Consider the following 144179-nt stretch of genomic DNA (forward strand, 5'->3'; position numbering starts at 1 on the left):
GGTTACCCACTCACCGACAAATTCTCACAAGACACCCGGACCTGCGTCCTCTGTATCGGCATCTTTTCTTCATGCGAATGACGGGGATTTGGGCCTGGTCCGGTATCTGCAGTAATTCCTTTGCGTCCGACTCGTTAAAGAAAAAATCTTTGTCCAGTCGAGGTGAGTAATCGCTGTTCTGATATCCAGAAGCTCTTTTCGGTCATAAGAGACGGTGGCAGAAACATTATGTATAAAATAAGTTACGAACAACGCGAAGAAACACACAAAATAGCACAATTGGTTAGGAGCCTTCTCTTCCGGCGCCATTTTCTGAAAAGCCTTGCTGGAATGCCTTGTTAGTGCATAGGTCAATAATTTTTTTTAATTTCCTGTATTTTTCAGACAAACGCTAATACTTCACTTAACATAGTTTTTTGTATACATTTCCAGGGTTTTCTCCCGGAAGGTCTGATAATACCTCTTTAACAGCTCTTTAACAGTTTAAGCTACAGACACTAGACCAACTGTATAAAGGTCTTACTATATAATTATTTAAATGTGCAGGTAAATGTGACTGCCTAACCTGCCTTCATTTTATAAAATGGTTACCAATATGTTAAAATAACAATGAATTACATATTTTCATTAAAACAATATTTTGATAAGTAAATTCATACAATTCAATTCTTCCACCAAAATAACAAAAATCGGGTTGTTTGGGGCCTCATGAGTGGCACAGCGGTCTAAGGCACTGCATCGCAGTACTTGATGCGTCACCACAGACCCGGGTTTGATCCCAGGCTGTGTCACAACCGGCCGTGACCGGGAGTCCCATAGGGCGGTGCACAAATGGCCCAGCGTCGTCCGGGTTAGATGAGGGTTTAGCCGTGGGGGTGGTTTACTTGGCTCATCGCACTCTAGCGACTCCTTTTGGCGGGCCGGGCGCCTGCAGGCTGACTTCGGTCGTCAGTTGAACGATATTTCCTCCGACACATTGGTGTCGTTGATCTTCCGGGTTAAGCGGGCAGGTGTTAAGGAGCGCGGTTTGGTGGGTCATGTTTCGGAGGACGAATGACTCGACCTTTGCCTCTCCTGAGCCTGTTGTGGCATTGCAGCGATGAACTCTGTCAAGCATTTATTTGGGCTGCAATCTGAGGTGCAGTTAACTCTAATGAACTTATCCTCTGCAGCAGAGGTAACTCTGGGTCTTCCTTTCCTGTGGCGGTCCTCATGAGAGACAGTTTCATCATAGCGCTTGATGGTTTTTGCGACTGCACTTGAAGAAACTTTCAAAGTAATGATGGACTGTCGTTTCTCTTTGCTTATTTGAGCATAATATGGACATGGTCTTTTACCAAATTGGGCTATCTTCTGTATAACACCCCTACCTTGTCACAACACAACTGATTGGCTCAAACGCATTAAGAAGGAAAGAAATTCCACAAATTTACTTTTACATCTGTTAATTGAAATGCATTCCAGGTGACTACCTCATGAAGCTGGTTGAGAGAATGCCAAGAGTGTGCAAAGCTGTCATCAAGGCAAAGGGTGGCTACTTTGAAGAATCTTAAATATAAAATATATTTTGATTTGTTTAACACTTTCTTGGTTACTACATGATTCCATATGTGTTATTTCATATTTTTGATGTCTTCACTATTATTCTACAATGTAGAAATAGTACAAATAAAGAAAAACCCTTGAATGTGTAAGTTTGTCCAAACTTTTCACTGGTACTATATCGGTTTGTTAGTTATTTTGGTCATGTTGCTACAGACACGACCCGGTCATTAATTATTTTGGCACAGTTGTTATAGGGTGAGTTGTTTAGCAACAAAACTGACGCGTGTGCAACTAGGGGGTAAAACGATTAGTTACCGGAGTGTAACTCCAGTTCTATGAGTGGAGCGGAGCCCCATAGGGGAGCTCTGCTCCTAGTGGTTTACCCTCTGCCCTAAGGCAGAAACAGCCTGAAGCAAATTTATGCACACACCTGCAGCCAATGGGAGCACAGGTGCCCCTATAAGAAGGGACCCATTCCCTCAATCTGCCTCCCGAGACATTATCTTCAGCGAGACTAGAGAGGGTCGGCAGGGCCTTAAGTCCTATGGGGCTCCGCTCCACTCATAGAACTGGAGTTACACTCCGGTAACTAATCGTTCTATATCGTGGAGCTCCGCCCCATAGGGGAGCTCTGCTCCTAGTGGTTTAAGGCGGAGCGTAGCGCTCCAAAATGTACTCCCTGCCGAGCCTAACACTTCCCATTAAAAAATGAAAAGGTCAAGCCTAGCAATGGCCGCAACCAATTCCCGCAGTACTGCAACTAAAAACCCCTCCGGGCGTCACAATATACCGCGTCATCGGTTAAAGACCCGCCCCTTCTAGTCCAATGGCAATGCCAATGACTAGTGGGCAGATCATCAGCATAGAAGCTACACTAATCTGTACTAGCAGATAGATGTGCCTCAATATCCTGTGACAACACTACCAACCACTAATGGAATGACACCAAGTGTCACTCTACATTATGTGCCCAGAAGACCACCTCACTCACTCAATGGAACCCAGAGATTAGTAGGCAGGAACAAAACATAAGTCATACTAAACTGAACCATCAGATAGATGACCTCACATTCTGTCAATTCAATACATGTCTCTACTATACTGACCCTGTCAGTCAAGAGACATGCCACAAGATATACTTTCCATCCAAAGCGGACCTGATAGAGACCTGTGTCCATCGTCCTGCTTCTCTCTCCTCCAGCTCAAGATTCCCCTTCAGCTATGCTGAGTACAATCGAGCCCGAGAGTTAGAAAGCCTATCTATCAACCAACATGTTTTCCTAACCAAAGCGGACCTAATTGGAACCTGCCCATAGTCCTGCTTTATCCTCTCCTCCTGGCTCAAAATCACCTTTCAGCATTGCTGAATACAGACTGAGCCCAAAGAGTTAGAAAGCATGTCTGTCCATAATATGTCCTTCTAACAAAAGCGGACCCGATGAACATTTTCCTCTCTTTCTTGCTCAAAATCTCCTTTCAGCCATGCTGAGTACAGATCGAGCCAAGAATTGGAAGGCATATCTAATAGATAGAACAGAATATATCTTCCTCACCAAAGCGGACCTGATTGACACCCATGTCACAGTCCTACTTTCCCTCTCTATCTTGCTCAAGATCTTCCTTCAGCCACGCTGAGTACAGATCGAGCCAAAGAGTTAGAAGACATATCTAACAGATAGAAACGGATAAATGGAGACGGCGTCGACCATGACGCTGCTCTACAAATATCCCCTACCTCTGTTCCTCTGAAGAGGGCAGTAGAAGCTGCCACTCCACGAGTGGAGTGAGCTCTGATACCCTGAGGCGGTTGTCGCCCCGCCGCCTCGTACGCTGTCTCAATACCTTCACAAAGCCAATGAGACAATCGCTGTTTTGAAAGTGGTCTACCTAATGCAGCCGCACCGTGACACACAAACAGCTGAGGCGATGACCTAACCGCTGCTGTGCGCTCAACGTAACACGCCAAAGCGCGCACTGGGCACAGACAATGAAGCTTTTCCTCACTCCTCTCCCCATGAGGAGGGGGAGAAAAAGCCCACAACTCCACGGTCTGTGATCTATATGCACTATTAATAACCTTCGGCACAAACGCCGGGTTAGGACATAACACCGCTCTGCTCAGATCGCCATTAATGGCAAGGCAGTCGGGTCTCGTCGACAGGGCACACAAATCACTGACACGCTTAGCGGTAGTCAAGGCGAGCAACAGTGCCGTCTTGATAGACAACATCTTGAGGGGTATTTGATTCAATGGCTCGAACGGCGACTTACATAGCGCTTCGAGAACCAAGGCCAAATCCCACTGGGGCAGCGTAGCTCTAGGCATTGGCCTAAGCCGCCGCGTTCCCAATAAGAAACGTTTCACTAATGGGTGGCTGAACACGTTCTTGTCAAGGCGTGCTGAAGGTGGGTGTGGTGTATGAATCATGCGCAGGACGCAGAGGCTCAGTCCAAAGGCTTTAGTGCAATATATATCAAAGACGGAAACACAATAAGCCTGAAGGCGAATACACGGCGCACACAGGCGACAAAACAAACGGCGCACAAACATGTGCAACATAACCTCTCCAAAACACTGGAGGGAAAAGGTAGCTCCAAACACGAAACAGAAGCGCAATCACACACAACGACAAGCACACACAACGAGAACTAAATAGGACACTAACGAGGACTAACAAGACACAGGTGTACAACATCCAGACAAAACCAAACGAACATGAAACATAGATCGGTGGCAGCTAGTACTCCGGGGACGACGACCGCCGAAGCCTGCCCGAACCAGGAGGAGGAGCACCCTCGGCCGAAACCGTGACAGTACCCCCCCCTTGACGCGCGGCTCCAGCCGTGCGCCGACCCCGGCCTCGGGGACGACCAGGAGGACGCGGAGCAGGGCGCGCGGGATGGTCCCGGTGGAACTCCGACAGGAGAGATGGGTCTAGGATGTCCCTCCGCGGCACCCAGCACCGCTCCTCCGGGCCGTACCCCTCCCACTCCACGAGATACTGGAGACCCCCCATCCGGCGTCTAGAGTCCAAGATGGACCGAACGGTGTACGCCTGAGCCCCCTCGATGTCCAGTGGGGGCGGAGGAGTCTCCCCTATCTCATTGTCCTGGAGTGGACCAGCTACCACCGGCCTGAGAAGAGACACATGGAACGAGGGGTTAATATTCTTATACTCAACAGGTAGATGTAACCTATAACACACCTCGTTCAATCTTCTCAGGACTTTAAAGGGCCCCACAAACCGCCGACCCAGCTTCCGGCAGGGCAGGCGGAGGGGTAGGTTCCTGGTAGAGAGCCAGACTCGATCTCCGGGTGCGTACACCGGCCCCTCACTGCGGTGGAGATCGGCGCTCGCCTTGTGACGAAGGACGGCCCGCTGCAGGTGGACGTGGGCAGCGTTCCACGTCTCTTCCGAGCGCCTCATCCAATCATCCACCGCAGGGGCCTCGATCTGGCTCTGCTGCCAAGGTGCCAGAACCGGCTGGTAACCTAACACACATTGGAAGGGGGTTAGGTTAGTAGAGGAGTGGCGGAGAGAGTTCTGGGCCATCTCGGCCCAGGGAATGTACCGTGCCCACTCCTCCGGCCGGTCCTGGCAATACGACCTCAGAAACCTACCCACATCCTGGTTGACACGTTCTACCTGCCCGTTACTCTCCGGGTGGTACCCTGAGGTAAGGCTAACCGAGACCCCCAAACGCTCCATGAACGCTCTCCAAACACGAGAGGTAAACTGGGGGCCTCGATCAGACACTATATCCTCGGGTACCCCGTAATGCCGGAAGACGTGGGTAAATAGGGCCTCAGCGGTCTGTAGGGCAGTAGGAAGACCCGACATAGGGAGAAGACGACAGGCCTTAGAGAACCGATCCACAACGACCAGGATGGTGGTATTCCCCTGAGAGAGGGGAAGGTCTGTCACAAAATCCACCGAGAGGTGGGACCATGGTCGTTGTGGAACGGGCAGGGGTTGTAACTTACCCCTGGGCAGATGTCGGGGCGCCTTACACTGGGCACACACCGAGCAGGAGGAGACATAAACCCTCACATCCCTAGCCAAAGTGGGCCACCAGTATTTAGTGCTAAGGCAATGCACCGTCCGGCCGATACCCGGATGTCCAGAGGAGGGTGACGTGTGAGCCCAGTAAATGAGTCGATCCCGAATCTCGAGCGGAACGTACTTCCGACCCTCAGGACACTGTGGAGGGCTGGGGTCGGTACGCAACGCTCGCTCGATTTCGGCATCGACTTCCCACATCACCGGTGCCACAAGGCAAGACTCCGGTAGTATGGGAGTGGGCTCAACGGACCTCTCCTCCGTGTCATACCGCCGGGACAGCGCATCCGCCTTACCATTCTGGGACCCAGGGATGTACGTGATTTTAAATACGAACCTGGTGAGAAACATACTCCATCGAGCCTGGCGAGGATTCAGTCTCCTCGCTGCCCGGATGTACTCCAGGTTCCGATGGTCAGTCAAAATGAGGAAAGGGTGTTGAGCCCCCTCAAGCCAATGCCTCCACACCTTAAGGGCTTGAACTACAGCTAACAGCTCCCTGTCCCCAACGTCATAGTTACGCTCCGCCGAGCTGAGCTTCTTTGAGTAAAAAGCACAGGGGCGGAGTTTAGGTGGCGTGCCGGACCGTTGAGAGAGAACGGCCCCTATACCAGCCTCAGACGCGTCTACCTCGACCTGAAAGGGTAATGCGGGATCTGGATGCGCCAGCACCGGAGCCGACGTAAACAGGTCCTTCAGTCTCCTAAAGGCCCTGTCCGCCTCGGCTGACCACTGCAGGCGCACCGGACCCCCCTTCAGAAGGGACGTGATGGGAGCTGCCACCTGTCCAAAACCCCTGATAAACCTCCGGTAGTAATTCGCAAAGCCCAAAAACTGCTGCACCTCTTTTACAGTAGTTGGGGTTTGCCAATTACGCACAGCGGACACACGATCCACCTCCATTCTCACCCCTGACGCGGACAACCGATAACCCAAAAAGGAGACCGACTCCTGGAAAAACAGACATTTCTCTGCCTTGACATATAGGTCGTGCTCCAACAGCCTCCTCAATACACGACGTACCAGGGTTATATGCTCGGCTCGGGTAGACGAGTACACCAGAATGTCATCAATGTACACGACCACCCCTTGTCCCTGCATATCCCGGAAAATGTCATCTACGAAGGATTGGAAGACTGATGGAGCATTCATCAACCCATATGGCATGACGAGATATTCGAAATGACCTGACGTGGTACTAAAAGCTGTCTTCCATTCGTCACCCTCCCTAATGCGCACCAAGTTATACGCGCTCCTGAGATCCAGTTTTGTGAAAAACCGCGCTCCATGCAATGACTCCGTCATGGTCGCAATCAGAGGGAGTGGATAACTGTATTTCACAGTAATCTGATTCAGACCACGGTAATCAATGCACGGGCGCAACCCTCCATCTTTCTTTTTCACAAAAAAGAAGCTCGAGGAGGCGGGAGAAGTGGAGGGCCGAATGTATCCCTGTCTCAAAGATTTGGCTATGTAAGTCTCCATAGCTTTTCTCTCCTCTTGAGACAAAGGATACACATGGCTCCGTGGGAGCGCTGCTCCTGCCTGGAGATCAATCGCGCAATCCCCCTGTCTATGAGGAGGCAACTGCGTCGCCCTAGTTTTGCTAAACACAAGAGCTAAATCCCCATATTCAGGCGGAATGTGCAGTGCGGGCACTTGGTCTGGACTTTCCACCGAAGTCGCCCCCACGGAAACACCCAGACATCGCCCCTCGCACTGAGCAGACCAAAACAAACAGGTATACAAAAGTGCGCAACAGAAAGCTCTGGGTAAGTGGGACGTCTACTCACCTGGGAGGCCCCCCCAGTGCGTGGCCTGTTGTCTTCTCCCCCGGAGAACCCTCCCCAGCACCTGGCCGCAGTGTGCCCTCCACGACCGCACTTGGTGCAGGAGACAGGCCCCTTCGGGCTCCTCCTCCTCCGTTCTCTAGCGCCGGGACCCCCGAGCTCCATAGGGCTCGGCTCGGAGGTGCCGGAGGGCGAAATGGACGGACTCCCCTCGGGACGTCCACGGGTGGCCAGCAGGGTGTCCAGATGGATGGACATATCGACCAACTGGTCGAAGGTAAGATGGGTATCCCTGCAGGCCAACTCACGTTGAACGTCCTCTCGTAGGCTACATCGAAAATGGTCAATGAGAGCCCGTTCACTCCACCCTGCATCCGCCGCTAGAGTCCTGTACTCTAGAGCGAACACCTGAGCGCTCCTCCTCCCCTGTCTCAAATGAACTAGACGCTCCCCCGCCGCTTTGCCCTCAGGTGGATGGTCGAACACGGCCTTGAAGCGGCGGGAGAACTCGGCGTAGGTGATGGTGTTGGCGTCCATTTTCCTCCACTCAGCGTTAGCCCACTCCAACGCCTTGCCCGTGAGACAGGAGATGAGGGCGGAAACGCTCTCGTATCCCGAGGGCACCGGGTGTACAGTGGCCAGGTAGAGCTCCACCTGCAGGAGGAACCCCTGACACCCGGCAGCTGTTCCGTCATACGCCCTCGGGAGCGAGAGCCGAATCCCCCTGGGTTCCGAACCTGGGACTGGTGGACCGACCGATGGGGTGGACAGGGTAGGTGGAGGTGTGGGTACCCTGCTGGCCTCCCATCGGTGCAAGGTGTTGATTACCTCCTGTAGAGCGGTCTCCAGTTGTCTTATCTGGCCCTCTTGCCCACGGAGATGCTCCTCGAGCGACACAGGCGTCACTGCCGATCCTGCTGATTCCATTATGGTGTGTGATTCTGTCAAGGCGTGCTGAAGGTGGGTGTGGTGTATGAATCATGCGCAGGACGCAGAGGCTCAGTCCAAAGGCTTTAGTGCAATATATATCAAAGACGGAAGCACAATAAGCCCGAAGGCGAATACACGGCGCACACAGGTGACAAAACAAACGGCGCACAAACATGTGCAACATAACCTCTCCAAAACACTGGAGGGAAAAAGTAGCTCCAAACACGAAACAGAAGCGCATTCACACACAACGACAAGCACACACAACGAGAACTAAATAGGACACTAACGAGGACTAACAAGACACAGGTGTACAACATCCAGACAAAACCAAACGAACATGAAGCATAGATCGGTGGCAGCTAGTACTCCGGGGACGACGACCGCCGAAGCCTGCCCGAACCAGGAGGAGGAGCAGCCTCGGCCGAAACCGTGACAGTTCTTGCCGTCAAACCCCTCATGACCAGCTGAAATTGCCGCTGCAAACACCCGAATGGTGGAGGGCGATTTCTGCTTATCAAACATAAACTGCAGGAAAGAGAGCACACTCTCCACCTGACAGTTCATGGGGTCTACACCCTGTGTGTCACACCATCGTGAGAAAACGTTCCATCTGCTGGTATACATCCTAGAAGTGGAACCGGCTCGTACACCCTGTATGGTTCTGATCACTGCATCAGATAACCCACGCGCCTCAGCCTGTCCCATTCAGGAGCCAAGCCTTCAGTGGTTGGCCGATTATGGCCCACTGCCCTATCGAGCCTCCCGCCTGAGTCAACGCGTCTCGTCGATGTGGAATTGGCCAAGGTGGCGCAATCAACATCTGACTCATCTCCGCAAACCACGGAGCCCCCGGGCGATCGGGCGCTATCAGTATCACTGACAGCTCCTCTGACCTCACCCTGGCTAGCAGTGGGAGAATGCAAGACAGCGGAGGGAATGCATACAGGAGAACTTTCGGCCACGGGTAGTGCGCGAATGCGTCTCTTCCCAGTGGTGGCTCGTCCTGTTCCCTCAGAGAGAACCATAGGGGACATTGCGCGTTCACGCGTGACGCGAACAGATCCACCTCGGCTCTCCCGAACTGTTCCCAAATTCGGAGAACAATGTCCGGATGCAGACACCACTCGTCGTCTCGAGGACCCCCTCTTGACATGAGGTCTGCTCCTACGTTCAAGTAGCCCGGAATGTGTGCTGCTCTCAACGAGCGAAGGTGCTTGTGAGCCCACAGCCACAATTCCTCTGCCGCCCGGTGGAGGGCAGGAGACCTGACCCCTCCCTGGCGATTTATGTGAGCCACTGTGGTCCGGTTGTCTGACCAGACCAACACATCGCGACCCCGAAGGGTAGGCGCGAAGTGGGTCAAAACCAGTCGAACCGTTTCCAACTCCAAGAGGTTTATGTGACGACCTGATTGAGGCCATACACCTCCTATCGCTTGAGACTGACATGTCCCTCCCCATCCAGTCAGAGAGGCATCTGTGAATACTGGAATGTAGGATGACACCTTGCCCATCGGGACTCCGTGCGTGAGAACGCTCAAGTTCCTCCAATAGTCCAGGTCTGCTCTTAGCGAGAGAGGAACCACCACCAACCGATGACGTTGACGCACTGGGTCTAGTCTTAGTTGGGCGAACCATCGCTGTATTCTGCGCATGTGCAGAAGTCCCAGCGGGACCACAGAGTGGGCTGATGACATGAGACCCAAAAGTGACATGATCGATAGCGCCGTTACTGTGTGATTTGGACGGCACTTCCTCAGGGCTAGCATCAATGCTACCCTTCGAGGGTCCGAAATTCGAGCCCTCATCATAACAGTGTCTAGCTGTAGCCCCAGGTAGACAATCTGATGACTGGGCCAGGGTGCGCTCTTTTTCCAATTCACAGCGAACCCCAGACGTGTGAGGTGAATCACTGTCTGTGTTGTGTGAGTGAACGCCAGCTCTGCTGACGGGGCGAGAACCAGTAGGTCGTCTAGGTAGGCTAATAGCCTTATCCCTTGACGCCGTAGTGGCTCCAATGCTGCCTCTACACATTTGGAAAACGTTCGAGGTGCCAGGGCGTACCCGAATGGCATCCTCGTGAACTCGTACGCCACCCCTTGAAAGGCGAACCGCAGAAACTTCCTGTGACGCGATTGTATCGGCACATGGAAGTACGCGTCCTTTAGGTCTATGCTTGTACAAAAGTCTCCTTTCTGGACACATTCCAGTAGACGTTTTGTCGTCAGCATTCGGAAGGGTCATTTGGTTATGCTCTCGTTGAGAGTGCGTAAATCCAAAAGCGGCCTCACTCCCCCCGTCTTTTTGGGCACTAGGAAATAAGGCGAATACAGCCCTTTGTTCCTTTGCTCCCGGGGAACTACTGTGACCGCCTCCTTCGCCAAAAGTTCCGTAATCTCTGACATCAGAGCGGCTACTTTGTCCGGCGTTTTCATCACCGTCTCCACCACTCCCTTGAACGGGGGTGGGGTTCGATGGAATTGGAGGGCATAACCCTTCTGCAACGTCTGTTCTAGCCAGCGTGAGAGGGTACAGCTTCGTTGCCACTGCCAGCAATGCAGAGAAAGCGGGCGCGCACGAAGCTGTGGTGCGTCCAGTAGGAAGGACCTGTATTCCTCTATGGCCCTCGCCGCCGCTATTCCCCAGCACTGGGTTGGTGGAATAGCCCAAGGCGGGCCCCCCTCGAAAGGGAGAGGAAACATCAGCTCGTTCTGAGGGAATCGGAGGCCTTGATACGTCAGTTACATCCGTAACTCTAGTAATCCGGCCCTCCGTGAACGCAGCACGGTTTTGAGCTGCACTGGCTGAGGTATTAACCTGAAGCCAGGCGTCATTCCCAGTTAGCGGCTGCGTCTTCATGTCATATTTGGACATAGACGGCTGCCTGCTGTGTGAGACCTTTACTACAGAGCTCCTAGGAGTCTGCAGTAAAAAATCTTTATCAGGTGAGCTAAGGCTACGCCTTGCTACCTTTTTCTCTTTCCTCTCCTGAGTGTGTTCAACTACGCACCCTTGGTGGGTTGAACTACACTCAGGATGGTGAGAGAAATTTATAGGACGTGAAGTACTCTGTAATGTGTCATGGAAGACAGGTCCTTTTGTGACAATGTCAGTGAGAACCAGCTCTTTATTCACACAACAACAATCAACATTTCCCTCCAAGCCCTGAACAGTAGGGTGGGGGGGAACAGTGGGCTCTGTCGCGCCTTGCGCCGAGCCGTCATCCGTCCTCTCCCCCTCGTCTCGTCATTGGTGCCGTCTCTTCTGGCTGACCTTCTGGTGTTGCCAGGACGGTTTCATGACGACCTCCCTTGCCGGCGGAACCGTCGCCACCACCGTCGTTGCCGGAGGGGCCGAGCCCGCTCGCCTGTTGTCGGTGGTAGGCGCCTGTCGCCTGGCCCGTCGCCTCCCCGTAGCTCTACTGGGGGCGTTGGAGGTTGACGGTTTGGTTGAGGCCCTGCTAAACTTGCCTGCCAATGGCAGGTGTTTGGCCAGGTGCTTCTTCTCCTCGTCTAGCTTACCAAATCGCTCTGTTGCCTCTTTCACGGCGACCCCAAAGAGGCCCTCGCTGGAGACGGGAGCGTTCAGTAGCGAGGCCCTGTCCGTCTCCTTCATGGCTGTCATCGACAGCCAGAGGTGACGTTCCATGACCACCGAGGTGGCCATGGACCTGCCTGCGCATATCGCTGACGCCTGTGTCAAATGAAGAATAGCGCCAGAAATTCTGGACGCCTCTTCGATCTCGTCGCTGGTCAACTCTGACCTACCCGTTGTTAGACGGGATAGGGAGGCCGCGAGGAGGGCGATGTTGTTAGCCGCTGACACAGCTTGGGCTCCTAGCGTAAAGGACTTCTCAGCCAGCTGCGCTGTGAGTCTGTCCTTCTGTGCTGGTAAGGTGGCTTTCTTGGAGGCCGCCCAGGGACTCGAACCCGGCACTAGATACGCCGCCATGGCGCTCTCGAGCCTAGGGATTCCCTTAGCCGCCCACTCACGTCCAGCCACTCTGGTAAATGGGATGTACACCTTGGCCGGCGAACGCGCCGCCAGGGGTGTGTCCCATGAGCCCTCGACATACTTGCCAAGGGAAGGCATAGCCGGAGCCATCGGCTCAGCTGCCTTCCTTGGTTTTGAGTATGGGCCGCCCTTCATCAGGTCGACCTCCACAGGGGGGGGGATCTGGGGGTAGCGCTATCTCTAGCCGAGTGGCGGCTTTCTCAATGAGTTCGGGAAAGTCCGAACGCAGAGAAGCCGTTGCGAAGGACAGGGCTTCTGACCTAACAGAGCCTGTGTCGTCATCGCCTAAGGAGCCTTCAGACCTTGTACTCCCGCTAGGGAAGGGGGTCTTGAAGGTTGGCGCCAGAGGGTTGGATTGTTCCACTGGAACATCCATCTCTGCGTCTCCCTCCTTATCATCCCCTGAGCCAGCACTGTCCGACGACGCCTCTGAAGCAGAGGCGAGAAGAGACAATACATCTTCTAGGGGGATATCCTCCCTAAAGAACGCCCAACGCTGCTTCCTCTCCTTCATAGGAAGGAGGGCGCAGGAGGCGCAGTTAGGGGGATTGCCGAGCCCTTCCTTGGCATGCTGCGGCCCCAAACAAACGAAACATATGTCGTGGGGGTCCGTAGGTGCCATGGAAGTACATCGGCACAGAGCCCTGAAAAGGGCTTTTGGGGGTGGAAAATCTCCTGGTGTGCTCATTTAGAAGACGTCGATGGCTGGATCATCGACGGCGGTTTCTTCCTGAGTCTTCTTCTTCTCTTCTTGGCTTCTTCAGTCTAGTCCAGTCGCTGAAGATAAAGGGAGGCAGATTGAGGGAATGGGTCCCTTCTTATAGGGGCACCCATTGGCTGCAGGTGTGTGCATAAATTTGCTTCAGGCTGTTTCTGCCTTAGGGCAGAGGGTAAACCACTAGGAGCAGAGCTCCCCTATGGGGCGGAGCTCCACGATATAGAACAGACAAGGTTGGCTTAGGCTGTTGACAGCATGTAAACATTTATATTTAGTCTCCAAATGTTTATTGAAAACATGAATACGTTTGCACAATGAGCGCTTGTTTTGTTGTGAGACTTATATTGATGATGTAAATAATATTTGCTGGTCTGTGGTGTGTAATGAGGAGCAACCAGATGCTGCACTTGACACATTTATGAAATTGCTTATTCCAGTTACTAATAGGCATGCACCCATTAAGAAAATGACTGTAAAAACTGTTCAATCCCTTTGGATTGATGAGGAATTGAAAAATTGTATGGTTGAGAGGGATGATGCAAAAGGTATGGCAAATAAGTCTGGCAGCACAACCGATTGGCAAACATACTGCAAATTGAGAAATCATGTGACTAAACTGAATAAAAAGAAGAAACGATACTATGAAACAAATGTTAGCAGTTGATGTTATTCTTCAATAACACAGACCCCAAACCAAATCAGGGGGAGAAAAAATGTGTATTCAAAGTGAACCAATTATAGTGGTTATGCTAAGAAGTAGATGGTAGATGTTAATTCTTCCCTGTTCTTAATGTTTATCCACTGAACAAAGAGACAGGATGTAGTTTATAGCCTCAAGCCTATCATGTGGCTGACCAATTAGAATTCCTTGCAATAAAATTGGGCTACAGGCCAAACCCCCAAGTATCCTGTTTCAGGCTCAATGTATAGACCATTTGGACCTACTGTATGAATCCCTGGTTGGAACCCCTACAAAGATTCTAAACAGGTTTTGAACTGAAAAACATCTATTTCCATTGATATTTAATTCCCTCTTGACTTCTAGTCCTCTATTGACCACTATGTCACGGATTCAGCCGAGGCTGCCCCTCCTCCTTGCTCGGGCAGGCTTCGGCGTTCATCGTCACCGGGGTACTAGCTACTACCGATCCATGTATCTATGTTCGACTTGTTTTGTCTTCATTGGTCACACCTGTTTCCCATCATGTAGTTATGTCTTCCCTATTTAACCCTCTGTCTCACACTGTGTGTTGTGCGTGTTTGTTCATGTTTTGGTTGTCGTTAGTGTGCGGGTTTATTCCCTCCCTGCGTGGAGGTTTTGTTCTTACTTTTACCTACGAGTAAAGTATGTTTTTTGATTAGCTCTGTGTCCTGCGCCTGACTTCGCCTACCGCATTACACTGACACCTTGACAGAAACACACACCATAACATGGAGTCAGCAGGTACAGCAATGCCAGCCGGATCGATGGAGGAACGCGTCCAACAACAAGCGGCCATGATCCAGGCTCTCGGCACCGCTATGGAACGGGTGGTTAATACCATGGAATGATGGGAGAGAGGCGGTATCCCTATACCTCCTCCAATTACACCACCACCAACACCGCTGTCCACCTCTTCACCATCTGGGTCCAGTGGGATTCGGCTCTCGCTCCCGAGGGCATATGACGGTACAGCTGCCGGGTGTCAGGGTTTTCTGCTCCAGGTAGAGCTATACCTGGCAACCATCCACCCGGATCCCTCGGGATACGAGAGCATGTCCGCCCTCATCTCCTGTCTGTCCGGTAAAGCGCTTGAGTGGGCCAATGCCGAGTGGGGAGGAATAGACGCCGCAACTGTAAGCTATGCAGAGTTTACCCGTCGCTTTAGGGCGGTATTCGATCATCCACCAGAGGGGAGAGCGGTGGGTGAGCGTCTATTCCACCTCAGACAGGGGAAGAGGAGCGCGCAGGAGTTTGCACTGGACTTTCGGACTCTGGCTGCCAGCGCAGGATGGAATGAGAGGGCCCTCATCGACCACTAACGTTGCAGCTTAAGGGAGGACGTTCGTCGGGAACTGGCCTGCAGGGACACCAACCTAAACCTGGACCAACTGGTGGATATGTCAATCCGACTGGATAACCTGTTGGCCACCCGTGGACGTCCTGATCAGGGGCTGTCCATTTCATCCCCCAGCACCTCCGACCCTACCCCTATGGAGCTCGGAGGTGCTGCTATGAGGGAGACCGGTAGAGGGGCCGTCCCCTGCACACACTGTGGCTGCAGAGGACACACTGCTGGTCGGTGCTGGGGAGGGTCTTCTGGGAGTCGAGGCAGTAGGCAGAGCACTGGTGGATCATTTCAGGTGAGTAGGCACCCAACTCACCCAGAGCTCCCTGTTGCGCATATGTGTATAGATGTTGTATTTCCCAAGTTTTCTTCTCATTCCCAGCATAAGGCTCTAGTAGATTCAGGTGCAGCTGGGAACTTTATTGATCATCAGTTTACCCGTAGGTTAGGGATTCCTATTGTGCCAGTTGATGTGCCCTTCCCTATACATGCCCTAGATAGTCGCCCTTTAGGGTCAAGTCTGATTAGGGAGGTCACAGCGCCACTCTGGATGAAGACGCAGGAGGGGCATGAGGAAACAATTAGTCTATATCTGATTGATTCTCCTGCATTTCCAGTGGTGTTGGGGCTTCCCTGGTTAACCTCTCATGACCCTACTATTTCATGGCAACAGAGGGCCCTCAAGGGATGGTCAAGTCAGTGCTCGGAGAGGTGTGTAGGTGTTTCCGTAGGGGCAACTACGGTGGAAAGTCCAAACCAGGTTCCCACCATGCACATTCCGCCTGAATATGCCGATTTGGCTCTCGCCTTCTGTAAAAAGAAGGTAACTCAATTACCACCCCATCGACAGGGGGATTGTGCGATAAACCTCCAGGTAGGCGCTGGGCTCCCCCGGAGTCACGTGTATCCTCTGTCACAGGAAGAGACGGCGGCTATGGAAACATATGTCACCGAATCTCTGAGGCAAGGATACATTCGACCTTCCACTTCCCCTGTGTCATCGAGTTTATTTTTTGTGAAGAAGAAGGATGGTGGCTTACGCCCGTGCATTGACTACCGTGGTCTTAATCAGATCACAGTAAAATACAGCTATCCACTACCTCTGATTGTGAGTATGACGGAGTCATTGCACGGGGCGCACTTCTTCACGAAATTGGATCTCAGGAGCGCGTACAACCTGGTGCGTATCCGGGAGGGAGATGAGTGGAAGACAGCATTTAGTACCACCCTGGGCACTATGAGTACCTCGTCATGCCATACGGATTGATGAATGCTCCATCAGTCTTCAAATCTTTTGTTGATGAGATTTTCAGGGACCTGCACGGACAGGGTGTAGTGGTGTATATTGATGACATTCTCACATACTCCGCTACACGGGCCGAGCATGTGTCCCTGGTGCGCAAGGTGCTTGTTCGACTGTTGGAGCATGACCTGTATGTGAAGGCGGAGAAATGTCTGTTCTTCCAAGAGTCCATCTCCTTCCTAGGGCACCGCCTGTCCGCGTCAGGTGTGGAGATGGAGATTGACCGCATTTCGGCCGTGCGTAATTGGCCAACTCCAACCACGGTGAAGGAGGAGCAGCGATTCTTGGGTTTTGCCAACTACTACCGGAGGTTTATCCGGGGCTTTGGTCAGGTAGCGGCTCCCATTACCTTCTTGCTAAAGGGAGGACCGGTGCGTCTATAGTGGTCAGCCGAGGCGGACAGGGCTTTTGGTCATCTGAAGGACCTGTTTACCTCGGCTCCGGTGCTGGCTCATCCGGAACCTTCCTTGGCATTCCAGGTTGAGGTGGATGCGTCCGAGGCTGGGATTGGAGCTGTACTGTCTCAGCGCTCGGGTACGCCACCAAAACTCCGCCCCTGTGCTTTCTTTTCTAAGAAGCTCAGTCCGGCGGAGCGCAACTATGATGTGGGGGACCGGGAGCTGTTAGCTGTGGTTAAAGCTCTGAAAGTGTGGAGGCATTGGCTTGAGGGGGCTAAACACCCTTTTCTCATTTTGACTGACCATCGTAGTCTGGAGTACATCTGGGCGGCGAGGAGGTTGAACCCTCGCCAGGCAAGGTGGGCCATGTTATTCACTCGTTTTGTGTTTACTCTCACTTACAGACCAGGTTCCCAGAATGCTAAGGCAGATGCCCTGTCCCGACTGTATGACACAGGGGAGAGGTCCATTGAGCCCACTCCCATACTTCCGGCGTCGTGTCTGGTGGTATGGGAGGTTGAGCATCGAGCGGGCGTTACGTACTGAGCCCACTCCCCCCCAGTGTCCAGAGGGTCGGATGTACGTGCCACTCGAGGTTTGTGATCAATTGATCTATTGGGCTCACACGTCACCCTCCTCTGGTCATCCTGGCATCGGTCGGACAGTGCACTGTCTTAGTGGGAAGTACTGGTGGCCCACTTCAGCCAAGGACGTGAGGTTTTATGTTTCCTCCTGCTCGGTGTGCGCCCAGTGTAAGGCACCTAGACACTTGCCCAGAGGGAAATTACAACCCCTACCCATCCACAATGGCCGTGGTCCCACCTATCGGTGGATTTTGTGACAGACCTTCCCCTTCACAAGGAAACACCATGATCCTGGTCATTGTGGATCGGTTTTCCAAGTCCTGCCGTCTCATTCCTATGCCTGGTCTCCCTACAGACGTACAAACTGCTGAGGCCCTGTTTACACACGTCTTCCGACACTACGGGGTACCTGAGGATATTGTGTCGGATCGGCGTCCCCAGTTCACCTCAAGGGTCTGGAGGGCGTTCATGGAACATCTGGGGGTCTCGATCAGCCTTACCTCAGGTTTTCACCCCGAGAGTAATGAGCAGGTGGAGAGAGTTAACCAGGATGTGGGTAGGTTTCATCCCCTGGGCAGAGATGGCCCAAAACTCACTCCGCCACTCCTCTACTAACCTTATTCCTTTCCAGTGTGTGTTAGGTTATCAGCCGGTCCTGGCACCTTGGCATCAGAGCCAGATCGAGGCTCCTGCGGTGGATGAGTGGTTTCGGCGCTCGGAAGAGACCTGGACCGCTGCTCATGTACACCTGGAGCGGGCAATCAGGCGACAAAATGCGAGCACCAATCGCCACCGCATTGAGGCCCCGGTGTATGCACCGGGGGACCGGTTCTGGCTCTCGACCCGAAACCTGCCCCTTCGCCTGCCCTGCCGGAAGCTGGGTCGGCGGTTTGTGGGGCCATTTAAAGTCCTGAGGAGATTGAATGAGGTTTGTTATAGGTTACAGCTTCCTCTTAATTACCGTATTAACCCCTCGTTCCATGTGTCTCTCCTCAGGCCGGTAGTAGCTGGTCCCCTCCAGGAGTCTGAGGTACAGGAGGTTCCTCCGCCCCCACTAGACATCGAAGGGGCACCGGCGTCCTTGGTCCGTTCCATCCTGGATTCGATGCGTCGGGTGGGGGGCCTGCAGTATCTCGTGGAGTGGGAGGGGTACGGTCCGGAGGAACGGTGCTGGGTCCCTAGGAGGGACATCCTCGATCCCTCCATGTTGAGGGATTTCCACCGTAGTCATCCGACTCGCCCTGCTCCGCGTCCTCCTGGCCGTCCCCGGCTGGGGCCGCGCGTCAAGGGGGGGGTACTGTCACGGATTCAGCCGAGGCTGCCCCTCCTCCTTGCTCGGGCAGGCTTCGGCATTCGTCTTCACCGGAGTACTAGCTACTACCGATCCATGTACAGTATCTATGTTCGACTTGTTTTGTCTTCATTGGTCACACCTGTTTCCCATCATGTAGTTATGTCTTACCTATTTAACCCTCTGTCTCACACTGTGTGTTGTGCGTGTTTGTTCATGTTTTGGTTGTCGTTAGTGTGCGGGTTTATTCCCTCCCTGTGTGGAGGTTTTGTTCTTACTTTTACCTACGAGTAAAGTACGTTTTTGATTAGTTCTGTGTCCTGCGCCTGACTTCGCCTACCGCATTACACTGACGCCTTGACACACTAGTCCTCTTGACCACTAGTCCTCTTGACCTCTAGTATTCTGCGTTGTGTGTATTTATCTTCTAATATTCTTACACAAAGACAAATGATATAAAGAATGACAGTAAAAAGCTTCGCAGCATCTTAAATGAAATTTTGGGCAAAAAGGAAAACTCAGCTCCATCATTCATTGATTCAGATGGCTCATTCATCACAAAACCCACTGATCGTACCAATTACTTTAAAAAACAATTGTATTGGCAAGATTAGCCAATTTAGGCATGACATGCCAGCAACAAACGCTGACACTACACATCCAAGTATATCTGACTAAATTACTAAACATTTTGAATTCCTTAAAGTGAGTGTAGAAATGGTGAAAAACAATGACAAGCCATCGGGGTCTGACAACTTAGATAGAAAATTACTGAGGATAGTAGCAAACGATATTGCCACCATTTTTTGCCATATCTTTAATTTAAGACTACTAGAAAGTGTGTGTCCTCAGGCCTGGAGGGAAGCAAAAGTAATTCCGCCACCTAAGAATAGTAAAGCCCCCTTTACTGGCTCAAATAGCCGACCAATCAGCCTGTTACCAACCCTTAGTAAAGTTTTGGGAAAAATTGTGTTTGACCAGATACAATGCAATTTTACATTAAACAAATTGACAACAGACTTTCAGTATTCTTGTAGGGAAGGACATTCAACAAGCACAGCACTTACACAAATGACTGATGATTGGCTGAGAGAAATGGATGATAAAAAGATTGTGGGGGCTGTTTTGTTAGACTTCAGTGCGGCTTTTGACATTATCGATCATAGTCTGCTGCTGGAAAAACATATGTGCTATGGCTTTACACCCCCTGTTATATTGTGGATAAAGAGTTACCTGTCTAATAGAACACAATGGAAGCCTCTCCAACATAATCCAGGTAGAATCAGGAATTCCCCAGGGCAGCTGTCTAGGCCCCTTACTTTTTTTCAATCTTCACTAACGACATGCCACTGGCTTTGAGTAAAGCCAGTGTGTCTATGTTTGCAGATGACTCAACACTATATACATCAGTTTCTACAGCGAGTGAAATCACTGCAACACTTAACAAAGAGCTGCAGTTAGTTTCAGAATGGGTTGCAAGGAATAAGTTAGTCCTAAATATTTCAAAAACTAAAAGCATTGTATTTAGGACAATCATTCACTAAACCCTAAACCTGATCTAAATCTTGAAATGAATAATGTGGAAATTGAGCAAGTTGAGATGACTAAACTGCTTGGAGTAACCCTGGATTGTAAACTGTCATGGTCAAAACATATACAGTATATATATATATTTTTTACATCAAGTTTTTATTATTTCAATTCATAGGATTCATACAATACATTTATATATATATATTTTTTTTATCCTCCCACCCCTCACTGGCAATCTGATAGCATGTAAAATAAGTAATGAGATAAAAACAAATACATTTATATTACATAGTAAATCTACTGAACAATACATCATATTGCCTCAGAAATAGTGACAAATTATTGATACACATTCATGGATGTAAAGGCATGTTGGTTAAGAGTTCAGAAATGTCTGGTGCTGCTTTTTTCCATATGTCCAGAATGGACACCTTGGCCCTGTGGATCCTGGCCGTGGAGAGCTCCATAAGTACAATTTCCTTAAACGTGTGCAGCCATTGTTGCAATGGTAACTAATGAGGTGGAATCCACCTTTGTACAATCATTTTCTTAGCAGCTGTGGTTCTGCCAACCACACTCACTGTTGGTGCTCTGACAAGTGCAAATCAGAGTCATCACAAAGCAACATCACTATTGGATCTAATGGCATTATTCTATCTATAAGTACAGAGATTACATCGTTGACTTTTCCCCAGAATTCAACCACCCCCGGGCATTTCCACAGCACATGCTGAAACGTACAAAGGTCCCCTGTGGTGCAGAACTCACATAATGGCGATGGACTAATACCCATGTGATGTCTTTTTTAAGGTTTTACATACAGTGCCCTCCACTATTATTGGCACCCCTGTTTAAGATGTGGTCGAGGACTTCCAAAAATTCTCCTTTTTTTTTAAACAACATAGAACCCAAATACAAAAAAAGAGAAAAATCCAACCTTTTATTTAAGTACATTACTTTGGTGGTAAAAAAAAAATCACACATTTAGAAAAAAATAACTTGAAATCATGTGTCCCACAATTATAGGCACCCCTAACAATTCCGCTGAAAATTTTAATTGATTTTAAAAAATATATATTTTTCTGTAGTTGCTAAAGTTGGTCAGGGTATCTAGGAACTTTAATTAGTAATTCATGACTTCCTGTTTCCCTGGGGTATAAATATGACGTGACACAGAGGCCTAATTCTCTTACCCATTTGTCAACATGGCAAAGACAAGAGAACACACCATTCAAGTAAGGCAGATTTGTGTCGACCTTCATAAGTCAGGCAATGGCTACAAGAAAATAGCCACTCGCCTTAACTTGCCCGTATCTACAGTCAGAGGAATCATTAAGAAGTTTAAAACAACTGGAACAGTGACAAACAAGGCTGGAAGAGGTCCCAAGTTTATCTTGCCACAACGCACAGTGAGGAGGATGGTAAGAGAAGTAAAAAAAAGTCCCAAGCTCACTGTCACAGAATTGCATCAAAGAGTGGCATCTTGGGGTCACAAAGTCTCCAAAACAACCATCAGACGCTCTCTACATGCCAACAAGCTGTTTGGGAGGCATGCAAGGAAAAAGCCTTTTCTCACTAACACTCACAAACGTAAACGTCTGGAGTTTGCTAAGCGGCACTGGGACTTCAACTGGGATCGTGTGCTTTGGTCAGATGAGACTAAGATTGAGCTTTTTGGCAACAAACACTTTGGGTCTGGCTTAAAACAAAAGATGAGTATGCCGAAAAGCACCTCATGCCCACCGTGAAGTATGGTGGAGGATCTGTGATGCTGTGGGCCTGTTTCTCTTCCAAAGGCCCTGGGAACCTTGTTAGGGTGCATGGCATTATGAACGCTTTGAACTACCAGGACATATTAAATAAAAACCTGATGGCCTCTGCCAGAAAGCTGAAGATGGGTCGTCATTGGGTCTTTCAGCAGGATAATGATCCAAAACATGTGGCAAAATCTACACAAAAATGGTTCAGCAGTCACAAACTCAAGGTCCTCCCATGGCCATCTCAGTCCCCAGACCTCAACCCAATCGAAAACCTGTGGGGCGAGCTAAAGAGGAGAGTGCATAAGAGAGGACCCAGGACACTGGAAGATCTAGAAAGATTGTGCAAAGAAGAATGGTCAAAGATCCCTCTCTCTGTGTTCTCCAATCTTGTGAAATGTTATAGGAGGAAATTAAGTGTTGTCTTGTTGGCAAAAGGGGGCTGTACAAAGTATTAACATCAGGGGTGCCAATAATTGTGGGACACATGATTTCAAGTTTTTTTTTTTCTAAATGTGTGATTTTTTTTTTTACACCAAAGTAATGTACTTAAATAAAAGGTTGGATTTTTCTCTTTTTTTGCATTTGGGTTTTATGTTGTTTAAAAAAAAAGGAGAATTTTTGGAAGTCCTCGACCACATCTTAACCCTCCCGTTGTCCTAGGGTGAAAATGACCCGCCACTGTGTTGAACCAACTTTATTTAATTTTTATATTTTTGGGATCATTTGTGATAAGGAGGCAGTGAGACTTTAAATAAAGTATCACTGCCTCCTTCTCACAAATGATCCAAAAAATATAAAAATGTAATAAAGTTGGTTCAACACAGTGGCGGGTCATTTTGACCCTAGGACAACGAGAGGGTTAAACAGGGGTGCCAATAGTTGTGGAGGGCACTGTAGGTTCTATGGCAATTTTTTAAATTAATTACGGAATTTGTGATTGGGGTTTCTAGATGATTCAAATATATTTTTCCATACTGTCTCCCAATTTATTTGTCTGTCAGCAAGTGTAAAATCATTTTCCCATACAGTGGATAAAGTTAATGGTTTTTGTGCTGCTAGAATTAATTGACTATAGATATCAGAAACAACTCCTTTTGAGGGGTGTCTGTCCGTTAGAAGTTTGACCAATGGGTGTACTGCTAATTCATAGGCTCGCATGGATAGGTGGAGTTGAAGGTAAAGAGAATATGATGAACCTGGGACATTAAAACACTGGCGGATTTCCTGGAAACGGAGTCCATTCACATTGAATATGTCTTTGAAAGTATAAATACCCTTCTTAGACCAAGAATCTGATAGAAATGGTTTCTTACATGCTAAGAATTCTTTATTACGCCATATTGGAGAGTATGAATTACATTTAAGATTAGATCTCATATGCTTCTCTGTAGCTTTCCACACATTTACTGAGTATGCTATAATGGGTCCAAACAATAATGCACATTTCTTAGGAGTCAATCCAGAAAATAATGAATCTTGTAATCTAATTGGTGAAACTATTGACTCTTCTATAGCACGCCAAGGAACAGAAGCCTCTGGGTTTAACCAGGTCTTCAGGAAATTAATTTGGAATGATAGGTGATACAATTTTAGATTTGGAACTGCAAGTCCACCTGATGCGTTTGTTCTCTGTAGTGTTGCATATTTAATATGTGGTCTCTTTCTCCCCCAAATGAACTTCTTTATGAAAGAGTCAAGTTTAGACCAATAGTCTATAGGAGGAGGCAGTGGTAACATGGAACTCATAAAATTGATACGAGGGAGGACATTCATTTTAATAATTGAGATTCTAGCATGCAAAGAAGTGGCTATAGCGGACCATCTTTTTATGTCTTTCTGGATCTTTTGAAAGGTTTGTAAGTAGTTCTTCCTGCAAGTAGTGTGAATAGCCGATGTGCCCGAGGAGGAAGTCCACTGTGTGCAGCTCACCCTGCACTAACATAAAGAACATGAGCACATCTACTGCTACTAAGCTTCCCAGTAAAGCAATAAAAACAATTAAGCATCCCAGAAGAAAAATGCTCAAAATAGCCCACCTTAACATATGTAGCTTAAGTAACAAGGTTCATGAAATCAAATATTTGCTAGTAACAGATGACATTCATATTCTGACTATCTCTGAAACTCACTTAGATAATACATTTGATGATACAGTGGTAGCAATACAAGGTTATAACATTTACAGAAAAGATAAAAATGCCAATGGTGGAGGTGTTGCTGTTTATATTCAGAACCACATTCCTGTGAAGATTAGAGAGGATCTCATGTTAAATACTGTTGAAGTAATATGGCTGCAGGTTCATCTGCCTCACCTAAAGCCCATTCTGGTGGGAAGTTGCTATAGACCACCAAGTGCTAACAGTTAGTATATGGATAACATGCTTGATAATGTATGTGCTATCAATAGAGAGGTATAAAGAATATATGTTGGTCCATGGTGTGTAATGAGGAGGAAACAGACACTTGACACATTTATGAAATTGCTTATTCCAGTTACTAATAAGAATGCACCCATTAAGAAAATGACTCTAAAAACTGTTAAATCCCAGTGGATTGATGAGGGATTGAAAAATTGTATGGTTGAGAGGGATGGGGCAAAATGAATGACAAATAAGTCTGGCTGCACAACCGATTGGCAAATGTATTGCAAATTGAGAATTCATGTGACTAAACTGAATAAAAAGTAGAAGAAACTACACTATGAATCAAAGATAAATTACATAAAGAACGATAGTAAAAAGCTTTGGAGCACCTAAATGAAATTTTGGGAAAAAAGGCTAACTCAGCTCCATCATTCATTGAATCAGCTGGCTCATTCATCACAAAACCAACTGATATTGCCAACTACTTTAATGATTTTTTCATTGGCAAGATTAGCAAACTTAGGCATGAATGCCAGCAACAATTGCTGACACTACATATCCAAGTATATCTGACCAAATTATGAAAGACAAGCATTGTAATTTTGAATTCCGTAAAGTGAGTGTGGAAGAAGTGAACAAATTATTGTTGTCTATCAACAATGACAAGCCATGAAAATTACTGAGGATAATAGCGGACGATATTGCCACTCAAATTTGCCATATTTTCAATTTAAGCCTACTAGAATGTGTGTGCCCCCAGGCTTGGAGGGGAAGCAAAAGTCATTCCACTACCTAATAATAGTAAAGCCCCCTTTACTGGCTCAAAAAGCCGACCAATCAGCCTGTTACCAACCCTTAGTAAACTATTGGAAAAAATTGTGTTTGACCAGATACAATGCTATTTTACAATAAACAAATTGACAACACACTTTCAGCATGCTTATAGAGAAGGACATTCAACAAGCAAAGCACTTACACAAATGACTGATGATTGGCTGAGAGAAATTGATGATACAAAGTTTGTGGGGGCTGTTTTGTTAGACTTCAGTGCGGCTTTGACATTATCAATCATAGTCTGCTGCTGTATGTATTATGGCTTTACTTCTGATGAGGTGATTTCGAAGGAGTCAGGCGCAGGAGGATAAATCACAAAATAACAGGATTTATTCCGAAACACAGAATTACATAGTAATGCATCAAAACACTCCAGTGCGCAAAACAGGCGCACTGGAAAATACAAGGCACACAGGGAAATATCCTGCCGATACAAAATACCACCGAGGTTCTCTATCCTCCACAATTAACAATCACACACAAAGACAAGGGGGCAGAGGCAACACTTATACAGGTACTGATGAGGGGATATGAACCAGGTGTGTTTAACAAACAAGACAAAACAAATGGAATGATGAGATGAGGAGTGGCAGTGGCTAGAAGGCCGGTGACGACGAACGCCGAAGCCTGCCCAAACAAGGAGGCAGCTTCGGAGGAAGTTGTGACATTACTCCATCTGCTATATTGTGGATACAGAGTTACCTGTTTAACAGAGCACAGAGGGTGTTCTTTAATGGAAGCCTCTCCAACATAATCCAGGTAGAATCAGGAATTCCCCAGGGCAGCTGTCTAGGCCCATTACGTTTTTCAATCTTTACTAATGACATGCCACTGGCTTTGAGTCTATGTATGCGAATGACTCAACACTATACATGTCAGCTACTACAGCGACTGAAATGACTGCAACACTTCACAAAGAGTTGCAGTTAGTGTCAGAGTGGGTGGCAAGGAATAAGTTAGTCCTAAATATTTCTAAAACTAAAAGCATTGTATTTGGGACAAATCATTCACTAAACCCTAAACCTCAAGTAAATCTTGTAATAAATAATGTGGAAATTGAGCAAGTTGAGGTGACTAAACTGCTTGGAGTAAACCTGGATTGTAAACTGTCATGGTCAAAACATATTGATACAACAGTAGCTAAGATGGGGAGAAGTATGTCCATAATAAAGCGCTGCTCTACATTCTTAACAGCACTATCAACAAGGCAGGTCCTACAGGCCCTAGGTTTGTCACACCTGGACTACTGTTCAGTCGTGTGGTCAGGTGCCACAAAAAGATTTAGGAAAATTCAGAACAGGGCAGCACTGCTGGCCCTTGGATGTACACAGAGAGCTAATATTAATAATATGTAGGTCAATCTCTCCTGGCTCAAAGTGGAGGAGAGATTGACTTCATCACTACTTGTGTTTATGAGAGGTGTTGACATGTTGGGTGCACCGAGCTGTCTATTTGAGCTACTGGCACACAGCTCAGTCACCCATGCATACCCCACAAGACATGCCACCAGAGGTCTCTTCACAGTCCCCAAGTCCAGAACAGACTATGGGAGGTGCACAGTACTACATAGAGCCATGACTACATGGAACTCTATTCCACATCAAGTAACTGATGCAAGTAGTACAATTTGATTAAAGAAACAGATAAAAAAAACACCTTATGGAACAGCGGGGACTGTGAAGCAACACAAACATAGGTGCAGACACATGCATACACACACACACAATAAAATACGCACTATACACACAAGTACACATGGATTTTTGTACTGTAGATATGTGGTAGTGGTGGAGTAGGGGCCTGAGGGCACACAGTGTGTTGTGAAATCTGTGAATGTATTGTAATGTTTAAAAAATTGCATGAACTGCCTTAATTTTGCTGGACCCCAGGAAGAGACATTATTGACTGGAGGGATTTCTGAGCGTTTGCGACAGAGCAGTAGACATCTGCGTACAGAGAAATTGCTTGTTCAGTTTTATTGATTTTGATATGTGAGGAAGCCGAATTTTGACGTATGCTTTGTGCCAGCGGTTCAAGAGAGAGAGCAAATAGCATAGGGGAGGCGGGACAACCTTGTTTACATCCTCATTGTATGGTAAATGGATTAGATGTGTAGTGCCGGTAGATATTATAGAAGAAGGATTCACATACATGGTGCGGATCATACTGTATGTATAAATCTAGCCCCAAAACCAAAATGTTCAAGAATAAGCCATAAATATTCCCACTATAAGTGGTCAAAGGCTTTCTCTGCATCTAATGATAACACAGCACAAGGGGTATCCAGATTGGAAGCCTCAGCAACCACATGAAAGAGGCGGTGCATGTTATCGGCTGCCTGACGACCTTTAATAAACCCTGTTTGGTCAGGATGTATGAGCTTGTTAATAACTTTCTCTAGGTGCATGGCTAGAATCTTAATTTCTGTTCAGATTAAACTGATTGGCTGGAAATTAGCACATTTTGTGAGGTCTTTTCCTTTCTTAGTGATTAGGGATATAATAGCTGATCCCAAAAGTTGAGAATGAGTTCAGGAGGTATTCCATCAATACAAGGCTCTTTATCTTTCTTCATATTTAAAAGAGCAGCTTTCAGTTCAGATGAAGTGACAGGTTCCTCTAATAAAACAGTTTCTTCTTGAGAGAGTTTGGGCAACGTAAGGTTATCCAGGAACTGCTGACAAGCAGAAGTATCAAAGCTATGCAAGGAACTGTATAAATCTGAATAATATGCTCTAAAAGTTGTATTTATTTCTGTAGGATCAGATATCAGTCTCTTAGTAGGGGATCTGATCAGCTGTATTGTTGATCTTGTTTCAGAATGTTTAAGCTGCAGCGCCAGTAAGTGGCTAGGCCTACTCCCTTGAAAATAGTATTTTTGTCGCACCCTCTGCATAATGAATTCTGCTCTACGTTACAACAGGTCATGAAGTTCCAGTCTATTTGTTTTTAGCTCAATTTCTCTCTCTGATGAGTAGTTGTTTGCCTTCCAGCATTTTACAATGATTTTCCAATTCACTGATCTTCTGAAGTCTTAATTTCTGTAAATTAGAGGAAAAATTTGTAGTGTTTCCTCTTATGAAACATTTTACAGCCAACCATACCATAGTTGAGTCCTCCACTGATGTCACGGATCCCCCCGGTACTGCTGCTCATTCCGTTCACCAGCTCCGGAGGTCTACGTCACCAGCCTTCTAGGTGTCACTGAACTATATCATTACCACCAACCCCGGACTGTCTTGTCTCATTAACCCTCTCGTTGTCCTAGGGTCAAAATGACCCGCCACTGTGTTGAACCAACTTTATTAAATTTTTATATTTTTTGGATCATTTGTGAGAAGGAGGCAGTGATACTTTCTTTAAAGTCTCACTGCCTCCTTATCACAAATGATCCCAAAAATATAAAAATTAAATAAAGTTGGTTCAACACAGTGGCGGGTCATTTTGACCCTAGGACAACGGGAGGGTTAAGCACACCTGGTTCCCATTCCCCCTTATTAGTATGTGTATATATGTGCCCTCTGTTCCCCATTGTTATGATGAGTTTCTGGTACTGAGAAGTTCAGGATGCAAGAGAGCAGTTACACAGATTGAGATTGGATTCAGTCATTATTTAATGGCCACAATATTGGATTCAATGACAGGGGGTACGGACATAGCCTCCTGCCATCTGAATGACTTCCATACAAAATCTCTCAGTTTATATAACGCCCTTCCAATCTACTTTTATCTTACACAGTTGCTAACCATCATTGATTGTCACTCATCTACCACCATATCATCCACCTACTTTGTATCATGTGGCACCCTAGCCAGGCCATTCCATCACGCACCCATCCTAAGATTAGCAACAGTGGCCCCCAATCGATGTTGGCACACTGACCTTCTGTTACTCACTCGTGACACCAATAACACATGGTTCTCTGTCCACATACAGATTATGATCTCTCCATACATTAATGAATCTTGTATCACAAATCATCATAGCACTCATTGTCCTTGTCGATAATTGTCCCATGTCCGTTGGTCTCGTGAGTACTTTGTGTTATGGGTTACATACCGTGGAATTGTGCACTTGTTATTACGGGACTCGTCCCGTGGATTATTTAGAGGTTTACACCTCGCTCTTTTGTTTGGGTTTCATCCCTTTGCGTCCCCGTCGTTTTTTTCATGAAGTACCTTGTGTTGGGTAGAGTAAAATAAAACCTCTATTACGTATTCCTGCGCCTGTCTCCTATCATTATACAACGTGACAGAATTATCAACCTTCCTAAATGGAGACAGCGGGAAAGGCCGAGCTGGCAACCATCGTAGAGACAGTCCAGCATCCCGAGCACTGTCTCTCCAGACTCGGCAGCGCCATGGACAGCGTGCTGGCAACCATCCTGCTTTTGGAGGGGAATGTGCAGTCCCTCCAGCACCGGTTCTGGCACCAGCCCCCACAACACCACTACCTGCCTCCATCCCATCTGAGCCGGTCCCTGGAATAGCCCTGTCCCTCCCGGAGCACTTTGACGGCACACTAGCGAGATGCAAGGGATTCCTTCTGCAATGCGACCTGTACCTCACTCGCTACGCCGAGGCTGTCTCCGGGAGAGACAGGGTTGCCACAGTCATCTCGGCACTGACTGGACGGGCCCTGGACTGTGGTCTAGGAAACGGGCGGACCCGAGGTCGAGTCCTATGAGTGCTTCACCCTCCTCTTCTGCTCGGTGTTTGATCATCCTGTGGAGGGCCGAGAGCGGGGTGAGCGTCTACTCCGACTACGTCAGAGATCTAGGACCGCCTCGGAATTCGCCCTGGAGATCCGGACCCTCGCGGCCTCCACCAGACGGAACGAGTCGGCTCTGGTCAACGTTTTCCGCAGCGGACTGCAGGAGGAGGAACAGAAGGAGTTAGCCTGCTGTGATGACAACCTGTCACTCGACCAGCTCATCAGCATGGCGATCCAGTTGGTCAACTTCCTGCGGTTCCGACGATGACCTGCGCAGAATCTGGAGCCCATGGCTACACCTGCTCCGTGGCCAGAGCCAATGGAGGTGGGCTCTGCAAGTTTGCCAGAGGCAGAGCGTAGGAGAAGGAGGAATCTGGGCCTCTTCTCCTATTGTGGAGAAAGGGGTCATTTCTCCCAGACCAGTCCTCTATCCACTAATAGGCGATAGGCCAGGGAATTCCCCTGCTCCAACTCTCATTTTCTGTCACCTCAACCAGTGTGTTCTCCCATTAAATTCACTGAATGCCATAGCCCCTCACTCCCGTTAGCTCTGATTGATTCCGGAGCTGCCGGGAATCTTTTAGATAGCGCACTGGCCACTGCATTGCACATTCCTTTGGTTCCCCTACGGTCACCCATTCTGGTTCGAGTCCTGGATAATCGTCCAATAGGGACAGGGTTTGTACATCACTTCACTGTTCCCATTTCTCTGCTGACCCATGACACTCATTTAGAACAGATCACCTTTTTGATTATAGACACCCCCACGCACCCCGTTGTTCTAGGTCTCTCCTGGTTGAGTTGGCATAACCCTGTTATTTCCTGGTCCGAGAGGAGGCTGCTGGGTTGGTCGCAGGAGTGTCAGGGGAGGTGTCTCACGGTGTCTGTCAACACCACTACAGTGGAAAGTCTGGACCATGCCCCTCGAGTGGATTTACCGGAGGAATACCAGGATCTGCATCAGGTTTTTTCTAAGACCCAGGATACATTCCTGCCTCCTCATCGCCCCCCCATCATCCCTCCGTTCCGTATCATCGCGCCAATGGTGTGGGACGTGGACGCCGACATACGGCAGGCCCTGCGTACGGAACCTGCACCTGCACAGTGCCCGGAGAACCGTGCCCACGGGTGTGCGGGACCGCCTCCTTACCTGGTCACACACGGCGCCTGTGTCGGGTCATCCTGGGATAGGCCGTACCATCGCCTGCCTGACTGAGAAGTACTAGTGGGCACCTTGGCTAGGGATGTCCGGGTTTACGTCTCTTTCTGCTCCATCTGTGCCCAGTAAAAGACACCCAGCCACCTTCCTTATGGAAAGCTCCTTCCCCTGCCACCCTTATGGAAAGCTCCTTCCCCTGCCGGTTCCACAATGACCCTGGTCTCACCTCTCAGTGGACTTTGTCACTGACCTTCCCCCCTCCCAGGGGAACACCACCGTTCTAGTTGTTGTTTTCCAAAGCTTGTCGCCTCCTTCCTCTGCCTGGGCTCCCCTCGGCCATGCAAACCGTGGAGGCTCTTTTTACGCACGTCTTCCGGCATTACGGGATCCCGGAGGACATTGTGTCAGACCGTGGCCCTCAGTTCACCTCATGCGTATGGAAAGCGTTCATGGAACGCCTGAGGGTCACGGTCAGTCTCACCTCCGTGTACCGTCCTCAAGCTAATGGACAGGTGGAGAGGGTGAAGCAGGAGGTGGGCAGGTTCCTGTCAGGACCGGCTGGGGGAGTGGGCTGAGTATGTGCAGAATTTCCTCCGCCACTCACCTCACTCCTTTCCTATCAGCCGGCCCTGGCACCTTGGCATCCGAGCCAGACCGAGGCCCCTGCGGTGGACGAGTGGTTTCAGCACGCTGAGGATATCTGGGCCGGCTGAGGATATTCCGGCTGAGGATATTCCGTTCACCAGCTCCGGAGGTCTACGTCACTGGCCTTCTTGGTGTCACTGAACTAGATCATTACCACCAGGTTGTAAGGCAACAAAATAGGAAAAATGCCAACAAGACTTGTGTAACTACTCTTGCTAGGTTTCGGTTTTGCGTCACAGCTTGGTACCTAGAACAGATAGATCTCCAATGAGGACATGCTGCATTTCTCAATTTGAATGAGACTCTATGATCTGTAATCCTAATTCTGTCTATCTTTTTCTGTTTCTCATTCAACAAATGAAATATAAGCCTGTTAGCCCCCATGTAATTAGTTAGCTTTCCTTCATTCTTTGCTGTAAAAGATAGCAGAGAAAATATTGTTTTTAATTAAATCAACAACACCTTTCTTGAATATTCAAACGGAAGGAAGTGGTCATAATCAATTGTTCTCTGTGATTTGAGTGTCACTGTTGACAACTTTCTGGAATTTCTTGGAGGTTTTTCCAAAAAGTGCCTATTTGTTAATGCTAATAAATTAACCCCCTTTTTTGCAAGAAAACTAGCGAACCGATCACGGCGCCATCTGATGACCATTTAGGGAATGGAGTTCTCAGCTGAGGTCCCAAATGTTGTTCAGGAATATGGAGTATTGACAGAGAAAAGAGGAGGGGGAAAAACTCACTTGAACATGCATGACTATCGTGCGTTTATAATACATATATCCATTTCAGAATAAATTCCTCACCTTTTCTGGCCATGATGAGTTCAGATTCCCGAACTAGCCATACAACAAATGACCATATGCATCTCTCATTTAATTGGGCCTACCGGTATTAGATAGAGCTATGCATCTGAAAGGGAGTGCGGTTTATAACATACTGTGCAGTAGAATTTAACAGTGGCGTGTATTCATGATGTCAAGGGAAGCCAGGCTTCCCCCCCAAATAAAATAATAATAATAGTAATAATTATTATTTATTTAGTCTCTCTGTGTTTCATTATTTTCCTTCAATTCGCAAGAGGCTGAATGTATCTCACAGGAGAAAGCATCCGAGGGAGCGAAACAGCGCACCTCTGTCTCTCTACGTGTAGGCCATGTATCTGATGCTGTTTGGTCCATACGAGTATGACGTTGTTGCCGCCCGTAGCATTGACGGCAAGGGAAGCCAGCGAGCATCTGGTCTCCCTTGACAAAATAAGTATAAAACATTTGCCAATCAGCATTGAGGTAAACTGAGCGAACTCAACTGTGAATGGTTCTGCTGCACCAAAAAAAAGTGTAAATGGAAGCCAGCTTGGATTTGGCATCACTCCTATCACATCCCATTGAGAGCATACGCCATTGACAGAAAAACTTCAATTGTTGCATCTTGTTGTGTTGTTGTCCTCCGGTGGCTAGCTAGCCAGCTAGCAAAAATGGTCCCTTTCCTAAATTAGCCATGGATGGAGATAGGGATTTGGACTTGTGGTTTTACTTAACTCTCCGTACTGGCCAATGATTATAACGGCGATTCTGATGCAACCATTAATTCATACATTGTTGTTCTCCTGGCCTGAGAGGATGGAAGTTCAATATGTAGCTAGATGTAGAAGGCTAATGTTAACTAGCTAACGTTGCCCATAAATGGAAGTTAGGCCAGCGAGCAAGCATTTTAGCCAGGTAGCCTAGGAAAACGAAAAATAAAAGCGTGTACTGTATGACAGAGTTATAGACTGTTTCGTCAACATGAAAGAGAGGAGGATGGCATTGGCGTTTCTCTACAAGTAGGGTGAGTCAACATGTTTTTCTACTTGCACGAACGCGCACACACACGCACGCACACAGAAATCAGAACCATGGACAGCCACATCATATTTAGCTTACGTTGATTGGACTACATTGTTTTTGGTATCTTTTAGTTTCACTGTATCAGACTAAGCAGAGGTGATTTGATGACATTGAAATGGTGCTGGAATAGTGGAGGCAGTGCCTGTTTTCTGTGCGACGATGCGGTAACTCTCTGTGGTTCTAAATCAATAGTTGTTTAGTGGTCCGAAAATGTTGAAAATATGAACTTGCTTGACCATGCTTTAGGTCATGTAACTGTCTTTATGCAATATGCTTTGTGGACTTCACTGGACAAAGGTTGCTATCCGGTTTTGTGATAAAACAAAGGTGTGGTTGAATTTATTCTGCCACTGTGTCTTCTTACTGTCTCGGCCTTTAGGCCTATATATCACGGTTGCAAGGCATATGAATTAACAGGTTATAGAGCAAACAACGCAATTATAACAACATATACTGTAGGTTGTAATATGGCTTTTTTGGTGGGGTAGCACCGCTACTGGAATTCAACAGGTGAACAGACAGTTGATCTTTTGCATTGAAGTGTGTCGGCTACCACTGTAAGTAGGCCCACTGTAGTTTTCATTTTATCAGAGTAGACAATGTTTCAGAATTCGCGGGCAGTGCAGCATATTTAGGTTCGGGAAAAAGTAAATTCAAAACATTGTTGAATTCAAACATCTGTTTACAGGTCCACAACAATTTGCAATTGTTTTTGTCTTACAGAAATGGTCAGATAGGCTACAGCAAGTGTCAGTGATGTTCTGCCAACATCTCCAAAAACATTTGATCAAGTTTGCCATTGCTATTTCCTTTAGATACTGTCCTGGCGTAATTCCAATACTTCCAAAGTATACAGCAAATAAGGGTGTTATTGTCACCATAAAAGGTGAATGATGGGCATTTTTCAGGCGGAGTTATAATGCTCGTTCACACAAGCACAGTTTTATGACAGGTCTGATTTATCACAGGAAATATGTTTATAAATCTCAATATTTTGGTGCGTGAGCAGTCTTTTCAGAAATGGTGCATGCAGATATTTAGTGTAAAATTTACACAACGGTCATAAATTAGGCCCCAGGTGTCCACAGCAGTGGTGGAGCCCTACAACTCCACCCTGACCACCCTGGAGCACTCTGACTGCTATTTCATGGTGGACAACGAGGCCATCTTTGACATCTACAAGCGTGACCTGGGAGTGGAGCGGCCATATTATACCAACCTAAACTGCCTCATCGCCCAGATTGTCTCCTCCATCCCTGACTCCTTGCGTTTCGATGGAGCTCTCAACATAGACCTGACAGAGTTCCAGACCAATCTGGTACCTTACCCCCATATCCACTTCCCCTGGTCACCTATTCCCCCATCATCTCAGCAGAAAGGTCCTACCACGAGCAACTCTCTGTTTCTGAGATCACCAACACCTGAACCGGCCAACCAGATGGTGAAGCGCGATCCCAGACTTCACAAGTACATGGCCTGCTGCTTGCTGTACCGCGGCGATGTGGTGCCCAAAGACATCAACATCATCAGCATCAAGACCCAACACATCATCCAGTTTGTGGACTGTTTGTAGACTTGTCCCACTGGGTTCAAGGCGAGGATCAACTACCAGCCCCCTACGGTGGTTCCTGGAGGAGACCTGGCCAAGGTCCAGAGGGCTGTATGCATAATGAGCAAAGGCCAATCGGCCTTTGTGCACTGGTACGTGGGTGAGGGTGAGGCCATGGCTGCCTTGGAGAAGGACTATGAGGAGGTGGGGGCAGACTCTGGCGATACCTGTGAGGATGATGAATACTAAATCTGTCAATCCTCTTCTCAAAAGCGAATTCTTGTCTACAGCAACTTCCAATAACGTATTTAGAATTTAGAATTCTTGCTCTTATGTCATTTGTACTTTTATAGATCTACTAATCCATTTAGAGGTTTTAGATAGCTGGGTTGAAAGGGGTTTAGCTAAGCTTTGTGGGAGATGGAGTTCTTGAGCAAATGGCTCAAGCAAGGATTGCAAATGTCAACATTTTGATGCTCTTCAAGTTCTCTTCTCCCTCTGTGTTGCCATAATAAAAATGTCTACGATATGTTTCAACAACTGCCATTTTAAAGAATGTTGATATAAACCGAAGACTGACACATCAATTAAAATGGTTGCTTTTATTACATTGTATATACGTTTTACATTTAATTTTGTAAAATAAAAAAATAAACTGCAAAAAATAAACTTTTTTGCAGTCTACGTTCCAAAAATAAAGCAGTAACTATAACATAAGGATTGGGTTAGACTGTTGCAATGAAACGCATGTAGCTAATACTTCATGAGAATATAGGACTTAGGGACAGAGGGAAGTAATTTGATCACGTGAATCACACTCAAGCACCGAACAAGTAGTGCTGTGTACAATGATGTCTATGGATGCACATCTGGTATGATTTTGGTTTAAAGATTTTATGGTGTATTTTTCCATGGCTATACATTTCTGATAGTTGTTGCATCCCAATTGCGTCCTGTTTCCAATTATTGTTTTACATAATGCACCATTTATTTAACTAGGCAAGTCAGTTAAGAACAAATTAATATTTACAATGACGGCCTACCCCGGCCAAACCCTCCCCTAACCCGGACAATTGTGCGCCGCCTATGGTACTCCGGATCACAGCCGGTTGTGATACAGCCTGGGATACAGACCAACTTGGGTATGTAGCGACACCTCTAGCACTGCAATGCAGTGTCTTTGACCGCTGCGCCACTCAAGGAACCCCGTCTGAGGACAAAACTTCTTCATTCCATGTTATGTAATTCCATTACAGAGGCAAATGGTTGGTACAGATTGTAATACATAAAGGCACAAGATAAATTAAATCTGAAATTGATTACACATATAAAATAACATATGTTCAAATTTGTACATTATACATTTCTATTGCTTTTCTATTCTCATGAATACTTAATACTGAGTGCGTGGCATTTCACGAAAAAGTGAGTGACAAGTAAAACATTGTCTAATAAATTCATGACTAGAAATCTAAGAAAGTAACATTTCTGCAACTTTTGTTTGGCATATCGGAAACAAATGAGAAGATACTGTAGTGTGAATACAACAGTTTGCTGGATTATAATACATTAAAATTGTGAAGTTTTGCACTGAGAGCAATTAAATGTGATCTGTTCTGGTATTCATAAATCGTCTCAGATTAGATGTGCCGATCTAGGATCAGGTCCCCCCAGTCCACTTATTGTAACCTAAGAGGCTAAATTGATCCTAGACCAGCACTCCTACTTTGGGATGCTTTATGAATATGAGCCCTAATCTGATATGTCATGATGTCAACATTGCAGGGTCAGACTAGCCTGATTGCCAGTCTGTTTGTGCTATCATGCCAACTGTTTGGCTTGACAATGAGCAAGGGAGTTGGCAAGAGCACAAGCAGATCTGGGAACCAGGCTAGGGGCAGACAGTCATGATGGTGCAATGGGCTAAAGCATTGCTACACCAGGACCATAGCAGTCAAGCAGTTGCACAAAGGCTATTATAAGCATGAAAAACATTTATATGTTTCATAGATATCCAAGGAGCCATTTCTCTCAAAACATTTTGTAAGCCGAGAGACGGTCTAGTGTTAGAGTAATGTAGTTCACAAAATAAAACAATACACTGTTTTGGCTTTTAACATCACTGCAAAATGTCCACAATTACGGTAGTTAGTTATGATATGCATTTTATCTTTGATCCAAAATATTTGCCAAAGGATGACAACAATCAATAAGACTTGAGGTTATAGTCTCATCAGCAGCAATGATAATGCGGAAATGATGTAGAGCAGTAGCAATGGTCATCAAAATTGCAACAGTCGGACAATGGATACACCAACCTTTAGAATTTGTTTTATCTATTGACTGAATTATTTTATATATACATTTTATTGGCACGGACAAATAATGAATGGAGTTCAGGGATATTGGTGGAAATTCAGGGATTACATTTGTCAAATTTCACTTATTTTCTTAGAAAATGTATTTTTATATATATTTTGTGTTAAAATAAAGAACATTATCTGTGCCCTATCTGCGTAAATACACAGGGTGTATTTGCATATATGAATAAATGAACATCAAGCAGTGGAACAGGGCTGCAACCACCAAAAACTTGTGCTGTCTAGACGGCCTCATTAATTCCTGTTGTTATCACGTTCTGTTGCATAATTCAATAAATGTGTCAATAGCAGGATACCCTTGGATGAAAAATCAACATGCTTGGCTTTAGATTACATCTATCTATAAATACTTTACATTGTTTGTGAGATCAGACATATCACTATAATCCGAGGGTTCATTTTCAGAATTTACTTTCATTTCAGCGCATCTAATTTGTAAACATTTCAACTGTATTCAATTCCACCAAAAAGGAGGTAAGTGTCGAGACGATGCGCTAAATCCCCCACAAAGCTTTAGCATTTGCGCTAAATCCCCCACAAGGCTTTAGCATTCTTATAGATGCAACGGAAAGACAATGTATTCCATTAAATCCATTTCAGCCATTACCGGGGTGTGTTTGACAGGTCATAAACATTTCTGTGGTCACATTAATGGGAAAAAACAACAGGCACAAGCAAGAGTATGAAAGAGTCGCAGGAGTAAAATGAAAGCAATCAATCCAGCGAGATTTAAGTGACAAGTGGATTTTGCACTCCTCAAACACAGGAAATAGATGGCTGAAAAATACAGATCCTCAGGTGGGCGGGGCATGCGCATTGCTAAGAGCAGAGCCATGTATTTGAAGAGATGGGCCAGCTTTTCGAATTTTGAATATTGTTCTAATTCTAGTAATTCAGTTAGATAGCATTATTGAAATCTTCCCCATTTAATGTTCATGGGGTGCTAACATGGCTACCATAGAATGTTTAAGCAACATGTAAATGCATATTAATGCTAATTCTAGACATTATATTCCCCATGTTAACGTGGCGCTAACATGGCTGCCATATAATGTTATAGTGGCATGTAAATGCATCATAATGCAGAAACCTCAATGGCCCAACTGTCTAAATACAAGGCTTTAATGTAGAGGTAATAATACATTTAGATAATGCAGAACCTGATCCAGATGCAGCGCTCCTAGTGGCCGGGGACTTTAATGCAGGGAAACTTAAATCCGTTCTACCTAATTTCTACCAGCATGTTAAATGTGCAACCAGAGGGAAAAAAACTCTAGACCACCTTTACTCCACACACAGAGACGCATACAAAGCTCTCCCTCGCCCTCCATTTGGCAAATCTGACCATAACTCTATCCTCCTGATTCCTGCTTATAAGCAAAAACTAAAGCAGGAAGCACCAGTGACTCGGTTAATAAAAAAGTGGTCAGATGACGCAGATGCTAAGCTACAGGACTGTTTTGCTAGCACAGACTGGAACATGTTCCGGGATTCTTCAGACAGCATTGAGGAGTACACCACATCAGTCACTGGCTTCATCAATAAGTGCATCGATGATGTCGTCCCCACAGTGACCGTACGTACATACCCCAACCAGAAGCCATGGATTACAGGAAACATCCGCACTGAGCTAAAGGGTAGAGCTGCCGCTTTCAAGGAACGGGACTCTAACCCGGACGCTTATAAGAAATCCCGCTATGACCTCCGACGAACCATCAAACAGGCAAAGAGTCAATACAGGTCTAAGATTGAATCGTACTACACTGGCTCTGACGCTCATCGGATGTGGCAGGGCTTGAAAACTATTACAGACTACAAAGGGAAGCACAGCCGCGAGCTGCCCAGTGACACAAGCCTACCAGACGAGCTAAACCACTTCTATGCTCGCTTCGAGGCAAGCAACACTGAAGCATGCGAGCACGAGAGCACCAGCTGTTCCGGATGACTATGTGATCACGCTCTCCGTAGCCGATGTGAGTAAGACTTTTAAGCAGGTCAACATTCACAAGGCCGCAGGGCCAGACGGATTACCAGGACGTGTACTCCGAGCATGTGCTGACCAACTGGCAAGTGTCTTCACTGACATTTTCAACATGTCCCTGACTGAGTCTGTAATACCAACATGTTTCAAGCAGACCACCATAGTCCCCGTGACCAAGGACTCTAAGATAACCTGCCTAAATGACTACCGACCCGTAGCACTGACGTCTGTAGCCATGAAGTGCTTTGAAAGGCTGGTCATGGCTCACATCAACAGCATTATCCCAGAAACCCTAGATCCACTCCAATTTGCATACCGCCCCAACAGATCCACAGATGATGCAATCTCTATTGCACTCCACACTGCCCTTTCCCACCTGGACAAGAGGAACACCTACGTGAGAATGCTATTCATTGACTACAGCTCAGCATTCAACACCATAGTGCCCTCTAAGCTCATCACTAAGCTAAGGATCCTGGGACTAAACACCTCCCTCTGCAACTGGATCCTGGACTTCCTGACGGTCCGCCCCCAGGTGGTAAGGGTAGGTAACAACACATCTGCCACACTGATCCTCAACACGGGGGCCCCTCAGGGGTGCGTGCTCAGTCCCCTCCTGTACTCTCTGTTCACCCATGACTGCATGGCCAGGCACGACTCCAACACCATCATTAAGTTTGCCGACGACACAACAGTGGTAGGCCTGATCACCGACAACGATGAGACAGCCTATAGGGAGGAGGTCAGAGATCTGGCCGTGTGGTGCCAGGACAACAACCTCTCCCTCAACGTGACCAAGACAAAGGAGATGATTGTGGACTACAGGAAAAAAAAGAGGACTGAGCATGCCCCCATTCTCATCGACGGGGCTGTAGTCGAACAGGTTGAAAGTTTCAAGTTCCTTGGTGTCCACATCAACAACGAACTATCATGGTCCAAACACACCAAGACAGTCGTGAAGAGGGCACGACAAAGCCTATTCCCCCTCAGGAGACTAAAAAGATTTGGCATGGGTCCTCAGATCCTCAAAAAATTCTACAGCTGCACCATCGAGAGCATCCTGACTGGTTGCATCACCGCCTGGTATGGCAACTGCTTGGCCTCCGACCGCAAGGCACTACAGAGGGTAGTGCGTACGGCCCAGTATATCACTGGGGCAAAGCTTCCTGCCATCCAGGACCTCTATACCAGGCGGTGTCAGAGGAAGGCCCTCAAAATTGTCAAAGACTCCAGCCACCCTAGTCATAGACTGTTCTCTCTGCTACCGCAAGGCAAGTGGTACCGGAGTGCCAAGTCTAGGTCCAAAAGACTTCTCAACAGCTTCTACCCCCAAGCCATAAGACTCCTGAACAGCTAATCATGGCTACCCGGACTATTTGCACTGCCCCCCCACCCCATCCTTTTTACGCTGCTGCTACTCTGTTAAGTATTTATGCATAGTCACTTTAGCTCTACCCACATGTACATATTACCTCAACTACCTCAACTAGCCGGTGCCCCCGCACATTGACTCTGCAACGGTACCCCCCTGTATATATAGCCTCCCTACTGTCACTTTATTTTACTTCTGCTCTTTTTTTTCTCAACACTTTTTCTGTTGTTTTATTTTTAAAATAAATGCACTGTTGGTTAAGGGCTGTAAGTAAGCATTTCACTGTAATGTCTGCACCTGTTGTATTCGGCGCATGTGACCAATACAATTTGATTTGATTTGATTTGATTTGATACATGAGTTAAAAGTTGCAGTCCATTTATGTCTAATAATATCAACCAAAACACAACAACATATGGACTTCCTGTCTAACAGAAATGCACATTAGGGCACACTCTATTCTATTGGCCAAACTAAAATACTAGTCTGTAAATACATTCTAGAGGAATCTAATCTTCAAGTTACACATTTTCATAGCCTTCATGCTTTACTTTTATAGAAATTGACCCCACACTATATGGCACAGGAGAATTGTCTTAAGTGTCAAGCCTCAGTCTATTCAGCCAATTCAGTCTAGAACCTGTCCTTGTTTTACACATTGTGCACAGTGCAATAGGTTTGTTAGCTTGTCCACAATAGCAACAATAAGTCAGGTGATGTGGTAGTTTCATAGAACTGCAGAGATACAGTGCAGACTGTAGTAGGATGACACATTTTAGACACCACACTCACCTAAGCAATGTAGGCAGATGTCACATTTGAAATGTCATATACATAACACTTAAAAATGCTCACTTGCAACCATATCACCACTTACAAGTTCATAGTGAAGCTGACCTATGTAAAGTATGGACAAAGATATTTTCTATAACATATTTTTATAAACATAGTTAGACTTAATTTTTGTTCCTTACAAATTTGAACGTATTCAACCAACCAACAATCCATTTAAACAGTGCATTAATAAAATGTGATAAGCTGTAGAAATGTAATAATTAGAACGTAAAAATGGCAGTGTTAATATGAGTCCAAATTCATAAAAAGGACATCCTCATGGACATCCTCATTGCATGAATTATTTAGCCTTCGTCGCTCGGTAGAGCATTTTACCACTTCCTTGACCTTCTTTGACACTTATGGTTAGAGAATAATAACACATTTTAACCCATCTCATGATGTACAAGGGGCATAGTTCCTAGCATAGTACCTGAATGAATATACTCACACCTTTAGGACACACATGGAGTAGGGCCGGTTTCCCGGACAAAGATTAAGCCAGGTCCTGGACTAAAAAGCTATTTCGTTGGAGATTCTCCATTGAGAGGACTAGGCTGGACCATAGTGTTCAGCTGGATTGCAAAAACATGTTCCCTTCGCTTGCCATCCATAATCATGCAATATAGCGATGGCTTTACTTAGCCCTCCACCTTATTGTTTTCATCCATTCAATCAGGGGCAGAAGGAAGGCTGCATATTTTTGTTACAGGATACTGTCTTTTTATTTACATTACAATGAGATTAGAAGTGCATAACAGGTATCAAACGGTTCAACTTTTAGAGAATGTCTGAAACAGCAGGTCAAAGGGTCATGTATATTGTCAACCGATATTACAGGGACTCTTGGAAGATAAGCATCCATTGTGGGTTAAACAGATCCAAACAAACAAACGGGGAGATATCACAATAATAGTGTAACTAGTGTCACATTGATCAACACTATCACTTTGAGGCACAGAGAGGCAACAATCCAGCTCTGAACAGCAACTCACACACAGTAGATCTGTGAGTCTCAACAACAAAAACGTCCCATTCCCTCTTCAAGACTTTTCAATAATGGGAGTCATGCCAATGTAGGTGTTGCCATTTTTTTCCTCACCCTCCTTGTTGCTCACAAGAGAATAAGATGTGTCCTCCTTTGTTGTCGTCTATACATGGAGAGAGTTTAGGGAGGGAGGGAGAGAGTGGAGGGAGAGAAGGAGAGTGGAGGGAGCGAGGGAGTGGAAGGAGTGGATGGAGGAAGTAGAGGGAGGGAGGGAGAGAGTGGAAGGAGGGAGAGAGAGGTTACGGAGTACAATATTAGTGGCAAGACATTGGACAAAAGAGCATTTCAGGATCATAAGCTTTCAGATACAGTATTTGTTGTCCAACCAAGTATGATCTATAGGGACATGTTATGCTGTACAAAGGTCTGGTTTTCTGGATACAGATTGGGCTTAGTCCTGGACAAAAAAACATGGTCAATGGAGAATCTCCATTGAAATAGCATCTTAGTCCAGGACTAAAATTCATCTTTGTTCATAATAATGGCCGGAACGGAGCAAATGGCATAGCATCAAACACCTGGAAACCATGTGTTTGATGTATTTGATACCATTCCACTGATTCCACTCCAGTCATTACCATGAGCCCGTTCTCCCCAATTTAGGTGCCACTGACCTCCTGTGGTGTCCGGGTAAATTCCCCAAAAGAGTTTAGCTTTCAGGATTATCATTAATCAGATTGTTAACATATCAACATATGTTATTCAAAATAGTGCATACTTGTCATCAGTAACAATGTACAGTAAATACTGTTCACTAGCTCAAATATAAGAGAGGATTATGCAAAAACTATTATGCTAATTATAGAAGGCAATGATATAAAGAATCAAGAATAAGTAATACATCTTAATGATAAAGGGAAGAATTATGAATTATTATTAGGACTTACAGGAGCTGAATAGAGAGCTTTGCCAAAAACAATAAGTTTAACTTTGTTCTGAACAGAAACATTATGGAAGCACATGCATACAGTACTCTTACAATGGTTTAAGATGCACTGGTTAAGACATTTACTGAATCATGGTGGCATCACAGTTAAGAAAATGATTAGTTACACAAACATGTTAGTAATTTTAGCATTGTGTTAATGGTGCGCTTAAGACAACTGGAAACTTGTCAAATAAATGTAGGTCAAATCATGACTTCAGTGATCTTCAGGTCAGAAAGTCAGAGTTCCAGAAAGATGCCAGAGTTTCCGACTTGTAATTCCGAGTTGGATGACCGTTCAAAACGTTTTTTTCCCCAGTCGGAGCAAGTTTTTCCCCTGATTTTCCCCTAGAGTCGATTGATGCACCCGTGCGTCACACGGTGACATCATTTTGAATATTGAATAGCTCCCCGTGTGTTTAGCCTAGAGACTTACTGTTTCTTGTAGTGGATGCAGCTCAATCCACTATTTTTGCCATAATAAAGTTTGCACCTATTCCATAACATGGGGCTTTTGAAAGTGGCCTTTTTCTACACGAGAGGATCTGGACAAGGAAATCATCACGAAATCATCGAAAGATGAGACTCTCACGAACACGACAGTGTCGGTTGTTTGGCTCTACGTCATCCATAAGCTTTACGACAGTTCTCTGAATTCTCTGTTGTGGACGTCCCTTCTTATTATACCTCAGTGGGACATTCTCACCGACTCTCAAGACCAAACCGTTGGAGCTACAAACTCATATGTCACCAATATCGAAAGGGGAGACTCTCACGAACTCAAAGGTTGTTCTGCTCTATGACGCACACAAGCTTCAGGGGAGTCATACGAAGGTAACCTAGTATCATACCGGCTGCATTTCTTTATTTTGAGAGTTATATATCTTGAAAACTTGATTGCTTACATGCAAAACATTTGGGGACTATATCATTAATGGACTAATGAAACAAATACCAAAAGATAGTGTTTGGGTGGAATTTTCCTTTAAGTGCTTCATTCAATGTGGATATCAATGTAAACAGCAAATGTGGAGTTGAATGTTGATTTCCTCTGCCCTGGTTGCGAAAGGAAAACATCAACCAGCAAGCTAGCTACTTAGCTAAACAATGGAAGGTGCACAATCCATGGCTACAAAGCTAGCTGGCTAGCTAGCTACAGTTGAAGTTGGAAGTTTACATACACCTTAGCCAAATACATTTAAACTCAGTTTCACAATTCCTGACATTTAATCCTAGTAAAAATTCCCTGTCTTAGGTCAGTTAGGATCACCACTTTATTTTAAGAATGTGAAATGTCAGAATAATAGTAGAGAGAATGATTTATTTCAGCTTTTATTTCTTTCATCACATTCCCAGTGGGTCAGACGTTTACATACACTCAATTAGTATTTGGTAGCATTGCCTTTCAATTGTTTAACTTGGGTCAAACGTTTCGGGTATCCTTACTCAAGCTTCCCACAATAAATTGGGTGAATTTTGGCCCATTCCTCCTGACAGAGCTGGTGTAACTGAGTCAGGTTTGTAGGCCTCCTTGCTCGCACACGCCTTTTCAGTTCTGCCCACACATTTTCTATAGGATTGAGGTCAGGGCCTTGTGATGGCCACTCCAATACCTTGACTTTGTTGTCCTTAAGCCATTTTGCCACAACTTTGGAAGTATGCTTGGGGTCATTGTCCATTTGGAAGACCCATTTGCGAACAAGCTTTAAGTTCCTGACTGATGTCTTGAGATGTTGCTTCAATATAACCACATAATTTTCCTTCCTCATGATGCCATCTATTTTGTGAAGTGCACCAGTCCCTCCTGCAGCAAAGCACCCCCACATCATGATGCTGCCACCCCGTGCTTCACGGTTAGGATGGTGTTCTTCGGCTTGCAAGCTACACCATTTTCCTCCAAACATAACGATGGTCATTATGGCCAAACAGTTCTATTTTTGTTTCATCAGACCAGAGGACATTTCTCCAAAAAGTACGATCTTTGTCCCCATGTGCAGTTGCAAACCGTAGTCTGGCCTTTTTATGGCGGTTTTGGAGCAGTGGCTCCTTCCTTGCTGAGCGGCCTTTCAGGTTATGTCGATATAGGACTTGTTTTACTGTGGATATAGATACTTTTGTACCTGTTTCCTCCAGCATCTTCACAAGGTCCTTTGCTGTTGTTCTGGGATTGATTTGCACTTTTCGCACCAAAGTACGTTAATCTCTAGGAGACAGAATGCTTCTCCTTCCTGAGCGGTATGACGGCTGCGTGGTCCCATAGTGTTTATACTTGCGTACTATTGTTTGTACAGATGAACGTGGTACCTTCAGGCGTTTGGAAATTGCTCCCAAGGATGAACCAGACTTGTGGAGGTTAACACATTTTTTTCTGAGGTCTTGGCTGATTTCTTTTGATTTTCCCATGATGTTAAGCAAAGAGGCACTAAGTTTGAAGGTAGGTCTTGAAATACATCCACAGGTACACCTCCAATTGACTCAAATTGGGACAATTAGCCTATCAGAAGCTTCTAAAGCCATGACATCATTTTCTGGAATTTTCCAAGCTGTTTAAAGGCATAGTCAACTTAGTGTATGTAAACTTCTGACCCACTGGAATTGTGATACAGTGAATTATAAGTGAAATAATCTGTCTGTAAACAATTGTTGGAAAAATTACTTGTGTCATGCACAAAGTCGATGTCTTAACTGTCAAGAATGCTGTAGGTGGGTGTAGTGGTGGACTCAAGCGCAGGACACCGAAGTATAGTCCAAAAGACTTTAGTTCAAATTCCAACAAGGAAAATACGAACAAAACTTGCCCGAAGGCGAAACTACGCACGAAGGCGACACAAACAAAAGGCGCACTAAACATGTGCGTAAACGCTCCAACACAGTGGAGTGAAACTCAACCGAGCGAAAATACAAGCACAACACACAACAGAAAATAATCACACACAAACACAGACACACCCAACGAGACTTAAATAGAACACTAATGAGGACTAACTAGACACAGGTGTACAACATTAAGACCAAACCAAACGAACATGAAACATAGATCGGTGGCAGCTAGTACTCCGGGGACGACGACCGCCGATGCCTGCCAGAACCAGGAGGAGGAGTAGCCTCGGCCGAAACCGTGACAGTACCCCCCCCCTTGACGCGCGGCTCCAGCCGTGCGCCGACCCCGGCCTCGGGGACGACCAGGAGGACGCGGAGCAGGGCGCGCGGGATGGTCCCGGTGGAACTCCGACAGGAGAGATGGGTCTAGGATGTCCCTCCGCGGCACCCAGCACCGCTCCTCCGGGCCGTACCCCTCCCACTCCACGAGATACTGGAGACCCCCCATCCGGCGTCTGGAGTCCAAGATGGACCGAACGGTGTACGCCGGAGCCCCCTCGATGTCCAATGGGGGCGGAGGAGTCTCTCCTATCTCATTGTCCTGGAGTGGACCAGCTACCACCGGCCTGAGAAGAGACACATGGAACGAGGGGTTAATATTCTTATATTCAACAGGTAGATGTAACCTATAACACACCTCGTTCAATCTTCTCAGGACTTTAAAGGGCCCCACAAACCGCCGACCCAGCTTCCGGCAGGGCAGGCGGAGGGGCAGGTTTCTGGTAGAGAGCCAGACTCGATCTCCGGGTGCGTACACCGGCCCCTCACTGCGGTGGAGATCGGCGCTCGCCTTGTGACGAAGGACGGCCCGCTGCAGGTGGACGTGGGCAGCGTTCCACGTCTCTTCCGAGCGCCTCATCCAATCATCCACCGCAGGGGCCTCGATCTGGCTCTGCTGCCATGGTGCCAGAACCGGCTGGTAACCCAATACACATTGGAAAGGGGTTAGGTAAGTAGAGGAGTGGCGGAGAGAGTTCTGGGCCATCTCGGCCCAGGGAATGTAACGCGCCCAATCCTCAGGCCGGTCCTGGCAATACGACCTCAGAAACCTATCCACATCCTGGTTAACACGTTCTACCTGCCCGTTACTCTCCGGGTGGTACCCCGAGGTAAGGCTAACCGAGACCCCCAGACGCTCCATAAACGCTCTCCACACACGGGAGGTAAACTGAGGGCCTCGATCAGACACTATATCCTCGGGGACCCCGTAATGCCGGAAGACGTGGGTAAATAGGGCCTCCGCGGTCTGTAGGGCAGTAGGAAGACCCGACATAGGGAGAAGACGACAGGCCTTAGAGAACCGGTCCACAACGACCAGGATGGTGGTATTCCCCTGAGAGAGGGGAAGGTCTGTTACAAAATCCACCGAGAGGTGGGACCATGGTCGTTGTGGAACGGGTAGGGGCTGTAACTTACCCCTGGGCAGATGTCGGGGCGCCTTACACTGGGCGCACACCGAGCAGGAGGAGACGTAAACCCTCACATCCCTAGCCAAAGTAGGCCACCAGTATTTAGTGCTAAGGCAATGCACTGTCCGGCCAATACCCGGATGTCCAGAGGAGGGTGACGTGTGAGCCCAGTAGATGAGTCGATCCCGAATCTCGAGCGGAACGTACCTCCGACCCTCAGGACATTGTGGAGGGCTGGGGTCTGTACGCAACGCTCGCTCGATCTCGGCATCGACCTCCCACACCACCGGTGCCACAAGGCAAGACTCCGGTAGTATGGGAGTAGGCTCAACGGACCTCTCCTCCGTGTCATACCGCCGGGACAGTGCATCTGCCTTACCATTCTGGGACCCAGGGATGTACGTGATTTTAAATATGAACCTGGTGAGAAACATACTCCATCGAGCCTGGCGAGGGTTCAGTCTCCTCGCTGCCCGGATGTACTCCAGGTTCCGATGGTCAGTCAAAATGAGGAAAGGGTGTTGAGCCCCCTCAAGCCAATGCCTCCACACCTTAAGGGCTTGAACTACAGCTAACAGCTCCCTGTCCCCAACGTCATAGTTACGCTCCGCCGGGCTGAGCTTTTTGGAGTAAAAAGCACAGGGGCGGAGTTTAGGTGGCGAGCCGGACCGTTGAGAGAGAACGGCCCCTATACCAGCCTCAGACGCGTCCACCTCAACCTGAAATGGAATTGTGGGATCCGGATGCGCCAGCACCGGAGCCGACGTAAACAGGTCCTTCAGTCTCCCAAAGGCCCTGTCCGCATCAGCTGACCACTGCAGGCGCACCGGACCCCCCTTCAGAAGGGACGTGATGGGAGCTGCCACCTGTCCAAAACCCCGGATAAACCTCCGGTAGTAATTCGCAAAGCCCAAGAACTGCTGCACCTCTTTTACAGTGGTTGGAGTTTGCCAATTACGCACAGTGGACACACAATCCACCTCCATTCTCACCCCTGACGCGGACAACCGATAACCCAAAAAGGAGACCGACTCCTGGAAAAACAGACATTTCTCTGCCTTGACATATAGGTCGTGCTCCAACAGCCTCCTCAATACACGTCGCACAAGGGTTATATGCTCGGCTCGGGTAGACGAGTACACCAGAATATCATCAATGTACACGACCACCCCTTGTCCCTGCATATCCCGGAAAATGTCATCTACGAAGGATTGGAAGACTGATGGAGCATTCATCAACCCATATGGCATGACAAGATACTCGAAATGACCTGACGTGGTACTAAACGCCGTTTTCCATTCATCGCCCTCCCTAATGCGCACCAAGTTATACGCGCTCCTGAGATCCAATTTTGTGAAAAACCGCGCCCCATGCAATGACTCCGTCATGGTCGCAATCAGAGGGAGTGGATAACTGTATTTCACAGTAATCTGATTGAGACCACGGTAATCAATGCACGGGCGCAACCCTCCATCTTTCTTTTTCACAAAAAAGAAACTCGAAGAGGCGGGGGAAATGGAAGGCCGAATGTATCCCTGTCTCAAAGATTCGGCTATGTAAGTCTCCATAGCTTTCCTCTCCTCTTGAGACAAAGGATACACATGGCTCCGTGGGAGCGCTGCTCCTGCCTGGAGATCAATCGCACAATCCCCCTGTCTATGAGGAGGCAACTGTGTCGCCCTAGTTTTACTACTAGCGCCTTATGCTGGGAATGAGGTGCAACCTGTGGAAAACCAACAGGTATACAAAAGTGCGCAACAGAAAGCTCTGGGTAAGCGGGGCGTCTACTCACCTGGGAGGCCCCCCCAGTGCGTGGCCTGTTGTCCTCTCCCTCGGAGAACCCTCCCCAGCACCTGGCCGCAGTGTGCCCTCCACGACCGCACTTGGTGCAGGTGACAGGCCCCCTCGGGCTCTTCCTCCTCCGCTCTCTAGCGCCAGCGCCCCCGAGCTCCATGGGGCACGGCTCAGAGGCGCTGGAGGGTGAAATGGACGGACCCCCCTCGGAACGTCCGCGGGTAGCTAGCAGGTTATCCAGCCTGATGGACATGTCGACCAACTGGTCGAACGAGAGGCTGGTGTCCCTACAGGCCAGCTCCCGACGGACGTCCTCGCGAAGACTACATCTGTAGTGATCGACGAGAGCCCGCTCATTCCACCCTGCATCTGCCGCTAGAGTACGGAATTCTAGGGCGAACTCCTGGGCACTCCTCCTCCCCTGCCGGAGGAAGACCAGACGCTCCCCCGCCGCTTTCCCCTCCGGGGGATGGTCAAACACCGCCCTGAAGCGGCGGGAGAACTCGTCGTTAGTGATGGTATCCGCGTCGATCCTCCTCCACTCCGCGTTGGCCCATTCCAACGCCTTCCCGGAAAGGCAGGAGATCAGGGCGGACACGCTCTCATGTCCCGAGGGTGCCGGGTGCACGGTGGCCAGGTACAGCTCCACCTGGAGAAGGAATCCCTGACACCCGGCCGCGGTCCCATCGTAGGCCCTCGGGAGCGAGAGTCGAACTCCTCGGGGTTCCGGAACGGGAATGGGCTGACTGGCCGATGGTGCTGGCAGGGAGGATGGCGGTGGAGGAGTCCCCCAGCCTCGGATGGTGGTGATCACCTCCTGCAGTGCGGACCCCATCTGCAGGATCTGGTCACTTTGTTCCCGGACCTTGTCCTCCAGCGTCGCCTGGGCTGCTGCGGCTCCTGCTGATTCCATTCTTTATGGTGTGTGATTCTGTCAAGAATGCTGTAGGTGGGTGTAGTGGTGGAATCAAGCGCAGGACACCGAAGTATAGTCCAAAAGACTTTAGTTCAAATTCCAACAAGGAAAATACGAACAAAACTTGCCCGAAGGCGAAACTACGCACGAAGGCGACACAAACAAAAGGCGCACTAAACATGTGCGTAAACGCTCCAACACAGTGGAGTGAAACTCAACCGAGCGAAAATACAAGCATAACACACGACAGAAAATAATCACACACAAACACAGACACACCCAACGAGACTTAAATAGAACACTAATGAGGACTAACTAGACACAGGTGTACAACATCAAGACCAAACCAAACGAACATGAAACATAGATCGGTGGCAGCTAGTACTCCGGGGACGACGACCGCCGATGCCTGCCCGAACCAGGAGGAGGAGCAGCCTCGGCCGAAACCGTGACATTAACTGACTTGCCAAAACTATATTTTGTTAACAAGAAATTTGTGGAGTGGTTGAAAAACTAGTTTTAATGACTCCAACCTAAGTGTATGTAAACTTCCTACTTCAACTGTACCTACTCTGTAAATTAGCTTGTTGTGCTAGAAAGTAATAAAAACCAGTTGAGAAAAAGGTAACTAAAAAAAAAGTGTTTTATTATGTTCTGAATAAATGTCTTTCTCCTGTCTTGAATGTAGAAGTTCTATTTTGCTATATCCCAAAAATAAATACGATCTCTTTGAGGAGATGTTCAGTCAGTGAATCAGGTAATCTCCATGGTAACCAGAAACTCTTTCTGCCATACATGAATTCAAACTACCGTAAACCCCCTTAATAAGTATGCCCTTACCTAAAGAAAACTCTTAAACAATTACCTTAGGTAAGGGGAAAGGATTACTTAAGGGAAAGACTTAAGATGTTTTATGCAACCGGGCCCAGGACTTATTCTTGACCATGTGATTTGACCAGGAAAAACTCTGGGGCCTAACTATAGTACAGTGAGGGAAAAAAGTATTTGATCCCCTGCTGATTTTGTACGTTTGCCCACTGACAAAGAAATGATCAGTCTATAATTTTAATGGTAGGTTTATTTGAACAGTGAGAGACAGAATAACAACAAAAAAATCCAGAAAAACGCATGTCAAAAATGTTATAAATTGATTTGCATTTTAGTGAGGGAAATAAGTATTTGACCCCTCTGCAAAACATGACTTAGTACTTGGTGGCAAAACCCTTGTTGGCAATCACAGAGGTCAGACGTTTCTTGTAGTTGGCCACCAGGTTTGCACACATCTCAGGAGGGATTTTGTCCCACTCCTCTTTGCAAATCTTCTCCAAGTCATTAAGGTTTCGAGCCTGACGTTTGGCAACTCGAACCTTCAGCTCCCTCCACAGATTTTCTATGGGATTAAGGTCTGGAGACTGGCTAGGCCACTCCAGGACCTTAATGTGCTTCTTCATGAGCCACTCCTTTGTTGCCTTGGCCGTGTGTTTTGGGTCATTGTCATGCATATTTTACCCATCCACGACCCATTTTCAGTCATTTTCAGTGCAGGATTTCAGTCCTTCACGGCTTAGTGTGTTACCAATTGTTTTCTTGGTGACTATGGTCCCAGCTCCCTTGAGATCAGTGACAAGATCCTCCCGTCTAGTTCTGTGCTGATTCCTCACCGTTCTCATGATCATTGCAACTCCACGAGGTGAGATCTTGCATGGAGCCCCAGGCCGAGGGAGATTGACAGTTCTTTTGTGTTTCTTCCATTTGCGAATAATCGCACCAACTGTTGTCACCTTCTCACCAAGCTGCTTGGTGATGGTCTTGTAGCCCATTCCAGCCTTGTGTAGGTCTACAATCTTGTCCCTGACATCCTTGGAGAGCTCTTTGGTCTTGGCCATGGTGGAGAGTTTGGAATCTGATTGATTGATTGCTTCTGTGGACAGGTGTCTTTTATACAGGTAACAAACTGAGATTAGGAGCACTCCCTTTAAGAGTGTGCTCCTAATCTCAGCTCGTTACCTGTATAAAAGACACCTGGGAGCCAGAAATTGTCCTCCCGAGTGGCGCAGTGGTCTAAAGCACTGCATCGCAGTGCTAGTTGTGCCACTAGAGATCCTGGTTCAAATCCAGGCTCTGTCGTAGCTGGCCGTGACCGGGAGACCCATGGGGCGACGCACAATTGGCCCAGTGTCGTCCAGGGTAGGGGAGGGAATGGCCGTCAGGGATGTAGCTCAGTTGGTAGAGCATGGCATTTGCAACGCCAGGGTTGTAGGTTCGATTCCAGTATAACAAATAAAAATGTATGCACTCACTAACTGTAAGCCGCTCTGGATCAGAGTGTCTGCTAAATGACAAAAATGTAAATGTAGAAGTCTTTCTGATTGAGAGGGGGTCAAATACTTATTTCCCTCATTAAAATGCAAATCAATTTATAACATTTTTGACATGCGTTTTTCTGGATCTTTTGGTTGTTATTCTGTCTCTCACTGTTCAAATAAACTTACCATTAAAATTATATTCTGATAATTTCTTTGTCAGTGGGCAAACGTAGAAAATCAGCAGGGGATCAAATACTTTTTTCCCTCACTGTATATTGATTAGAGGACATGTTGTTCTGCTTCTCCCTTACTGTACATCTCCCTCGGCTAGGCCCTCAACACTCCCACAGACACACAGGTCAGTGGTACCTTCTGTTTGCATTCACGGACGACGAGGCAGATGAACACCAGCAGCAGGATGGCCCCCAGACCAACAATGATGAGAGGGAAGTTGGACACCAACGTCACCATCAGCAACAGCTTTTGGAGCTTCGCAGCCGACGTGTCGTCTATCACCACCGTCTGAAGAAGGGGGTAAAGAAGGTGCATAACATATCAGTAGAGAGAGTAGACACTGTAAACTCACTGACAGTCTACTATCTGGGGGTGTCACTCACAGCACAATGCTCTGTAACGTGATACAGTACAATCGAAAAGGACAAAGTTGTCATTGCAAATTTGCGATCAATGCTCAGATTAAAACATATTTTCTGATTTCAAATTTCATATTCTCCCAAAGTTGTATGTTTTTGTGGAGTTGATGTGATCTTCTTACCTCATTGATAAACATGACAGGGAAGATGGTCTCATTCAGGGATTTGGTTTTCCTGTGAAGGAGAAGAGATTGTAAGAAAATCATTAAACAAAGGAAGGAAATAATATAGAAATAATAAAGAGTATATCAGTAGTTGAACTTGGTGGTTGTAATATGGAAATCATTAAACAATGGAAGGAAATCATATAAAAACAAAGATTATAAAAGCCTTTAGCTATTTGAACTTGGGTTGTGGTTGTGGATTTGTGATATCTCACGGGAAGCCAGAGATTCTGTTGATGAGGATGTTGATCTGAGCCCTCTTACTGGCACGGATAGGAATACCAGTGGTCTGGAAGTGTAGAATAACACATACACACTTGATGAGCCATGTGAACTGCAGGTGTAACGCTCAATGTACTGGATACATGATTTATATCTAGGTTAAACATGAATAAAAATAGGCTGGTAGGTTGGGAACATTATTTCATATTTTACAGTTGGTGCAATTCTCTATTCCACAAATGTAGCACTAGATGGTGCAACAATGCATTTTAAAGTAAATTATCTATTATACTCTAGGGCAGGCCCCAGAGAAGTGAATGCTAGAGGTTTGTGTACCGGGTTCAGGTCCAGGTAGGTCTGGTGGTGATCTCTCACAGGATTCAGTCCTTCAATGGCGTTAGAGTACTTCTCTTCGCCCAGGTAGAAATGAGGAAAGGACGCCACCACTGGAGCACCTGGAAAGGGAGGAGAAGTTAAGTGACTGGATACTGGGAGAAACTCTGTGATGATGGGAAAAATGAGAGGCTGTTCAAGCTCAGTGAGGAAGAAATCAAATGTGATTGGATCCTCTTGTTTGAAATATATAAGCAGAATATGTAAAATGTGAATGGGCAGAAAAAGAAACAAACCCTTGAGGTGCAGCTAATACTACCGCAACACACAAGACCAATAAAACCACAACCTGAACAGTGTAGTTCTCAGGTGGTAGGGGCCTAAATACGCAGCACTGTTATCATTCACCAGAGCAACTACAAAACAACAAAAGGGTTAAGACAAAACAGCAGTTGGCCTCTAACTTCCCAGCTTACTGAGAAGAGACCTCCAACTGGGCACACACTGGTTGAATAAACGTTGTTATCAAGTAATTTCAATGAAGGAGGCTTTGTCCTTGAAAGAGTGTTGTGATAGGATATGTCCCTCTCCCCTCAGAGCACGGCTAGTCATTCTATAGGTTCTATAGTTGCCATGGCGCCTAGTGGCAGCCTAAGCAGAGAACTCATGTAAATTCTGTACATATTTAATTATATTTAATCATTTTCATGTACATTTTTATTTCTCAGTAGCTAAATGAGTGCAGATCAAGTCTTGATATCATGAATTGGATTCCTGCCCATAAATTGATGAAAATCAGCGTTGTCAACAAGCTAGTTAATGCTTGTTAGCCAGTGTGTGTTTTAATTTGAATTACATCTACTGACATTGGGTTGTTTTTCACCAACGGTGAGGAGGAGGATATGCATGCAGAGTTGGCATTGGGCCAGCTTTTTCATTGCTCAGGAGGATACTTCTGAAGTAAGGAGTGGGCTGTACTCTGTGGGGAGCTCAAACTTAATCACAGAGTCCCAATAATGAGTATCTGCAGACGGCGGAGACACCCTGATGACATCGAGCTGCCTGCCTGCCCTTGCACATGCTGACCACCACCTCCGACCACCACCTACGCTGTCAATCTAGCTGTGAGCTTCTGGATCTTCTCATGACCACAGCTGTCCATCTGGAGGCTTCAAGAAGCACTCAGACTTGATCTAGCTATTGTTGTTTCTGTGGGTCAGGAGAATATTCCATCAACGAAACCCTAAACATACACAGAACAAGGTCGCCATGTTCTCAAAATATATTTACATTTGACATTTTATTCATTTAGCAGACACTCTTATCCAGATATATGATATTAATGTTCAAGACACACTTCATGGGAACGTTGCAGGAACATTTCTGTGTATCAGTTGTCAGGATGACGTCATGTGATGTGCCAAATAAACAAAATCATTACACATCACACCTTGTTTCTGTTGCCAAGCTAATCAAAGTCCTGATTGGTGAACCACTGATAGCTCTTTGTCTAGTTAGGGACACTTTCACAAACAGTGCTTTTAACATACATTGTTTTCAACTTACATATTTGACATTGATGATTACGTTGTGCACATTCATTTACAGTTGAAGTCGGAAGTTTACATACACTTAGGTTGGAGTCAGTAAAACTCGTTTTTCAACCACTCCACACATTTCTTGTTAGCAAACTATAGTTTTGGCAAGTCAGTTAGGACATCTACTTTGTGCATGACACAAGTAATTTTTCCAACAATTGTTTGCAGACAGATTATTTCACTTATAATTCACTGTATCACAATTCCAGTGTGTCAGAAGTTTAAATACACTAAGTTGACTGTGCCTTTAAACAGCTTGGAAAATTCCAGAAAATGATGCCATGGCTTTAGAAGCTTTTGATAGGCTAATTGACATCATTTGAGTCAATTGGAGGTGTACCTGTGGATGTATTTCAAGGCCTACCTTCAAACTCAGTGCCTCTTTGCTTGACATCATGGGAAAATCAGCCAAGACCTCAACAAAAAATTTTTGTAGACCTCCACAAGTCTGGTTCATCCTTGGGAGCAATTTCCAAACGCCTGAAGGTACCACGTTCATCTGTACAAACAATAGTACGCAAGTATAAGCACCATGGGACCACGCAGCCGTCATACCGCTCAGGAAGGAGACGCGTTTTGTCTCCTAGAGATGAACGTACTTTGGTGCGAAAAGTGCAAATCAATCCCAGAACAACAGCAAAGGACCTTGTGAGGATGCTGGTGGAAACAGGTACAAAAGTATCTATATCCACAGTAAAACGAGTCCTATATCAACATAACCTGAAAGGCCGCTCAGCAAGGAAGGAGCCAATGCTCCAAAACCATCATAAAAAATCCAGTCTATAGTTTGCAACTGCACATGGGGACAAAGATCATTCTTTTTGGAGAAATGTCCTCTGGTCTGATGGATAAAAAATATAACTGTTTGGCCATAATGACCATCGTTATGTTTGGAGTAAAAAGGGGTAGCTTGCAAGCCGAAGAACACCATCCCAACCGTGAAGCACGGGGTGGCAGCATCATGCTGTGGGGGTGCTTTGCTGCAGGAGGGACTGGTGCACTTCACAAAATAGATGGCATCATGAGAAACGAAAATTATTTGGATATACTGGCGCAACATCTCAAGTCATCAGTCAGGAAGTTAAAGCTTGGTCGCAAATGGGTCTTCCAAATGGACAATGACCCCAAGCATACTTCCAAAGTTGTGGCAAAATGGCTTAAGGACAACAAAGTCAAGGTATTGGAGTGGCCATCACAAAGCCCTGACCTCAATCTTACAGAACATTTGTGGGCAGAACTGAAAAAGCGTGTGCAAGCAAGGAGGCCTACAAACCTTACTCAGTTACACCAGCTTTGTCAGGAGGAATGGGCCAAAATTCCCCAAATGTATTGTGAGAAGCTTGTTTAAGGCTACCCGAAACGTTTGACCCAAGTTAAACAATTGAAAGGCAATGCTACCAAATACTAATTGAGTGTATGTAAACTTCTGACCCACTGGGAATGTGATGAAAGAAATAATAGCTGAAATAAATCATTCTCTCTACTATTATTCTGACATTTCACATTCTTAAAATAAAGTGGTGATCCTAACTGACCTAAAACAGGGAATTTTTACTAGGATTAAATGTCAGGAATTGTGAAACTGAGTTTAAATGTATTTGGCTAAGGTGTATGTAAACTTCCGACTTCAACTGTAAATGAACATGCACAATGTAATCATGTACAGTGGGGAGAACAAATATTTGATACACTGCCGATTTTGCAGGTTTCCTACTTACAAAGCATGTAGAGGTCTGTAAATTTTATCAAAATCACATTGTATGATTTTTAAGTAATTAATTTGCATGTTATTGCATGACATAAGTATTTGATCAACTACCAACCAGTAAGAATTCCGGCTCTCACAGACCTGATAGTTTTTCTTTAAGAAGCCCTCCTGTTCTCCACTCATTACCTGTATTAACTGCACCTGTTTGAACTCGTTACCTGTATAAAAGACACCTGTCCACACACTCAATCAAACAGACTCCAACCTCTCCACAATGGCCAAGACCAGAGAGCTGTGTAAGGATATCAGGGATAAAATTGTAGACCTGCACAAGGCTGGGATGGGCTACAGGACAATAGGCAAGCAGCTTGGTGAGAAGGCATCAACAGTTGGCACAATTATTAAAAAATGGAAGAAGTGCAAGATGACGGTCAATCACCCTCGGTCTGGGGCTCCATGCAAGATCTCACCTCGTAGGGCATCTTGATCATGAGGAAGGTGAGGGATCAGCCCAGAACTACACGGCAGGACCTGGTCAATGACCTGAAGAGAGCTGGGACCACAGTCTCAAAGAAAACCATTAGTAACACACTACGCCGTCATGGATTAAAATCCTGCAGCGCACGCAAGGTCCCCCTGCTCAAGCCAGCGCATGTCCAGGCCCGTCTGAAGTTTGCCAATGACCATCTGGATGATCCAGAGGAGGAATGGGAGAAGGTCATGTGGTCTGATGAGACAAAAATAGAGCTTTTTGGTCTAAACTCCACTCGCCGTGTTTGGAGGAAGAAGAAGGATGAATACAACCCCAAGAACACCATCCCAACCGTGAAGCATGGAGGTGGAAACATCATTCTTTGGGGATGCTTTTCTGCAAAGGGGACAGGACGACTGCACCGTATTGAGGGGAGGATGGATGGGGCCATGTATCGCGAGATCTTGGCCAACAACCTCCTTCCCTCAGTAAGAGTATTGAAGATGGGTCGTGGCTGGGTCTTCCAGAATGACAACGACCCAAAACACACAGCCAGGGCAACTAAGGAGTGGCTCCATAAGAAGCATCTCAAGGTCCTGGAGTGGCCTAGCCAGTCTCCAGACCTGAACCCAATCTTTGGAGGGAGCTGAAAGTCCGTATTGCCCAGCGACAGCCCCGAAACCTGAAGGATCTGGAGAAGGTCTGTATGGAGGAGTGGGCCAAAATCCCTGCTGCAGTGTGTGCAAACCTGGTCAAGACCTACAGGAAACATATGATCTCTGTAATTGCAAACAAAGGTTTCTGTACCAAATATTAAGTTCTGCTTTTCTGATGTATCAAATACTTATGTCATGCAATAAAATGCAAATTAATTACTTACAAATCATACAATGTGATTTTCTGGATTTTTGTTTTAGATTCCGTCTCTCACAGTTGAAGTGTACCTATGATAAAAATGACAGACCTCTACATGCTTTGTAAGTAGGAAAACCTGCAAAATCGGCAGTGTATCAAATACTTGTTCTCCCCACTGTATGTCAAATATGTACGTTGAAAACACTATGTTAAAAGTGCTCAGTGAGTTTCCCTAACCTTGTAAACAGACAAATAGAGAATCAAAGCCCTGTTTGGTTAACCACTGGTAAGTGGTTCACTAATCAGAGCTTTGATTGGCTCGCCAACAGTAACAAGGCGTGATGTGTTCTTTGGTTCCATCAGGCGACGTCCTGACAACTGATACCAGATATGTTATTTGCAACGATCCCATGAAATGTGTCTATGACATTAATATCTTATGTTCTTAGATCATGGCAACCATGTTTGGGGTATGTTTGGTGGGATGTTGATGAAATATTTTCCTAACCCTTAAAAACTGGCATGAATGTTCTTGCAACGTTCCCATGAAACGTGTCTAGAACATTAATATCTTATATTCTGAGAACAATGACAACCATGTTCTGTGTATATTTGGTGGGACGTTGATGGAATATTCTCCTAACCCTCAGAAAACATGACACATGAATGCTCTTGCAATGTCCCATGAAACTTGAATATTGTATATTCTGAGAACATGGTAACCATGTTCTGTTTGACATTAAGGGAATGCTCTCCAAACTCTAAAGCCAACGCATTCTAAAAAGGTTCTCAAAAGGTTTTTGCCAACATACTGTAGATAGAATGTTCCCCTAACTAACGGAATACTGGACACTCAAACATTCGGGGAACATTACGTGTAACATTCCAAAAACGTTCTCTTTCCTTAAACTATTAAGGACTACAAAGGAAAACCGAGCCGCGAGCTGCCCAGTGACGCAAGCCTACCAGACGGGCTACATTTATTTTATGCTTGCTTCCTGTGCCAGGACAACAACCTCTCCCACAACGTGAGCAAGACAAAGGAGCTGATCGTTGACTACAGGAAAAGGAGGGCCGAACACGCCCCCATTCACATCGACAGGGCTGTAGTGGAGCGGGTCGAGGGCTTCAAGTTCCTCTGTGTCCACATCACCAACAAACTATCATGGTCCAAACACACCAAGACAGTCGGGAAGAGGGCACGACAACACCTATTCCCCATCAGGAGACTGAAAAGATTTGCCATGGGTCCACCAGATCCTCAAAAGGTTCTACAGCTGCACCATCAAGAGCATCCTGACCGGTTGCATCACAGCCTGGTATGGCAACTGCTAGGCATCTGACCATAAGGTGCTACAGAAGGTAGTGCATATGGCCCAGTACATCACTGGGGCCAAGCTTCCTGCCATCCAGGACCTCTATACTAGGCGGTGTCAGAGGAAGGCCCCAAAAATGGTCAAAGACTCCAGCCACCCAAGTCATAGACTGTTCTCTCTGCTACCGCAAGGCAAGTGGTACAGGAGCGCCATGTCTAGGACCAAAAGTCTTCTGAACAGCTTCTGCCCCCAAGCCATAAGACTGTTGAACAATTAATCAAATGGCTACCTGGACTATTTGCATTGACCACCCCCCCCCCCCCCCCCCCCACTTGCTCCTTATTATCTATGAATAGTAACTTTACCCCTACATGAGCGGTACCAGTCAAAAGTTTGGACACAATTTTTTACATTGTAGAATATAGTGAAGACATCAAAACTATGGAATCATGTAGTAACCAAAAAAGTGATAAACAAATCAAAATATATTTTATATTTGAGATTCTTCAAATAGCCACCCTTTGCCTTGATGACAGCTTTGCACACTCTTGGCATTCTCTCAACCAGCTTCATGAGGTAGTCACATGGAATGCAATTAACAGATGTGCCTTGTTAAAAGTTAATTTGTGGAATTTCTTTCCTTCTTAACGAATTTGAGCCAATAAGTTGCGTTGTGACAAGGTAGGGGTGGTATACAGAAGATAGCCCTATATGGTAAAAGACCAAGTCCATATTATGGCAAGAACAGCTCAAATAAGCAAAGAGAAATGACAGTGCATCATTACTTTAAGACATGAAGGTCAGTCAATCCGGAAAATTTCAAGAACTTTGAAAGTTTCTTCAAGTGCAGTCGCAAAAACCATAAAGCGTTATGATGTAACTGGCTTTCATGAGGACCGCCACAGGAAAGAAAGACCCAGAGTTACCTCTACTGCAGAGGATAAGTTCTTTAGAGTTAACTGCAGTCCAAATAAATGCTTCACAGAGTTCAAGTAACAGACACATCTCAACATCAACTGTTCAGAGTAGACTACGTGTATAAGGCCTTCATGTTCGAATTGCTGCAAAGAAACTTAAACTCTTAGAGGACACCAATAAGAAAAAGAAACTTGCTTGGGCCAAGATACACGAGCAATGGACATTAGACCGGTGGAAATCTGTCCTTTGGTCTGATGAGTACAAATTTGAGATTTTTGGTTCCAACCGCTGTGTCTTTCAATGGATGATCTCTGCATGTGTGGCTCCCACCGTGAAGCATAGCGGGGGAGGTGTGATGGTGTGGAGGTGCTTTGCTGGTGACATTGTCTGCGATTTATTTAGAATTTAAGGCACACTTAACCAGCATGGCTAACACAGCATTCTACAGCGATACTCCATCCCATCTGCTTTGTGCTTAATGGGACTATAATTTGTTTTTCAACAGGACAGTGACCCAAAACACACCTCCAGGCTGTGTAAGGGCTATTTGACCAAGGAGAGTGATGGAGTGCTGCATCAGATGACCTGGCCTCCACAATCACCCGACCTCAGCCCAATTGAGATGGTTTGGAAGGAGTTGGACCGCAGAGTGAAGGAAAAGCAGCCAACAAGTGCTCAGCATATGTGGGAACTCCTTCAAGACTGTTGGAAAAGCATTCCAAGTGAAGCTGGTTGAGAGAATGCCAAGAGTGTGCAAAGCTGTCATCAAGGCAAAGGGTGGCTACTTTGAAGAATCTCAAATATTTTTTTTTTTTGATTTGTTGAACACTTTTTGGGTTACTACATGATTCCATATGTGTTATTTCATAGTTTTGATGTCTTCACTATTATTCTACAATGTAGAAAATATTAAAAATAAAGAAAAACCCATGAATGAGTAGGTGTGTCCATACATTTGACTGGTACTGTATACATATTACCTAAATTACCTCGACTAATCTGTACCCCCGCACATTGAAACAGTACTGGTATCCCCTGTATATAGCCTCGTTATAGTTTTTTTTTATTGTTACTTTAAAAATAAATGTTTTACTTTAGTTTATTTAGTAAATATTTTCTTAAGTCTTATTTTCTTAAAACTGCATTGTTGGGTAAGGGCTTGTAAGTAAGCATTTCACGGTAAGGTCTACACCTGTTGTATTCGGCACATGTGACAAATACAATTTTATTTGGTTTGAATTGTTAGCTGGGATGGCACTATATAGGGAATAGGGTGCCAACTGAAAACCTGAAGGGGTGGAAAGGCCAGGGGATTCTGTTTACGTTACAGTACGTGTGGCGGAAGTAGAACAGAGGTGATGGTTTTCCTACTGCTGTGTAGGCTTTCTTTAAAAGGGATGGGCTACATCCAAACCACAGAGGATCCAGTGTACTCTCGAGCAACATTGGCAGCTGATTTTAAGACTGACTGTCTATCTGTGATGTTAATGAAGACATTCCTCCTTTGCAAACTTTTATTCACGCCATCCAACATGTATACCCCAGGCCCAGACTACAAAGTCTACAAAGACAACAAAGACAACAAAAACAGCCTTGATCAAATGTGAGTAATCTCATTACTATACAGACTCATCACATCTCAGCTACAGGCACTAAACAATTTATCAGACTTGGCCTATTGGATCTCTCAGTCCTAAAGCTGCACTTAAACTGTAAATTAACTTATTACTGACAGTAAGATAGATATTATGAGTTTAACGGAGACCTGGCTGAGACCTGATGAGTATGTGGCTCCAATAGATATCTTGTGAATCAGGAAGAGGTGTTGGGATAGCCATCATACACGAGCCCAGACTCTGTTTTAAACCTATTGCTGCTACTGACGTTTCCTCCTTTGTGGTACTCACTCTGAAGACTGCTTTTGCCACTGTTTACAGACCACTTGGTCCTTATAGTAAGTTTTTGACAGAATTTGCTGAATTTTTATCAAGCCTTATAATCCTATCTGACAAGAAAGTAATTGTAGGTGATTTTAATGTATATGTGGACAACAACAGTGATGCCCTGGGAATAGCGTTTTCCTCTCTTATAGAGTCTTTTGTCTTTGCTTAGAATGTATCCGTGCCCACCCACTGCCATAGCCATACGCTAGACCTAGCCCTATCCTTTGGTATTGATGTTTTAAATGTATCAGTCTCTACTCATAATCCTGTACTCTCAGACCACATTCTTAGAACTTTTGAAATTCTATTGACAGTCCGCCCTAGAGCTGAACCTGGATTTTATTTTAGCCACCTTATAAATTCCTTCACACTTCAAAAACTTGTTGACATCCAACCAGAAATTATAGATTCTAGCATTCCTATCACAGTGGCATTCCTCCAAGCTTGAAGCATCACTGATTACAAGAAAACCCTAGGATCTGTGCATGCGTCCTACTCCTCTAAATGAACAAAAAGCACTGTAGCCAGCCTCACAGAGAAGCAGGCCCCAGCCTGCCTGAGCAATTTTTTACCCTCACCTGCAAGGATTTTATGAAGTTTTTTAATGAGCAAATTACTACAATTAGAGCTAAAATCTCAATGAATCCGACCGGGAGACCCATGGGGCGGCGCGCACAATTGGCCCAGCGTCGTCCAGGGAAGGGGAGGGATTTGGCCGGCAGGGGATGTAGCTCAGTTGGTAGAGCATGGCGTTTGCAACGCCAGGGTTGTGGGTTCGATAAAATAATGTATGCACTAACTGTAAGTCGCTCTGGATAAGAGCGTCTGCTAAATGACTTAAATGTAAATGTAAATTTGATATGCCACAACCCCTACAGGATTATGAGGAGACCACAGCTATTCTGGATTGTTTAACACCCTTGACTTGGTTGAATTTATTATGCACTCCAAGCCTACCACCTGCCAACTTGACCCTATACCCACAAAGCTAGTCAAAGAACTCCTCCCACTAATAGGCCAACCAATATTTAAACCAAATTGTAAACACATCTATACAAACGGGGATAGTTCCTGAATCTCTTAAATTGGCTGTAATTAGACCTCTTTAAAAAAAATGGATAGGCCTAAAAACAAAAAAACTATAGGCCGATCACAAATCTCCCCTTTCTTTCTAAGATACAAGAGAAAGCCATAGCCCAGGTGTTGACATAATGTTTTTATTCACACAGTGTCTTTGATACCTATCCAATCTGGTTTTAGACCATTTCACAGCACTGAGACTGCACTTGTCAAGGTAGTAAATGACCTACTGCTGTCGTTTGACCTTGGTCAAATCTCTATTCTTGTTCTTTTAGATTGAAGTGCTGCCTTCGATACGATTTATCATGCTATTCTCACTAAGAGGCTATTAGACTTGGTTGGGCTATGAGGACAGGTTCCCAATTGGTTCAAATCATACCTCTCTGAGTGGTATCAATTTTTTCAGATGGGCAATCATTCATCTGAAGGTTCCAAGGTTGAATGTGGCGTTCTCCAAGGTTCTGTGCTTGGACCCCTTTTATTTTCCTTGAACTTCCCCTTAGTAATGTCATTCGTAAGCACAACATGCACTTTCATTGCTACGCTGATGATACCCAATTGTATTTATCTTTTAAACCAGATGATGCTTTACAGGCAGCCCGCCTTGAGACTTGGATCACCAGATGTAAACACTGGATGACAACCAAGTTCTTGCTTTTAAACTCTGATATACAGAAATGATGAAACTTACTAAGTGTCAGACCTCACGCTCAACATTGATGGTTGCCTCATTACACCAAACATGGTTGTTAAAAACCTTGGTGTTACCTTTGACCCCGCCCTAACTTTTGACAACCACGTAAAAAGCATATCCAAATCAACATACTTCCATCTTAGGAACATTTCCAGAATTAGACACTTCATCTCTCAGCCAGATGCCGAAAACTGGTTAATGCATTTGTTTAATTTATGCTAGACTACTGTAATGCCCTCCTCTCCAGCTGTTCAGACTCTACTATTAGAAGCTTACAACTTGTACGGAACACTGCAGCTCGGATTTTAACCAACACTAGCACATCACTCCAGTTTTATCTGCACTACACTGGCTGCCTGTAAAGTATCGGTCTGATTTTAGATTTTAAGATCTTACGGGGGGACGGAGCATTCTCTATTAAAGCACCTCAGTTGTGAAACAACCTGTCAGGTAAGAGGGGCAAACACTATTGAGGTTTTTAAATCACTTTCAAAAACCCATATTTTCTGCCGGCTTTTAATAAGATGATTGTTTTGCTTTCTATGTTCTTCTATTATTGTTTTAATGCAAAGTGTGTTGCGATTCTAATTGCACTTTAAAAGTTTGATTTGATTTGAGTTTGAGTGAGTCGTGGTGTGGTGGTGTGACTAAAATGCTAGCCACAGTCACCTGAGAGAGTGGGCATTAGCATGGCAACACAAAATAATTCATAACACAAGAGCTTTGTCCCAAATGGCACCCTATTCCCCATATAGTGCACTACTTTTGACCACAGTCCATGAGGAATAGGGTGTCATTTTGGAGCATATAGCTACACCCCTCTCACTTCCCATGTCCTGGCCTGGTGATCAGGATATGAACTAAATAGAAGTAGGGGAAAGCTCACAGGTTTATGGGTGACAGACCTGGGTTCAAATACTATTTGATATCTTTCAAATACTTTGACCGTTTGCTCTGGCCTGCCTGGAGTGCCAGATGGGTGGGGTTTGCACTTTTGCAACTATTCTATTGGTCCCATTGGGTCAGGCAAGCTCAATCAAGCCTAAATAAAGTATTTTAAATTATTTGACAAATAGCATTTGAACCCAGGCCTGATGGTAAACGACCTGGATCCACACACAAATCAATCAATGTGTTTGCTCTCTTAAACATGGACGAGTGAGTGAGTGTGTTAATTTCCTTTGGTATGGCAACTTTGGCATTACAGTAAACGACCGGTGATAAATCATAGAGAGACACTTGCTGGGTGAGCACAACAATGGACATGAGGGCTGCGTCTCAAATGGCACCCTATTCCCTATATAGTGTACTACTTTTCACCAGGGCACTCTTTACTCCTTAGATATTGTACTGATTTAGTCTAGGTCACACCCTATTCCCTACATAGTGCACTACTTTTGACCGGGGTCCCTTAGAGTGCCTTGCAAAAGTATTCATCACCCTTGGTGTTTTTCCTATTTTGTTGCATTACAACCTGTAATTTAAATGGATTTTTATTTGGATTTCATGTAATGGACATACACAACATAGTCCAAATTGGTGAAGGGAAATGAAAAAAATTACTTGTTAAAAAAAATAATCAAAAAAAAATAACGGAAAAGTGGTGCGTGCATATGAAGCCCCTAAATAAGGTCTGGTGCAACGAATTACATTCAGAAGTCACATAATTAGTTAAATAAAGTCCACCTGTGTGCAATCTAAGTGTCACATGATCTCAGTATATTGTGGTTCTCTGTAGCTCAGCTGGTAGAGCACGGCGCTTGTAACGCCAAGGTAGTGGGTTCGATAAAAGCGTCTGCTAAATGGCATATCATATCATATACAGTGGGGAGAACAAGTATTTGATACACTGGCAATTTTGCAGGTTTTCCTACTTATAAAGCATGTAGAGGTCTGTAATTTTTATCATAGGTACACTTCAACTGTGAGAGACGGAATCTAAAACAAAAATCCAGAAAATCACATTGTATGATTTTTAAGTAATTCATTTGCATTTTATTGCATGACATAAGTATTTGATACATCAGAAAAGCAGAACTTAATATTTGGTACAGAAACCTTTGTTTGCAATTACAGAGATCATACGTTTCCTGTAGGTCTTGACCAGGTTTGCACACACTGCAGCAGGGATTTTGGCCCACTCCTCCATACAGATCTTCTCCAGATCCTTCAGGTTTCGGGGCTGTCGCTGGGCAATACGGACTTTCAGCTCCCTCCAAAGATTTTCTATTGGGTTCAGGTCTGGAGACTGGCTAGGCCACTCCAGGACCTTGAGATGCTTCTTACGGAGCCACTCCTTAGTTGCCCTGGCTGTGTGTTTCGGGTCGTTGTCATGCTGGAAGACCCAGCCACGACCCATCTTCAATGCTCTTACTGAGGGAAGGAGGTTGTTGGCCAAGATCTCGCAATACATGGCCCCATCCATCCTCCCCTCAATAAGGTGCAGTCGTCCTGTCCCCTTTGCAGAAAAGCATCCCCAAAGAATGATGTTTCCACCTCCATGCTTCACGGTTGGGATGGTGTTCTTGGGGTTGTACTCATCCTTCTTCTTCCTCCAAACACAGTGAGTGGAGTTTAGACCAAAAAGCTCTATTTTTGTCTCATCAGACCACATGACCTTCTCCCATTCCTCCTCTAGATCATCCATATGGTCATTGGCAAACTTCAGACGGGCCTGGACATGTGCTGGCTTGAGCAGGGGGACCTTGCGTGCGCTGCAGGATTTTAATCCATGACGGCGTAGTGTGTTACTAATGGTTTTCTTTGAGACTGTAATTAATTTGCATTTTATTGCATGACATAAGTATTTGATCACCTACCAACCAGTAAGAATTCCGGCTCTCACAGACCTGTTATTTTTTCTTTAAGAAGCCCTCCTGTTCTCCACTCATTACCTGTATTAACTGCACCTGTTTGAACTCGTTACCTGTGTTAAAGATACCTGTCCACACACTCAATCAAACAGACTCCAACCTCTCCACAATGGTCAAGACCAGAGAGCTGTGTAAGGACATCAGGGATAAAATTGTAGACCTGCTGGGATGGGATGGGCTACAGGACAATAGGCAAGCAGCTTGGTGAGAAGGCAACAACTGTTGGCACAATTATTAGAAAATGGAAGAAGTTCAAGATGACGGTCAATCACCCTCGGTCTGGGGCTCCATGCAAGATCTCACCTCGTGGGGCATTAATGATCATGAGGAAGGTAAGGGATCAGCTCAGAACTACACGGCAGGACCTGGTCAATGACCTGAAGAGAGCTGGGACCACAGTCTCAAAGAAAACCATTAGTAACACACTACGCCGTCATGGATTAAAATCATGCAGCGCAAGCAAGGCCCCCCTGCTCAAGCCAGCGCATGTCCCGTCTGAAGTTTGCCAATGACCATCTGGATCATCCAGAGGAGGAATGGGAGAAGGTCATGTGGTCTGATGAGACAAAAATTGAGCTTTTTGGTCTAAACTCCACTCGCCGTGTTTGGAGGAAGAAGAAGGATGAGTACAACCCCAAGAACACCATCCCAACCGTGAAGCATGGAGGTGGAAACATCATTCTTTGGGGATGCTTTTCTGCAAAGGGGACAGGACGACTGCACCGTATTGAGGGGAGGATGGATGGGGCCATGTTGCGTGAGATCTTGGCCAACAACCTCCTTCCCTCAGTAAGAGCATTGAAGATGGGTCGTGGCTGGGTCTTCCAGCATGACAACGACCCGAAACACACAGCCAGGGCAACTAAGGAGTGGCTCCGTAAGAAGCATCTCAAGGTCCTGGAGTGGCCTAGCCAGTCTCCAGACCTGAATCCAATAGAAAATCTTTGGATCTGGAGAAGGTCTGTATGGAGGAGTGGGCCAAAATCCCTGCTGCAGTGTGTGCAAACCTGGTCAAGACCTACAGGAAACGTATGATCTCTGTAATTGCAAACAAAGGTTTCTGTACCAAATATTAAGTTCTGCTTTTCTGATGTATCAAATACTTATGTCATGCAATAAAATGCAAATAAATTACTTAAAAATCATACAATGTGATTTTCTGGATTTTTGTTTTAGATTCCGTCTCTCACAGTTGAAGTGTACCTATGATAAAAATTACAGACCTCTACATTCTTTGTAAGTAGGACAACCTGCAAAATCGGCAGTGTATCAAATACTTGTTCTCCCCACTGTATATACACCTGTTCTGAAAGGCCCCAGAATCTGCAACACCACTAAGCAAGGGGCACCACCAAGCAAGCGGCACCATGAAGACCAAGGAGCTCCCAAACAGGTCAGGCACAAAGTTGTGGAGAAGTACAGATTAGGGTTGGGTTATAAAAAAATATCAGAAACTTTGAACATCCCACGGAGCACCATTAAATCCATTATTAAAAAATTGAAAGAATATGGCACCACAACAAACCTGCCAAGAGAGGGCCGCCCACCAAAACTCACAGACCAGGCAAGGAGGGCATTAAATCAGAGGCAACAAAGAGACCAAAGATAACCCTGAATGAGCTGCAAAGCTCCACAGCGGAGATTGGAGTATCTGTCCAAAAAGCCATTGCTTTTTAAACAAAAAAATAAGCAAACACATTTGGTGTTCGCCAAAAGCCATGTGGGAGACTCCCCAAAAATTTGGAAGAAGGTACTCTGGTCATTTGAGACTAAAACTGAGCTTGGGGGTGAATAGTTGGGGGTGGGGGTGAATAGTTATGCATGCTCAAGTTCTGTTTTTTTGTCTTATTTCTTGTTTGTTTCACAATATAAAATATTTTGCTGAATCACATGGGGTGTGTGTGTGTGTGTGTGTGTGTGTGTGTGTGGACGTGATTAACTATACTTGTGGGGACCAGAAATCCCCACAAGAATAGTAAACCAATAAATATTTGACCAACTGGGGACATTTTGTAGGTCAAATGCTATTTCTAGGGGGTTTAGGGTTAAATTTAGATTTAGTGTAAGTGTTAGGGTTAGAATTAGGTTGAGGGTTAGGGTTAGGAGATTTTGAATGGGACTGAATTGTATGTCCCCACAAGGTTATCTGCGCAAGACTGTGTGTGTGTGTGTGTGTGTGTGTGTGTGTGTGTGTGTGTGTGTGTGTGTGTTCTGAGGTGTGTATATCTCAATTTGTTCCCTGAACACACCTGATTGAAATAGAATAGGCCCTACTACACCGATTTGAAATATATAAAGAGAGGAGAGGTGGAGAGGAGGTGGAGGTAGAGGGCTGGAGCTAACTACCTTTTTTGCACATGCTGACTTTGAGCACTCCGCTACCCAGGCACTCTTTGGGGGAGACACAGAAGCCTTCATTGGCTGGGTTCTCCTCCTTGCTGGCCAGCACGTCACGAGGAGGGGTGAAACGATACGCTGGGAGCCCCTTCACCTCCACATCCTTCTCAAACTCCATGAAGATGGACCTGAGGATCACAGCAAACAAAATAACAATCAATCAGTCAGTCAATCAAACACTCAAAATGTACTGCCTGAAAATGAGCCCTGCACAATACAAACACACACATCAATATAAAACACAATAAAATACTAAATTACAAAACATGATCATAAAAAACAAAACACAATATTCACTTACAGCATTCCCCACTAATGTTTTAAATTAATACAGCTCATACTATCTTGGGAACTACTCGCTCACATTTGGACTGATATGAATGCATGGAACCACACCAACAGTAAGGGTGGTCTTTTAATCATGTTAAGTGTTGCATTCCCCCTAGTGAAAAGTGTTACATTTTGCTAGTGAACTGCAGTGCACTACACAATAAGATACTGTTATAGGCACCATACCGTAAAAGTGGCCATGGATTCTGTAGTGTTTAGAAAATACAAATGACAACACACAGTCTGAGCCAAAAGGCTGGAAGGATACTGTAAGCAGACATGGGATCAAAAAGTTTCGAAATCTTTCAAAACCTTGGAACGTTTGTTTTAACCTGCTTAGAGACTATTGTGACTATTCTATTGGTTCCATTATGCCAGGCAAGCTCAATCAAGGCCAGCTAAAATATCTGAAATGATTTTAAATAGTATTTGTACCCAGGTCTGACTGTCAGGTCTTCAGCTAGGCCACCTGCAACAATGCACTTTATTGTCTGAGAGATGTGCTCATCTTTCAGAAAGCTGTGTAGTGGTGAACATGTGTTGAACTACACTTGCCTCTACCCACAGACCCTAAATCCAATTTACACTCATAGATTAGAGGTCAGGGGTCACAGGTCATGTCACTCACAAGTTATCCACAGGGGAAATTACCTCTGGAGATCACTGTGGTACTGGTACCCAGGTTTGGGGTCCGTTTCAATTCAGTTAACTCAGGACATAAACTGACATTCTAAATGATATTGACCCCAACGGTAAGTCCAGATGATCTTTAAGTTGTTTACATTCCTCTAATCTTGGAATCCACAACTAGATCTTAACTTGATTTAACTTTACATATACAGTGGGGGAAAAAAGTATTTAGTCAGCCACCAATTGTGCATGTTCTCCCACTTAAAAAGATGAGAGATGCCTGTAATTTTCATCATAGGTACACGTCAACTATGACAGACAAAGATACAATTTTTTCCAGAAAATCACATTGTAGGATTTTTAATGAATTTATTTGCAAATTATGGTGGAAAATAAGTATTTGGTCACCTACAAACAAGACCTGTAACTTCTTCTTTAAGAGGCTCCTCTGTCCTCCACTCGTTACCTGTATTAATGGCACCTGTTTGAACTTGTTATCAGTATAAAAGACACCTGTCCACAACCTCAAACAGTCACACTCCAAACTCCACTATGGCCAAGACCAAAGAGCTGTCAAAGGACACCAGAAACAAAATTGTAGACCTGCACCAGGCTGGGAAGACTGAATCTGCAATAGGTAAGCAGCTTGGTTTGAAGAAATCAACTGTGGGAGCAATTATTAGGAAATGGAAGACATACAAGACCACTGATAATCTCCCTCGATCTGGGGCTCCACGCAAGATCTCACCCCGTGGGGTCAAAATGATCACAAGAACGATGAGCAAAAATCCCAGAACCACACGGGGGGACCTAGTGAATGACCTGCAGAGAGCTGGGACCAAAGTAACAAAGCCTACCATCAGTAACACACTACGCCGCCAGGGACTCAAATCCTGCAGTGCCAGACGTGTCCCCCTGCTTAAGCCAGTACATGTCCAGGCCTGTCTGAAGTTTGCTAGAGTGCATTTGGATGATCCAGAAGAGGATTGGGAGAATGTCATATGGTCAGATGAAACCAAAATATAACTTCTTGGTAAAAACTCAACTCTTCGTGTTTGGAGGACAAAGAATGCTGAGTTGCATCCAAAGAACACCATACCTACTGTGAAGCATGGGGGTGGAAACATCATGCTTTGGGGCTGTTTTTCTGCAAAGGGACCAGGACGACTGATCCGTGTAAAGGAAAGAATGAATGGGGCCATGTATCGCGAGATTTTGAGTGAAAACCTCCTTCCATCAGCAAGGGCATTGAAGATGAAACGTGGCTGGGTCTTTCAGCATGACAATGATCCCAAACACACCGCCCGGGCAACGAAGGAGTGGCTTCGTAAGAAGCATTTCAAGGTCCTGGAGTGGCCTAGCCAGTCTCCAGATCTCAACCCCATAGAAAATCTTTGGAGGGAGTTGAAAGTCTGTGTTGCCCAGCGACAGCCCCAAAACATCACTGCTCTAGAGGAGATCTGCATGGAGGAATGGGCCAAAATACCAGCAACAGTGTGTGAAAACCTTGTGAAGACTTACAGAAAACGTTTGACCTGTGTCATTGCCAACAAAGGGTATATAACAAAGTATTGAGAAACTTTTGTCGTTGACTAAATACTTATTTTCCACCATAATTTGCAAATAAATTCATTAAAAATCCTACAATGTGATTTTCTGGATTTTATTTTCTCATTTTGTCTGTCATAGTTGACGTGTACCTATGATGAAAATTACAGGCCTCTCTCATCTTTTTAAGTGGGAGAACTTGCACAATTGGTGGCTGACTAAATACTTTTTTCCCCCACTGTATACAGCTGCGGAATAAATTAAGAGACCACTGCAAAATTATCAGTTTCTCTAGTTTTACTATTAATAGGTATGTGTTTGGGTAAAAATAACATTTTTGTTTTATTCTATAAACTACTGACACAATTTCTCCCAAATTCCAAATAAAAATATTGTAATTTAGAGCATTTATTTGCAGAAAATGACAACTGGTAAAAATAACAAAAGAGATGCAGTGTTGTCAAACCTCGAATAATGCAAAGAAAATACATTTTTAAACAACACAATAGTAATGTTTTAACTTAGGAAGAGTTCAAAAATCTATATTTGGTGGAATAACCCTGATTTTCATGTGTCTTGGCATGCTCTCCACCAGTCTTTCACATTGATGTTGGGTGAATTTATGCCACTCCTGGCGCAAAAATTCAAGCAGCTCGGCTTTGTTTGATGTCTTGTGACCATTCATCTTCCTCTTGAAGATCTTCCACATTCCAGAAGTTTTCAATGGGGTTCAGGTCTGGAGATTGGGCTGGCCATGACAGGGTCTTGATCTGGTGGTCCTCCATCCACACCTTGATTGACCTGGCTGTGTGATATGACGCATTATCCTGCTGGAAAAACCAATCCTCAGAGTTGGGGAACAATGTCAGAGCAAAAGGAATAACGTTTTCTTCCAGGACAACCTTGTACGTGGCTTGATTAATGCGTCCTTCACAAAGACAAATCTGCCCGATTCCAGACTTGCTGAAGCACCCCCAGATCATCACCGATCCTCCACCAAATTTCACAGTGGGTGCGAGACACTGTGGCTTGTAGGCCTCTCCAGGTCTCCGTCTAACCATTAGATGACCAGGTGTTGGGCAAAGCTGAAAATTGGACTCATCAGAGAAGATGACCTTACTCCAGTCCTCTACGGTCCAATCCTTATGGTCTTTTGCAAACCTCAGACTGGCTCTTCTTTGCTTCTCATTGATGAAGGGCTTTTTTCTAGCTTTGCATGACTTCAGCCCTGCCCATTGGAGGCTGTGTCGAACCGTCCTCGCTGTGCACTTCACCCCAGCTGCCATTTGCCATTATTTTTGTAGGTCACTTGATGTCATCCTACGGTTGTTGAGTGACATTCGAATGAGTTGGCGGTCATCCCGGTCAGTAGAGAGTCGTTTTCGCTCTCTGCCGGTCTGTAGCTTTGTTGTCCCCAATGTCTGCTGCTTGACCTTGTTCTTATGAACCGCCGTCTTTGACATTTTAAGGATGGAAGCAACCTGACGCACACTGTATCCCTCTGCCAGTAAAGCCAGAATTGAACCCTTCTTTTCCTCACTCAAAACTTTCCTTTTGGCATGGTCGATAGTTCTTTTTGGATTAATATTACTTTTGAGGTACTATTAGCACTGTTTTTGCCATCCAGCTGGTCCTATTGCAAGATGATAGTGATGACCACAGCAGTGGTTTTTATACTTTTCCTCGTTAAATAAGATTTGGTTCATGTGATCACCTAATCAGTACCTAATTCAGTAGAATGAGGTGTGCCTGTGTTGGATTCAACAGACAATGGAATGGAATGGCTGTCATACATGTAGAGATGCTGATTTAAGAACAATTTGCAGTGGTCTCTTAATTTTTTCCAGAGCTGTATATTTACACCTTTTTTTCATGAGAGATGAACATTCGTCCAATGTGGAACATAGTGCATCAGCTCTGGAATTAAACAGAAATTCGAAGAAAAAAAAACTGCTTCCTCCAGTTGACTTGATCCTTTGGTCATTGCCAAATGACATTTGACAGATGTGGGACATAGTGCATCAGCTCTTCCCTAATACTTAAAACAATGTGTGTATAAAGGTTGTTGGACATGACTAATGACTAGAACAACAACTTCCTATTATAATTAGAATAAAATAACAAGAAGTGGGCTGTGAGCCACTGGCTGCTTCCCTAATGTCAAAAGTAGTGCACTATGTGGGAATAGGGTGCCATTTAGGTCCCCGTTAACCCCCCTCCAAATCAACAATAAGCGGAGAGTTTAAGGCAGGTGAAAAGTCACAGAGACACAAAGGGGTTTGATCGTGTCAAAGTGCACGTATCAACCTCTGATGACACTGATCACTTTGCCAATAGCCACCAAAGTGTCAGCCACCCAAGAGACAGATGCAAAGCGACACAGTGGTCAGAATTGATTTAAAATTAAAAGTAACAATCATCATCATTAGTTAGAGACAGCAGAAAAACAATTACAGTATTATATACAGAATATCCTACCAAGGCTCTTAAAAAAGATTTACACAAAACATCGACCCTCTCCATACTGAACCCATCTGGATTGGCTTTACATCCATTGGGAAACAGTCCATTGTGAAATCAAACAGAACTGATCCATTTGATCCATGTCTGCCAGAAACGTAAAAAATAAATTCCAGAGGAGTCCCAATTCTCAGGATTCACTGGTAGTGCTGACTAGATGTACAGTGTTACATGATCATAGAAATACCAGCAGCAGTCTCTTGCAGGACAGACCTGGGTTCAAATACTATTTTAAATGTTTCAAATACTTTGAGCGTTTGCTCTTGCCTGCCTGGAGTGCCAGATAGCTAGAGCTTGCCATTTTGGGACTATTCTATTGGTCCATTAAGTCAGGTAAGCTCAATCAAACGCAGATAATGTATTTGAAATTATATTACAAAAACAAACAAAAACATCTGTTGCAGGGGCAGTTTTCATTCACTGTAAGGTCACATTATGTATGGAGTCTAGTGTTTATGTCTTTCAGTAGCTCTCAGTAGAGTCTGTTAGTATCTGATCAGTAGCTGTGTTAGTTGTGTTAGTATCTAGGCAGCTGTAAATATAGATGTACAGGGCTGGAGCAGGGCCATAGAGAGGTAAAGATAGCTGGACGGGGACCATAGGGAGGTCACCGGTCTCTGTTCATGTGTGTAAGTGATAACCATCTCATGAGATCCCAACCATGTGGAAACATTATTCCAATGCCACTAATAAAATATGTCTTTCCTCTTCTGCTGAGGCGAGTCTGTAGGGCCCAGAATAAACCACTACCTCATCACCACTCAAATCCTAACCAGGTGAAAGGTCACGCATGATGAGAACCCAGATCATTGCTCAATGAGGAACATAGCTGAGATACATTTTACCACAGTTGAACTGTTCTGTATGTATTGAACAGTCAACTTAAAGTGTTGCATTTATTTTCAGTGGCATACTGTTAGCAAGGTTGGTTGGGGTCAATTCCATTTCAATTCAGGAAGTAGGTACAAGCTTTTCAATACTTTTATTAAATGAGAAAATGGAACTGATCCAAAACCTGCTGTTTAGTGAGACATAATGTTCTGTTCTGACATGATTATGTATTTCATACTGTACCTGCACAGGTGAGGACTGAGAGTCTCTCCTTCTTGGACAGCAGGGGGTGGAAGGCCCTGCCATCCATCCCATTGATCATGTTAATCTGCTTTGAAATCCACAGACTCAGAATAAACCAGTACCTCATCATCACATTCTCATCCTTACCAGGTGAAAAGTCACTCATGAGACCACAGGCCATTGCTCAATGAGGAACATCGCTTCTGAACTTAGACAATTTTCTCGTGGGATCCTTTTCCCACAGTAAAACTGTATATATTCAACACTGACCTTTGACATACTGTTTAGCAGAGTTGAGGTCAATTAAATTTCCTCATTTAAAAGCAATACTTCCTGACTTGACTTGAAATGGAATTTACCCCAACCCTGTCAAAATTGGTGTGTTTTAGTGACCTATGACATACAGTTTAGTGAGACATCTGTTATGTTCTGATCAGTATGATTCTGTATTGTAGCCTACCTGCACAGGTCAGGACTGAAGATGTACAGTCTCTCCTTTTTGGACAGCAAGGGGTGGAAGGCACTCCCATCTGTACCGTTGATCATGTTACTCTGCTCAGACGTCCACAGACTCAGTTTGCTGAAACACAAAATGTATTTCTAAATGTAACTTGATTAAATAAAAAATACACATGTACATCTTTATAATACCTATTAAATAAAAAGCACCATCCATCCCAATGCTTGATTGTTTAGGCTTGTGTGACTTATCAATCAACGTATTAAAGAAAGCTAGGGGCCTCTGGAGAGTCTCTTTCTCTGGTGCTGCAGTCTGCATTCCAAATGGCCATAGGGGCTCTGGTCAAAAGTAATGCACTACATAGGGAACAGTGTGCCAGTTGGGACACAACCCTGTCCTCTGTTACTGTCTGGCATTATGAAGCAGTTCTTAGGAAACAAATGGACTGTTCTGTTCCAGTCCTTTATACCAGAACAATGATGGGTTTCACATCATCAAATAAATATATAAAACTTGGACAGAATGTCCAGTGTGTGTTCGGGGAAGATGATGTACATGTACAGTATGTATTGTAGGAGGCAGTTACAGTTACAGTTACAGTTACATATTTTGGAGTTGTAAGAAATGTGCTATATAAATAAAGTTTGATTTGATTTGTGAGTGAGTGAGCATCACGTTGTCTATTATCTAAAGTTACAACACAGAAACGTGTGTCATCAGGGTCAATATGTTTCAGTACCTTTCTCCTTTAAATCTGGCTATCCTGCCATAGTCCATGAAGTCTCCCTCCCCGGTATGGTAAACAAATTCACCATCATTGCTTCCATTTTTCTACAGAGTGGAAAAGAGAAGGAAAATCATTCTAAAAGGCCATTAATATTATTTTATCATAATAATATTTTATCATCCACAGACTTCAGGTGAAAGTGGCAACCACCAGCAGACAAAACAGGTATCAATGACCATAGACTATATTGTTCTTTAGAGAACTTAAAAAGGGTTGAGTGTGTCAGATTTTGTATTTTGTATTCACTCCCTATTGACCTACCTTATACATGAGGCCAAAGTACTCATCGATCTCGGGGTTCATGGGGTGTATGCGGGACAGCAGAGGGTCCTTGAAGCCCCACAAAAGCTCGTTGACGGAGTGCGTCATGAACATGCCCACATGCAGGGAGTTCATCCAGATAGACACCATAGAACTCTTCCAGAAGCTATCCTTTACCTTGTTCATCACAGCCTGAGCAGAGGAGGGAGGGGGAGGGATGGTAGGATAGAGGGAGGGAGAGAGAGAGATAGAGATAAAGTGAATGAGGGAGACATAACAGAGATAAGAGAGAGGAGATAGATAGATAGGAGATAAGAGGGGGGAGAGAGGGGGGGGGGGGGGGGGTAATGGAGAGGGAGAGAGATTACAGCAGCTATTCTTCCTGGGGTCCACACAAAACATAGAACATTACAAAATACAGAACACTAATGGACAAGAACAGCGACACAAATTCAAACTAAGAACACAACGACCAAAAAACAACACAACTACAACACAACAAGAAAAAAGAGAAAACAGAAAGATTAAGAAATTAATTATATGCTTATACTTAGGAGCCGCTAAACCTCTACGCTAAACCTCTACATACCACAACACTGAACATGATGGTTGGCTTTAGAAGAGAAAAATAAGAGCTCATAACAGTGTAAACACACACACAGAGAGTTACTCACTACAGCTGGGATGTTGATGGTTGTGATCATGTCCATGTCAGGATCACCCACTGACCTCTCCGGCAGAAACACAAAGGTCTTGGTTTGGTAGGCAGCGACCCTGGTCCCATTCTCTAAAAAGGTCACATTCTCCTTGGGCCTGTACTCCCTGGGACAGACGAGACATTGAGAAAGTCAATATCTCCCTCCCCGAGGATCTGAGCCCTAGGACCATGCCTCAGGACTACCTGGCCTGATGACTGCTGGCTGTCCCCAGTCCACCTGGTCGTGTGGTTACTCCAGTTTCAACTGTTCTGCCTGCGGCTATGGAACCCTCAACCTCTGAATGACCCTGCTGGTCATCTATGAACGTTTAAATATCTTGAAGAACAATCTGGTCTTAACGGTCATGTACTATCTCCACCTTGCACAGCCAGAAGAGGACTGGCCACCCCTCAAAGCCTGGTTCCACTCTAGGTATCTTCCTAGGTTCTTGCCTTTCTATGGAGTTTTTCCTAGCCACCCTGCTTCTTCATCTGCATTGCTTGTTGTTTGGGTTTTAGCCTGGGTTTCTGTATAGCACTTTGTGACATCTGTTGATGTAAAAAGGGCTTCATAAATACATTTTATTGATTGATTGAAATTGTATTGAATATCAGAGATTCAGATAAAGAAACTGTAGGCTTATGTACACTACATTATCAAAAGTATGTGCACACCTGCTCGTTGAACATCTCATTTCAAAATCATGGGCATTAACATGGAGTTTGTCGCCCCTGCACTCTTCTTGGAAGGCTTTCCACTAGATGTTGGAATATTGCTGTGGGGACTTGCTTCAAGAGCGTTAGTGAGAGCATTAGTGAGGTCGGGCACTGATGTTGGGCGACTAGGCCTGGCTCGCAGTCGGCGTTCCAATTCATCCCAAAGGTGTTTGATGGGGTTGAGGTCTGGACTCTGTGCAGGCCAGTCAAGTTCTTCCACACCTATCTCGACAAACCATTTCTGTATGGACCTTGCTTTGTGCACGGGGGCATTGTCATGCTGAAACAGGAAAGCATTGGGGCAGGTAGTGTTCTCCTGCCATCCGCCAAACCCAGATTCGTCCATCTGACTGCCAGATGGTGAAGCATGATTCATCACTCCAGAGAACGCGTTTTCACTGCTCCAGAGTCCAATGGACAGCAAGCTTTACACCACTCCAGCCGACACTTGGCATTGCGCATGGTGATCTTAGGCTTGTGTGCGGCTGCTCGGCCATGTAAACCCATTTCATGAAGCTTCTAACGAACAGTTCTTACGCTGACGTTGCTTCCAGAAGCAGTTTGGAACTCGATAGTGAGTGTTGCAACCGAGGACAGACAATTTTTACATTATGCACTTCTGCACTCAGTGGTCCTGTTCTGTGAGATTGTGTGGCCTACCACTTTGTGGCTGAGCCGTTGTTGATCGTAGACGTTTCACAATAGCAGGACTTACAGTTGACCGGTGCAGCTCTAGCAGGGCAGAAATTTGACGAACTGATTTGTTGGAAAGGTGGCATCCTATGACGGTGCCACGTTGAAAGTCACTGAGCTCTTCTGTACAGGCCATTCTACTGCCATGTAAGGGTTGGTGTGAGGTGTGACCCAGGTGTGGTGCAGGATAGACAGTAGGCAGAGATGGTGAAACAAGGATCTTTACTGGTGGTCCCAAAGCCAGGATACTAAATATTGTCACGATAAAATAAAGGAGGAGAAAAACAGGCTGACAGCAAAAATACGAAATGCTAACTACGACTGAAACAACAATGAAACAGGGAGAACACTTCTCAAGTACCTGTACAATGTCTTGCGATCAGACACTGATTGGTACTGCTTGGCTTCGAGAAACTAGCAGAGAAAACTGAGCAAGGGAACACAGGGAAGTGAGGGCAAAAATACACAGGTGAACAGGTAGACACAGGTGACACCAACAGGATCATGATTAGTCCAGACTGTGAGTGAGGAGGTGCCTAAGGTTGTCGGAGGAGGACACCTAGTGGGTTGCTTCGTAACTGGGACCCCCTCCTGTAACACTGCCAATGTTTGTCTATGGAGATTGCATGGCTGTGTGCTCGATTTTACACACCTGTCAGCAACGGTTGTGGCTGAAATAGCTGAATCCACTAATTTGAAGGGGTGTCCACATACTTTTGTATATATAGTAGATGTGAAAATAATAACATCAAAGAGAGGAGATAGCCTTGCCCTTGCTTTGTCAAACAGTACATATGTATTTAAGAGGTATGGTATTTAAAACTACACCAACCTTTCCCCTTCAAATTCCTGATTGTGATCAAATGTCAAAGCAACTTGATGAAGCAACCTCCAAACTAATACCAGTAACAAAAAAACCAAGGTGGGGTATGGTGTGGTATGGTGTAACCTCTTGTAGGTAAACATAAATGGTACTGTAAATCTGTCATAAAACGTGATGCGTGAGATGCTTTGGACAAATCACAATTTAGCATCTTTCACATTTCGGAAGGGGAGGGGACATTTGGCCTATAGACTTGCCCATTGATTGCAAAGGGTGCCACTGCATGAAAAGCAGAGTTTCTGGGTGAAATCAGATCTGCTATATTCCATTGAAATTTGAGGTGCACGGTCGTGAGTGGGAATTTCCCATGCAGTGACAGGATTTCTGCACAGTCCCATGCATCCCCGAACACTTGTGTGATACGAGAATTTCCAGGACAGTAAATTCCCGATTATGCATTAACAAGTTTCTGGAAATTTCCGGACTGTGCACATCACATAAACTCTTAACGGCTGCAGGCGCGTACCTTTCTACTTCTTCATGACTCGGAAGAGAAGCCCAATTAAAATAAGCCAACTCTCTGTCTCCTTGGCCCTCCTGTAGCTCAGTTGGTAGAGCAATGGCGCTTGCAACGCAAGGGTTGTGGGTTCGTTTCCCACGGGGGGCCAGTATGAAAAATGTATGCACTCACTAATTGTATGTCGCTCTGGATAGGAGTGTCTGCTAAATGACAAAAATTTAAATTGGATCACTAAAAAAAAAAAATCCTTATTTATCCTGTTTTCAGGTTTGTAACATTTATAAGCATGGTTTTGTTTTCAAAAACGCTAGATAACATGTTTATTTAAACTGTGACGAGTTTTCTATTCATTTTGTTGTATAATTTGTGTGCGATTTTCCCATTTATATGACTGTTGCCAAGCTAAGCTAGCTAACTTTGTATGCACTGTAAATTAATGAGAACAAGATGGCATCTCAGATTAATTATTTTTCTGTTATGTTTCTAAATGTTTTGGCTCTTAAATGTTATATGTATATTTTTTTTATGATGGCTCATATTACATGCATTTAACCACGCTAATCATATGTATTTTAGAAGTTTGCTTTTTATTACATTTGTATATAACGGTTGCATGCTAATTGCTAACCGCTAATGTTAGGTAGCACACCATTAGGCGCTAGCTAGACTACCATTTCACCCAAGTAGCTAGCTACTTTTAGCTTACGTTGCTAGCTGTTCGTGGGTTTTTGTTACATTTAATACACAGGCCTCTTCTATAATGTGTTTGTACAATTAGCACTCTATAAATAGAATGAATGTGTATATTCTGTGGTTTTGCACACCACCATCCTTAGTGATAAACTAACACTAGCTATTTAACCAAATAGCTAACTAACCTGCTTCAAATCTTGATTCGTCATACACACTAGCAAAGTAATTATTCTATAGATCGTTGAATTGAGTTCACAAATGTAATATTTTTGCATTCTCTCTGACACAAAGATTTACCTTCCCGCAAGACGTGTCTATGCTCTCATTCTTAATGAGTGAGATGTCACAGAGCACGGACATGTCACCAGATGTCATTAGTTTTTCTTTTCACCAATAATCTAGAATGGTTAAATGTTTCTCTTAGGTGTTCATTCAAACATTGAAAAAGAGTGATACTCTCAATGTTTAATGCTATTTTTACATACACCAAAGCAACATAAAATTAACGTTGTGCTTATATCCATTGCAGGTTCTTGTGCCACCTATTACGAGATTGTGAGGCAGGCGTATCGCTCAGGTTTATCTGAGAACATAGGGGACACAATCTTGGAAAAACATGCAAAGAAGGGTTGCCATTGGAGAAAGCAGGTAAGCCTTTTTGTACGAGTAGCTTATGTGTAACACTAGCTTTATTACTGCTGTTTTACCCCTGGTCTTTGGAATACAAAGTACATACATGGCAAGTTATATATTTGAGTCTAGAAGAGTAGAATGAAAACAGACATTGAATTCCACACACCTGGTCTAGAGTGGCTGCTATAGTGCCCTTAGTGCCACCCATTGCTGTACTTTGTTGGAACACTAATTGCCTCTGTATCAGAACTTCATTGACTGTTTTACTGAAAATAACAGTAATCATGAGCTAGGTACACGTTTTGGCAAAAAATCTGTTTCCTACTCTGGTCCACATGCCTGTAGCTCTGTGCACTGACAGTATCACACGCAAAACTTGTTTTGGTAGGTGTTTGTGGGTGATACATCCAGTGCACAGAGCCAAAGGCATGTGGAACCCCTTTCAATCTACTAAAAGAGAGGATGTCTTTATTTGTTTATAAATACTGTCAGAAATGCTGAATTTAGACTAACTGTAAACAATTTTTACATTGTGTAAAAATTGACTGTTCAACTTTTTAAAATGCAACCGATGTCATTCTTACGTTGAGACGCTTGATATGGTACCCCCTATCTTATTTTTCATTATCTGAAAACCAAAAGTGATCCTAGATCAGCACTCGTAGTCTTGGATACCTTGCAAATATGGGCCCAGAAATATGCAGCATATGTGACTCGTTTCAGGAATCTAGGTGTATGTCGTGCGTCACTACTTCACAGGAGAGCCATTTGAACGTAAACGTTATTTTATTTTATCAAAATGTGTTTTTTGGAAGAAATGCCTTCTGGAAAGTGAACTTTCATGTGCCTTAATAGCAAACTTGTATACCATCTGTAAATACGAAAAAAAAAGTGTTAAATTACTAGCCTATTTGGTTTAGCCACAGAAAAAGACAGGAACCTTCCCGCTAGCCATGATTGGTTGAGATAATGGCTGGGCTGGACTTGCCGAGAGATGAGTTCGGATTGGTCTGCCATGTAGCATGCTTCTGTCTATAACATGAGCTGGTCAGTATGTGTAGGTAATCCTTTCTAACGCAGCTTTTTTGAAAGATATCACATGGTAGAACTGCAAAAGTGTTGCTCTCCACTTTCTGGAGGACCGAGTTTTGAAATCAGTGGAATGCCCGGTGGAATTAGAGTATGATAGCTAAGGAGATGGAGAAAATTCTGGCGTTTGATTGCAAATATGACGAGGGAGTTGAAACGAGAACACACAGAAGGCTGATGTATAAAACACCTGTCTCCGGATTACATCTTCAAACTAAGGGAAACCATGGCATCTGTGACAGAGAAGGAGAAGCATCCATCCATGTACAGTGTGGAAAAAAAGTATTTAGTCAGCCACCAATTGTGCAAGTTCTCCCACTTAAAAAGATGAGAGAGGCCTGTAATTTTCATCATAGGTACACGTCAACTATGACAGACAAAATGAGAAAAATAATCCAGAAAATCACATTGTAGGATTTTTTATGAATTTATTTGCAAATGATGGTGGAAAATAAGTATTTGGTCAATAACAAAAGTTTCTCAATACTTTGTTATACAGTGGGGAAAAAAAGTATTTAGTCAGCCACCAATTGTGCAAGTTCTCCCACTTAAAAAGATGAGAGAGGCCTGTAATTTTCATCATAGGTACACATCAACTATGACAGACAAAATGAGAAAAAAAAATCCAGAAAATCACATTGTAGGATTTTTAATGAATTTATTTGCAAATTATGGTGGAAAATAAGTATTTGGTCACCTACAAACAAGCAAGATTTCTGGCTCTCACAGACCTGTAACTTCTTCTTTAAGAGGCTCCTCTGTCCTCCACTTGTTACCTGTATTAATGGCACCTGTTTGAACTTGTTATCAGTATAAAAGACACCTGTTCACAACCTCAAACAGTCACACTCCAAACTCCACTATGGCGAAGACCAAAGAGCTGTCAAAGGACACCAGAAACAAAATTGTAGACCTGCACCAGGCTGGGAAGACTGAATCTGCAATAGGTAAGCAGCTTGGTTTGAAGAAATCAACTGTGGGAGCAATTATTAGGAAATGGAAGACATACAAGACCACTGATAATCTCCCTCGATCTGGGGCTCCACGCAAGATCTCACCCCGTGGGGTCAAAATGATCACAAGAACGGTGAGCAAAAATCCCAGAACCACACGGGGGGACCTAGTGAATGACCTGCAGAGAGCTGGGACCAAAGTAACAAAGCCTACCATCAGTAACACACTACGCCGCCAGGGCCTCAAATCCTGCAGTGCAAGACGTGTCCCCCTGCTTAAGCCAGTACATGTCCAGGCCCGTCTGAAGTTTGCTAGAGTGCATTTGGATGATCCAGAAGAGGATTGGGAGAATGTCATATGAAACCAAAATAGAACTTTTTGGTAAAAACTCAACTCGTCGTGTTTGGAGGACAAAGAATGCTGAGTTGCATCCAAAGAACACCATACCTACTGTGAAGCATGGGGGTGGAAACATCATGCTTTGGGGCTGTTTTTCTGCAAAGGGACCAGGACGACTGATCCGTGTAAAGGAAAGAATGAATGGGGCCATGTATCGTGAGATTTTGAGTGAAAACCTCCTTCCGTCAGCAAGGGCATTGAAGATGAAACGTGGCTGGGTCTTTCAGCATGACAATGATCCCAAACACACCGCCCGGGCAACGAAGGAGTGGCTTCGTACGAAGCATTTCAAGGTCCTGGATTGGCCTAGCCAGTCTCCAGATCTCAACCCCATAGAAAATATTTGGAGGGAGTTGAAAGTCTGTGTTGCCCAGCGACAGCCCCAAAACAGCACTGCTCTAGAGGAGATCTGCATGGAGGAATGGGCCAAAACAGTGTGTGACAACCTTGTGAAGACTTACAGAAAACATTTGACCTGTGTCATTGCCAACAAAGGGTATATAACAAACTATTGAGAAACTTTTGTTATTGACCAAATACTTATTTTTCACCATAATTTGCAAATAAATTCATAAAAAATCCTACAATGTGATTTTCTGGATTTTTTTTCCTCATTTTGTCTGTCCTAGTTGACTTGTACCTATGATGAAAATTACAGGGCTCTCTCATCTTTTTAAGTGGGAGAACTTGCACAATTGGTGGCTGACTAAATACTTTTTTTCCCCACTGTATACCCTTTGTTGGCAATGACACAGGTCAAACGTCTTCTGTAAGTCTTCACAAGATTTTCACACACTGTTCCTGGTATTTTGGCCCATTCCTCCATGCAGATCTCCTCTAGAGCAGTGATGTTTTGGGGCTGTCGCTGGGCAACACGGACTTTCAACTCCCTCCAAAGATTTTCTATGGGGTTGAGATCTGGAGACTGGCTAGGCCACTCCAGGACCTTGAAATGCTTCTTACGAAGCCACTCCTTCGTTGCCCGGGCGGTGTGTTTGGGATCATTGTCATGCTGAAAGACCCAGCCACGTTTCATCTTCAATGCCCTTGCTGATGGAAGGAGGTTTTCACTCAAAAACTCACGATACATGGCCCCATTCATTCTTTCCTTTACACGGATCAGTTGTCCTGGTCCCTTTGCAGAAAAACAGCCCCAAAGCATGATGTTTCCACCCCCATGCTTCACAGTAGGTATGGTGTTCTTTGGATGCAACTCAGCAGTCTTTGTCCTCCAAACACGACGAGTTGAGTTTTTACCAAAAAGTTATATTTTGGTTTCATCTGACCATATGACATTCTCCCAAACCTCTTCTGTGTCACGGTTTCGGCCGAGGCTGCCTCTCTTCCTTGCTCGGGCAGGCTTCGGCGTTCGTCGTCTCCGGAATACTAGCTGCCACCGTTGCATGTTTCTATGTTCGTTTGCTTTTGTCTGATTGTTGTTACACCTGTTATCGTTTAGTGTAATTAGTGTCCTATAAGTTCTCGTTGTGTTTGTCTAGTGTTGTGTGTTATTGTTTTACTGTCGTGCCGGTAGGCTGTTATTCTACTGTTTGCTCGGTTGAGCTATTTCTCCATATTGTTTGGAGTGTTTTGTCGCACCTGTTAGTGCGCCCGTTATTTTCGCCTACGTGCGGAGTTTTCGCCTCAGGGCATTTATTCGTGATTTTTTTTGTGTGCATCTACTAAAGTCTGTTGGATTAACGTTCTGCGTCCTGCGCCTGATTCCACCACCACACCCACCTACATCTACCTGACAGAATAACACACCCTCGAATGGAATCAGCAGGAGCCGCAGCAGCACAGGCGACGCTGGAGGACCGGGTCCGCGAGCAGAATGACCAGATCCTGCGGATGGGGTCCGCACTGCAGGAGGTGATCACCACCATCCGAGGCTGGGAGACCCGAGGGACACCTCCACCACCATCCTCCCTGCCCGCACCATCGGCAAGTCAGCCCATTCCCGCTCCGGAACCCAGAGGGTTTCGACTCTCGCTCCCGAGGGCCTACGATGGGACCGCTGCCGGGTGTCAGGGATTCCTTCTCCAGGTGGAGCTTTACCTGGCCACCGTGCACCCGGCGCCCTCGGGACACGAGAGCGTGTCCGCCCTGATCTCCTGCCTTTCCGGTAAGGCGTTGGAATGGGCCAACGCAGAGTGGAGGAGAATCGACGCTACCACCATCACCTACGACGAGTTCTCCCGCCGCTTCAGGGCGGTGTTTGACCATCCCCCGGAGGGGAAAGCGGCGGGGGAGCGTCTGTTCTGCCTCCGGCAGGGGAGGAGGAGTGCCCAGGAGTTCGCCTTAGAATTCCGTACTCTAGCGGCGGATGCAGGGTGGAATGAGCGGGCCCTCATCGATCACTACCGATGTAGTCTACGTGAGGACGTCCGTAGGGAGCTGGCCTGTAGGGACACCAGCCTCTCGTTCGACCAGTTGGTCGACATGTCCATCAGGCTGGATACCCTGCTAGCTACCCGCGGACGTCCCGAGGGGGGTCCGTCCATTTCACCCTCCAGCGCCTCCGAGCCGTGCCCCATGGAGCTCGGGGGCGCTGGCGCTAGAGAGAGGAGGGGTCGGATGACGAGGGGGTCCATCTCCTGCACCAACTGTGGTCAGGGAGGACACACCGCGGCTAGGTGCTGGGGATGGCCTCCTAGGGGAGAAGACGACAGGTCCCGCACTGGGGAGTCCTTCCAGGTGAGTAGGCGCCCCACTCACCCAGAGCTCTCTGTTGCACACTTCTGTATGCCTGTGCGTTTTCCACAGGTAGCACCTCATTCCCAGCATAAGGCGCTGGTAGATTCAGGCGCGGCTGGGAATTTTGTTGATAAGAAATTTTGTTTAGCCTTAGGGATTCCCCTTCTCCCTGTTGACGTTCCCTTCCCCGTTCATGCCCTAGATAGCCGTCCGTTGGGTGCGGGCTTGATCAGGGAGGTCACGGCGCCACTTAGGATGTGTGCGCAGGGGGGTCATCAGGAGATGATCCAGCTATTTCTGATCGACTCGCCTGCGTATCCGGTGGTGCTGGGCATGCCCTGGTTGAGTACCCATAACCCATCTATTTCGTGGCAGGAGAGGGCTCTGATGGAGTGGTCTGCCCAGTGTGTGGGTCGATGTTTAGGCGTTTCCGTAGGGGCTACCTCGGTGGAGAGTCCAAACCAGGTGCCCGCATTGCACGTTCCCCCTGAGTATGGGGATTTGGCTATTGTGTTCAGTAAGTCGAGGGCGACGCATTTGCCTCCCCATAGGCAGGGAGATTGTGCGATAGACCTCCAGGCAGGAGTTGCGCTCCCACGGAGCCATGTGTATCCTCTGTCTCAGGAGGAGAAGAGAGCTATGGAGACTTACATAGACAAATCTCTGAGACAAGGATACATACGGCCCTCCACTTCCCCTGCATCCTCGAGTTTCTTTTTTGTGAAGAAAAAGGATGGGGGGTTACGCCCGTGCATTGACTACCGTGGTCTCAATCAGATCACGGTGAAGTACAGTTATCCACTCCCGCTGATTGCGACCATGGCGGAGTCATTGCACGGGGCGCGTTTCTTCACTAAATTAGATCTCAGGAGCGCGTACAACTTGGTGCGCATTAGGGGGGGCGATGAATGGAAGACAGCCTTTAGTACCACCTCGGGCCATTACGAGTATCTTGTCATGCCATACGGGTTGATGAACGCTCCTTCAGTTTTCCAATCATTCGTGGATGAGATCTTCAGGGACATGCAGGGGCAGGGGGTGGTCGTGTACATAGATGACATTCTCGTGTACTCGCCTACCCGAGTCGAGCATGTGGCCCTGGTGCGCCGAGTGTTGCGGAGGCTGTTGGAGCACGACCTGTATGTCAAGGCAGAGAAGTGTCTGTTCTTCCAGGAGTCGGTCTCCTTTTTGGGTTATCAGTTGTCTGCGTCAGGGGTGAAGATGGAGGTAGACCGGGTGTCAGCCGTGCGTAATTGGCAAACGCCAACCACTGTGAAGGAGGTGCAGCAGTTTTTGGGGTTCGCGAATTACTACCGGAGGTTTATCCGGGGTTTTGGACAGGTGGCAGCTCCCATAACGTCTCTTTTGAAGGGGGGTCCGGTGCGTCTGCAGTGGTCAGCCGAGGCGGACAGGGCGTTTGGGAGGCTGAAGGACCTGTTTACCTCGGCCCCGGTGCTGGCGCATCCGGATCCCTCTTTGCCATTTCAGGTAGAGGTGGACGCGTCAGAGGCCGGTGTAGGAGCCGTGCTTTCGCAACGGTCCGGCGCGCCACCTAAACTCCGCCCCTGTGCTTTTTATTCCAAGAAGCTCAGTCCGGCGGAGCGAAACTATGACGTAGGGGACAGGGAGCTGTTAGCCGTGGTACAGGCCCTAAAGGTGTGGAGGCACTGGCTTGAGGGGGCTCAACACCCTTTCCTCATTTTGACGGACCACCGTAACCTGGAGTACATCCGGGCAGCGAGGAGGCTGAACCCTCGCCAGGCGAGGTGGAATATGTTTTTGACCCGGTTCACATTTAAGATCACGTACATCCCTGGGTCACAGAACGGTAAGGCAGACGCACTGTCTCGGCGTTATGACACGGAGGAGAGGTCCGTGGAGCCCACTCCCATACTGCCGGAGTCTTGTCTGGTGGCACCGGTAGTGTGGGAGGTCGATGCTGAGCTCGAGCGGGCGTTACGCACCGACCCTAGTCCACCTCAATGCCCGGAGGGTCGGAAGTACGTTCCGCTCGAGGTTCGGGATCGATTGATCTATTGGGCTCACACGTCACCCTCCTCTGGACACCCTGGTATCGGCCGGACAGTGCACTGTCTTAGTGCCAAGTACTGGTGGCCCACGTTGGCGAGGGATGTGAGGGTTTATGTTTCCTCCTGCTCGGTGTGCGCCCAGTGTAAGGCGCCTAGACATCTGCCTAGGGGTAAGTTACTACCCCTGCCCATTCCACAACGACCATGGTCTCACCTCTCGGTGGATTTCCTCACTGACCTTCCTCCTTCACAGGGGAATACCACTATACTGGTCGTTGTGGACCGGTTTTCTAAGGCCTGTCGTTTGCTCCCTATGCCGGGCCTTCCTACTGCCCTGCAAACCGCCGAAGCACTATTCACCCATGTGTTCCGGCACTACGGGGTACCCGAGGATATTGTGTCTGATCGAGGTCCCCAATTTACCTCCAGAGTCTGGAGAGCTTTTATGGAGCGGTTGGGGGTCTCGGTGAGCCTCACCTCGGGTTACCACCCGGAGAGTAATGGGCAGGTGGAACGTGTGAACCAGGATGTGGGTATGTTTCTTAGAACATACTGCCAGGACCGGCCGGAGGAGTGGGCCAGGTACGTTCCCTGGGCCGAAATGGCCCAGAATTCCCTACGCCATTCCTCCACTAACCTAACCCCTTTCCAATGTGTGTTGGGTTATCAGCCGGTTCTGGCACCTTGGCAGCAGAGCCAGATCGAGGCTCCTGCGGTGGATGAGTGGGTGCGGCGCTCAGAGGAGACATGGAACGCTGCACACGTCCACCTGCAGCGGGCCCTCCGTCGTCATAAGGCGAGCGCCGATCTCCACCGCAGTGAGGGACCGGTGTACGCACCTGGTGATCGAGTCTGGCTCTCTACCAGAAACCTGCCCCTCCGCCTGCCCTGTCGGAAACTGGGTTGGCGGTTTGTAGGGCCATTTAAAGTCCTGAGAAGGTTGAACGAGGTGTGTTACAAATTACAACTACCTGTTGAGTATAAAAGTATTAACCCCTCGTTCCATGTGTCTCTTCTCAGGCCGGTGGTAGCTGGCCCACTCCAAGAAAGTGAGATCAGGGAGACTCCTCCGCCCCCATTGGACATCGAGGGGGCACCGGCGTACTCATTGCGGTCCATCTTGGATTCGAGACGTCGGATGGGGGGTCTCCAATATCTAGTGGAGTGGGAGGGGTACGGCCCGGAGGAACGGTGCTGGGTGCCGAGGAGAGACATTTTGGACCCGTCTCTCCTGACGGAATTCCATCGTGGGCACCCGACGCACCCTGCTCCGCGTCCTCCTGGTCGTCCCCGAGGCCGGAGTCGGCGCACGTCTGGAGCCGCGCGTCAAGGGGGGGGTACTGTAACGGTTTCGGCCGAGGCTGCCTCTCTTCCTTGCTCGGGCAGGCTTCGGCGTTCGTCGTCTCCGGAATACTAGCTGCCACCGTTGCATGTTTCTATGTTCGTTTGCTTTTGTCTGATTGTTGTTACACCTGTTATCGTTTAGTGTAATTAGTGTCCTATAAGTTCTCGTTGTGTTTGTCTAGTGTTGTGTGTTATTGTTTTACTGTCGTGCCGGTAGGCTGTTATTCTACTGTTTGCTCGGTTGAGCTATTTCTCCATATTGTTTGGAGTGTTTTGTCGCACCTGTTAGTGCGCCCGTTATTTTCGCCTACGTGCGGAGTTATCGCCTCAGGGCATTTATTCGTGATTGTTTTTGTGTGCATCTACTAAAGTCTGTTGGACTGACGTTCTGCGTCCTGTGCCTGATTCCACCACCACACCCACCTACATCTACCTGACATTCTGGATCATCCAAATGCACTCTAGCAAACTTCAGACGGGCCTGGACATGTACTGGCTTAAGCAGGGGGACATGTCTGGCACTGCAGGATTTGAGTCCCTGGCGGCGTAGTGTGTTACTGATGGTAGGCTTTGTTACTTTGGTCCCAGCTCTCTGCAGGTCATTCACTAGGTCCCCCCGTGTGGTTCTGGGATTTTTGCTCACCGTTCTTGTGATCATTTTGACCCCACGGGGTGAGATCTTGCGTGGAGCCCCAGATCGAGGGAGATTATCAGTGGTCTTGTATGTCTTCCATTTCCTAATAATTGCTCCCACAGTTGATTTCTTCAAACCAAGCTGCTTACCTATTGCAGATTCAGTCTTCCCAGCCTGGTGCAGGTCTACAATTTTGTTTCTGGTGTCCTTTGACAGCTCTTTGGTCTTGGCCATAGTGGAGTTTGGAGTGTGACTGTTTGAGGTTGTGGACAGGTGTCTTTTATACTGATAACAAGTTCAAACAGGTGCCATTAATACAGGTAACGAGTGGAGGACAGAGGAGCCTCTTAAAGAAGAAGTTACAGGTCTGTGAGAGCCAGAAATCTTGCTTGTTTGTAGGTGACCAAATACTTATTTTCCACCATCATTTGCAAATAAATTCATAAAAAATCCTACAATGTGATTTTCTGGATTTTTTTTCTCATTTTGTCTGTCATAGTTGACGTGTACCTATGATGAAAAATACAGGCCTCTCTCATCTTTTTAAGTGGGAGAACTTGCACAATTGGTGGCTGACTAAATACTTTTTTCCCCACTGTATATGGGTAAGATAGTCTAGCTAGCTAAATTTTCTGATATTACACATTTAAAATTTTGTAAGAAAGTCGTTTTCATTTCAAGTTAAAGTGTACTGTTAGCTAGCTAGCTAATGTTAGCTGGCTGGCTCGCTAGCTAACGTTACGTGTATGATCTGTGTACTAATATTAATCGTATCTCAGAGCCATTTGCATTGCTAGTTATAGTCTAATATTAGCTAGCTGGCTAACATTGAACCTGGCTGGTTTGTTACCTGCAGATTCATGCAGGGTAGTAACGTTAAGAGGTGGGATTATGGTTCATTGTTTAGCTAGCTAGCTACATGTCTAAACAAAATACTTCACTATGCAAGTAGCCATTTCAATAGAATGTTCATGATGTCAATGTGACAATTGTCGATAGACATAGCTGGTAAATTTGCTCTGGCTATCTACTCTGATTTCAGGGCACTCTCGTCTGAGTGTGCCAGAGCGCAAATTAACTGACAAATTTACGAACGCTCAACACCCATTGAATATGGCTGGTGTCAGTATACGTTGGCAAAAAAGCGTAATGAAATTGTTGCCAGCAGCATAGTTACAGTCACCAATGCTCTGGATAACATAAAAACAGCCAAAACAGCTCTGCTAGGGCAAATGAAATGAGTGAGCTGTTATCTCATTTGTGCCTGGAAGTAGCTAGCCAGCTAGCCAACGTTAGCCAGTTAGCTTGGGTGCTTGACTGCTGTTGTTAGGTCAGAACGCTCGGATCAACCCTACTCCTCGGCCAGAGCGTCCAGCGTACGCTCTGAGAGCGAGACGTTCTGAATTTACGAACGGACAATCTGACAACGCTCTGAGTTTACAAACGCCCAGGGCGCACTCTGGCACTCCAGATTGACACACCCGTAGTATAAACCAGCCTTTAGTCTTGAAATCTTTGGTTGTTTAGTACATGGCCTCACATGTGAATCCTTAAAGAGATGGGTGGGGCTATGGCTTAAGAGGGTGTGAACGGTGCTGAATGGGTGTAGATAAAGAAGAGGTCTCCAGTAAGTTTACCAAAACATTCAAGGGCCATTTTCTCAAAAGTGAGTTACAAGTTTATCAACTCTCAAAGCAGAATTATGTTCCCATTGTTCCTCAACTGTAGTGTATGATATACAATTTTCTAGCTCAGAGTCTCTACTTTTATCCAATGTAAAAAACACCATTTCAAATGTTGCTACATAAGACCGAATCGAGCCGGTCGGTCACATATAAAGAAGATGGATGAAGTGATGGTAAATAACCCAGTTACCAGTATTTCCCTGGGCTAGGTATGTCTACGGATAAAAAGGAAGCATGGAATACCTTATTGGTCATACTGCCCTGGCTATATCCTGAAAAACAAAGATTTAAGAGAGCTTCCCTGCTGACGTAGAGGATAAAATACCTGGTTTGGCAACCAAACATTGCAGGTTCAAACCCCACAAAAAAATATGGTTGTTTGTATGATTAAATGCTGTTCAAATGTCCTAATGAATTAAATAATGTGCAGATTGTCAACATAGGAAGTGTCAAAAATATGGTTGTGTTTGTATGATTAAATGCTGTTCAAATGTCCTATGAATGAAATTAAAATAGCATGTGTTGCTATATCACATACAAAACAGTCCTCAAATGCGAATTGCCATTAAATCTGAATTGACACATAATGGGGATGTATTCTAATCTGCTTTAAGGAGCTACATATTTTAATGTTGTAGTAATATTAGGTCAAACTTGATATAACATGTTCTTGGAATGTTCTGAGGATCTCCAAGACAAGGTAAAATGTATATTGTGTGAACATCAATGGAATGTTAACAAATCATTCACTAAACCCTAAACCTCAACTAAATCTTGTAATAAATAATGAGGAAATTGAGCAAGTTGAGGTGACTAAACTGCTTGGAGTAAAACTGGATTGTAAACTGTCATGGTCAAAACATATTGATACAACAGTAACTAAGATGGGGAGAAGTCTGTCCATAATAAAGTGCTGCTCTGCCTTCTGAACAGCACTATTAACAAGGCAGGTACTACAGGCCCTAGTTATGTCGCACCTGGACTACTGTTCAGTCGTATGGTCAGGTGCCACAAAGAGGGAAAATTGCAATTGGCTCAGAACAGGGCAGCACGGCTGGCCCTTGGATGTACACAGAGAGCTAACATTAATAATATGCATGTCAATCTCTCCTGGCGCAAAGGGGAGGAGAGATTGACTTCATTACTACTTGTATTTGTACGAGACGTATTGACATGTTGAATGTGCCGAGCTTTCTGTTTGAACTACTGGCACACAGCTCGGACACCCATGCATACCCCACAAGACATGCCACCAGAGGTCTCTTCACAGTCCCCAAGTCCAGAACAGACTATGGGAGGCACACAATACTACATGGAGCGATGACTACATGGAACTCTATTCCACATCAAGTAACTCATGCAAGCAGAAAAATTTATATAAATACATCTTATGGAACAGCGGGGACTGTGAAGAGACACAAACACAGGCACAGACACACACACACAATAACATACGCACTATACACACACGTACACATGGATTTTGTGTTGTAGATATGTGGTAGAAGAGTGGTGGCCTGAGGGAACACACTTAATGTGTTGTGAAATCTGTTGTAAATGTATTATAATGTTAAAAAAATGGTATAATTGCCTTAATTCTGCTGGACCCCAGGAAGAATAGCTCAGCTAATGGGGATCCATAATAAATACAAATACAAATCTCACCATCCGTTGTCATCGGCAGCTCTATGGTGAGAAACATCTTGGTTCTGAAGGCAAAAATATTGTGCTATCCTGGGGCTCGGGTACAGGACATTACCATTACTAGGCTGCTTCCTACCGTTTTACGCCAGAACACAGGGGCTGTCGCTGTCGTAGTCCATGTGGGATCTAATGACATTAGGATGGCTAGCTCAGAACAGCTGAAATGGGATTTTAAATAACTGATTGGAACTCTGAAAGACCAACAAGTGTCTAATTATTTCAGGCCCAGTGCCCAACCATAAATGATCAGCATTATCATCATACTGCAGGCCCACAACATGTAACCAGCTTGTTTTAGCCCACGTCCTCGCTCTAGGCGTAGGCCCATTTGTACAGTTCTAGACAATCTTATATCTATACCAATTCAAACTAGCCCTATGGTATTTTCAATTAAGGGGTTAGCAGCTGAGCAGAGTATGCTTGAATTAGAGACTACGTCTTATCTGAAATCCCACAGCTGCGGAATTGGACTGATTCATGTAAATTCCAGAGGTTTGGTCTTGTAAATGAATTTTATTATAACTCTGGTAATATCTCAAACTTGCCTAATTAAGACTGTGCCGGATACTGATGTGTCTGACTGGTTATAATATTTTTTAGATACAACAGATTTGACAGAGGAGGAGGTGTCACCATATTTACAAAGGACAACTTAAATGTTTCTGTATCTCTCACTACCTCTGTCTCTAAGCAATTTGAATGTATAGTCCTAAATGTGGGCCCTGGTAATAATGCCCAACTTACGCTAGTGGGAATTTATCGCCTTCCCACTGCCTCAATATGTGCTCTTAGCTGATTGTCTGACGTGAAATCTATGCTAAATCTGAATTATTCAATTTGGGTGATCTTAATCTGGATTGGTTGATGACAGCTTCTGATAGGCTGAAATATATCTACATTGAGCTAAAATCTAACTAAGATGATAACTGAACCAACCCGCCCTAACCTTTTACTGCAGTGGGCTAAATCAGGGTCACACAGAATGATTATTGGTAGTCTTAAACAAATCTACTTTGAAACAAAAGTATATACCTCACACACATGGTTAAGGGCTTAAAAAAAGAAGACACCTGTACCATGTCAGATATAGAGTTGACATTTATTCAAATTTGAGTTTTCATCCCAATATTACACTTTAAATACACTACCAGTCAAATGTTTTGACACACCTACTCATTCAAGGGTTTTAATTTATTTTTTATTTTTTGAATAATAGTGAAGACATCAAAACTATGAAATAACACATATGGAATCATGTAGTAACCAAAAAAGTGTTAACAAATCAAAATATATTTTACATTTGAGATTCTTCAAATAGCCCCCCTTTGCCTTGATGACAGCTTTGCACACTCTTGGCATTCTCTCAACCAGCTTCATGAGGTAGTCACCTGGAATGCATTTCAATTAACAGGGGTGCCTTCTTAAAAGTTAATTTGTGGAATTTATTTCCATCTTAATGCATTTGAGCCAATCAGTTGTGTTGTGACAAGGTAGGGGGGGTATACAGAAAATAGCCCAATTTGGCAAAATACCAAGTCCATATTATGGCAAGAACAGCTCAAATAAGCAAAGAGAAACGACAGTCCATCATTACTTTAAGACATGAAGGTCAGTCAATACGGAAAATGTCAAGAACTTTGAATGTTTCTTCAAGTGCAGTCGCAAAAACCATCAAGCACTATGATGAAACTGGCTCTCATGAGGACCGCCACAGGAATGGAAGACCCAGAGTTACCTCTGCTGCAGAGGATACGTTCATTAGAGTTACCAGACTCAGAAATTGCAGCCCAAATAAATGCTTCACAAGTAACAAACACATCTCAACATCAACTGTTCTGAGGGGACTGTGTGAATCAAGCCTTCATGGTCGAATTGCTGCAAAGAAACCACTACTAAAGGACACCAATAATGAGAAGAGACCTGTTTGGGCCAAGAAACACAAGCAATGGAAATTAGACGGGTAGAAATTTGTCCATTGGTCTTGAGTCCAAATTGGAGATGTTTGGTTCAAACCGCTGTGTCTTTGTGAGACACGTGTGGGTGAATGGATGATCTCCGCATGTGTAGTTCCCACCGTAAAGCATGGAGGAGGAGGTCTTATGGTGTGGGGGTGCTTTGCTGGTGACACTGTCTGTGATTTATTTAGAATTTAAGGCAAACTTAACCAGCATGGCTACCACAGCATTCTGCAGCGATACGCCATCCCATCTGGTTTGGGCTTAGTGGGACTATCATTTGTTTTTCAACAGTACAATGGCCCAACACACCTCCAGGGTGTGTAAGGGCTATTCTACCAATAAGGAGAGTGATGGAGTGCTACATCAGATGACCTGGCCTCCACAATCCCCCGACCTCAACCCAATTGAGATGGTTTGGGATGAGTCGGACGGTAGAGTGAAGGAAAAGCAGCCAACAAGTGCTCAGCATATGTGGGAACTCCTTCAAGACTGTTGGAAAAGCATTCCAGGTGAAGCTGGTAAATTGAATGCCAAGAGTATGCAAAGCTGTCATCAAGAGTGGCTATTTGAAGAATCGCAAATATAACATATATTTTTATCTGTTTAACACTTTTTTTGGTTACTATGTGATTCCATTTGTGTTATTTCATAGTTTTGATGTCTTCACTATTATTCTACAATGTAAAAAATAGTAAAAATAAATAAAAACCATTGAATGAGTAGGTGTGTCCAAACTTTTGACTGGTACTGTCCATCACAGAAGATAAAAAAATAACACAAAACTGTTTGACATTGAAACAACCGATTATTGTCAGTTTAAAAAAAATAATCTTGATAAATTATGAAATTATGAAAAATATTAATAACATTACCCATGAGGCCAAAGTGGGTGCTTTTGGTCATTGACTGCAGGAAAGGGCTACACACCCTGAAATAGCTACTCTTTCAGATATTATTTTGACAAACGCCCCTCATAAGTATACAGTCAATGGAATTTTTGCTAATGTGACCATTGTCCTGTTGCCTGCATAAGAGATGCAAGCTACCTAAATCTCGGCCTCGCATTATTACAAAGAGAAATTATAGGAATTTAAATGAGCAACAATTCTCGTCTGATCTGGGATTGTGTGAATGGGGGGTTGTGTCAGATATCTCTGACTCGGATCAGGCCCTAAATTGGTTTACTTATTTGCTCAACTCAATTTAAGATAAGCATGGACTGTTCAATAAACTAAGGGTAAAGGATATAGCTAATCCCTGGTTCACACATGAACTATCTGAGAAATAACAGGAAAGAAATTTAGCTTGGGCTAAGGCTGACTGATTATACAGTGGGGAGAACAAGTATTTGAAACAATGCCGATTTTGCAGGTTTTCCTACTTACAAAGCATGTAGAGGTCTGTAATTTTTATCATAGGTACACTTCAACTGTGAGAGACGGAATCTAAAACAAAAATCCAGAGAATCACATTGTATGATTTTTAAGTAATTAATTTGCATTTTATTGCATGACATAAGTATTTGATACATCAGAAAAGCAGAACTTAATATTTGGTACAGAAACCTTCGTTTGCAATTACAGAGATCATACGTTTCCTGTAGGTCTTGACGAGGTTTGCACACACTGCAGCAGGGATTTTGGCCCACTCCTCCATACAGACCTTCTCCAGATCCTTCAGGTTTCGGGGCTGTCGCTGGGCAAAACGGACTTTCAGCTCCCTCCAAAGATTTTCTATTGGGTTCAGGTCTGGAGACTGGCTAGGCCACTCCAGGACCTTCAGATGCTTCTTACGGAGCCACTCCTTAGTTGCCCTGGCTGTGTGTTTCGGGTCGTTGTCATGCTGGAAGACCCAGCCACGACCGATCTTCAATGCTCTTACTGAGGGAAGGAGGTTGTTGGCCAAGATCTCGCGATACATGGCCCCATCCATCCTCCCCCCTAATACGGTGCAGTCATCCTGTCCCCTTTGCAGAAAAGCATCCCCAAAGAATGATGTTTCCACCTCCATGCTTCACGGTTGGGATGGTGTTCTTGGGGTTGTACTCATCCTTCTTCTTCCTCCAAACACGGCGAGTGGAGTTTAGACCAAAAAGCTCTATTTATGTCTCATCAGACCACATGACCTTCTCCCATTCCTCCTCTGGATCATCCAGATGGTCATTGGCAAACTTCAGACGGGCCTGGACATGCGCTGGCTTGAGCAGGGGGACCTTGCGTGCGCTGCAGGATTTTAATCCATGACGGCGTAATGTGTTACTAAGGGTTTTCTTTGAGACTGTGGTCCCAGCTCTCTTCAGGTCATTGACCAGGTCCTGTCGTGTAGTTCTGGGCTGATCCCTCACCTTCCTCATGATCATTGATGCCCCACGAGGTGAGATCTTGCATGGAGCCCCAGACCGAGGGTGATTTACCGTCATCTTGAACTTCTTCCATTTTCTAATAATTGCGCCAACAGTTGTTGCCTTCTCACCAAGCTGCTTGCCTATTGTCCTGTAGCCCATCCCAGCCTTGTGCATGTCTACAATTTTATCCCTGATGTCCTTACACAGCTCTCTGGTCTTGGCCATTGTGGAGAGGTTGGAGTCTGTTTGATTGACTGTGTGGACAGGTGTCTTTTATACAGGTAATGAGTTCAAACAGGTGCAGTTAATACAGGTAATGAGTGGAGAACAGGAGGGCTTCTTAAAGAAAAACTAACAGGTCTTTGAGAGCCGGAATTCTTCCTGGTTGGTAGGTGATCAAATACTTTTGTCATGCAATAAAATGCTAATTAATTACTTAAAAATCATACAATGTGATTTTCTGGATTTTTGTTTTAGATTCCGTCTCTCACAGTTGAAGTGTACCTATGATAAAAATTACAGACCTCTATATGCTTTGTATGTAGGAAAACCTGCAAAATCGGCAGTGTATCAAATACTTGTTCTCCCCACTGTATGTCTGACTGGCAGTCCTGCAGACGCTTGAGAAATAGATGTCAATCCCTGGTTAGAAAATCAAATAGACATACTTCTTGAACTATGGATCTGAGAATAGTGGGAATCCAGCTGCCTTCTGGAAGGTAGTCAAATCTCTGAAACAAAACTCCAACACCTTATTACCCCAGAAGGTTATGACAGCCTCTGATCCCATAACAGATAAGATGGGAATTTGTGGTTCTTTTAATAACCACTTTGCCTCAGCGGGCCACCTATTTGATTAAATAGCTTCTGAAAACTCTGATTCCAGTAGAGGGAGTCATTTGCTCACATTGAGCAAATCTGTACAGAACGATACATTCCCAGATCCACATTCCTCATTTTCATGTAAACCATTTGATGTCTATGATGTAATAAGTGCATTTTTGAAGATCAATGTAATAAAAATTCACTAGGGCTGACTCACTTGATCCCTTTTTGCAGCAGCGGTCTTCCCCACTTATTGCAGACTCATTAACCTATATTTTTTACTTGACAATTGTTTCTGGGGTTATCCTTAATATCTGGACAATGGCACAAGTCCTTCCCCTACACAAAGGCAAAGATCCTTCTGACTTGGATAACTAACATCCACTTTTCAAGCTATCTTGCCTTGTCAAAGTTTTAGAGACCCTGGCCAACTCTCTGCTTAGAACTTTTTTAACTTCTCGTTCTATTCTTAATGAGTACCAGTCTGGTTTTAGACGTGGACATAGCACTGTTTAAGTGGCTACACTTGTCTTAGAGGATGTACTATATTGTTTAGACCAGGGATGGGCAACTGGCGGGTTCTCAAGTCGGAGTCTCAACTTACTATTGCGAGTTAGAATAGTAGAATACACAAGGTGCAATTTTGAAATGTGGTTATGCATTAGTGGTTTTTCTCTTGTTACTCAATGTCAGCTAAAACATTTTAGATTGGTAAGTTAGTCTAGCAGCCAGCTATCTAAACTTGTAGTATTCATGGTTGAATTACCACCCGGGGGGCCCCCATCGCACATAATTAGGTCTTGGGGGCCATGAAATTAGCTCTAAAACTTAAAAAGTGGACTTAAATGCGGCCCCTCATGATGAGTTCAGATTTTTGTGGCCCCCAACCCCATAAAATTTGCCCATCCCTGGATTGGACCTTAAAAATCATTGTGCTGCCTTATTTATTGACCTGTCAAAGGCTGATACGTTGACCATTTCTTACCTGTTCAAAGGTTGTCTGAAACAGGCCTAGATCAGGCGTCTTGCAATTGGTTCAAGAACTATCTAACAGACAGGACACAATGTGTGCTTACTGACGGTATCAAATCTAGTTTCCTCAATATTACGAAAGGTGTGCCACGTGGCTCAATTTTGGGCCCTGTTCTCTTCACTATTTATCTAAATAATATTGGTCTATCTGATAAAACCTTGAACATTCATCTCTACGCGGATGATACAGTTATTTACTCCTGTGCCCCCTCAGTACAGCAGGCCATTCATGACCTTCAGCATGGTTTTGACTCAATTCAAAAATCCCTTACTGATCTTAAACTAGTGCTAAATGCTAATAAAACCATGTCTATGTTGTTCTCTCGGTTTTGTAATATTGACCCTGAGAACCTGCATATTTGCATATTGAAGGGAGCCCAAATTGAGCAAGTTCCCCATTATAAGTACTTTTTTATAAATAAGGGTTTTGCCACCATGTACTAAGTCATGTTTTGCAGAGGGGTCAAATACTTATTTCCCTCATTAAATGCAAATCAATTTATAACAATTTTGACATGTGTTTTTCTGGATTTTCTTGTTGTTATTCTGTCTCTCACTGTTCAAATAAACCTACCATTAAAATTATAGACTGATCATGTCTTTGTCAGTGGGCAAACGTACAACACGGACTTTCAACTCCCTCCAAAGATTTTCTATGGGGTTGAGATCTGGAGACTGGCTAGGCCACTCCAGGACCTTGAAATGCTTCTTACGAAGCCACTCCTTCGTTGCCCGGGCGGTGTGTTTGGGATCATTGTCATGCTGAAAGACCCAGCCACGTTTCATCTTCAATGCCCTTGCTGATGGAAGGAGGTTTTCACTCAAAAACTCACGATACATGGCCCCATTCATTCTTTCCTTTACACGGATCAGTCGTCCTGGTCCCTTTCCAGAAAAACAGCCCCAAAGCATGATGTTTCCACCCCCATGCTTCACAGTAGGTATGGTGTTCTTTGGATGCAACTCAGCATTCTTTGTCCTCCAAACACGACGAGTTGAGTTTTTACCAAAAAGTTATATTTTGGTTTCATCTGACCATATGACATTCTCCCAATCCTCTTCTGGATCATCCAAATGTACTCTAGCAAACTTCAGATGGGCCTGGACATGTACTGGCTTAAACAGGGGGACACGTCTGGCACTGCAGGATTTGAGTCCCTGGCGGCGTAGTGTGTTACTGATGGTAGGCTTTGTTACTTTGGTCCCAGCTCTCTGCAGGTCATTCACTAGGTCCCCCGTGTGGTTCTGGGATTTTTGCTCACCGTTTTTGTGATCATTTTGACCCCACGGGGTGAGATCTTGCGTGGAGCCCCAGATCGAGGGAGATTATCAGTGGTCTTGTATGTCTTCCATTTCCTAATAATTGCTCCCACAGTTGATTTCTTCAAACCAAGCTGCTTACCTATTGCAGATTCAGTCTTCCCAGCCTGGTGCAGGTCTACAATTTTGTTTCTGGTGTCCTTTGACAACTCTTTGGTCTTGGCCATAGTGGAGTTTGGAGTGTGACTGTTTGAGGTTGTGGACAGGTGTCTTTTATACTGAGAATCCAGAGATATTATGTTGGAGTCTATTTTGACAGAGGCTACGTCCCAAATGGCACCCTATTCTCTATATATTTTGCCCTACTTTTGACCTGGGTCCATAGTGTGCCATTTGGGAAACAGTCAGAGACTGACAGAGAAAAGCTGTCCCCTCTGCATAATTTCCTGTCAAAGCTATGAGATGAGGAAACATTACTTATAAACCCTGTGACATCACATCTCAGATAGAGACATAGAGACTAGGATTTATAGTTGGACACAATTTCCCAAAAGTGTCACTAAATAAAACCAAATGATGACAAAAAGGCTTCCTGACAGTTGCTGATTTTCCAACTTTGAGGAACAATGTCAATAGTCTCATGGTTCACACTTACCATACGTTCCCCTTAAAAAACGTCTCTAGTTTGGTCCAAATTTAAACAAACTACAATTTAAAAAGGCTTTATAAAGGCTTTATAAGCACTACAGAAATGCTTCACGTATCATTTATAAACAATGTAAAAGATCTGTATAGCTGGTGCTTTGCCTTCATGTAGCGGTAGATGTATGAGCCATCCTGAGAGATAAACTAAAACTTAGAAAGGCTTCATACATCATTCATAAAGTCTTTATAAACACTACATCAATTCATCACAAATCCTACCTGTATGTGTAAGGGCCAACCTGAGAGACGAAAGGCTTGGCTCCAGCCAGGAACTCGTCTGGGTTGGTGACGTTAAAAAAGAAGTACTGCATGAAGACGGGAGGAGGAGGGTTCTTCCATGTCTCAAACACACGGCTGCCCTCTGTCAGAGTTATCTCCTGAAAGACACAAAAACAGAACCAATCAATCAAATGTATTTAATAAAGCCCTTTTTACATCCTCAGTTGTCAATTTGAATATGAAGAATGCTGAACTATGTGGTCTGTTTTGTGCACTTCAACTTCTGTGTTGCTTGCTCTTTGATGTTTAGGCCGGTGCCTAAACACCAAAGAGCAAGCAACACAGAAGTTAAAGTCCACAAAACAGACCACATAGTTCAGAATTCTTCATATTAAAATGTATGAGAACATGGTATATTACTGTTTAGTACTATATGGTTGATCAGGTTGCAATTCCAAGCTCCATTTCAATAGCTCACTGTTCTCATTTCATTACACTTCACTAAGTGTAGTGAAATGTGATTCAGTTCGGATTTCAAAGCTACCATTGCACTCAACAAGTATGAACATTGACACAAAGTATGAGGATTCAGGATGAGTCCTAAAGTAACTTGCAGGTGTGCCTGTTAATTTATGGAATTTCTTTCCTTCTTAATGCGTTTAGGCAAACAATTGTGTTGTGACAAGGTAGGAGGGGTATACAGAAGATATCCCTATTTGGTAAAAGACCAAGTCCATATTATGGCAAGAACAGCTCAAATAAGCAAAGAGAAACGACAGTCCATAATTACTTTAAGAGATAAAGATCAGTCAATACAGAACATTTCAAGAACTTTGAAAGATTCTTCAATTGCAGTCGCAAAAACCATCAAGCGCTATGATGAAACTGGCTCTCATGAGGACCGCCACAGGAATGGAAGACCCAGAGTTACCTCTGCTGCAGAGGATAAGTTCATTAGAGTTACCAGCCTCAGAAATTGCAGCCAAAATAAATGCTTCACAGAGTTCAAGTAACAAACACATCTCAACATCAACTGTTCAGAGGGTACTGTGTGAATCAAGCCTTCATGGTCAAATTGCTGCAAAGAAACCACTACTAAAGGACACCAATAATAAGAAGAGAACTACTTAGGCCAAGAAACACAAGCAATGGACATTAGACCAGTGGAAATGTGTCCTTTGGTCTGGAGTACAAATTGGAGATTTTTGGTTCCAACCGCCGTGTCTTTGTGAGATGTGGTGTGGGTGAACAGATGATATCCGCATGTGTAGGAGGTGTTATTGTGTGGGGGTGCTTTGCTGGTGACACTGTCAGTGATTTATTTCGAATTCAAGGCACACTTAACCAGCATGGCTACCACAGCATTCTGCAGCGATACACCATCCCATCTGGTTTGGGCTTAGTGGGACTATCATTTGTTTTTCAACAGGACAATGACCCAACACACCTCCAGGCTGTGTAAGGGCTATTTTACCAAGAAGGAGAGTGATGGAGTGCTGCATCAGATGACCAGGCCTCCACAATCCCCTGACCTCAACCAAATTGAGATGGTTTGGGATGAGTCCGACCTCAGAGTGAAGGAAAAGCAGCCAACAAGTGCTCAGCATATGTGGGACCTCCTTCAAGACTGTTGGAAAAGCATTCCAGGTGAAACTGGTTGAGAGAATGCCAAGAGTGTGCAAAGTTGTCATCAAGGCAAAGGGTGGCTATTTGAAGAATCTCAAATATAAAATATATTTTTATTTGTTTAACACATCCTTGAGATGTTTCTACAACTTGATTGGAGTCCACCTGTGGTAAATTCAATTAATTGGACATGATTTTATTAATTTAACCTTTGTTTAACTATTTGGAAAGGCACACACCTGTCTATATAAGGTCCCACAGTTGACATTGCATGTCAGAGCAAAAACCAAGCCATGAGGTCGAAGAAATTGTCCATAGAGCGACGAGACAGGATTGTGTCGATGTACAGATCTGGGGAAGGGTTCCAAAAAATGTCTGCAGCATTGAAGGTCCCCAAGAACACAGTGGCCTCCATCATTCTTAAATGGAAGAAGTTTGAAACCACCAAGACTCTTCCTAGAGCTGGCCGCCCGGCCAAACTGAGCAATCGGGGGAGAAGGGCCTTCGTCAGGGAGGTGACCAAGAACCCGAGGGTCACTCTGACAGAGCTCCAGAGTTCCTCTGTGGAGATGGGAGAACCTTCCAGAAGGACAACCATCTCTGCAGCACTCCACCAATCTGGCCTTTATGGTAGAGTGGCCAGACAGAAGCCACTCCTCAGTAAAAGGCCCATGACAGCCCGCTTGGAGTTTGCCAAAAGGCACCTAAAGGACTCTCAGACCATGAGAAACAAGATTCTCTGGTCTGATGAAATCAAGATTAAACTCTTTGGCCTGAATGTCAAGCGACACGTCTGGAGGAAACCTGGCACCATCCCTACTATGAAGCATGGTGGTGGCAGCATCATGCTGTGGGGTTGTTTTTCAGTGGCAGGGACTGCAAGACTAGTCAGGATCGAGGGAAAGATGAACGGAGCAAAGTACAGAGAGATCCTTGATGAAAATCTGCTCCAGAATGCTCAGGACCTCAGACTGGGGCGAAGGTTCATTTTCCAACAGGACAACGACCCTAAGCACACAGCCAAGACAACGCATGAGTGGCTTCGGGACAAGTCTCTGAATGTCCTTGAGTGGCCCAGCATGAGCCCGGACTTGAACCCGATCTAACATCTCTGGAGAGACCTGAAAATAGCTGTGCAGAGACGCTCCCCATCCAACCTGACAGAGCTTGAGAGGATCTGCAGAGAAGAATGGGAAAAACTCCCCAAATACAGGTGTGCCAAACTTGTAGCGTCATACCCAATATGACTCAAGGCTGTAATCGCTGCCAAAGGTATTCAACAAAGTACTGAGTAAAGGGTCTGAATACTTATGCAAATGTGATATTTCCTTTTTTTTTATACATTTGCAAACATTTCTAAAAACCTGTTTTTGCTTTGTCATTATGGGGTATTGTGTGTAGATTGATGAGGGAAAAAAACAATTTAATATATTTTAGAGTAAGGCTGTAACGCAGCAAAATGTGGAAAAAGTCAAGGGGTCTGAATAGTTTCCAAATTGACTGTATTAGGTGGCTTCCCATGAAAGGATATTTATTTATCTCAATCATAACTGTTTACCTGCTAGAGCAGTACCCCCAAAGTTTTTAAATTGAATGTTCCTTCCTAAATTTGAACGTCATGGCTGCAGGAAAACAGGAGAACAAAACATGCCTCCCTGGGGAGTTGGGGGTGGGTGATGGAGGGGAGGAGGGGTAAAGGGATGGAGGGGAGGCACAGATGAACGGGAAAGGCCCTCTTTTTGTCTACGGTAACCAATGGAAACCCTTTCACCAGCCAAGCAGACTGCTCACACACTATAATTTGTGTGTGTGTGTTGATCATGTGATTGGTGAGCTCCAAGGCACTGACCTTAATGATCAGAACACATTCCTCTTGTTTGAACACAAACTCACAGAGAGAGAGAGATAGAGAGAGAGAGAGAGAGAGAGAGAGAGAGAGAGAGAGAGAGAGAGAGAGAGAGAGAGAGAGAGAGAGAGAAGAGATGCTGCAGCGCCCCAGTGGATGTCTCTCTGTGTTAATGATGGCCACGGAGGCACAATTACCCCAGCGCAGGGACAAAGACCCAAGCCACCAGGGGACCTGTGGAGGGGCGAAGACATCCACTCTCAGCCTCTCCAATGACAAAACGTCCAGCTGAGTAGCTCAGGATAAGGTGCCTGTCATCTTAGATAGAAGGAGAGCACAGTCTGGACACATGGTTGAAAATATCAATATGATACTTTACCCAGCATAGAAGATGATCAACCTCAGTCAGGGTTGTTCATTTCAAGCAACATACAACATTTTTTGGTGCAGATGCAACATTTAGGCTTTGATTTTTAGGTATTTTTTCATGTAGACAAGCTAGGGGTTAAGACCAAAGGCATTCATACATTTCCTGCTGTACACGGCCGTCTCTAACACGTTGGGGGGCATTGTTCTGGTCTGGGCTAATGTCACCTCTCTAGTTGGCCGATGGTGATCCTTTACTACAGTGACCCAGTTAGGACCTGTGGAGCTGCCAAACACTTCAGGGTTACGTCCTAAATGGCACCCCATTCCCTATACAGTGCACTACTTTTAACCAGAGCTGGTCAAAAGCAGTTCACTATATGGGGAATTGGGTGCCACGGCTCTCGCTGTTACCCAATAAGCCTACCATGCTCTGTGAAAGAGCTTACCACACAAAGAGGGTCTACTGCTGAGTTCAGAAGGGTTTCTGTGGTTTGAGTTATGAGCTCGATCCTGTCCCAAATGGCACCCTATTCCATATGCCCACAATCCTCTTTCAAACCATGAGGTGATATGAGGAGTGGTCTGACTCCACTATGCCGAGAGGTCCAAGACAATAACAAGTTTGTGTGTGTGTGCGAGCGTGCGTAGGTGCGTGTGTGTCTGTGCACCTGTTGCATTTCCAATATGTTTTCATGGCCATCACTCAGCATCATCTTTCACACATGTAAAGACCCCAACAGACAAAACAGGTTGAAATGATGTAATCGGAATTAAATGGCACACTATTCCCTTTATAGTGCACTACTTTTGACCAGGGCCCATAGTGTAGTAGTGTACTTTATAGGGATAGGGTGCCATTTGGGACACAACCCTTTAATAAGTAACCTAATTAAACAAACACTAGAGGCTAAACAAACATTTGTTGTTTCAACATCTACATTTTGTAAGATTCTCTCCAGAGATAAAGTCCAGATTTGTGTGGTCTATTCTTGGTCAGGTCCGTCACATCAGGACAGTGTGTTTATGTGTGTGTGTGTGTGTGTGTGTGTGTGTGTGTGTGTGTGTGTGTGTGTGTGTGTGTGTGTGTGTGTGTGTGTGTGTGTGTGTGTGTGTGTGTGTTTGTGTGTGTGTGTGTGTGTGTGTGTGTGTGTGTGTGTGTGTGTCTCACATCAGGATCGTGAGTAAAGGACCATTGTTTGCCTGGCTGGCATAACCTCTGCATACCTCACGGTAAACAGGGGTAATACTGTATATTTAGGTCAGGGGGAACGGACTAGCCTAATTATCTGACAGCATTTCCCATGTATTATTTGTTTATGGAAACACAGATGGGATGGTATGTCAGGGTGGCACAACTGTAACTACTAGTTCACATCTGTCTTATTTTACGCTTGTCTCTCACCCAATTGGCTGACTCCTAAGATCTATAACCCTGGTCTGTCACCCAATTGGCTGACACTTAAGATCTATAATCCTTGTCTCTCACCCAATTGGATGACTCCTAAGATCTAGAAGCCTTGTCTGTCACCCACTTGGCTGACTCCCAATATCTAGAACCCTAGATGGGTAAAAATAATTAAAAGCAGAAACTGAATATCCCTTTGAGCATGGTGAAGTTAATAATTACACTTTGGAAAGTGTATCAATAAACCCAGTCACTACAAAGATACAGGCGTCCTTCCTAACTCAGTTGCCGGAGAGGAAGGAAACCGCTCAGGGTTTTACAATGAGGCCAATAATGACTTTAAACAGTTACAGAGTTTAATGGCTGTGATAGGAGAAAACTGAGGATGGATACACAGCATTGTAATTACGCCACAATACACAGAGTGGGGGGGTTGAATCGCAGTGGCTGTTTGCTGAAATGGTAGTTGCTTGTTAAAAATGTAATGCAATACAATGGCAATTCGGGTTATAGGTTAAAATCCTACGCATGAATACCGACATTATTACGCACATTAATTGATAATGATGGAAAATAAGATATGCAAGATATTTGAATAGATATTTTTTAAATAGCTATATAAATATATTGAGGTGAGAGCATTGGAAATGCTTTTGGCGGTTGACCTGCTTCTGTTTTGTGGGTGGCACTATGTGATGTTTTCGATGGATGGGTCCTGGCCCCTCGGGGGCATAGGGATCCGGGGGGACAGGGGTGGTATGCTGATCACTGGGATGATGGCCCAACTTGGGATGGGGAGGGGTTTTAGCTGAGGAATTAGTGGAGAACAATTGGAGGGTTATTTAGTAACATTGCAAATATCATGGTACAGCTATGTGGACAGTCAATCACTATGATGCACAATTGAGAGCAACCTGTTGAGGGCTCTCCAGAGGGTGGTACGGTCTGCCGAACGCATTACCGGGGGCAAACTACCCGCCCTCCAGGACACCTACAGCACCCGATGTCACCTCTCATCCAGAAGGCGAGGTCAGTACAGGTGCATCAAAGCTGGGACCGAGAGACTGAAAAACAGCTTCTATCTCAAGGCCATCAGACTGTTAAATAGCCATCACATTAGACGCTGCTGCTGCCTATAGAAGTCACTGGCCACTTTAAGAAATGGAACACTAGTCACTTTAATAATGTTTACATATATTGCATTACTCATCTCATATGTATATACTGTATTCTATAATATTCGTCTGTATAGTCCATGCCGCTCTGTCATTGCTTGTCCATATATGTATATATATTTAATTATATTCCTTACTTAGATTTGTGTGTATTGGGTATATGTTGTGAAATTGTTAGATATTACTTGTTAGATATTACTGCACTGTCGGAGCTACAAGCACAAGCATTTCGCTACAGCCGCAATAACATCTGCTAAACACGTGTATGTGACAAATAACATTTAATTTGATTTGATTTGATTTCAGTGAACAATTATAATTTCAGTAAGGAAAGGCTGGTCTCAGATCTGTTATCTTACAGAGCAATTATTCTGTATAGGTAGGTAGGCCTGCTATGCTTAATAAAACCAAATTTCCCAATTCTCATACTTTGGTCTATTGGTCTGGACAATCTGGACTCAGAGGTAGATGTAACATAGTAAACAAAAATCCGGGCCACTCAAATTAGTATATTACGTTACGAATTCCAATTTGTATGATATGTTACGAATTGCAATAAATGCAATATGTTACGAATTTGCTATAGGTATGATATGTTACAATTTTAAATTTGTTGTGGCTAACATTATCTAGGTGGCTAACGCTAACTTTAGCTAGGTGGCTAACGCTGACGTTAGCTAGGTGGCTAATATTAGCTAGGCTAGGGGTTAGGGTTAGGGGTTAAGGTTAGGGTTAAGATTAGGGCTAAGGTTAGTGTTAGTGTTAGGGTTAAGGTTAGGGTTAGGAGTTAGGTTAAAGGGTTAAGGTTTGGGTCAGGGTTAGTGAAAGGGGAAGCTAACCTGCTAAGTATCTAAAAGGTAGTAAGTAGTTGCAAAGTTGCTAAAAGCTAAAATTGTCCGTGATGATATTTGAACACGCAACCTTTGCATTGCTAGACATTCATGTTATATGCCTACCCTTCCACCATCCTTTCATTTTTGCTGTATTGCTTTACACTCCAACAAGATATAATAGGAAAATGTCATCCTGACACGGTTTTGCAAAAAGGTAAAATGTCACAGTAGCTGATGTTTTTCTCAATACATTGCAGATGAGTGTCGCAGGGTTGACATCTCATTTATTACATTTACATTTTAGTCATTTAGCAGACGCTCTTATCCAGAGCGACTTACAGTTAGTGAATACATATTTTTTTTTATACTGGCCCCCCGTGGGAATCGAACCCACAACCCTGGCGTTGCAAACGCCATGCTCTATCAACTGAGCTACATCCCTGCTGGCCATTCCCTCCCCTACCCTGGACAACGCTGGGCCAATTGTGCGCCGCCCATGAGTCTCCCGGTCGCGGCCGGCTGCGACAGAGCCTGGATTTGAACCAGGATCTCTAGTGGCACAGCTAACACTGCGATGCAGTGCCTTAGACCACTGCACCACTCAGGAGACGAATTTATCTCATGTCTCTGTCTCACTCTACCTCCTCTTTAACCCTCCCTCCCCCATTCTCTTCTCCCTCCCCCTTCTTTCACTCCCTCCACCTCTCTCATGCTCTCTGTCTCTCTCTCTCCACCTCCCTCACTCTCCCGCCTTCTTTCCCTCCCACTCCTTTCATCTCTCTCTCTCTCCCCCTCCTCTGTCTTACTGTTGACTCTCTCTCTCCCCTCCCTCCTCCCTCCTTCTCCCCTCGCTCCCCCTCCCTCACTCCCCCCCTTTTCTCTCTCTCCTCCCACCTCCATTATCTCTCCCTCCTTCTTTCCTCCCTCCCCCTCCTCTTATCTCTCTCTCTCCCTCTCCCTCTCCCTCCTCTCTTCCACCTCTGTCTGTCTGTCTGATTGACAGGCAGACACAGACAGACAAACAGACACAGACAGACAGACAGACAGACAGACAGACAGACAGACAGACAGACAGACAGACAGACAGACAGACAGACAGACAGACAGTCTTATATAACCATACCAAGGGTAACATATCATACTAATTTGAAAATCCCAAATGTTCTATGTGACGTCTAGTTTATGAGACCATCCTGGTCTGGATAGAACCCCTAAAACTCAGTGATCTCTGCATTGATTCTGAGAAAGCGTCAGCTGCAGTTTGTTGGAGAACTTCACACAGTGGTGCACTAAGCTACTTTGTTCTCAGTACCCCAAGCAAAGTTATTCTGACGGATTGGTACCGGATGATTTGCAGTCTCTAACCTGTATTTGTGATTGTCTCATAATAATTAGGTGGGTGCTTACATTTGTCCTATTTTACACATGTACAAGTGTGTGAATTGGAAATTCATTTTTTTGCATATCCTACTCCCTTGAAACACCCTTGGAGAGTGGGGTCACGGCCAGGGATTAGCCATTATTGACAGCAACCCCAGAGCAATTAGGGTTAAGTGCCTTGCTCAAGGACACATTGACAGATTTTTCACCCAGTTGGCTCAGGGACCTAGACAACAAACAACCTTTCGGTTACATGGCCCAAAGTTCTTAACCGCTAGGCTACTTGCCTCCACACCTCATGACATTGTAACACTGCTGTAACTGCATTTTGATTTATTTGGCACCATATCAGTTATTAAAACATTTTTGACATGCAAATATAAAATGAAAAGTTATCAAAACTTTTGCATTCTGCTAACTTACCTTTTTTAACCGGTTATGTATTACAGTTTGAAATACTTGAGCCACAAACAAGCCAATCCCGATGATCAGCAGATGAGCGCAGACAATCCCGACTCCATATACTGCACAAGATCTTCGAGTCATGATGCAGGACAACAGCGCGTAAAAGTTGAAACACAGCAAGAAGAGGACAATACCGTTGAAATGTGGCAACTGAGCCTGCTACGCTTTTATCTTCAAATTCCTTCAGTTCACGGTGCATACATTAACAACAACATTTCTTCAAACTTCTTCAAAGTTGACCTTGTTGTCCTCTTTTGTGGTTTGTGGTCAGTTTTTCCACTTTTCTGTAACTTGCAAAGTGGTAGAACTTGGATTCTGTAGAAGTGACTGATTTTATCTGTTTATTCTAGTCGAATATAATGGTAATCGCTTCTTTATTCTTCTTAGTTTTAAGTCATAGCAAGAAAAGGAATGTATGCTAAGTTTAGTTATCTGCTGCCTGGTTAATAAGGAGATCTTTCACAACAAAGGGAGGTTGTCTGCAATCCGGGGTGGTGAAGGTGTAATAAACTGTATGAAACATGCCAGTGGATATTTGTAGGGGGCTGAGAAGGTCATGCTTGTGATTGGTCACAACTCAATGTCTGCTGTTCTCCCTTCAACACGTGTGGCAATACGGTTACTGTTTCTGCCTGGTTGGGAGGAAAAGTAACAGTGGTGTATTCATTAGTGCACACTGTAGAAAACGCTTTGCAATTAAAACAAGCGTTTGTTATTGGACAAGTTCAGGTTACCCTCCCCGCTTCGGCCCATTTGCTTCCTAATGAGTACACCCCAGGGTTGGCTGTCTTGCTACTCACACAAGTTATGGGCAGACAGCCTAAACCTCACCCAGAACCTTGCTTCATAATGGTGCATAAAAGAGCTGTATAAAATAATTTGAAGGCATAAACAATTATCAATGTGGAGATCATTTAATCTAAATTTAATTTTTTTTATGTAATTCATTGTTTCACACTATTTGCATGGATTGAAATGATTTGACATCAAACTACAGTGGCAAATTCAGGGCTGGAAGTTGGAACTCCAACGTAAAATGTCAAATTATAATTTCAACCCTGTCAACAAGTGCAAATAAGAAATATAAGAACTTCTAGACATTTCATATAGTAGCCTTTTTAAATTGAAAGGTTTTAGTTTAGTTATAGGATGTTTAAAAGACAGTTTGTCAGTTGCAGAGTCCTCTTTAGAGACCAAACATATTCAAGGACTCTTAGATGGAGAACATGTTGACTATATACGAATAAGACGGAGTTTGTAAAACATTGCGTGCTATTTCCTTTTAGTCATTTAGCAGACGCTCTTATCCAGAGCGACTTACAGTTAGTGAGTGCATACATTATTTTTTTTCATACTGGCCCCCCGTGGGAATTGAACCCACAACCCTGGAGTTGCAAACGCCATGCTCTACCAACTGAGCTACATCACTGCTGGCCATTCCCTCCCCTAGACGACACCAATTGTGCGCCGCCCCATGGGTCTCCCGGTCGCAGCCGGCTACGACAGAGCCTGGATTCGAACCAGGATCTCTAGTGGCACAGCCTTAGACCACTGCGCCACTCTCACAATCTAAACAGGAACAGCTTGCCTGCCAGTGCCTTTAGTTATAAATAGGCAACCTAATTTCAATTTAATAAGCATTTTCAGTTAAATTTGCACCTCAATTTGCACTGAATGTCTAATTTACAAATAATAGGATGGTAACGGGCTATTGAGGCCAAGGAGAGTCTTGACCCTGAAATACAGTGCTATCTAATTGCCATACAGTAGCACTGGCTAGGATAAATAAAGTCAGACACTATACATTTGCAGCATGCCAAATGAACATCTATGTAAACTTGTATTTTTATGGGCTAGTGATGCAATTACAAATAAAAAAATTAGATACCATGTCAAGAGCTAATTAGTTCTCGAACTCGCAGCCCTGATCATTATGTAGTTTCGAGGGGTATCCAAATCGAGGGATAAAATCATTGAAGATTTGTTTCACTGCTGCCTTGCCAGACTTGTTTTTCATAGGGTAAGCTTGAGCAAACCTGGTGAAGTGGTCAACAATAACCAAGATGTACTTATAACCACCTCGACTGGCTTCTAGGTGAAGATAGTCAATAGAGACAAGCTCTAGAGGCGAACTGGAATTGATACTGCCCATGGGAGCTCTGACAAGCGCGACAGGTTTCTTCTGCTTGATGCACGGACATCTCCTTGTGACGTATTCTTCGATTTGCTTCATCATGAATAGCCAGTTCTCCTCTCTCTAGCAAGGTTAAGTACACGTTCTGTCCCTACGTCATCATGCGGGTGTTTCAAAACTGATGGTCTGTACTTTACTTGTAGGAAAAGTTCTCGTCTCTTACTTGTTTTTCTGTACAAGAGTCCATCTTCAAGATGTAACTTGCTCCACTCATGCAACAATTTTCTTGTGATGCCACATACATCGTGTCGTGTCTCATGGCTGAGGATACTGTTTGACTCTTTCAAATGGATGACTTCTACAATGGCCTGGTCCTCTCTTTGTGCTTATACCTGCTCATCATGGCTAATGGTCAGTTGAAGTCCAACAGTGTTTTGGTTGGTGTCCTGTAGGGCTATGTTTAAGGTGGCGATCCATGCAACATCTTTCTTTTGCGCTGCTTGGCTTCCTTGCCAGGTGGCACGGATCGCATCCTGTGATAACTCCTCTGTGCATTCGGCCACATACTTGTTAATGTCAAGAGGTAGATTTACATTTACATTTACATTTACGTCATTTAGCAGACACTCTTATCCAGAGCGACTTACAAATTGGTGCATTCACCTTATAGCCTGTGGGATAACCACTTTACAATATGTTTATTTTTTATTTTTTTGGGGGGGTGGGATAAGGGGGGGTAGAAGGATTACTTTATCCTATCCCAGGTATTCCTTAAAGAGGTGGGGTTTCAAGTGTCTCCAGAAGGTGGTGAGTGACTCCGCTGTCCTGGCGTCGTGAGGAAACTTGTTCCACCATTGGGGTGCCAGAGCAGCTTCCGGACATCACCAACGGTCTGAGGTTTTTCTCCTTCAGTGCCATGATCGCATCCATCTCTTTGGGATCAATCCTGACACCGTCTGCTGATACGAGTTGTCCAACATATCGGACCTCACGCTTAAATAGCTCACATTTTGTTGGTCTCAGATTTACACCATGTTTCTGATGGGCCTTGAGGACCGTCCGGAGTCTGTCAACGTGGGACTTCAAATACTTCGCGTAGCACAGTACTTCGTCGAGGTAGGGGATACAACATTCGTCACGTAGCAGGTCCAACATCTCCTCCATGCTCCTCTGGAATGCGGCAGGTGTATTCGACAGCCCGAAAACGATTCTGACCCACTCATAAAGCCCCTCATAAAGTTGATAAATGCAGTCAGATGTCTGAACCCTTCAGCCATGAACCCCTAGTGATATGCTGGATGGTAAACCAGCTGTAGCCACCCAGGGTATCCGTCAGGTCTTGGATCCGTGGCTGTGGATATGTATCGGGACGGTCTTCTGGTTGAGCTGTCTGTAGTCGACACATAACCGCAGCGACCCATCCTTCTTTCGGACACATACCACTGGTGCGGAACACGGTGACTGACTTGACTATCCATCCTTTCGCTAACAGGTTTTGAATGTGCTCCTTAACTTTCTGGTAAAGCGGTTTTGGCACTGACGCATACCCTCTTTGGACAGGTATGTAATCTTTGAGACTGAATGACATCTGTAGGCTTGGGATGCACCAGATATCATTGTTGTCGTGCTGGAAAGCGGCTGATTCCTCATGCAACATTTTCTTGACTATTTGTTGTCGTGTCTCTTCAAGTGGCTTATGTCAACTTGAGGGTGCCGTAGTGACACTATCACCATTTGCACTGGGTGAGTTGACACTTAACCTCCACACTGGCTTTAGGTTTCACTTGTTGGTCTGTCTAGACTATTTTGGATTTTGGCTGGATGCTACCAATGGCTGTTCTTCTTGGCAGAGTTATGTCTTGCTGGGTGTGGTTCCGCACAGGGACCTGTACATAGGGTTTTGTAGCCTTTTGGATCTCTACTAAGCCCTCCCCAACATCTAGTTTTTCTAGCTGCATGTGGTTTTCAATTAGGCTCAAACAGCACTCAGGGGTCAGACAGGTCAAAACTGTGTGGAACTCTGCATTTAACCTGGGCTACTTGACCTGGGGGGATAACTATGTTCCGTGCTGGCTTGTTCCGTGCTGGCTTTGTGGATCTACACAAAGTTTACAATGGCTTTGGCTTGGTCATCTTGGATTGCCATGGCCCCAATGAGTAAGCTAACAATGGTCTACAAGACTTCCCCTTTTTGTCCTTTAACTAGCTCCTCTATCACATTAAACCCAAGCAAGGGCCTCTCAAGCGTCATCTGACTAACTAGGAATGGGACATTGGATAGATCAGGTTTGTCATTCTCATGTAAGTTGACAGTAACTTAAACCCAGCAATCAAAGGGTATGGTATCTCCATGCCCAGCATAGATATTTTACATTTACATTTACGTCTTATCCAGAGCGACTTACAAATTGGTGCATTCAACTTATGATAGCCAGTGGGACAACCACTTTTTTATGGGGGGGTGGGGGAGGGGGGGGGTAGAAGGATTACTTTTATACTATTCCAGGTATTCCTTAAAGAGGTAGGTTTTTAAGTGTCTCCGGAAGTTGGTCAGTGACTCCGCTGTCCTAGCATCGTGGGGGAGCTTGTCCCACCATTGGGGTGCCAGAGCAGCGAATAGCTTTGACTGGGCTGAGCGGGAACTGTGCTTCCGTAGACGTAGGGGGGCTAGCAGGCCAGAGGTGGACGAATGTAGTGCCCTCGTTTGGGTGTAGGGTCTGATCAGAGCCTGAAGGTAAGGAGGTGCCATTCCCCTCACAGCTCCGTAGGCAAGCACCATGGTCTTGTAGTAGATGCGAGCTTCAACTGGAAGCCAGTGGAGTGTGCGGAGGAGCGGGGTGACATGAGAGAACTTGGGAAGGTTGAACAGCAGACGGGCTGCAGGTAGGGTCGTACTCTGCGAATGTTGTAGAGCATGAACCTGCAGGATCGGGTCACCGCGTTGATGTTAGCGGAGAAACAACAGGGTGTTGTCCAGGGTCACGCCAAGATTATTTGCACTCTGGGAGGAGGACACAATGGAGTTGTCAACCGTGATGGCGAGATCATGGAGCGGGAAGTCCTTCCCCGGGAGGAAGAGCAGCTCCGTCTTGCCGAGGTTCAGCTTGAGGTGGTGATCCGACATCCACACTGATATGCCAGACATGAAAAAAGAGATGCGATTCGCCACCTGGTTATCAGAAGGGGGAAAGGAGAAAATTAATTGTGTGTCGTCTGCGTAGCAATGATAGGAGAGACCATGTGAGGATATGACAGAGCCAAGTGACTTGGTGTATAGAGAGAATAGGAGAGGGCCTAGAACTGAGCCCTGTGGTACACCAGTGATGAGAGCACGTGGTGCGGAGACAGATTCTCGCTACGCCACCTGGTAGGAGCGACTTGTCAGGTAGGATGCAATCCAAGAGTGATGCCCAACTCGAAGAGGGTGGAGAGCAGGATCTGATGGTTCACAATATCAAAGGCAGCAGATAGGTCTAGAAGGATAAGAGCAGAGGAGAGAGAGTTAGCTTTAGCAGTGCGGAGAGCCTCCGTGACACAGAGAAGAGCAGTCTCAGTTGAATGACCAGTCTTGAAACCTGACTGGTTTGGATCAAGAAGGTCATTCTGAGAGAGATAACAGGATAGTTGGCTAGAGACGGCACATTCAAGAGTTTTGGAGAGAAAAGAAAGAAGGGATACTGGTCTGTAGTTGTTGACATCGGAGGGATCGAGTGTAGGTTTTTTGAGGAGGGGTGCAACTCTCGCTCTTTTGAAGACGGAAGGGGACATGGCCAGCGGTCAAGGATGAGTTGATGAGCGAGGTGAGGTAAGGGAGAAGGTCTCCAGAAATGGTCTGGAGAAGAGAGAAGGGGATAGGGTCAAGCGGGAAGGTTGTTGGGCGGCCAGCCGTCACAAGTCAAAAGATGTCATCTGGAGAGAGAAGGGAGAAAGAAGTCAAAGCATAGGGTAGGGCAGTGTGTGCAGGACCAGCAGTGTCATTTGACTTAATAAATGAGGTTCGGATGTCGTCAACCTTCTTTTCAAAATGGTTGACGAAGTCATCCACAGAGAGGGAGGTGGGAGGGGGAGAAAGAGGAGGATTCAGCAGGGAGGAGAAGGTGGCAAAGTGCTTCCTAGGGTTAGAGGCAGAGGCTTGAAATGTAGTGTGGTAGAAAGTGGCTTTAGCAGCAGAAACAGAGGAAGAGAATGTAGAGAGGAGGGAGTGAAAAGATGACAGGTCCGCAGGGAGTCTACTTTTCCTCCATTTCCGCTAGGCTGCCCGGAGCCCTGTTCTGTGAACTCGCAATGTCGTCAAGCCATGGAGCAGGAGGGGAGGACCGAGCCGGCCGGGAGGATAGGGGACATAGAGAGTCAAAGATGCAGAAAGGGAGGAGAGGAGGGTTGAGGAGGCAGAATCAGGAGATCGGAGGGAGAAGGATTTAGCAGAGGGAAGAGATGATAGGATGGAAGAGGAGAGAGTAGCGGGAGAGAGAGAGCGGAGGTTGCGACGGTACATTACCATCTGAGTAGGGGCAGAGTGAGTAGTGTTGGAGGAGAGCGAGAGAGAAAAGGATACAAAGTAGTGGTCGGAGACTTGGAGGGGAGTTGCAGTGAGATTAGTAGAAGAACAGCATCTGGTAAAGATGAGGTCAAGCGTATTGCCTGCCTTGTGAGTAGGGGGGGACAGTGAGAGGGTGAGGTCAAAAGAGGAAAGGAGTGGAAAGAAGGAGGCAGAGAGAAATGAGTCAAAGGCAGACGTAGGGAGGTTAAAGTCACCCAGAACTGTGAGGGGTGAGCAATCCTCAGGAAAGGAACTTATCAAGGCGTCAAGCTCATTGATGAACTCTCCAAGGGAACCTGGAGGGCAATAAATGATAAGGATGTTAAGCTTGAATGGGCTAGTGACTGTGACAGCAAGGAATTCAAATGAGGAGATAGACAGATGGGTCAGGGGGAAAAGAGAGAATGTCCACTTGGGAGAGATGAGGATTCCTGTGCCGCCGCCGCGCTGACCAGATGCTCTCGGGGTATGCGAGAACACATGATCACACGAGGAAAGAGCAGTAGGAGTAGCAGTGTTTTCTGTGGTAATCCATGTTTCCTTCAGCGCCAAGAAGTCGAGGGACTGGAGGGTAGCATAGGCTGAGATGAACTCTGTCTTGTTGGCCGCATAACGGCAGTTCCAGAGGCTGCCGGAGACCTGGAACTCCACGTGGGTCGTGCGTGAAGCGTTAGTATGGCCTGTGCAGAGAGGAGAGAACAGGGATAGACAGACACATAGTTGACAGGCTACAGAAAAGGCTACAATAATGCAAAGGAGATCGGAATTAAATTAACTAAACATCTGGGAAAGCGAGAGAGTGTCACGATCGTCAGGGAGAGAAGTAGACCAATGCGCAGCGTGATGAACGAACATGTTACTTTATTATATTAAAGCACAAAACAATAAACGACTCGTGAAGTCCACGGTGACAATGACCGAACACGGAACAAAAACCCACACACACCAAGGGAAAACAGACAGTATAAATATGGCTCCCAATCAGAGACAACCAGCCAACAGCTGACACTCGTTGCCTCTGATTGGGAGTCACTCAGGCAAACATAGAATACACAACCTAGAACACCCAACATAGAAACAGAACACATAGAATGAACACACCCTGGCTCAACATATAGAGTCCCAGAGCCAGGGTGTGACAGAGAGCGGGGCCTCCCTCACTTACCTTTCACTGAAACACTCAAATATAACTCTCCCAACTTCCACTTTAGAAATTATAATTGTTGTAAACTACAGCGGTTCAATGTTTTCTAGGAATAGACTCTAACTTAGTTTATTAAGATAGCTGACTTGGTACAGTATTCTTCCGACATCAAGACCTCCGTCAGATCCCATGAGCTCAGTAAGCGGCCTCACATTTTGACCATTTCTTTCCTATGAGCTAGGTTACTTTGTACGATTCTGTGGCCGGCTGACTTTGTGAGTGTACCTTGAGAGAAGCACCTCCCGTCCCGCCTCTTTTCTTACATTTACATTTACAATTACGTCATTTAGCAGACGCTCTTATCCAGAGCGACTTACAAATTGGTGCATTCACCTTATAGCCAGTGGGATAACCACTTTACAATATATATTTATTTATTTATTTATTATTTTTTTTTTTTTGGGGGGGTGGGGTAAGGGGGGCTAGAAGGATTACTTTATCCTATCCCAGGTATTCCTTAAAGAGGTGGGGTTTCAAGTGTCTCCGGAAGGTGGTGAGTGACTCCGCTGTCCTGGCGTCGTGAGGGAGCTTGTTCCACCATTGGGGTGCCAGAGCAGCTAACAGTTTTGACTGGGTTGAGCGGGAACTGTGCTTCCACAGAGGTTGGGGGGCCAGCAGGACAGAGGTGGATGAACGCAATGCCCTCGTTTGGGTGTAGGGACTGATCAGAGCCTGAAGGTACGGAGGTGCCGTTCCCCTCACAGCTCCGTAGGCAAGCTCCATGGTCTTGTAGCAGATGTGAGCTTCAACTGGAAGCCAGTGGAGTGTGCGGAGGAGCGGGGTGACGTGAGAGAACTTGGGAAGGTTGAACAACAGACGGGCTGCAGCATTCTGGATGAGTTGTAGGGGTTTAATGGCACAGGCAGGGAGCCCAGCCAACAGCGAGTTGCAGTAATCCAGACGGGAGATGACAAGTGCCTGGATTAGGACCTGTGCCGCTTCCTGTGTAAGGCAGGGTCGTACTCTCTGAATATTGTAGAGCATGAACCTACAGGATCGGGTCACCGCCTTGATGTTAGCGGAGAACGACAGGGTGTTGTCCAGGGTCATGCCAAGGCTCTTCGCACTCTGGGAGGAGGACATAACGGAGTTCTCAACAGTGATGCCGAGATCATGGAACGGGCAGTCCTTCCCCGGGAGGAAGAGCAGCTCCGTCTTGCCGAGGTTCAGCTTGAGGTGGTGATCCGTCATCCACACTGATATGTCTGCCAGACATGCAGAGATGCGATTCGCCACCTGGTTATCAGAAGGGGGAAAGGTGAAGATTAGTTGTGTGTCATCTGCGTAGCAATGATAGGAGAGGCCATGTGAGGATATGACAGAGCCAAGTGACTTGGTGTATAGCGAGAATAGGAGAGGGCCTAGAACTGAGCCCTGGGGGACACCACTGGTGAGAGCACGTGGTGCGGTCTTAATAATAATAATATGCCATTTAGCAGACGCTTTTATCCAAAGCGACTTACAGTCATGTGTGCATACATTTTTAAGTATGGGTGGTCCCGGGGATTGAACCCACTACCCTGGCGTTACAAGCGCCATGCTCTACCAATTGAGCTACATAGGACCACACCAGCTTTACACCAGCTGTCTCGGCAGATGCATGTTGTGAGACCGTACTCCTGCGATTTACACTGAGGTCTTGACCCTGTGAAACCATCTGATTGAGAACGTAGCTGCGGCCCGATCACTGGTTGTCCCTGCACAGTGACCGACTCCTGTTTCCCTAGCGTCTCTTTAGACAGCCTACTGTCCTATGTCCTTCCTCACCACAGAAGAAACAGTGGCTACAGTTTGGTACACCCTGTTCAACACATCGGGAGCAGCCGTATGGTTTCTCTCTTCTGGGCCCAGACAGTTGGCTTGGGGAACAATGACACATATGTTCTGGTTGTTTTGACTGTGTCAGGGAGCCTATTATGCTGGCTAAAGCTTCAACCTGTGCACTGAGCTGTTGTATGGTCTTACTTTTATGTTTATGGTCAGCAACCTCCAGTCTTCATTACTATGGCTATCACCAAGCTGTACACTATGAGCATGTGTAGGTTTTGGGCGGGTTATCGGGCCTAGCCTAGGCTGCCTCTCGCTCTCATCACTGGTTATTTTCATCACATGCCTTAGTATTACTACATCAGACACTTTGCTGTCAGAAGGAGGGGTCAGAACTCCCAGCGAATATGGCTGTGTTTTTGTTAAAGCCCCTGGTACAAGGTGTGTAAGAATACTGTCTTTACATCATACCTTATGTCTGTGTTGGCTTCGTTTGACGTGAACAGAATTTTCTGTTTCAGCTCTATCATCCTATAGAGAAACTGTTGCGGTGTCTCTTGTTCACTTTGTTTAGTGTACATAAGCTCATGGAATAGTTCGGTACTGTTCTTTTTCCCTAGGTGACTCTGGAGAAACCCTTTAAGCTCTGCTATTGTCATGTCATCTTTATTCATGAGCATGTCCTTGAAGTTTCCTGGCTTTATGATCTGCAACACGCAGTTCTCTTTAATCCCTTTTTCTATCTGTTTGCACACATTGTTGTAGCTTAGAGTGGGGAAAAAAAGTATTTAGTCAGCCACCAATTGTGCAAGTTCTCCTTCTTAAAAAGATGAGAGAGGCCTGTAATTTTCATCATAGGTACACGTCAACTATGACAGACAAAATGAGAAAAAAAAATCCAGAAAATCACATTGTAGGATTTTTAATGAATTTATTTGCAAATTATGGTGGAAAATAAGTATTTGGTCAATAACAAAAGTTTCTCAATTCTTTGTTATATACCCTTTGTTGGCAATGACACAGGTCAAACGTTTTCTGTAAGTCTTCACAAGGTTTTCACACACTGTTGCTGGTATTTTGGCCCATTCCTCCATGCAGATCTCCTCTAGAGCAGTGATTTTTTGGGGCTGTCGCTGGGCAACACGGACTTTCAACTCCCTTCAAAGATTTTCTATGGGGTTGAGATCTGGAGACTGGCTAGGCCACTCCAGGACCTTGAAATGCTTCTTACGAAGCCACTCCTTCGTTGCCCGGGCGGTGTGTTTGGGATCATTGTCATGCTGAAAAACCCAGCCACGTTTCAACTTCAATGCCCTTGCTGATGGAAGGGGGTTTTCACTCAAAATCTCACGATACATGGCCCCATTCATTCTTTCCTTTACACGGATCAGTCGTCCTGGTCCCTTTGCAGAAAAACAGCCCCAAAGCATGATGTTTCCACCCCCATGCTTCACAGTAGGTATGGTGTTCTTTGGATGCAACTCAGCATTCTTTGTCCTCCAAACACAACGAGTTGAGTTTTTACCAAAAAGTTCTATTTTGGTTTCATCTGACCATATGACATTCTCCCAATCCTCTTCTGGATCATACAAATGCACTCTAGCTAACTTCAGACGGGCCTGGACATGTACTGGCTTAAGCAGGGGGACACGTCTGGCACTGCAGGTTTTGAGTCCCTGGCAGCGTAGTGTGTTACTGATGGTAGGCTTTGTTACTTTGGTCCCAGCTCTCTGCAGGTCATTCACTAGGTCCCCCCGTGTGGTTCTGGGATTTTATATCACCGTTCTTGTGATCATTTTGACCCCACGGGGTGAGATCTTGCGTGGAGCCCCAGATCGAGGGAGATTATCAGTGGTCTTGTATGTCTTCCATTTCCTAGTAATTGCTCCCACAGTTGATTTCTTCAAACCAAGCTGCTTACCTATTGCAGATTCAGTCTTCCCAGCCTGGTGTAGGTCTACAACTTTGTTTCTGGTGTCCTTTGACAGCTCTTTGGTCTTGGCCATAGTGGAGTTTGGAGTGTGACTGTTTGAGGTTGTGGACAGGTGTCTTTTATACTGAAAACAAGTTCAAACAGGTGCCATTAATACAGGTAACGAGTGGAGGACAGAGGAGCCTCTTAAAGAAGAAGTTACAGGTCTGTGAGAGCCAGAAATCTTGCTTGTTTGTAGGTGACCAAATACTTATTTTCCACCATAATTTTAAAATAAATTCATTAAAAATCCTACAATGTGATTTTCTGGAAAAAAAAATCTCATTTTGTCTGTCATAGTTGACGTGTACCTATGATGAAAATTACAGGCCTCTCTCATCTTTTTAAGTGGGAGATCTTGCACAATTGTTGGCTGACTAAATACTTTTTTCCCCCACTGTATGTCTGACGTGAAGGTTCACCTTCCAACAGGACAACGACCCTAAGTACACAGCCAAGACAATACAGGAGTGGCTTTCTGGACATGAGTGTCCTGTTGAGTGGCTCAGCCAGAGCAGTGACCTGAAAATAGCTGTGCAGCGACGCTCCCCATCCAACCTGACAGAGCTTGAGAGGATCTGCAGGGAAGAATGGGAGGAACTCCCCAAATACATGTGTGAATACATTTACATTTACGTCATTTAGCAGACGCTCTTATCCAGAGCGACTTACAGTTAGTGCATACATTATTCTTTTTTATTTTCATACTGCCCCCCCGTGGGAATCGAACCCACAACCCTGGCGTTGCAAACGCCATGCTCTACCAACTGAGCTACCCCCCCCTGAATACTTATGTAAATGTGATATTTCCGTTTTAAATTTTTTATAAATACATTTGCATTTTAAAAAACAGATTTTGCTTTGTCGTTATGGTGTATTGTGTGTATTTTTATTTTATCAATTTTAGAATGAGGCTGTAATGTAACAAAATTTGGAAAAAGTCAAGGGGTCTGAATACTTTCTGAATGCATTGTATGTCAGTGGTGTATTTGTAAGTGTGTTAACTTATATGCCTTATGTGGCAAACACAATTTAATACATGATTGTGGGGATTTTCCTATAAAGATATGGTATGACATACAATACCGGTCAAAGGTTTTAGAACACCTACTCATTCAAGGGTTTTTCTTTATTTTTACTATTTTCTACATTGTAGAATAATAGTGAAGACGTCAAAACTATGAAATAACGCACATTGAATCATGTAGTAACCTAACAAGTGTTAAAGAAATCAAAACACATTTTATATTTGAGATTCTTCAAATAGCCACCCTTTGCCTTGATGACAGCTTTGCACACTCTTGGCATTCTCTCAACCAGCTTCACCTGGAATGCTTTTCCAACAGTCTTGAATGAGTTCCCACATATGCTGAGCACTTGTTGGCTGCTTTTCCTTCACTCTGCGGTCCGACTCATCCCAAACCATCTCAATTGGGTTGAGGTCGGGGGATTGTGGAGGCCAGGTCATCTGATGCAGCACTCCGTCACTCTCCTTCTTGGTACAATAGCCCTTACACAGCCTGGAGGTGTGTTGGGTCATTGTCCTGTTGAAAAACAAATGATAGTCCCACTAAGCCCAAACCAGATGGAATTGTATATCGCTGCAGAATGCTGTGGTAGCCATGCTGGTGAAGTGTGCCGTGAATTCTAAATAAATCACAGACAGCGTCACCAGCAAAGCACCCCCATACCATAACACTTCCTCCTCCATGATTTACGGTAGGAAATACACATGCGGAGATCATCCGTTCACCCACACCGCGTCTCACAAAGACAAGGCGGCTGGAACCAAAAATCTCCAATTTGGACTCCAGACCAAAGGACACATGTCAACCGGTCTAATGTCCATTGCTCGTGTTTCTTGGCCCAAGCAAGTCTCTTATTATTATTGGTGTCCTTTATTAGTGGTTCCTTTGCAGCAATTTTACCATGAAGGTCTGATTCACACAGTCTCCTCTGAACAGTTGATGTTGAGATGTGTCTGTTACTTGAACTCTGTGAAGCATTTATTTGGGCTGCAATTTCTGACGCTGGTAACTCTAATGAACTTATCCTCTGCAGCAGAGGTAACTATGTGTATTTCATTCCTGTGGCTGTCCTCATGAGAGCCAGTTTCATCATAGCGCTTGATGGTTTTTGCGACTGCACTTGAAGAAACTTTAAAAGTTCTTGAAATTTTCCGGATTGACTGACCTTCATATCTTAAAATAATGATGGACTGTCATTTCTTTTTGCTTTTTTGAGCTGTTCTTGCCATAATATGGACTTTGTCTTTTACCAAATAGGGATATCTTCTGTATACCCCTCCTACCTTGTCACAACACAATTGATTGGCTAAACGCATTAAGAAGGAAAGACATTCCATAAATTAACTTTTAAGAAGGCACACCTGTTAATGGAAATGCATTCCATGTGACTACCTCATGAAGCTGGTTGAGATAATGCCAAGAGTGTGCAAAGCTGTCATCAAGGCAAAGGGTGGCTATTTAAAGAATCTCAAATATAAAATATATTTTGTTTTGTTTAACACTTTTTTGGTTACTACATGATTCCATATGTGTTATTTCATAGTTTTGATGTCTTCACTATTATTCTACAATTAGAAAATAGTAAAATTAAAGAAAAACCCTGGAATGAGTAGGTGTGTCCAAACTTTTGACTGGTACTGTATGTAGGTAAGGTATTTCCGTTTTTTAAAATCTTTAATACATTTGCAACCTGTTTTCGCTTTGTCATTATGGGATATTGTGTATAGATTGATGATGATTCTTTTTTCTTTAATCTATTTTAGAATAAGGCTGTAATGCAACAAAATGTGGAAAAATGGAGGGGTCTGAATACTTTCCGAATGCGCTGTATACCAACGTATATCAAATATTGAAGTAGTTGAGCATAATGGATATTTACATCAGTGGAGCTGATGTTATGAAGTTACTTTAGGACTCATCCTGAATCCTCATACTTTGTGTCAATGTTCATACTTGTTGAGTGCAATGGTAGCTTTGAAATCCGAACTGAATCACATTTCACTACACTTAGGATACAAAATACAAGGAGCTCAACCGAGCTTCACTATCCTCACAATAAACAATCACACACAAAGACAAGGGGGCAGAGGGACACTTATACAGGTACTGATGAGGGGATATGAACCAGGTGTGTGTAATAAACAAGACAAAACAAATGGAATGATGAGATGAGGAGCGGCAGTGGCTAGAAGGCCGGTGACGACGAACGCGAAGCCTGCCCGAACCAGGAGAGGAGGCAGATTTGGAGGAAGTTGTGACAGTACCCCCCTTGATGCGCAGCTCCAGCAGTGTGCCGACACTGGCCTCAGGGGACGGCCAGGAGGACGCGGAGCAGGGCGAGCCGGAAGGCGACGGTGGAAATCCCGCAACAGGGAGGGATCGAGGATATCCCTCACCGGGACCCAGCACCACTCCTCCGGACCGTACCCCTCCCATTCCACGAGGTACTGAAGGCCCCCCACCCGACGCCTTGAGTCCAGGATGGAACGGACGGAGTACACCAGGGCCCCCTCGATGTCCAGAGGAGACGGAGGGACCTCCTGCAACTAAGACTCCTGGAGCGGACCAGCCACCACCGGCCTGAGGAGAGACACATGGAACGAGGGGTTAATACAATAATCTGGCGGGAGTAATAACCTATAGGTAACCTCGTTTATTCTCCTCAGGACTTTGAACGGCCCCACAAACCGCAGGCTCAGCTTCCGGCAGGGCAAGCGGAGGGGCAGATTCCGGGTCGAGAGTCAGACCCGATCACCCAGTACAAAGACCGGGGCCTCACTGCGGTGGCGGTCAGCGTTGGCCTTCTGACGACGCACGGCGCGTTGGAGGTGGACGTGAGCAGCATTCAACGTCTCCTCCATACGCCGAAACCAGTCATCCACCGCAGGAGCCTCGGTCTGGCTCTGATGTCACGATGCCAGAACTGATTGATAACCTAAAACACATTGGAATGGAGTTAGGTTAGTGGAGGAGTGACGGAGAGAGTTCTGGGCATATTCGGCCCATGGCAAGAACACCGACCACTCCCCCGGCCGGTCCTGGCAGTAGGACCGCAGGAATCTACCCACATTCTGATTCACCCGTTCCACCTGCCCATTAGACTCAGGGTGAAAACCAGAAGTCAGGCTGATCGAGACCCCCAGACGTTCCATGAATGCCTTCGAGACCTTGGATGTGTACTGGGGACCCCGGTCAGACACTATGTCCTATGGTCCCCGTAGTGCTGGAAGACGTGTGTAAACAGGGCCTCCGCAGTCTGCAGGGTCGTGGGGAGACCGGGCAGAGGAAGGAGGAGGCAGGCTTTGGAAAAGCGATCCACAACGACCAGGATGGTGGTGTTACCTTGAGAGAGGGGAAGATCAGTAAGGAAATCAATACTCAGGTGGGACCATGGCCATTGTGGAACTGGTAAAGGCTGTAACTTACCCGCTGGGCGGTGCCTAGGTGCCTTACTCTGGGCGCACACAGAGCAGGAGGAGACATACACACTCACGTCTTTAGCCAAGGTAGGCCACCAGTACTTTCCGGTCAGGCAGTGCATTGTTCGACTGATACCTGGGTGATGAGAGGAGGGGGACATGTGTGCCCAGTAGATCAGACGGTCACGGACAAGAGCAGGCACGTACTGCAGCCCAGCTGGACACTGAGGTGAAGATGGCTCTGTGCGTAACGCCTACTCTATATCCACGTCCATCCCCAATACTACCGGCGCCACAATGCAGGAGGCCGGGAGTATGGGGGTGTTGTCTCTGGGCCTCTCCTCTGTGTCTTAAAGTCGTGACAGTGCGTCTGACTGAATAGGGCCCACCTGGCCTGGCGAGGGTTCAGCCTCCTCGCTGCCCGGATGTACTCCAGGTTACGGAGGTCCGTCCAGACGAGGAAAGGGTGTTTCGCCCCCTCGAGCTAGTGCCTCCACACGGTCAGGGCTTGGACAACAGCCAACAGCTCCCGATCACCAACGTCGTAGTTCTGCTCCGCCGGGCTGAGCTTCTTGGAGAAGAAGGCACAGGGGCGGAGCTTGGGTGGCATGCCTGAGCGTTGAGATAGGACCATCCCTATCCCTACCTCGGACGCATCCACCTCAACAACGAACGGTATTGATGGATCGGAGTGGGCCAGTACCGGGGCTGAGGTGAACAGACCCCTCAGGTTACTGAAGGCCCTGTCAGCCTCAGCAGACCAGTGGAGCCAGGACGGCCCACCCTTCAACGGAGATGTGATGGGGGCTGCAACCTTGCCAAAGCCCCGGATAAACCTCCAATAGCAGTTGGCAAAGCCAATAAAGCGCTGCACCTCCTTTTCCGTGGTTGGAGTCTGCCAATTACGCACGGCTTAAATGCAATCTCCCTCCATCTCCACACGTGAGGTGGTAATGCGGTATCCGAGGAAAGAGACGGACTGTTGGAAAAACAGACACTTTTCTGCCTTGGCCTAAAGGTCATGTTCCAACAGTCGGGCCAGCACTTTGCAAACCAGGGACACATGCTCGGCGAGCGTAGCGGAATACATCAGAATGTCATCGATGTAGACCACTACACCGCGACCAAGCATGTCCCGAAACACCTTGTTCACAAAGGACTGGAAGACGGATGGAGCATTCATCAAACCGTAAGGCATCACCAGGTATTCGTAATGCCCCATGGTTGTGATGAATGCTGTCTTCCACTCGTCCCCTTCTCGGACACGCACAAGGTTGTACTCACTCCGGAGATCTAATTTTGTGAAGAAGCGCACCCCATGCATTGACTCGATAACAGATGGATAACTAAATCGTATCGTCCCCTTGTTCTGTGATCGGTAATCAATGCAAGGGCGCAGACCTCCATCTTCCTTCTTCACAAAAAATAAACTTGTGGAGGCGGGCGAAGTGGAGGGATGTATAAACCCCTGGCGCAGGGACTCGGAGACACATGTCTCCATAGCCTCCGGTTCAGCCTGTGACAGGGGATACACATGACTCCTGGGAGGCACAGCATCTACCTGGAGGTTTATCGTGCAATCCCCCACCCGATGAGGTGGTAATTTGGTCGCATGCGTTTTGGAAAATGCGTGCACCAAATCGAGGTATTCGGGGGGAATGGACTTTCCACCGTGGTTGCACCAACGGAAACACCTAGACACCTACTCTGACATGCTCACGACCACCCCGTGAGAACCCACTGCGGCCATGAAAAGGTGGGGTTGTGGAGTGCTATCCAGGGAAGACCTAACACAACAGGGAAATCAGGAGACTCAATAATAAAAAAAAGTGACTTGCTCTCGATGAGTCTCGTGTGTACCCATAGTGACTGGTGCTGTAACCTCCCTAATGAACCCGGACCCTAATGGTCGACTGTCAAGTGCTCTGATGGGGAGTGGAATGGATAGGGGAACCAATGTACTGCCTAGACTATGTGAAAATGACCTGTCCATAAAGTTCCCAGCTGCGCCTGAATCGACCAGCACCTTACACTGAGAAACTACAATGTAATCAGGAAAGTGGATGGGTAGGGTACAGTGTGCAGCAGAGGGCTCTGAATGAGTGTGGGTGTTCGATACCCGAGGTGATGCAGAAGTGCCCTGCCTGCCGCGTCCAGACCCAAAAGAACGCTGACGACATCGTGCCGTGAAATGTCCTCTCATGCCACCAGAGTGACGCTGGCACTGTCGTCCTCCGCTCTCCCAGATCGCCACTCCACCCAGCTCCATCAGCTTGTAATCCGGATTGGGGGAGGTTGTAACGGTCAGGCCCCCTCCAGGATGTCCTCTGGCCATCAGCAGGTTGTCCAATCGGATGGCATTGTCCACCAGTTGAGGGAAGGACAACATGGTGTCCCGGCAGGCTAGCTCCCTTCGGACATCCTCCCGTAGATGGCACCAAAAATGGTCGATGAGGGCCCGCTTGTTCCACCCGGACCCTGCTGCTAGAGTCTGGAACTCCAGGGCGAAGTCCTGCGCGGTCTTCATCCCCTGCCTCAGGTGGACCAGCCGCTCGCCCGCCTCTCTACCCTCGGGCGGGTGATCGAAGACAGCCCGAAAGAGGCGAGCGAACTCCCCGTAGTTGTCCAACACGGCTCATCCTTCATGCCAGACTGCGTTGGCCCACTCCAAGGCTTTCCCCGAGAGGCAGGAGATGAGGGCGGACACTCCCGATCTGATGGGGCCGGGCTGATGCTTGAATAGTATAGCTCCAGTTGGAGGAGGAATCCCTGGCAGGGAGCAGCTGTCCCGTCGAAATCCCGTGGTCAGGATATATGGATCCCTCTGGGTGCTGGGGTGTGGGTGGCTGGATCCGCTCTCCCAGCTGGCCCCGACAGATCGGGTCCTCTCCTCTCCAGGCGTTGGACGACCTGGAGAACACGATCCATCGCTTATCCAAAGCTGGCTAGCATCGTTGAATGCTCTCGGACCCGTGCCACGACTCCAGGCATGTGCTCCTCTCCTGCTGACTCCATGGTTGTGTGTGATTCTGTGATGGGTGATTTGAAGGAGTCACGCGCAGGAGGGTAAATCACAGAATAACAGAATTTATTCCGGAATACAGAGTTACGCAAAAATTTGTCAAAACAGTCCAGTGCGCAAAACAGGCGCACTGGAACCAACAAGGCACACAGGGAAAATAACCCGGCAATACAAAATAGAAGGAGCTCAACCGAGCTACACTCTCCTCACAATAAACAATCACACACAAAGACAAGGGGGCAGAGGGAACACTTATCCAGGTACTGATGAGAGGATATGAACCAGGTGTGTGTAATAAACAAGACAAAACAAATGGAATGATGAGATGAGGAGTGGCAGTGGCTAGAAGGCTGGTGACGACGAACGCCGAAGCCTGCCCGAACCAGGAGAAGAGGCAGCTTTGGAGGAAGTCGTGACAGTAGCTTAAGAAACAAGGTTCATGAAATCAATAATTTGCTAGTAACAGATGACACACTTTCGTCCCCCTAACAGACCTCGCAGGGGAATACCCCCACTAGGGACCTATCCTATACATAACCTACCCTACACTGTAATGTCACTCATGGATCTCGGGACATATCCTTATGGAACCTACCCTACACCATAATGTCACTCATGGATCTCGGGACCTATCCTTATGGAACCTACCCTACACCATAAATTTACAACCTACCATGCTAGTACACAAGGATAACAATTTATCCATATACTATATTTACTACAGACACTTAAACAGACTCCAACTCCTAATCTAACATATTAAGTGGCTTAACCCTCCTGAACACGCTGTGCCTACAGTGCTCCAGTCTAACCTATTAGGGGGCTAAACCCTCCTAGGCACGGAGTGCCCGCAGTGCCTAGCCCTACCGGGAGTATTTACAGTGGGCCTATCGGGGCTATCCGTATCTTATAATTGTTCAGCCTACGATTCTCATCTCCCCAAGATGTCAGAAGGAGTGGTAACAGGTGTAGAAACTGTGCCTACCTTGTTTCTGGTGCCGGCTCCTGTTCAGTGATTCGGACTCTCTAGTTCGACTTTAAATCGTGGTGAACCCTGCTCGCAGCGCGAACTGTTAGGTTCTAAACAAACCGAGTAAAACTCACGGACGATTAGTAAAGCTCAACCAAGTTTATTCACCCACTGGGTCCCACAACTGCAGAAGACAAAGACATGTTTCTACCAGCACAAGTACAGTGCCTTGCAAAAGTATTCATCCCCCTTGGCGTTTGTCCTATTTTGTTGCATTACAACCTGTAATTTAAATTGATTTTTATTTGGATATCATGTAATGGACATACACAGAATTGTCAAAATTGGTGAAGTGAAATGAAAAACATAACTTGTTTCAGAAAATTCTAAAAAATAAATAATGGAAAAGTGGTGTGTAAATATGTTTTCACCCCCTTTGCTATGAAGCCACTAAATAAGATCTGGAGCAACCAATTACCTTCAGAAGTCACATAATTAGTTAAATAAGTGTCACATGATCTGTCAAATGATCTCAGTATATATACACCTGTTCTGAAAGGCCCCAGAGTCTGCAACACCACTAAGCAAGGGGCACCACCAAGCAAGCGGCACCATGAAGACCAAGGAGCTCTCCAAACAGGTCAGGGATAAATTTATGGAGAAGTACAGATCAGGGTTGGGTTATAAAAAAAATATCAGAAGCTTTGAACATCCCACGGAGCACCATAAAATACATTATTAAAAATGGAAAGAATATGGCACCACAACAAACCTGCCAAGAGAGGGCCGTCCACTAAAACTCACGGACCAGACAAGGAGGGCATTAATCAGAGAGGCAACAAAGAGATCAAAGATAACCTTGAAGGAGCTGCAAAGCTCCACAGCGGAGAGATTGGAGTATCTGTCCATTTGGAGTATCTGTCTACTTTAAACCATACACTCCACAGAGCTGGGCTTTACGGAAGAGTGGCCAGAAAAAAGCCATTGCTTAAAGAAAAAATAAGCAAACACATTTGGTGTTCGCCAAAACCCATGTGAGAGACTCGCCAAACATATGGAATAAGGTACTCTGGTCAGATGAAACTAAAATTGAGCTTTTTGGCCATCAAAGAAAATGGCGCAAACCCAACAACTCTCATCACCCCGAGAACACCATCCCCACAGTGAAGCATGCCAAGGGGGGTGAATACTTTCTTAAGCCACTCTATATATGTACTCCAATTTGGGTGAAGTATCCTCCCTTCCCTCTAAACATTACATGTTTATTGCTAGGTAGAAAGTGAAGTGATGCTGGCAATAAACTGTTCCTTCTCCCTTAATGTGACCTGACCTGACCTCATTCCTCACTCCTCACTGACCCACAGCTATCCACCCTTATCAGTGACTGCAACCATGTGATTGCCTGCACCATATACATTCCTCCTACAGATAACCATTAACTTTCTGGTGTAGGAACCAGTCTATGGCATTCCTCATTTCCATAGGATACTTGATAATTAACAATAACATGTTCTGCCAGTACTTACACGTCCTGCATTCCTCTCTCCCCCTCTGTGACATGATTAAGGATATTTCTAGTTTATACATCAGAACCCATCAGTAGTAATCATGTGTCTATGAACCAGAGTTATACTGTTAGCACTGATGCGGTGTGGCCTAGAAGGAAGTCCACTGTGTGCAGCTCACCATAAATAACATGAGCATGTCTACTTATGCTAAGCTTCCAAGTAAAGCAATGAAAACAATTAAGCATCCGGGAAAGTGCAAAGAATAGCACTAAGAAACAAGGTTCATGAAGTCAATGACTTGCTAGTAACAGATGACATTCATATTCTGACTATGTCTGAAACTCACCTAAATAATATCTTTGATGATATCTGAATAACATCTGTGAAAGGCTTGATAATGTATGTGATATAAATAGAGAGGTATATTTTCTGGGTAATTTAAATATTGACTGGCTTTCATCAAGCTGCCTACTCAAGAAAAAGCTTCAAACTGTAACCAATTCCTGCAAACTTGTTCAGGTTATCAGTCATCCTACCAGGCTAGTTACAAACAGCACAGGAATGAAATCATCAACATGAATTGATCAAATCTTTATTGATGCTGCAGAAATTTGCTTTAAAGCAGTATCCAAATCCATCAGATGTAGTGATCACAATATACTAGCCATATCTAAGTAAACCTGTCACGCACGTTGACTGATGACTCATGGAACCAAGGCGCAGCGTGATAAGCGTACATCTTTATTGATACACAACACACGAACAAAACGAAACGTGAAGTCCTGAGGTTACACACACCAAACCATTACGGATCAAGATCCCACAAACTAACTTACATTTACATTTTAGTCATTTAGCAGACGCTCTTATCCAGAGCGACTTACAGTTAGTGAATACATTATATATATATATATATATTTTTTTTATACTGGCCCCCCATGGGAATCAAACCCACAACCCTGGCGTTGCAAACGCCATGCTCTATCAACTGAGCTACATCCCTGCCGGCCATTCCCTCCCCTACCCTGGGCCAATTGTGCGCCGCCCATGAGTCTCCCGGTCGCGGCCGGCTGCGACAGAGCCTGGATTCGAACCAGGATCTCTAGTGGCACAGTTAGCACTGCGATGCAGTGCCTTAGACCAATGCGCCACTCAGGAGTCAACTGAGTAACTGGTGCCAACAGGCTGCCTAAGTGTGGTCCCCAATCAGAGACAACGAGCTACAGCTGTCTCTGATTGGGAACCACCCTGGCCAACATAGATCAACACGATCTAGAACAAAAACATAGAAAACTAAACAATGAAAATCCACACCCTGGCTCAACATTTAAGTGTCCCCAGAGCCAGGGCGTGACAAAACCAAAGTTCCAAATGCTCGGCCTAATATAGTGTATAAGAGTTCACACAAAGTTTTGTAATGATTCTTATGTTGATGATGTAAAGAATATTTGCTGATCTGTGGTGTGTAATGAGGAGCAACCAAACACTGCACTTGACACATTAAGTAAATTGCTTATTCCAGTTACTAATAAGCATGCACCCATTAAGAAAATGACTGTGCAATAACTCATAAAGCTGGTTGAGAAAATGCCAAGAGTGTGCAAAGCTGTCATCAAGACAAAACGGTGGCTATTTGAAGAATCTCAAATATAAAATATATTTTGAATTGTTTAACACTTTTTTGGTTACTACATGATTCCATATGTGTTATTTCATAGTTTTGATGTCTTCACTATAAAAAATATGAAAAATAAAGAAAAACCCTTGAATGCGTGGGTGTGTCCAAACTTTTGACTGGTAGTGTATGTGTTATGGCTTTACACCCCCTGCTATATTGTGGATACAGAGGGTGTTCTTTAATGGAAGCCTCTCCAACAAAATCCAGGTAGAATCAGGAATTCCCCAGGGCAGCTGTCTAGGCCCTTTCCTTTTTTTCCATATTTTCTAACGACATGCCACTGGTTTGAGTAAAGCCAGTGTGTCTATGTATGCGGATGACTCAACACTATACACATCAGCTATAACAGCGACTGAAATGACAGCAACACTTAACAAAGAGCTTCAGTTAGTTTCAGAATGGGTGGCAAGGAATAAGTTAGTCCTAAATATTTCAAAAACTAAAAGCATTGTATTTGGGACAAATTATTTACTAAACCCTAAACGTCAACTAAATCTTGTGATGAATAATGTGGAAATTGAGCAAGTTGAGGAGACTAAATAGCTTGGAGTAACCCTGGATTGTAAACTGTCATGATCAAAACATATTGATACAACAGTAGCTAGGATGGGGAGAAGTCTGTCTAAAATAAAGTGCTGCTCTGCATTCTTAACAGGACTATCAACAAGGCAGGTCCTACAGGCCCTAGTTTTGTCGCATCTGGACTACTGTTCAGTCGTGTGGTCAGGTGCCACAAAGAGGGACTTAGGAAAATTGCAATTGGCTTAGAACAGGGCAGCACGGCTGGCCCTTGGATGTACACAGAGAGCTAACATTAATAATATGCATGTCAATCTCTCCTGGCTCAAAGTGGTGGAGAGATTGACTTCATCACTACTTGTATTTGTGAGCGGTATTGACATGTTGAGTGAACTGAGCTGTCTGTTTGAACTACTGGCACACAGCTCGGACACCCATGCATACCTCACAAGACATGCCACCAGAGGTCTCTTCACAGTCCCCATGTCAAGAACCGACTATGGGAAGCGCACAGTACTACATAGAGCCATGACTACATGGAACTCTATTCCACATCAAGTAACTCATGCCAGCAGTAAAATTAGATTTAAAAAACAGATAAAATACACCTTATATAACAGCGGGGACTGTGAAGTAACACAAACACACGATAACATGCGCAATATACACACATGTACACATGGATTTGTATAGGCCTGAGGGAACACAATTAATACAGTGGGGGAAAAAAGTATTTAGTCAGCCACCAATTGTGCAAGTTCTCCCACTTAAAAAGATGAGAGAGGCCTGTAATTTTCATCATAGGTACACATCAACTATGACGGACAAAATGAGAATTTTTTTCTCCAGAAAATCACATTGTAGGATTTTTAATGAATTTATTTGCAAATTATGGTGGAAAATAAGTATTTGGTCACCTACAAACAAGACCTGTAACTTCTTCTTTAAGAGGCTCCTCTGTCCTCCACTCGTTACCTGTATTAATGGCACCTGTTTGAACTTGTTATCAGTATAAAAGACACCTGTCCACAACCTCTAACAGTCCCACTCCAAACTCCACTATGGCCAAGACCAAAGAGCTGTCAAAGGACACCAGAAACAAAATTGTAGACCTGCACCAGGCTGGGAAGACTAAATCTGCAATAGATAAGCAGCTTGGTTTGAAGAAATCAACTGTGGGAGCAATTATTAGGAAATGGAAGACATACAAGACCACTGATAATCTCCCTCGATCTGGGGCTCCACACAAGATCTCAACCCGTGGGGTCAAAATGATCACAAGAACGGTGAGCAAAAATCCCAGAACCACACGGGGGGACCTAGTGAATGACCTGCAGAGAGCTGGGACCAAAGTAACAAAGCCTACCATCAGTAACACACTACGCCGCCAGGGACTCAAATCCTGCAGTGCAAGACGTGTCCCCCTGCTTATGCCAGTACATGTCCAGGCCCGTCTGAAGTTTGCTATTAAAAAATAGTGCATTTGGATGATCCAGAAGAGGATTGGGAGAATGTCATATGGTCAGATGAAACCAAAATAGAACTTTTTGGTAAAAACTCAACTCGTCGTGTTTGGAGGACAAAGAATGCTGAGTTGCATCCAAAGAACACCATACCTACTGTGAAGCATGGGGGTGGAAACATCATGCTTTGGGGCTGTTTTTCTGCAAAGGGACCAGGACGACTGATCCGTGTAAAGGAAAGAATGAATGGGGCCATGTATCATGAGATTTTGAGTGAAAACCTCCTTCCATCAGCAAGGGCATTGAAGATGAAACGTGGCTGGGTCTTTCAGCATAACAATGATCCCAAACACACTGCCCGGGCAACGAAGGAGTGGCTTCGTAAGAAGCATTTCAAGGTCCTGGAGTGGCCTAGCCAGTCTCCAGATCTCAACCCCATAGAAAATCTTTGGAGGGAGTTGAAAGTCCGTGTTGCCCAGCGACAGCCCCAAAACATCACTGCTCTAGAGGAGATCTGCATGGAGGAATGGGCCAAAATACCAGCAACAGTGTGTGAAAACCTTGTGAAGACTTACAGAAAATGTTTGACCTGTGTCATTGCCAACAAAGGGTATATAACAAAGTATTGAGAAACTTTTGTTATTGACCAAATACTTATTTTCCACCATAATTTGCAAATAAATTCATAAAAAATCCTACAATGTGATTTTCTGGAATTTTTTTTCTCATTTTGTCTGTCATAGTTGACGTGTACCTATGATGAAAATTACAGGCCTCTCTCATCTTTTTAAGTGGGAGAACTTGCACAATTGGTGGCTGACTAAATACTTTTTTTCCCCACTGTATGTTGTGAAATATGTTATGTATGTATTGTGATGTTTTTAAAATGTATAACTGCTTTAGTTTTGCTGGACCCCAGGAAGAGTAGCAGTGGCTAATGGGCAGCTAATGGGGGATAATGGGGGATCCATAATAAATACAAATACTGATTTGAATGACCTCTGATCTATGGCCTGACTTTTACATTTTACAGATGCTTTTATCTAGAGCGACTTACAGTTAGTGATTGCACACATTTTTCATACTGGCCCCCCGTGTGAAACGAACCCACAACCCCGGCGTTGCAAGCGCCATGCTCTACCAACTGAGCTACAGGGGACTATTAGTGCGGTTTATAGTTCATAGCCCTATTTGTGATTCGGACCACAGGGAGCAAGAGAGGGCGTTGCCTTTCAGTAAGGGTAGGCTGTTTTTAGTCTATTCTACAATTTTTTCTTAATGGTGTTATAAAGGGTAGTGATTCCAATTCGATTTGTTATTTTAAATTGTTTTTTATTTCACCAGTAGTGCTGTTGTTTTTACACATTAATCACATTGTAAATCACATTCATCACGTGTCAACTTGGGGAAATTACCAGTCCTCTGAAGGTTTTTTCGATTGAAGTTGTACACACCTTGATGGATATATAGAAGTGTATCGTTGTGTTGTTTGTTCTGTTTTGTTTTGATACAAATCTCACCAGATTGGGCCTACTGGATGATCGAGATTACTCCCTGAGGATTAGTGGCCTAATTTCCTGATCCTTTGACTCTACGGTGAGGTCGATAGTGTGATAGGGGAGTATAAGCCAATTTGAAAATATTGTTTCAACAGAATGTGTTGTTATTCTATTTGACATTTGTCTTAGAAATTTGTATTAAGGATATTGGTAAAAGTAATAATTAGTCATACAGAAAATGCTTGTCTGGATTTCCTGAATCAGAAATGAACTGAACTAAACTGTTGTTCTGATCTGTCCTCTCTCGAGGTTATGGTAAAGGTGACAACAGATGGTGTCTAGAATACATTTTACTTAAACCGGGAGTCACTACCTGGATTTGTCCAACAAGATATGCTAATTTTAGTTTCTACAGATGGTGTTATGGGGATGGAAATAGTTATTTCCACCATGTTGACCAATGGGAGTGCTCAGTATCAACATGATTATTGTGTTTCGATGAAAAATGATTTAGATTGTTGAGAATTTCTTATTGATATTTTAATGTTTATATTAATCCCAATGAAGGATAATTTTATGTTAAGGTTGAAAGCTCAATGAACCAACGGAGGGAGCTTACATGGAAATAAGATACTCGACATTGAAGGGTTTTGATTCTCTGTTTTTCTTATCTTTAATAATTCATATATTCTACAACAAATGTTAGTAAGATTTGCCATGTTACTGTTCATTTTTTTCCTGGAAGGAACATAGTCCCTTGAAAGGGGAATGTGAGAGAAAAATGTACATGTAACATGTTTACCTGCTTTGTTTAATATTAATAGTTAACAATTATATACTGTTCTACTAATGCTGTGTTTTTTTAAAGGTATGGTTTCTACTCCAGCTACCTGCAGCTAGTCTAGGCGTAAGGTCAAGGACATGGGCATTACTAGAGATCGGGGTTGTCACACCCTGGCTATGGGACTCTAGTTGTTGAGCCAGGGTGTGTTTGTTCTATGTGGTGTATTTCTATGTTGGGGGTTCTAGTTCGTCTATTTCTATGTTTTGCCTGAGTGACTCCCAATCAGAGGCAACGAGTATCAGCTGTTGGCTGGTTGTCTCTGATTGGGAGCCATATTTAAACTGTCTGTGTTTCACTTTGTGTTTGTGGGTTTTTGTTCTGTGTCGGTCATTGTTACCGTGGACTTCACGAGTCGTTTCTTGTTTTGTTGTTTCGTGTGTGCACTTTAATTAAATAAATTTAAACATGTTCGTTCAACACGCTGCGCATTGGTCTCTCCCTGACGATCGTGACAGAAAAACCCACCATACCAGGACCAAGCAGCGTGTCCAGGAGCAGGCAGCCTGGACATGGGAGGAGATATTGGACGGGAAAGGGTCCTGGACCTGGGAGGAGATCCTGGCCGGGATGGACCGCCGGCCATGGAGTGAGACAGTTGAGAGGCGACGGAGAGAGGAGCAACGGCGTAAGCAGTGTCAGCGTCGGACGGTCGAGAGGCAACCCCAAAAAATTTTTAGGGGGGGGGCACACGGCAGGGGCGACTGGGCAGCAGGAGGCTGCCACAGGGCGATTAGGTGAGGAGGCCACCAGGTTAAGGGGGCTACTGGCGCAGAGGGAGCAGGAGTTAGTGTTGCAGAGGATGGAGCTATTGGAGGCGATAAGGGAAAGGGTGAGAAATGAGGCACGGCGAGAGGAACTCGGTAGGCAGCTGAGGGAGCGGAGGGTTATGATGAAACCCAGTCCCGCTCCTCACACCAAGCAAGTGGTGTGCGTCACCAGTCCGGTCCGGCCCGTTCCTGCTTCCCGCACTAAGTGTACGGTGCACGTCGCCAGCCCAGCCCGGCCTGTCCCTGCTCCACGCACCAAGCCTACGGTGTGCGTCGCCAGCCCAGTCCGGCCTGTCCCTGCTCCACGCACCAAGCCTACGGTGTGCGTCGCCAGCCCAGTCCGGCCTGTCCCTGCTCCACGCACCAAGCCTACGGTGTGCGTCGCCAGCCCAGCCCGGCCTGTCCCTGCTCCACGCACCAAGCCTACGGGGTGCGTCGCCAGCCCAGCCCGGCCTGTCCCTGCTCCACGCACCAAGCCTACGGTGTGCGTCGCCAGCCCAGCCCGGCCTGTCCCTGCTCCACGCACCAAGCCTACGGTGTGCGTCGCCAGCCCAGCCCGGCCGGTCCCTGCTCCACGCACCAAGCCTACGGTGCGCGTCGCCAGCCCGGCCCGGCCTGTTCCTGCCACTCGCACCAAGTCAGGGGTGCGAGTCGTCAGCCTGGTCCAGCCTGTTCCTGCCACTCGCACCAAGCCAGTGGTGCGAGTCGTCAGCCTGGTCCAGCCCGTTCCTGCCACTCGCACCAAGCCAGAGGTGCGAGTCGTCAGCCTGGCAAGGCCCGTCGCTGCTCCACGCACCAAGCCAGAGGTGCGAGTCGTCAGCCTGGCAAGGCCCGTCGCTGCTCCACGCACCAAGCCAGGGGTGCGAGTCGTCAGTCCGGTGAGGCCCGTTCCGGCTCCACGCACCAAGCCAGGGGTGCGCATCGTCAGCCCGGTCCGGCCCGTTGCTGCTCCACGCACCAAGCCAGGGGTGCGAGTCGTCAGTCCGGTGAGGCCCGTTCCGGCTCCACGCACCAAGCCAGGGGTGCGTATCGTCAGCCCGGTCCGGCCCGTTGCTGCTCCACGCACCAAGCCAGGGGTGCGCATCGACAGCCAGGTCCGGTCCTTTCCTGCCTCACGCACCAAGCCTGGGGTGCGCGTCGTCAGTCCGGCACAACCCGTGCCTTGGTCATCGGTGCCAAATCAGGTACCGCTTTATTGCTCCCCAACGGAGCTGAAGCTAGCCGCTCCTGCTACGTCCAGGTCAGCTCCAGCCAGCGGGGTCAGACCGGACCAGGGGCGCTATGGGGGGTTTATTGGAGGGTGGTGGGCAAGCCCGGAGCCAGAACCGCCGCCGAGGAGGTATACCCACCCAGCCCTCCCCTGTTTTGCTCTTTTTGAGGCGCGGTCGCAGTCCGCGCCTTTAGGGGGGGGTACTGTCACACCCTGGCTATGGGACTCTAGTTGTTGAGCCAGGGTGTGTTTGTTCTATGTGGTGTATTTCTATGTTGGGGGTTCTAGTTCGTCTATTTCTATGTTTTGCCTGAGTGACTCCCAATCAGAGGCAACGAGTGTCAGCTGTTGGCTGGTTGTCTCTGATTGGGAGCCATATTTAAACTGTCTGTGTTTCACTTTGTGTTTGTGGGTTTTTGTTCCGTGTCGGTCATTGTTACCCTGGACTTCACGAGTCGTTTCTTGTTTTGTTGTTTCGTGTGTGCACTTTAATTAAATAAAGTTAAACATGTTCGTTCAACACGCTGCGCATTGGTCTCTCCCTGACGATCATGACAGGGGTATCTGGAGCTGACAATTGATTTATGAATGGTTGGGTGATAAAACCTTCAGCATGCATTCAATAGAATGAGTTGGTGTTTATGTAATGTAAGGTACCAGGGAGAGATGGCTCGGGTATGGATAAAGATGAAAGGAACCTTGTCTTAGGGGCCAAACTTGGGTTTCTGTATAATAAGAACAGTCTTCAGGGCAAATGCTATCTGGCTGGGGGATACTCCTTTCTCATATATCAAGTCTCACCTTTTGACCCATTGCACACATTTGCTGTTTGTTATGTACAATAGGAGAGGGTATCGTGCTATAGAAGATCTTTGTATTCTTTGTATGTGAGAGCTCTCGGCATCACACTTCAGAGTGTGGGGTCGACCAGTCTCATTATTGCAATAATTAATCGATATTAAATAACGATGATTGTTTGAAGAAATGACAGTCTTTCTCACTTTATTATAATTTCCACCACAACCTTGAGGACAACAAATTGTAAAAATGTAAATAAACTACAAATGACAGAATTAACACTACAGCTTCAAACACCACAAATCCAAACAGTTGCAATTCTCATTAAATTCATTCAAATGTAAAGTCCTAAACTACCCTAGATGCACCAGAGAGTCAATATGTAGGGAGTTTTATAGGCTATTCCAAAAATGGGGGGCACTAAAACTGAAGGTGGATTTACCTACAGTAGATCGGGGATGGAACCTTGAGAGTTAACCATCCCTGTGAACGGGTTTGGTGTCTCATATTTTAACATTTTAACAGTGAAGTGAGGTAGGTCAGAGGCTTGTATAGTAGAGCTTTGTAAACAAAAAGTTATCTACAGGACTTTAATGAGGACCGGCCAACCTTTTGATACAGGATGCAGTGATCCGTATTAAAACTGTCACCTGTGATAAAGCGAAGTTATATCTGTTTGGGCTTCTTGTGGTGAATTTGTAGTACAAATTATTTGTAATTATGTTCTGGCCCCTTGTCCATCCGCTCAAGAAAAAAATTGGCCTGAGATGGAGACTTTAATCCGACATATGAATAATTAACTTGAAGATTAAAATTCATATCAACCAAAGCTTGAAACCATGTGTATTGTCTACTTTTAGTTGAAACCTGGGTTGAATTGAAACAAAAGCTGTTGATGAATGCTATACAGGCCTAAATAGTATAATTGATGATTTATGACTTATAAAGTATGGTTACATTCCAAAATCAGCACCTCCCACCTCAGCAACAATATCTGGCTTCTTCTGCAAAACAATCTTACTTTTCGTAATCAAATCCCTTTAACTGCCACACTTCAATTAATATTTAATACGCTTCTTTTGTTGGTGCTGCCTTTCCTTCGTCACTAACATGATCATGATCAAATAGAGTAGGGAGTTGTTTCCTGAAATAAAAACTAAAATGTAATACTGAGACTCATATTCAAAGTTATATCACGCACACACACACACACACACACACACATACACACGCGCACACACACACACACACACACACACACACACACACACTG

The 144179-nt window shown here is 45.5% G+C and overlaps 1 protein-coding gene across 1 annotated transcript; it reads right to left on the reverse strand.

The window, feature by feature from the left end:
- Positions 1-42394: 42394 nt before the first annotated feature.
- On the reverse strand, positions 42395-113071 carry LOC311128292 (lysosome membrane protein 2-like). Its single transcript, XM_084160375.1, has 12 exons — positions 112523-113071; positions 103466-103623; positions 78485-78632; positions 77811-78002; positions 77502-77593; positions 76763-76882; positions 70150-70328; positions 54350-54468; positions 54007-54080; positions 53750-53801; positions 53344-53496; positions 42395-42847 (listed from the first exon to the last, which is right to left on the reverse strand). Exons 1-12 carry the CDS (start codon positions 112643-112645, stop codon positions 42740-42742), a joined length of 1518 nt encoding a protein of 505 aa, XP_084016501.1. The 5' UTR covers positions 112646-113071; the 3' UTR covers positions 42395-42739.
- Positions 113072-144179: the final 31108 nt, after the last annotated feature.

The sequence above is a fragment of the Coregonus lavaretus genome (assembly GCF_964263955.1).
Source record: "Coregonus lavaretus genome assembly, chromosome: 4".
Lineage (NCBI taxonomy): Eukaryota > Metazoa > Chordata > Actinopteri > Salmoniformes > Salmonidae > Coregonus > Coregonus lavaretus.

Excerpts from the sequence above, each read along its gene's own strand:
- LOC311128292 (XM_084160375.1), bottom strand. The coding sequence starts at position 112,645 with ATGACTCGAAGATCTTGTGCAGTATATGGAGTCGGGATTGTCTGCGCT. Across the intron at positions 54,469-70,149 it reads AGTCAGCATGTGCAAAAAAG|GTGCTCCAGTGGTGGCGTCC; the intron begins GTAGTTAGCTCC and ends CTCCCTTTCCAG. Across the intron at positions 42,848-53,343 it reads TCCGTGAATGCAAACAGAAG|ACGACAACAAAGGAGGACAC; the intron begins GTACCACTGACC and ends CTCCATGTATAG.